This window comes from Sarcophilus harrisii, chromosome 3 (assembly GCF_902635505.1).
Source record: "Sarcophilus harrisii chromosome 3, mSarHar1.11, whole genome shotgun sequence".
NCBI classification, from domain to species: Eukaryota; Metazoa; Chordata; class Mammalia; order Dasyuromorphia; family Dasyuridae; genus Sarcophilus; species Sarcophilus harrisii.
Genome location: NC_045428.1, coordinates 74,591,745 through 74,713,640, shown reverse-complemented (window position 1 = coordinate 74,713,640; position 121,896 = coordinate 74,591,745). Strand labels below are relative to the sequence as shown.

General features: G+C 34.1%; 1 protein-coding gene across 5 annotated transcripts; it reads left to right on the top strand.

Annotated features, from left to right (window-relative positions):
• The first annotated feature begins 1,047 nt into the window (after positions 1-1,047).
• PIKFYVE (phosphoinositide kinase, FYVE-type zinc finger containing) lies at positions 1,048-105,254 on the top strand. 5 transcript variants are annotated; one of them, XM_023500658.2, is made up of 42 exons: positions 1,048-1,090; positions 4,888-5,068; positions 6,085-6,237; positions 9,879-9,997; positions 15,276-15,447; positions 18,892-19,099; positions 23,022-23,111; positions 31,916-32,054; positions 34,876-35,033; positions 36,641-36,752; positions 37,969-38,116; positions 38,630-38,797; positions 44,262-44,321; positions 45,797-45,926; positions 46,287-46,467; positions 47,085-47,159; positions 48,206-48,313; positions 49,408-49,548; positions 50,323-50,449; positions 50,703-51,868; positions 62,992-63,092; positions 65,487-65,558; positions 67,602-67,773; positions 76,252-76,430; positions 78,777-78,890; positions 79,798-79,906; positions 80,023-80,177; positions 81,674-81,764; positions 83,703-83,763; positions 86,323-86,463; positions 86,673-86,793; positions 88,268-88,363; positions 89,420-89,503; positions 90,898-90,995; positions 93,628-93,792; positions 94,903-94,962; positions 95,577-95,753; positions 98,149-98,252; positions 99,287-99,415; positions 99,979-100,240; positions 100,425-100,499; positions 101,406-105,254. In XM_023500658.2, the coding sequence occupies exons 2-42, from the start codon at positions 4,897-4,899 to the stop codon at positions 101,519-101,521; spliced, it is 6,309 nt and encodes a 2,102-aa protein (XP_023356426.2). In that variant the 5' UTR covers positions 1,048-1,090; positions 4,888-4,896; the 3' UTR covers positions 101,522-105,254. The 5 variants fall into 5 exon arrangements, with proteins under 5 accessions (XP_023356426.2, XP_003766018.1, XP_023356428.1 ...); XM_003765970.4 differs by having other exon boundaries at positions 1,056-1,241; XM_023500660.2 differs by having other exon boundaries at positions 1,084-1,120.
• The last annotated feature ends 16,642 nt before the right edge of the window (positions 105,255-121,896 follow it).

The window sequence follows — 121,896 nt, the reverse complement described above, 5'->3', positions numbered from 1 at the left end:
GTAGATGAACAAGTCTGGAAAAACAAACTTTTAAGAAATAATAGTATGGGTTTTTCTCTTGTTAAATAGCCCATTTCTAAATCTTTTTTTTTTTCATACACCACAATGATTTTAATCATTTTACAATTAATAACAATCTCTTAGGTTCTAGTTCTTTGCTATCACAAAAATAAAACAGCTATTATATATTTTATTTTATTTTTTAAATAACTTTTTATTGACAGAGCCCCTGCCAGGGTAATTTTTCACAGCATTATCCCTTGCACTCACTTCTGTTCCGATTTTTCCTCTCCCCCAGATGGCAAGCATCAGGACTATAATATTAAGGCATTACGGAAAGTATGCTGGATTTTTGAAGGATTTTCTTTAAATGCTGCTCTTCTCTTTAATAGTCTTTTCCCTCAACTGCTCCATAAAAAAAAAAAAAAAAAAAATGACGGGGCCGGGTGGCTCAGTGGATGGAGCGCCAGCTCTGGAGTCCAGAGAATCTGAATTCCAGCCCAGTCTTACGTGATGCTCGCTATATAACCTGACTGCCATTCAAAGTTTAAAAAAAAAAAAAAAAAAAAAAAAAGAGGCTGGATTCAGCGGCTTCTGAGGCCCATCTTTTGATCCAAGAGAGAAAACCCGTGTTTTGTAAGGACGCATCATGCAAACGCTAGCTCTAATTACTGTTACTCTTATTATTCTCATCCCCTGGTTGTGTTTTAACAGTCGTTTTACCACCTCAGTAGCCTGAAAACCAGAAAAGCGCCTTACTACAGCAGTAAGAAAGTCACACGCTCACATAATCACGGTAAAGCTCCGTCCTCGCGCCCGACAACACACACAGACGCTACAGGAACTGTAGCCCCCGGAGGACGCATGCGTCCTGCTGCAGGTCTCTTCCGCTTGTTCGGCGGATAGATTGCAGATGCCTGTTCTTTGCTCTCCGCTCTTCTCATTGGGTCTGGGCCGCGGGGGGCGGGCGAAACCGCCTGAGAGGCGGGACGAGGTCGTGCTCCGGGGACAGGAAGCGGCCTGGGAGGAGGAGGAGGAGCCAGCTGAGGGGGCGGGACCTGGGAGGGAAGCGAGAAGCCGCATCAACCATGTAAGCGCCGCTTCCTGCCGCCGTCGCCAGGTGCTGCCGAGGGCCCCCCCCGCAGCCCTGTGGTGGTGCCTTACTGTCCCCTCCCCGAGCCTTAAATAGGAGAGAGGGGAGGCGGTGGCGGGCTGAGGGGCGTGGGGGAGAGAAGGTCCAGGTGAGGGGGCAGGGGAGCGGGCCGCTGCGGACGGGAGCGGGCAGGGAGAGAGGGGGGAGGAGCTGGGGGAAGGGGTGTCCCGGGAGGGGTCGCGAGGTGGCGAGCCCGTGCGACGCGGAGGGGGGAGGGGGGGCGGCGGAGGACTCCGGGTCATGTGCCGTGTCCGGACGGGCGGGGGCAGGGGAAGGGAACCTGACAGGTCTCTGGCTCCTCTCCCGGCACCCCCCGGCGCGGCCTCCTGGGGTGGGGGGCGCCCTTCTCCGGCACCCCCTTCCTCTGGGAAGTTTTCTTCCCGCCGCTCCCCCTGACCTCCCCTCAGATTGCAGGTGCTCGAGAGCCGAGGTCCATTTGCTTTCTCGCGGGGGGGGGTTTTCAACCCTACACTGAGGCTGCTTCTTGCAGAGTCGGGCTTGGGGGAGCCCCTGGCTTCCGTTGTACGGAGCTCGAGTTGCAGGGAAAGTTTTGGAGAGGCTGCTGATGTGTTTACCTGGGATTCTATTTTTTTTTTTTTTTTTAAAGCCGTTCCTCCCTTCAAACCCCTCCCAGGTTTCCTGTTAATAAGTTTTCCTAATTGGTGGTTTTAACTTTTAAGTTAGAAACCATTCGATGAAAGAATGACGGGGGGAGGGGGGAGGGGGAGGGGGATGGGTGGGAGGGGCAAGCATCTTATGATTTGGAGAAAAGATAGAAATTAGGATCTTCCACCTATTAAAAACATCCTCTTTGTAAAGTATCCACGCACAATATAAGTGAGTAGTGCTGGAATATGGCTTTAAGAAACTTATTTATCTTGATTATCTTGGGCCGATTGGTTTCTGTGCGAATATTTCCAAGTCTACTCGATTCTATAGAGCCCGTCTTCTTAAAATGGCAACAAACATATTCTTTTGTAATGGGGTTGTATAGAGATTAAATTAAAAATACATTTTCTTATTTACAAATTTTTTGACGTTTGTTTCCTGGTGCTTGAAAATAAACTTAGAAAAATGAAATTGCATCCAAAATACTCTCAAATTACATAAGAATACACTTAGGGTTCTTTACTGTTATTTGTTGAAGGGGCTAACAGGCTAAGGCCTAGGAACAGATAATAGGCCCTTCTTTATGGGACCCAAATACTCCAACTTGTGCACAATAATCCTTTATCATAGGAGTGACAAGCAGTTTTTTTTTTTCTGCTAATGGGAAAAAAATGTTACACTGTGGTTTTTCTACTTCATTGCCTCCAGCAACCCATCAGAAACAAATGAAAGATCTTTAATGTTCTTAGAAGTTAAAGTTTAGAATGTTTAGCTTTCTTGACAAGAGAGGTTCTTCTGAACCTCTTTAGAAATTTATTTGGAATAAATATTTGGAATGTAATAGGAAAATATTTCTCTTTTAACTGCTAAAAACATCTTACCTGAGTCAATTTCACTTAATTTCTGTTTAGGTCCCTGATTAGTTTTGAATATGTGTATTTTTGCTTTTTGAAGTGGGAAAGGGTTAAGTGTTGATGATAAAAACTTTAGGGCAGTATTCCTAAGAAGTGACTATTAAGGAAATAATTAGTCTGTTTTTCATAAGGAACTATATGTTACTTTTGGAAGATACTCAGTTTTTCTTCCAAGAATTTTGGAAGCATCCCATAAGACTTAGGTTTTTTTCCAACAGCACTTTTGTAATTGTTTTTTATCTCCAAATTTTGACATAATAAAAATCTTCATTTACATAGGAAAATAGGCCCTCTAAAGTAAGGGTGATCTTGTTGGAGTGATAACCTGTTGTCAATCCCTGTTTTATTGTGATTTGGTGATTTTCATAAATAATGCTAGCCAGTTTTCTGCTTTCTGAGAACACTTGTCAGTTACCTTAGGTTAATAAGTGTGTATGAATGTATTGGTGTTATTGGTTTTAATGTCTAAAAGTTCTTAAAATTGTATCAAGGTTGCCTCTATGTTTGTGAGAGTCCTGTCTACTCCACATGTGCCTTATTTTACTGAATTGCTAAAATAGACTACTGGAATTTAAAATTCTATTTAAGTCACTAGTTAGTAGTTAGAAGTATCTTGGCTTGGTATACTAATATTCGGATAAATTAAAACTGGACATCTCTAGAATCATTAAAGGATGTTGGTCTTATGTGAAATACCTGAAACTGGGACTAAAATTTGACTTCTGTCTTTCCCTCTAATTAGCAATAAGAACTTGGGCAAGCCATTTAATCTTTTCCTGACTGTCCTTAATTGCTGCAAAGAATAATGTTACAATGCCTATATATTTATCTTTGGGTTGTTGGGAACGTAAAATGAGATAATCACAAAGGACTTTGGAAAGTTGAAAGTGTAATACAAAAATAAAATTATTAAGTCATAGAATATTAGTGTTGGAATTAGTGTGGAAATATTTAGTCCAATTCTTCCCTTTTAAAGATGAGGAAATTGAGGCACAAAGTATTATTGACTAAGTTCTTTCTGTTAAATAATAAGCTAAGTATCATATCTTGATAACAGGTAGTGAAACAAAAATTTCCACATCAAAGTGTATACTTGTTATACTCTTGAAACAAATCAGAAAAAAAGCAGAAATTTTGTATCCCTAAACTGTTCAGGTTGTTAGTATAATTGACCTATTTTAAAATCTTCCTTCCCCCCCTCCTCCTTCCCCACCATTTTTGTAATTATTCCCTTCAAATGACCCCAACTCCCTTAAGAAAACCTCCAAGTCCCCAAGAATTAAATTAGACTGGTATAGTAGAGGAACATGGGATTTAGAGTCTGAAGACTTTATTTAATGAAAAATAAAACTTCAGTTAAAAGGGTTTTTCCCCAATAAATTTTAATATAGACATAACTTTTTTTAAGTACATGCAACTTGAATCCTTATAAGTTGTTTACTCTTGCTTTTATCTCATTGTAAAAAAGCAGAATTGCCACATTAGCTTCACTTCCAACTCTTTTTTTTTTTTTAAATGTAATGTTTGTTTGGTTTTGAGTTTAAAAGGAATGTTTTTGTGATTTTCTTTAGAGGGCCACAGATGGTGGGGGAACTCTGAGTGAGGTATAAGAACCTTCAGTCCAGAGGAAATCTGCTAAAAATATCTGGTTTGGCTCCCCATTTTTCCCTTTGGAATTTCTCACCTACCCTCCTGAGAAATCAGGGAGGGTGTGACCACCTGTGTTCTACTTGAAACAAGGGTACTTACAGCAGGGTGCTTATAGTTAAGCACTTAACTCAGTGTGATTTGATGAGATAATGGTTCTTTAGTTCACATATACTTAGTGTGATGTAATCAGACTGAGGTGTATAAGGGCTGAGAGGACTGGAGATGAGAGCTTGATCTCAGAAGAGGATTCAGACACAGAGGAGACAGAACATGGAGGAAGAAACAGATATCCTCCTGGTGGCTCTCCTACCTTCATCACTTCTCTACCTAAGACCAGGCTCCTCCAGAGATCCTCCAGAGAGCTAGTCCAGACATTGCAATTTTAAATTACATGTCTCAGTATAAGACTAATGTACTATGAGTACAATTTAACATCTTTTTATGGACTAGAAATCTGTTTTTATGTGTGAATCTTCCCTAAGTTAATCATTAACCTCTTTGTTGCTGACTCTTAGGTTTCCAAGAGATCTTGAAGTTTTCATTTTGTCTTTGTTTTCTCAGACACATGAAATGGCCACAGATGACAAGACATCTCCAACATTGGACTCTTCTAATGATCTGCCTCGGTCTCCTACCAGTCCCTCTCATCTCACACACTTCAAGCCTTTGACTCCAGATCAGGATGAACCTCCTTTTAAATCAGCCTATAGCTCTTTTGTAAATCTTTTTCGATTCAGTAAAGGTAAAACTTTAGATTATGAAGGTCAAGAATCTACATGAAATGGAGGAGTTCCTTTCTTTAACTTTTTTATATGCCTTTTTGAAATATCAATAAGCGAGAGCATTAATCCTTCAACTGCCAATAAGGAAAAACTGCTTAATAAGGAAAAGATGGCATCATCTATTAAATCTCCAGCAGTAGAATGTAAACATCTTCAGATATGAGGTTCTGAATTGAAAACTTAAATACTAAAAGAAGTACCTTAAAAGAAAAAAAGTATTATACTTAATGTTTCCTTTTTCATCCTAAAGGTCTTTTTCTTACCTCAGAAGAAGTTTCTCTTGGTTTTTAAGTTTATAGAATAGGCATTTGCTTGTTCTTTATCTGTCTCCTCCCCTATCCTCCCTAGCCTTCCCTTTTCCTTTCTCCCCTCTCCTCATCCCCCAACCCCCTTTCTCCTCTCTCTTCAGAAATAGCCATAAAATTCTGATTTTAAACAGTAACAGACTAAAGATATGGCCAAAGGTAGCAGTTCAAAGAAAGTTTTTTTTTAAATCCAGGGAGTTATCAAATATATTGCTGATTAAATCATAGAGATTGAGGTTCAACTCTGATAGATTACTAGTGTGACAATGTTTAAAGTTCTTGTTTTCATAACCAAAGTTTTCTTTTGTAAGGGGAAAAAGAGTTTGGGGGTGTGTGTGTATGTGTATGTAAATAATTTTTTTACTTTCCATGTGATTGTTCCATGGAAGATTCTTTGTCAATCTGAGTGACCAGTGTTTTAAGGATTTATGAGACTTAATTCAGTTCAGTTCATTTAGTTTTATGGAAATATTAATGACATCAATAAAATGTAAAATATTATCCTTAATGAGTAAGATTAACATTTGCATATATTAATGCAGTTGAAAATGAAGTTTAAAATGTAAAAAGCAAAGACAAGGATAATTTAATTTGTCTCATTCTCCATTCGTTTTGTCTTCAATATCAGGTTGTAGTTTTTTCAGATGACGACAGATTATCTTCTTTTACAGAGAGACCAGAAGGTGGACAGGGAGATCAGCAGTCTTTGGGTGGAAGTTGGGCTAGTCCTCAACATTCTTCAAGAACACAATCTGTGAGGTCTCCTGTAGCCTATAAAAAGCAGCTAAATGAGGATCTACATCGTCGATCATCTACTATCTTAGGTAAAGAATCCCCAAAACCCCAAAACTTTGTGTGATAATAAAATATTGTTCTTTTAATGATTGTTTTCCCAGATCAAATTTCTTGATTTAAAGCAATTAGGGACTGTCTAAAATGAAATTCATAGACTAGTTAATTGAAGAAATTTATTTAGTGTTTTAAAAAAAAACATTCTTGGTGTTTATTACATTTCAGACCATGTTAAGCAGAGAGCTTCCGATTGACTTTTTTGAGTTACTTGCTTGAATTTCAGTGGCATAGTTTATACCATCTTTAAAAGAAAATCAGGCTTGTTTTAACTTCAAACATGAATTCTGTATTAATACTTTGGGTGCCTACTTTCTCCTGAGATGGACTGCTTTCCCTTTAGAGGCCTTGCTCTTCTGTTATCCCTTCCTTGTTCCTGTTTTCTCTACGGTGGCAGAACAGATTCAATTTCTGCTGTTACAGTCTGTCATTCTTTTTGTATTTCTCCTTGATTTTTCTGTCAAGGATTTGAATCAGAGCTTGAAATACTAACTAATAAAGGAAGAGATCTTGAAGACTTTGCTTCTTCCTCTCCCAGTTCTTAGTTAGCAATGTGGACAAGTCTTGTTGTGTAGCTCTCATATAATCTTTTTTGTGCTTTTTTCCTTGGGGGAATGGGAAAGGTAGATGTGAAGAGAAATTGTTATCATTTCACTGGGGATGGTTCCCCTACATGTGATTCTTAGGGGTCAAATGTAGATAGCTTTAGGATGGGAGATTGTGCATAATTAAGAATCCACTGTGATCCCAGCAGCTTCTTTTTATATCTCTCCCTTACTTGTTAAATCACAAATACCAGACTGCTACCTTGCTACAGTCATCCTGTGACTCAGAAGAAATTGTACCTGGGATTTTTGTCATTCTTTATAAGGCAGTGCAGCCAAAGTGTAGGAAAAATTATAAAGTCTAATTCTTTAAAGAGATTTCTTATAAGCTTTTTTCCATGTTTATGTGTTTTTATTCCTTTTCCAACTTGATCACAATGCATATCTTTTTTCCCCACCTTTGCCCCAAACTTTCAGGCATATAAGGAACACTTTCTCAGAATTAATGATGATAAAGTATTAAACACTTATTATTTGCTAGACACTTTTATTAAAGCCTGGAGATACAAATAGAAGCAAGCAAGAAAATCCCTCCTTTCAAGGAGCTTATGCTCTGAGAGAAAGATAGTATATAAAAGGAAGCAAGAAAGTGGGTGAAGGAGTATGCATTTGGCAGCAAGGTTTGGACATGTTTGGAAAGTGATGATGAACTTTAGTTATCAGCAAGAAATGGTGAAAACTCACTTATCAGAACCCCAGGATCTAGGGACAGAGACCTGATGGGAGGGAGTTGAGGAGGGTGAAGTGAAAACAATGTGGTATAGAAATGGTATGGAATATAAATAGCTTAGTGTAGCCCATGGAGTTTGGGGGACCTTCTCTTTTGTGTGGTATATGTATACAGTAGTGAGTTACTGGGTAACTGCAGAGAAGTTATCTAATATGGAACCCTATATATATTTTTAAAATGTTTTAGATATGTTCATCTCTGTTCTTTCCTTAACTTAGTGACCTTAAAACTGGGCAAATCTGTGGGTTCTTTTGTATTTCTATTCTAATTTTAAATGCTATGCAGTGGAATCAGCAGGCTAGGCAGTTATGGACAGGACAGGTAAGGCAAGGCATCTTAAGTAATCAGAGACGCCTTCTGAGGACAATTAAACCAGGTCAGAACTGTTCTGGGAATATATTTTAAGTTCCAGGAATCTTTTGGAGTTTTGGTCTATCGTATGTTTGGATTATAGATGATCTGGTTTATTCTTGGTGGCACATCCTTTTGGTAGGGATGGACAATTAATTTGCTCATGAAGAATTTCTGATTGTGACCTCTACAACAGAGTTCAAGAAGTAAAAGGTTTAGGCTGGAATGGGATTTCAATCATGTCATTATGCCTTGCTTTTTAGTCTAGCATTTTCCTTCTTTTGAGGATACTTGTTATAAGCAATGCCAAATGACCCTGTGATTTTGGTAATTTTAACACTTTGTTTCTCTCACTCTTTTTTCTCCCTAATCTCTTCCTTAGATTTAACATTTTCTATTCCTATAAGAATGGGAATCTGTTCCCTTATGAAACTATTTCCTATAATTCCATAATTTATAAATTGTTATTAACCTCATAGGTAATTTTAAATTAAAAATTTTTTCCCCATATATTTAGAATTTTATGCTAGTCTCGGCCTGTATAAAATTTGGTTCAAACCTAATTTAAAAAAAAAAAAAATGCTTAGATTAAGAGGATAGAAACATTGAAGAAACCAGGGGAAAACAAGACATAAAGGAAGTAGATTCTGCAGTACCAGATCTTAAACTATATTAGAAAGCAAGAGTATTGATGAAGTTAAAAAATAATTTTGATTATTTTGAATTAAATTTCTCATAGATAAGATCTATAGCTAAGAACAGAAGAAATGCAGAAAAAAACTTTCATAGATAATCTGTCAGAATATGATTGAGTTGTAATATTGTTGTGGTGTACAAAATGATGAACTGGTTGATTTAGAAAAACAGGGAAAAACTTGGACTTGATTTTATGAAGGAAGATGCTATCCCTTCAGAGGAACAGATGATAGGAAGAAATAAATATAATATGATCGTACATATATGTGTATTTTATAGACCTTTATATTTATGTCTATGTCTATATGTATAGCCATGCTTAATTGTAGCCTTCTTGATGGTGATAGGGGAGGGAAGGAAACAATAAAGTAAAAAGTACACAAGAGAGAACAAAAGAAAACCCATAAGGAAGCAAAGACTAACTGGGCAAGTTTGAAAACAAATGAGTAGTGTTTATTATATAGGTTTCCTTAAAATGGAAATTGTTTTATATTGAATCCTCTATTATGGTCTGCTGTGTACATGGCAGTGTTTTTTTCCCCCTCATTTTATATTTAAGTTTAAAATAAGTTTACCAAAAATGCTTATGTTTTAAAATAAAGGCATACGTATTCATCAGTAACATGAGATATATTGAAAAGCAGGTATACTTTATACATACATATGCTGAAGAATCTAACAGTGTCTTAATATTTTTAAATTCTGAATTTAACAAATGCCAAACAAATCCATATAAAGACCAGAAAATGGTATTCTTATATTAAACCAAAAATTTATTATTTATTTTCTATTAAGTACAGATTGCTTTTTTTTTTAAAAAAGTATGTAATGCTTTCATTTTGTTACTTTCAGAGATGTCTTGTTTGTCTTTATTTTCCTCCAAACTTCCTTCTGTTTCCTTCTTAAGATTCTCTGATGATTCTTTTTTTTTTTTTTTGACAATATGCTCTGCCTTTCTGACTTTGGTTTTTTTTTTTTTTTTTTTTCCCCCTCTCTTTAGTGCTCCCTCCTCTCCAAGGAAAAACATAAACCTTGTAATAAGTAGAATTAAGCAAAACAAACCACAAATTTGCTATGTTTCAAAATATGTCTCATTCTGCCTTTGGGGATCCTCTCTCCATTGTTAGGAGGTAGCTATTATGCTCCATCATTGATCTGCTGGAGGTTTTTCATTGCATTTATCAATGGGTCTTAACTGTTTCCAAGTTGATGGAATATTTTTAACTCTTTCCAGACACCAGAAGAAAAGCAGAAGCGGTTGTGGGAGGTCATGATCCTCGAACAGCTGTCCAGCTTCGAAGTCTCAGCACCGTATTGAAACGTCTTAAGGAAATCATGGAGGGGAAAAGCCAGGTATTGCCTAGAAGCTTGGGACAGTTAATAAGCAGCTCTTTAGGTAATGCCATGATCGTTGAAAATATACTATGAATGTCATCTGAAGGAAAAGTTCATGCTAATGCTTGTTTCAGCAGTTAATGCTGTTTGTTCCTTATGCCACCAATATCCAGAATGAGCAATTGAACAGGGAGGAACATACAAGAAAGAGAAATAGTATGTGTTCTCTCTTTCTGTTTGATCCTCCTAGCTTAAAGCAATAGCAGGCAGAGACTTTGGTGTCTTAATAAAGATGAAACATGTAAATGTAACAATTTCATTCTGGGAGTACAGATAATGTGATCTTATTCTTGAGCCAGAAAAAAATGGGATACATATTTTTCCTATTAATAAATCAGGCCACAGTCACAGTGATAACACTCTGGTAACAATTGTCTGGGGAGATGGGTTAACCCAGACTAAGGGTAATCAACAGGCTCTTAGACCTATGGTGAGTTAGAGGGATATCTATCCCAAGCCTGTGAAGACTTTCCTTGGAAGAAGGGGCGGATAAGAAAAGTTTGTTCCAGTGACCATGAAGGAACAGAAGTAACAACTGTGGAGGACCTAGAGCTTGGTCATTTAACCAAGAAGTTAGGGTCATGTAGGCAATAAATAGCACTTCTGACTTTGGTCTTGTCCCTGGACTCTGACTGGAAGATTGAAGATCGATTACTACAGTTTTGTCTCACTTAAATCCTATTCATGTTCAGATTGAGACATCGAAGTGATGTAATTTTTTTTTTCAGAAATGAAGGGTCACAAGATTAGAAGGGAAGCAATAAATTGGGAAAATATTTTTACAGTCAAAGGTTCTGATAAAGGCCTCATTTCCAAAATATATAGAGAATTGACTCTAATTTATAAGAAATCAAGCCATTTTCCAATTGATAAATGGTCAAAGGATATGAACAGACAATTCTCAGATGAAGAAATTGAAACTATTTCTAATCATATGAAAAGATGCTCCAAGTCATTATTAATCAGAGAAATGCAAATTAAGATACCTCTGAGATACTACTACACACCTGTCAGATTGGCTAGAATGACAGGGAAAGATAATGTGAAATGCTGGAGGGGATGCGGGAAAACTGGGACACTGATACATTGTTGGTGGAATTGTGAATTCATCCAGCCATTCTGGAGAGCCATTTGGAATTATGCTCAAAAAGTTATTAAACTGTGCATACCCTTTGATCCAGCAGCGTTACTACTGGGCTTATATTCCAAAGAGATCATAAAGAAGGGAAAGGGACCCACATGTGCAAGAATGTTTGTGGAGGCCCTCCTTGCTGGTGGCCAGAAACTGGAAACTGAGTGGATGCCCATCAATTGAGAATGGCTGAATAAATTGTAGTATATGAATATTGTGAAATATTATTGTTCAGTAAGAAATGACCAGCAAGATGATTTCAGAAAGGCCTGGAGAGACTTACACGAACTGATGCTAAGTGAAATTAGCAGGACCAAGAGATCATTATATACTTCAACAACAATACTATATGATGATCAATTCTGATGGATCTAGCCATCTCCAGCAATGAGATGAACTAAATCAGTTCCAATGGAGCAGGAGTGAATTGAACCAGCTACATCCAGCGAAAGAACTCTGGGAGATGACTAAGAAGCATTACATAGAATTCCCAATCCCTCTGTTTTTGTCCACGTGCATTTTTGATATCCTTCACAGCCTAATTGTACACTATTTCAGAGTCCGATTCTTTTTGAACAGCAAAGTAACTGTTTGGACATACATACTTATTTTGTATTTAATTTATACTTTAACATATTTAACATATATTGGTCAGTCTGCCATCTGGGGGAGAGAGTTGGGGGAAGGAGGGGAAAAATTGGAACAAAAGGTTTGGCAGTTGTCAGTGGTATAAAATTACCCATGCATATAACTTCTAAATAAAAAGCTTAAAAAAAAAAAAAAGAAATGAAGGGTCATTTAGTAGCTACTACATGTCAAGCACTCTTGTAGATACTGAATATACAATTGTGTGTATTCTGTGCTTCCTTAAAGAATTTCTTTGCCTATTCAACTCTTCATCCTTCTCTCTTCCAAGTAGTCTTTCAAACCTAAAAGTGAGTTGTACTCCAAAATTTAATTGTCTTGGAATTATAATGTATTTTCCTATAGCAACAAAATAATAATTAAATTTACAGGTTAATCAACAAAAGTTTAAAATTAAAAAAATTTTTAAATGTTTAATTGTTTGTTTAAAAATATTGAATAAAATAAAAAAATTGAAGTTTAAAAATTTTTAAATAGTTTAAAATTTAAAAAATTAATAATATAACTGAAATAAGTCAGTTAAGTTCCTCTTTCTTTCAAACACACCCAAAATATAATTTGAAGTTACATTAAAAATATAAAATATATTTAAACATAAAATTCATGAAAGCACCTTAAAAACAAATGATTTGTCAGTATGTAGAATACTCTAATGGAACTGAAAAATGTACAATTATAAAATCAATAGTTTTATATGTGAATAAATTGTTTTCAGTATATCCTTAATGCTGCTATTAGGGGGAAAAAAATGACAATTTTAGGCAGGAGGATGAGAGAGGAATTTTTTTGGAGATTCTGAAGATGATTTATGGGTCTCCTTAAGGATTTTCTTTTTGCCATAATGTGCATAGGTGTGACTCTAGTACTCCTTGTATGTATATCAAACATGATTTTTAATTTTTTTGGAGTGTGTGTGTGTGTATGTATGTACGTGTATGAATGCTTACACAGTGAGTACATAGTTTTTTCATTCAGCTGTCAATGTCAAAAATCTAATTTTTTTAGTATGGGATGCATGGACCCAAATTTTTCTTGACATTCAAAGCAAGATTTTCCTTTTTATTTTTCTCCTGATCTCTTAGTATTCTTCTCCACTTATGTCCCTGAATTTTGGTGGCAAGATCTGTGTGTTTCAGATGTTTAGATCCTGGCCCCACACTTGATTTCAGAGTTAATTCAGTGGGCACTCTTGACCTCGTATCTCCTATTTCCTGGGTTTTCAATCTTGCTCCAGAACAAATTTCACATTTGGAAGTTATAGCCTGGGTGATGTAGCTAGCATGGGATTAGTGGTGATTAGAAACAAGCCTAGGTGCATTGTCTGCTTTCTTCGGCTTCATGCTGGGGGTGTGGATGGGAGATAGAAGAGGAGCTTTATCATGAGGAAATAGAGCTGGAGGTGAGGAGTAATGATTAAAAACTCTCATTTGCAAAACTTTGCAATGTTATCTTGTCCGATCCTCTTAACAACCCTTGGAGACTGATGCTCTTATCACCATTTTACATATGAGGAAACTGAGGCTGAGAGTGGTTAAGTGACTTGCTCAGGGTCAGCCGGTTAGGAAGGGTCTGAGACCGAATTTGAACTCGGGGTATCCTGAGTCCAAAGAGCAGGAAAGTGCCTAAGGAGCTTTTAGCCTGAAGCTGGACCCTGTACAGATGTTTATGGCTTTTATAGTGTTTTGTCTTTTTTATTTCTCACTTTTGTTTCTTTCCCAGCTAGATGATAAGATCTTCATTGACAGGTTCTCTCATATTTCTTCTGCATGTGTTTCAGTGCCTATTCTTGCAAGACTTTTACCTGCTTGTAGGATTCTAGGATTATAGCTTCAGGGTTATAGAGTCACCTGTAGAGATTGAAAGTCTAGAAACATTAGGATCTAGCTCTGGAGCTGTCATCACAGACAGGGACAGAGACAGCGACGTCCACAGCTCTGAAGTCATCTAGAAAGGAGTGGCCAGGACTCTAGAATGGTAGAAAGGGATTATGACTCTAGAGTTAACAGGAGGGGGTCACAAGCAGTAGAATGGGGGGGAAGATGATAACTCTGTATTTGACTGTGTAAGGCAGGTAGGTGTGAAGTGGATGGAGCACTGGGCATGGAATTGGGAAGACTTCTTCCTAAGTTCAGATCCAGCCTTAGCCACTTTTTAGCTGGGTGACTCTGGGCAGGTCATTTAACTCTATTTGCCTCAGTTCCTCATCTGCTGAAGAGCCAGAGAAGGAAATGGTCAACCATCCCAGTATCTTAGCCAAGAAGAGTCGGAAACAATTGAAGAAGAACAACAGATTTGATTGTGAGGGACCTGTGGTTGCCTTAGGATCTCAGAAGTTATCTCATTCAGACCCCTTGTTTGCCACAGAGGAAACCAAGGCTCCTTTTACTTAAATAACTTGTTGCAGATCATAGAGGTAGCATGTGGCTTTAGACATTATTTGTGTGGTTTGGGTTCCTATAACTATCTTATATAAAGCCTATGTCAAACCCTTCTCAGCCTAATGTTTCTAAATACCTAAAATAAAATATATGGGATTACAGAGTAAATTGATTATATTAGAATTCAGTTATTCAAGTATTAAATGAAAGTTCAAGGACCCATTGATAGGATTTTCAAAAAGTTGGTTGAGAAAAATGGTAATACTGGTGGTGGCATTAATGCCTTCTTTCCTGGCTGTGTTTTGACAATGCTCTTAGTTGCCATGGACACTTGCCTAGATACCAATTTAAGGGAATTGAGTTAAATGGGCCAAGTATTATCAGTGTTCCAGTGATTTATTTCAAAGATAGAAAATAACAGAAATTATAGAACTTATGTCTTAGTGTGTTCCAGACTACTCTTTAATATCTAAAACATTTGTACTTCAGTAGGAGGAGTAAAAACAGACTGGCTGTATGTGTGTAATTGTGCATTTTCTGCATATGAAAAACACTTGAATGTTCTATATGCAGTGAGTCTTTTTAGAATATTAATCAGCTTCTTTAAATAGAGCAAAATGTTTTTTTACATTAAAAATTTCTTTTTGTATCTTCCTTGCATGTTAAATGCTGAATTTGGATTACGAGTGTTTAAAAAATAGTAGTAAAAGCATGTATAGAAACCCACTCCCAATTTTCAAATTAATAATCTGCATGGAATGAAGCAGGTTAAGATATTGAGACAGGAGCCATCCTTGATTCTTGACAGATGCAGTTCCAGGGAGGGCAACCTTAGATAGCAGCCTCACGTGTGCTGTTGTACTTCTTAAAGTAATGGCAAAGCCAGTGATAAAACTCTACTTTGTGTACTTGGATCCCAATGTAAATTTTTGAGGAGAGAGAATTGTGACATTTCTGGGATGGTAAATATATGCTATTGCTTTTTAAAAATTGTTTCCTTCATTTGAGTCTTGAATTTTTTTTTTTTTCGGTGATTAAAAAAAAAACACAAACAAATCAAACATATCACTTTTTGTTGCAGGATAGTGACCTGAAGCAGTACTGGATGCCCGATAGTCAATGTAAAGAATGTTATGACTGTAGTGAGAAGTTTACTACCTTTAGGCGTAGACACCATTGCCGGCTATGTGGTCAGATCTTCTGTAGTCGATGCTGTAATCAGGAAATCCCTGGAAAATTTATGGGCTATACAGGTAAGCCTTCTGATAGTCATGATCGTTTTTATAATTGATACTTTTTGGCAATATGTAACCCATCATTCACTTATTCAACAAGTATTTGAATGTGTACTATATAATAACAAAGATAAATTACTACTTCTTCCACTAAAGAATCTTGCAAATTAGCAATAATAATACAAGGCAGCACAAGTAAATGCCATCAGAGTGGTATAGCTTGTAGGATTTTTATGATCAGCTAAGAAAATGAAATTCACAGTACACTGAAACTTTATATTTGAGTTAATGTCTAAAAATATGTTATATAAAAATATATTAAGAGAAATGTATATTCATTTATGTAGCTTACTGTATACCAAGAAATTTGCTGAAGGCTCTTGAAGAGAGGTTATTCCCAGAGAAATCTAAATATTTTAGCTTGTTACTAAAAGGTGAGTCATCTGACTCTCAAATTAATTGCCTTAAAGAAATAATGACCCTTTTTGAAATAAGGGCAGCTAGGGGGCATAGTGAATAGAGGGTAGGGTCTGAAGTCTGGAAGATTCATCTTGACCTTGACCCTGGGTAAGTCACATAACCCTATTTGCCACCAGTGTCCTGTAAAAGGAGCTAGAGAAGGAAATGGCAAACCACTCCAGTCAGTATCTTTGCTAAGAAAATGAAGAGTTGAACATGACTGAAATGATTCAACAACAAATTTGAAATAAGACTAATGGTATGAGCTGCTTTATTATTTATTTCCTATTACTCATGCAAATTTATTAGATGCTAAAATAAGTTTTTGCAAGCTTCATGTACTATAGATTTAAGGATTAAAGAGACTTTATGGGATAAAAGTTGCACTGAACAAATATACATTTTAATATTCCAAATTTTCAAGTCGTATTACATAGAAAATAATGAAACTTACTCCTGTTGAAAGGTGTGTTGTAATTTCTGCCTTTTGGGGATCTTAACCTATGTTTGTGCTATTTTTAGTGTATTCTATACATTAGATGCGCAGAAATATTTGGAGGAAGGAATGATGTACTCACTCATGCTGCTTTTTTCTTATTTTAATAGTCTTTTTCTCTTGTCACTGTTTAAATACCAAGATTTTGTATATTATTATGTTATAACTTAAGAATCTGTACTTAAATTATGAAGATATGGCTATTAGCCAACTTGATTATAATCATGATTGAAAATAAAATATGAATTGATGGGTTTCTGTCATCAATAATTTAGCTAAAAAAAATTCTCAGAATATTTAAACTTGTGGGATGACTTTAGGTGTTATGAGAATTGATTTTATTTTTATCTCCCAATAGTATTTCTGTTAGAAGAATAGAATCTTATTATGTTATTCTTGAATATGTTTGCTTAGTAAAATATCAGTAAATACTACCATTTAGTTCATCAGACACCAGATTTTATGGTCTTCTGCTCTCTGTCAAAAATCACCTTTTATAATAAAAAATTTTTAACCCAGAGATCATAAGTGTCTCTGAGGAAACTTAAATACTTTTAGGGAAATAACGTCTTTTTTGGGGAGAGGAACTTATATTCTGTTAGCAGTTTTTGGGAAGAGACACTTAGCAGCTTGGGGGGAATTAGGAAAAACTTACTGTTTGAGATGTTTGTTGCATTTCCTTGGAATATCTGTGATTGCATTAGCATGGGAAATTATCAGTATGGGTACTCACTCAACTGAGGCAGATTTTAATCTATGATGTAAGTAGCTAAATTTTTAGGCAGGGACTTAAAGCATATAGAGGTTATATGACATAGCTAATTCATAACAAGTCACTGTCAGGAATGAGCTTTGAATTCTGGCTTTTCATGGATTTGATCTACTGTGGCTTAGGAATCATGGTTTACCAACCTCTTCTCTGAGCAGTATCACTTCACTGTATTATGTAAACCTATTTAAACAGGGAGCATCCTAACATTGAACTGAGAGTGGTTGGAGAGGGGATACCAGTGAGAACAAAGTGAGCCGAAGCAGAATAGGTCAGGTCTGCAGGCACACTTTGCAAACTTGTCCTGGTAGGAAAACAGCATCTGAACTGCCAAGAACGGACTTATAGTCATTGCACCTATGCATGAAGTGTTAACAGCCACCGTTAAATACATTTCTTCTGTAGTTTTTTTTTTTTTTTTTTTTTTAGTACACTGATAAAAATTCTTTCTCTTTCTCTTTTGGCTCACTTTTGGATAGTCAAAAAGCCCTTATCAAACACACTTACTCTATTCTATGTTAGGGGATAGGGATACAGAGATAAAAATGGCAGAAGCAACTTATACCCATCTAAGTATATGATAAAAGTATGTATAAAGCATTAAATACTAGATCATTTCTAGGGAAAGGACTGCTCTCATATAGAAGGTGGTACTTTCAAAGCTGAGCTTTGAAGGAAAGTAAGAATTCTGAGAGGCAGAGGTGAGAAGAATGAGCATTCCAGGCAGAGGAGCAGTCTGTACCAAAACATAGACATGGATGGTGGAACAAATGCCCATATATGAAGAACATCCACTAATCCATGAAGTTGGGAAAGGTAGGATGGATGCTGGGACTCACAGAGAAGAAGAATATAGTTAGATCTCTGCTTGAGGAATATTGCTTTGGCCCTTGTGAGGAGGATTGCTAAGAGACTGAGGCCCTGTGTTTGCTCTGTTTTTCTCTTGTCAACTTCCATGTGCAGCTTTGTAGTCCAGATGCACCAGAGAGCTCCTGGCACAAACAAATTCCTCTGGACTTGCTGAATTAGGCATATTTTGCCCTTAATTAAAGTTATGTTTCCTGATGACTTTATTATAAGAAATGTTTCTACATTGTGACTGAAGCTCCAGCTGTATTCTAGTATTTTCTCTTATGGTACATTACATGAGAAGCTCCTTTTCAGGGCCTAATAACAGTGAGATTAATTGAAATTTTTTCTTCTCTCCTTGTAGCTTACAGCCAAATCTTTTCTGCTTTGCTTAACAATTACTACCTAGTCTTAATCACTGAATGGATGTGGCCACAGTCAAATGAGACCTGTTGAAGACCTTAACTTAAAAAGGCAAGGTCTCCCGCTGCATCCAGAGCTACTTCCTATTTTCTTGCTCTCTAGCTGGACACTAGACCCAGATGGCTCTGGTAGGCAAAGTGAGACAGGTAACCTTGCCTAGTCCTCCCTCACTTAAATCCAATTCATTTGCATGTCATGGCAACACCTCCCTGATGTCAAGATCAGCTTCAACAGGCACCTGATTAAGTATTGGAATAAGTAGTTTGCATACCTGAATATTGGTTCTTGAAATTTGTAAAATAATAAGCCAGTTGAATACTTAAAAGGTTTTTTCCTTTGCTTATTGATGTTAACTCAGTGAGTCTTCTGTTTACTAATTAGAATTCATGACATTAGCTTTTAACCTAAAAATATAAAATCTGTCTGGCAACATTTCTAATCACGTTCTTTTCAATTTTTCCCTTAGGGGATCTTCGAGCTTGCACTTATTGTCGAAAAATAGCTTTAAGTTACGCTCATTCAACAGATAGTAATTCCATTGGGGAGGATTTGAATGCTCTCTCAGATTCTGCTTCTTCTGTTTCTATACTTGATCCCATTGAACCACGAACACCTGTTGGTAGTCGAAAAGCGAGCCGCAATATATTTCTAGAGGAGGATTTAGCCTGGCAAAGGTATTGGAAATCCTATATTTGTGTGTGTGTGTGTGTGTGTGTGAATCATGGGATTGGTGGTGGGGAAGATGGTTTAAAATTTTAGTATTTTGTCCAGCGAGGTGGCACAGTGGATAGAGAACCAGCCCTGAATTCAGGAGAACCTGAGTTCAAATGTGGTCTCAGACACTTATCACTTCATAGCTATGTGACCCTGGGCAAGTAAGTCACTTAACCCCAATTGGCTCAGCAAAAAAAAAAAAAAAAAAAAAAAATAATATTTCGAGATTACAATCTAAAGTTATTTGATTTTGTTAGACTAGGGCTTTTTTACCTTTTTGTCTTGTGGTTTCTTTTGGCAGTCTAGTGAAGCCTATAGACCTCTTCTTATAAGGTTTTTATATGCCCAAACCAAAATATGTAGAATTACAAAGGAAACAAATACATAGAAATAAAAGATAAAGTTTTTCTCCCATCTAAATTCATTTATCCATGGATGTTTATACATCCACATCTGTGGATGCCAGATTAAGAACTCCTTGCTTAATGAGATCAACCAAGTCATTTCCAATGGAGCAGTAATGAACTGAACCAGCTACGCCCAGAAAAAGAACTCTGGGAGATGACTAAAAACCATTACATTGAATTCCCAATCCCCATATTTATGCCCATCTGCATTTTTGATTTCCTTCACAAGCTAATTGTACAATATTTCAGAGTCTGATTCTTTTTGTACAGCAAAATAGCGGTTTGGTCATGTATACTTATTGTCTATCTAAATTCTATTTAAATATATTTAACATCTACTGGTCATCCTGCCATCTGGAGGAGGGGGTGGGAGAAGGAGGGGAAAAATTGGAACAAGAGGTTTGGCAATTGTTAATGCTGTAAAGTTACCCATGCATATGAACTGTAAATAAAAGGCTATTAAATAAAAAAAAAAAAGAAAAGAAAATTAACAAAAAACAAAACAAAACAAACAAAAAAAAAAACTCCTTGCTTAGAAGATACATTTCCTTTGAATCATTTTTTCAAATCAGCCTCACTTTTTTTCTTTTTTGTCTTGATTTGCCTAAAGGAGATTAACATAGTTTATGAATAAGACTTTTTAAAAAAATTACCAACCACTTTCTTTTCCTTGAAATGACATTATCAACTTCACTTCCTACTTTCTACCACCCTTCTCCCTCCTCCCCCCAAAAAAACCCTCAACAACAACAAACTCTTCTGTTTATATGAATATAAAAGGATATAGGTGAATCTCTTCTGGAAGTTTCTGTAAGTGCTCTAAATAAGAATTCTATTTTAATCAATTTCTGGTTAATATTTTCTTAAACTACTTTTTCTCAGTTTAATATCAAATTTTTGGTTAGCTCAAGGAGTCATATTTTAACTGTTGGCTTTCAGAGAAATATTTTTGCTTGTTACTTTAGACTACAAATAACAAGTATCTAACTTGTTAATATGATTAGACAAAGTAATTATTTCTAAAAGAAGATTCTTTGTTTTGGAGTGATTTTAGATTATGATTTCATGAAATAGGATGCGGAAAATATTTGATGGATAGAGCATTTAATTTTCAGAATGTAATGTGAATAATTATCTTGAAAATACATATAATACATATTTAACATGTATTGGTCAACCTGCCATCAGGGGAAAGGATGGGGGGAAGGAGGGAAAAATTGGAACAGAAGGTTTGGCAATTATCAATGCTGTAAAATTACCCGTGCATATAACTTGTAAATAAAAAGCTATAATAAGAAAATAAATAAAATGAACTCTAAAGGCTTCTGTAGACATTATACTAGGAATCTGACTTAAAGTAACCTATTTGTGTATCAGGTATGAAGGCCTTGGCCTTCTTTTGCATGCCCAGGGAGCATGTTTGAATCAGTATCTTTATTATGGTATCACTCTGGGAGAATGGAGAATCAGACTCATTCCTAAATCAATTATAAATCCATTTAACTATATAAATATTTTTTTTTGTTAGAAGATTGCTACAAAGAGAAAAAGGCATAAAAATTGAGGGAGTATTGTTGTGGTAGGAAGGGGAGAGACACTTTCTTCTCCAAGAAAAGAGTGATAAACGAATTTATAAACATAATTTTTTTAAGATAATGTAAAAATATTCTCAGCTCTTTTGAGTTTGCATTATAGTCTAAAATTGGTGATATGTGAAAAGTCAGTTAAACTTTTATTATAGCACAAAATATCTCGTTCATTTTCATGTTTGTGAATATTTTCTGCAAAATGCTCCATTCCAGATCACTATCAAATTTTGCGTATACATACATACATATACATATACATATATATAATATAAGTAAGCACGTTAACTAACATATTTATGAAAACCAGCACCTGTTTGGTGTATCTGATGAGCCATTTCATTCATAATATTTTCTTTATCTCTACCATCTGTTAACCTGCCTAACTAGCTTCTTTTTTAACACTTCATCCCATAGGAAGTCCTCTATTGAGGTAGGGAGGAGAAAAGGAGATTAGTTAGTCCTATTCCACTCCCCTTTTCATCTTCAGTTGCCATAAAGGGAGTTCCCTTCTGGGGAAGATATTGAACCTATTCTCCACTTCATCCTCTACCCAATTTTTTATTATGACAGCTGTAGCCAGACTTGCAGGGCTGCTAAGTAAAGCAACTAGAAACTTGCCTTTGCTCCAAAGGGAAGTTCCTGAAAGACTGCTGAACTGTTAGTTTTCAAAAGCTAATTTATTCAAAGGTGTCTTGACTCAGCAAGGTATGCAGCTCTCTCAAAGTCTTGAAAATATATGGTTATTGACTAATAGATTGAATTTTAGTTTAATACAGATCTGATCTTAAAGATAGGTTGATTCTTTCAAACTAGAAATAGTACAGAAAATTCCCATTTTATATAATAGTTTAAATGAAATACCAATTTTGGGTATTGGAAAAGCAATTAATCTATTTTGGTTAGAATAAGAATATATGGTGAGGAGTAGGATATCAGTCTTCCAAAGTCATATTGTTGAGGGACTTAACTATTTGCCAAAAGAATTGGGAAATTACTTACAGTCACAGAGTACTCTTAAAGTTTCTTGAATTTGGAGAGAAAGATCAGAATTATGATTTAGAAAATAATTTAGAGGCCATCTTAGAAAGTGAGATAGATAATGAGGACCTGATTTAGTACCTCATGAAATGAAATTGGAAAAGGAAGATTTGCATACTGCTTATAAACTTTATTTGTGATGATTAAAATTGGGTTTTTGTGCCCAATATTCTCACTAATAACTGCTAATTTCTTAATTTACAAGGATAGCTTGGGTTTCTACCCTTACCATAAAATTATGTTCTACTGTAATTTTGGTGAATGAACCAAAGTGATCTGAAAATTGTAATATAATTAGGTTTATTGTCTGTTTTGTTATTTCAAACAGCTGTATTTTCTTTGGGAGAAGGCATAAATTGAGACCTACTTGTGTCCTACTTTGCATGTGTGACCTGCAAATATAAAAAAAACTTGTGTTATATATATACTGGAAAATGAATATGGAAAGCATTGATAAATTAGATGTCTTTTAGAGGCAATTGGGGGATAAGTGACTTGCCTAAAGTCATACTTTTTTTTTTTTTTTTTTTAGTCTCATTCTTTTAGTAAAGCATTTTAATAATCATCCTCATTGTTTTTTTTTATAGTTTGATTATAAATTAAAATTAGATTTATTAAAGCCACACACGTGAAAGCCACATTCATTATAATTAGACTTCCTGAATTGCTGTTCTTTTATTTGTGCTATTTAATTTCTTTGTTTAATACTTTAAAAGAATATTTTCTGACACTTAGATATTTTTAGACTGGGGGATAATATTTTAAACTTAATTATAGGGACTTTTTTTTTTAACAGCTGGTTCACTAATTTCATTGTTTGTGATAAAGATTTTTTATTTTCTTTTTAGTTTGATTCATCCAGACTCCTCAAGTACTACTCTCTCAACAAGACTTGTGTCTGTTCAAGAAGATGCTGGAAAATCTCCTGCTCGAAATAGGTAAAATAGCAAATGGAACCTCTGCAAATTATAGTGTTGGAACCTATATATAGTTTTTTTATATAGTGTTGGAACCAAGGGTACAAAGTTCTGATTCATTTATGATATACTTTCCTTCCAGTTCTTTGGAAGCTATTGCTTCAATTATCTGGTAATATTAATGATAAAAACTTAATGTTTATGTAGCATTAAGATTTGCAAAATATTTCCTTTATAATACCTTTTAATAGGTTATCTCAGTTTCATAGTTAGGGAAACTTCATCTTTGAGAGGTTAGTAACTTGCCCCTACTGCTATTAATAATAAATATCTTAAGTGGAATCCATTCTCAGGACTCCATACTCCAAGCTGTGTCATGTTCACTGTACCAAACTCATTTTACTTCCTATAAAGGCATAGTATTTTTTTCTTAGCAATTATTTGTAAGTAACAAATAGGATCTTGCTCTAAATTTATACAAAAATGATTTGATAAATGCTCACAGTTCGTAGAATATTTTTTTTTTTCAAAATGAAGCCAAAAAAAATCTAAATTTCTTCTTGTGAGAAATTCTGGATAGGTTATTTGATAGAGCTTAAATCACCCTCCCTGATTGGAATCAAAATATTAGAACTTGAAGGAATCTTTGGAAATAATCTTTTCTCTTCATATGTAAAAATGTCAGCCTAGGGAGATTTAAGACCTCTTCACTGATTCCTTGTTTTAGTGGCAGAGCTGAGGTGACAACCTGTTACTTGACTCTCATTTTCTTTCACACTGTTATAACTTTTTTTTTTTCTATTTTTTTTTTTTTTTATTAAAGCTTTTTATTTTTCAAAACTGCAGGGATAATTCTTTGATATTAACCCTTGTGAAACTTTGTGTTCCAATTTTTCCCCCCCTTCCCCCATCCCCTCACTTAGATGGCAAGTAGTCCAATATGTGTTAGACATTGTAGAAATATGTTAAATCCAATATATGCATACATATATATGCATATATATTACGTGATAATTTTTCAAAAGCAGTTTTTAGAGAATAAATTCAAGGATTATGGATCCACTGCATATTTTCCACTGTGTTATAATTGCTTTTGTGTGAGGTGCCAGTCAGGGTACTAGACTTCTCATTAAATCTGCCTTTTTGTAGATAATCGGAGTCATTTTGGCATTTTTTTTTTTTTACTTTCATTTTAGAAACCAACTTTAAATAAATGCTTAAATTTAGTTTTGATTTCATGGGATGTAATGAGATAGTGAAATTTTATAATATTACCTATTTTTTAAAATTTTTGTTAACTACTCCAGTAAATGGGACTTTGAAACTATTTTTGTGGGAGAAGATATATATGGAATACATTAAATTGTCTTTTCATTAGCCGTATTTGGACACATAAGAACAGAAAATGAAATATAATCCATTTGTAAATTTCCTAGCAACATTAGTGATTGGGATGTGTTGGCTCATATCTAAAACATTTTGTTTTCTCCCAGCTAATGTTGTAATAAATCATCAGTCTATAAAAATCTCTCTTAGGGCTCTGGGATCACAGTAAAGATTTTAGAGGCCATCAATGCCAAAACCCTTATTAGAGAGATGAAGAAACTGAGTCACAGACTGCTTAAATGACTTAGTCCATTGGGGCAGCTAGGTGGTGCAAGGGGTAAGAGGACCTGTGGTCAGAAGACTCATTGTCCTGAGTTCAAATTTTGCTTCAGACACTTATTAGCAATGTGACCCTGGACAAGCCACTTAACTTTATTTGCCTCAGTTATTTGTCTGTAAAATGAGCCAGAGAAGGAAATGGTAAACCTCTTGAGTATCTTTGCCAATAAAACCTCAATTGAGGTCATAAAAGAGTTGGACTTAAATGAAATGCCGGAACAAACCAAGCCCTCTCTGCTGCATCATGATTCTACATAGACATTTTGACCTTTTTTTGGTACTAGTAGTCTGCTTCTGCTTTTAAAAAAAAAAAATGCTTCTTTCCAAGAGAATATTAGAGCTTTTCATGAATATCCTCAGCTAAGAGTGAGTTTCCCTTTTTGTGTCTCTCTGACATCTCTTATGCACATATTCATTTAAAAGTTTTTAGTATTTATGTACATGTTGTGTCCCTATCTAGTGCATTTGTAAACTCTGTGAAGGCAGAGACTCATTATAAATTACTTTTCAGGACACACACACACACACACACACACACACACACACGTGTGTGCGCGCTTACACTCTCAAGGGAAATGCCCCCACAAAGGGCATTGATGATCAGGGAGGGACATTTTGTTTGCCACCCTGAACACACCCCATGTGCACAGTTGGCTTGATCTTGGTTTCCTGAATTCCATTGGGAAGAATTCCCTCCCCTACTTCATTAGGTACAGGCTTTCTGGGAGTAGTTTATGGAGTAAGTGGTAAAAGAGGGAGGTGAGATTTGTGAGATTTGGAGGTTGAGCTAAGATTTTTGGTAGAGCTTATGGGTGTTTCTTACATAGATCACTTCATTCTTGTATGTGCTTGATCATTACCAGCAGAAGCACAATAATTTTAGTGACATATTAAAACAAGAATCCAATTATATGGTTAAACAGGGAGGAATGAATACATAGATTTTTGTGTAGCAAATTTTAGGGGTTCATATTTCAAATAAGGTGATTTTTAGGGGAATGGGCCCATAAAACTATTATTTTGATACACTTTTTAAATTTAAAAAGTATGTTTCATTGATGTTTTTGTCTGTATTTGTCACTTCAACTCACCCAACAAATTGAACTTTCCTTTGTAACAAAGAGAAATAATGCTTTAATAAAATTTAGACTATTTTAACTTTTGAAATGGTAAGGACTATATTTTTGTTTTTGATCTGTATTTGCCACTTCAACTCACCCAACAAATTGAACCTTCCTTTTAACAAAGAGAAACAATGCTTTAATAAATTTTAGACTATCTGAATGTTTGAAATGGTAAGAACTATATTTTTGTTGTTGATCTTTGTGAGATCATGACTCTCATATAGAATCATAGAATTCTGTCTCATTGCAACTCATGGGCTAAAATAGAAGGTTCTTTACAGAGTTAAAACATTCCACCAATAAGGTGACAGAATTCTGTCAAGTGGGCAGTGAATATGGGGGAAGATGACTAAATGGTAATAATAGAAGACTCAGACTTTGAAAAAGAAAACTTACATATGGCATAATTTAGATGGGGTAAAGTGACAGACTAGAAATCATGAAGTAATTTTTTTCCTTCCTGTATCATTAATAAGTTAATAAAAAACCAAACAAACTTACTTAAACATTTAATCCTAGTGGCTTTATGAAATAATGAAAGCCATGTTTACCTCATAGAATTGTTATAGGATATTATAAAATATTTTGCACACTGTAGAAATATATCTTTTCAAAATAAAAGTTATAGTAGTTTTACTGTATTTGAATTCATGGGGGCCTGAGAGGGAAGACACAACTCCATTTATTTGCCTCTTCAAAGTGTGTGAATGAGGGCGGAGCCAAGATGGTGGAACGTAGACAGGGACCTGTCCAACCTCTCCTGGAAACTGCTCCAAATTCTTTTAAATAATGACTGACAAATTTTAGAGCAGCAGAACACACAGAAAGATGAAGTAGAACATTTTTGAGCTGAAGGCAATTTAGAAGCACAGCAGAAAAGGTCTGTTTTACCAGGGTGGGAATTCAGTTTGCAGTCCAGATGCTGAGTGCTCCGGCGAAGCCCCCAGTGTAGCCCCAGCCTGGGTCAACCTCTGAATCAGTGGCAGTGCTGGAGGTTTCTGGACCTCTCAGCCTGGGATACCAAGAAGAACTCAGAAGGTCAGTGGAGAGGGTCTGTGGCAATGGAGTGGGAGTCTGGTATGCAGTACCAGTGCAGCCCCAATCGGCAGAGCCCCAGCCCCAACCAGCGTACTAGATCTTACAACTACAGTGGGGCAGGGACAGAAAAGAGTGCTTGTGGTCAGACTCCTAGAAGGATTTCTGAAAACAGCTGCAGAAAACCCCTGAAACTTGGGATAATACTCTACCCTGGAAAGAGTCCTACATTAACAAAGAGTAATAAATAGGCTGGGAAAATGAGCAGAAAACAAAGTTTCTGACCATTGAAAGTTATTATGATGACAAGGAAGATCAAAACACATACTCAGAAGATGATAAAGTCAAAACTCCTACATCCAAAGACTCCAAGAAAAATGAGAATTGAGCTCAGGCTATGGAAAAGCTCAAAATGGATTTTGAAAATCAAGTAAGAAAGAGAGGAAAAATTAGGGAAAGTATTGAGAGAAGTGCAAAAGTAAATATGGAAAGCTAATGAAGAGAAGAATGCCTTAAAAGCAAAATTGGCCAATTGGGAAAGGAAATGGGAGAACTCATTGAGGAAAATAATTTCTTAAAAAATAGGTTTAGCAGATGGAAGCTAATGATTTTATGAGAAATCAAGAAACTACAAAGCAAAACAAAAAAAAAATTAGAAAAAATGTGTAATATCTCATTGGAAAAAAATAAAAAGACCTAGAAAATAGATCCAGGAGAGATAATTTTAAAATTACCTAAAAGTCATGATCAGAAAAAAAAAAGTCTGGATATCATCTTATCCTGATATTCTAAAACCAGAGGGTAAAATAGAAATTGAAAGAAATTACCAATCACCTCCTGAAAGAGCTCCCAAATTACTCGCAGGAATATCATAGCCTAATTCCAGAACTCCCAGGTCAAGGAGGAGATATTGCAAGCATCCAGAAAGAAAGTATAATAGAGCCACAGTCAGGATAACACAAAATTCAGCAACTTCTATATTAAAACATTGGAGGGCTTGGAATATGATATTTTGAAGAGCAATGGAGCTAGGATTGCAACCAGAAATCGCCTCCCCAGAAAAACTGAGTATAATCCTTCAGAGAAAAATGTGGTTATTCAGTGAAATAGGATTTTCAAGCATTCGTGATGAAAAGACCAGAGCTGAATGGAAAATCTGATTTTTTAGATATAGGACTCTGGAGAAGCATAAGGACGGAATCAGGAAAGTGATATCATAAGGGACTTCAAGGTGTATCTGTTTACAATCCTACATGGGAGGATGGTACTTGTAACTCATTAGAACGTTCTCATTATTAATGGCAGGATAAATATATATAGATAGGGCATGGGTGTAAGTTGAATATGAAGAGATAATATCTTTTTAAAAAAATTATGAAATTGATTTGTGAGAGATTGAGATAGGAATGTACTGGGAGTAAGGGAAAGGACAAGTGGAAGGCAAATTATCTGCCATAAATATAAGGCAAGAAAAAGCTTTTACAGTGGAAAGGAAAAAGGGGGAGGAGAGGGTGAGTGAATATTACTCTCATCATTATTGGTTCAAATAGGAAATAATCTCCATATTTAATAGGGGTATAGAATTCTATCTTGCAGGAAAATGGAAGGGGAATAGGATATGAGAAAGGGGGAGCATGATAAAAGAGGGGGCCTATTGGAGGAGAGAGTGGTTGGTAGCAAAAAACACTTTTGAGGAGGGATAAGGTGAAAGGAGATAGGAAGTAAATGGGGCAATACAATTAGCAATAGTAAATCTAAAAAAGTTTTTTTCCAAAAAAGTTTCTCTGAATATTATTACTTGGGAAATAATGAGCAGGATGTGCTCAAGAAAAGAAAAAACCCTGGAAAGTCCTTCATGAACAGAGTGAAATATACAGTATGCAAAGTAATAGCAGTGTTCTGGGATGACAAACTATAAATGTCTGTTATTCTCAATAGTACAATCATCCATAACTACTTTGAAGGATTTAGGATGAAAAATCCCTATCTGTACCCAGAGAAGGAATTTATTGTGTCCAAATACAGATTGAAGCATTCTCTTTCTCTCTCGCTCTTTCTTTCTCTATTTTAACTTAATTTTTCTTGAATGTGGGAGATTTATGTTTTTTTTCAGAACTTTTATGGAAATGTTTTGCATAACTTTACATGTGGTTCCTTAATTGTGGGTAGAGATAAGGGAGAGAACCTAGAATTTAAAAACAGATATAAAAAGAATTTTTTTTAATACTGGGAAAAATATTAAATAAGAATACAGAATGCTCTTTTGTAGAATAAAGATGAATTGAGTATGTAAGTAATCATAAGTACAACAGAAAAAAGTAACTAGTGGAATGTTACTCCAAATCAGTGAGCCATCGTCTGGAACTTTGGTTTTTAAAAGAGTGTGTGTGTGTGTGTGTGTGTGTGTGTGTGTGTGTGTGTGTATGTTGGGTGGTGGGATTTAATCTTGTGATAAATGGTGCAGTTGCTTGAAAAAAATGTGGTTAAATTCTGTAATATTAAGCATTTTAAAACTGAGTGAAAAAGCAAGAAGCAGGGAATTTTAATGTCACAGAGTATGTCCCTAAAGTCTTGCACCAAGACTTTTGTAGCACCCCATGCAATTTCCTCTTATTGAATTTTGATTAATATATTTAAAATTCTCTACAGTATTTATGAATGATGAGAAAAGATAGTTGGCTCATATGTCTGGTGTTGAAAGATTGTATTCCATTGTACCAAGTATTGAAATTAGAGTATATGCAACAGAGTTGGAAATTCTTGTATCTTTCTGTAAGTGAACCATGAAGATAGTATCTAATCAGGTGTTTCTTCTGACTTTTCTGTTTTTTCATAAAGTCCCGATTTAAAAAACAAATAGTTAATCAGAATTTAGGACAAGTACTACTTTAAGAAAATATCCCACTTGCTTTCTAGGATGTCAAATCATGTCATTTTCCACGTGAAGTATAAGAAGGATTTTTTCATACTAAACAAGATTGTTGTCTAAATTTGATCTATAAAAACTTGCTTGAAAAACTTTCTCTTTGTTTCACTTTGAATATTATGCTTTATGGGAAAATTTAAAAGCACTTATTTAATTAAAATTTGTTGGAATCTTTACAAACTGTTAAGCCATTAGAGTTGATAGAGACAATAATTATCTAATTTAGCATGGTTCAATATGATTGATTTGATCTTAGAAGGAGATATTTTGGGCCAGAACTTGAAACAAGGTACTAAGTACAACTGATAGAAATAATGCTTGTGTTACACCTTTAGAGAGCTCTTATAAGCTACTCATTGGAGTTCACACATTTGAGAGATTTCAGGGTTTAGAAAGAGATATCTGAATTCACACCTCCCTTGAAGTTCTTAGGGCCAGAGAGCACTCTGGGAGATAACCCATAATCCCATTCTCTCAGAGGAGGAGTTAACCTTTGGGAGATCATATATATATATATATATAGAGAGAGAGAGAGAAAACTCTTAGAGCTTGAAGAGAGTTACTTGGGAATATTCCCAGGGGTCAGAGAGGAGCACTCTGGGAGGAAGCCTACAAGCTCTCTCTGGAAGGCAAGAGAGATTCATTGCATCTTTCACCTTTGTGCTGGCTGGAGTCTGAAGGACAAACCTTTGGATTTGGAGACATTCAGAGGGAGCTCTTGGAACCAAGCAGAGAGATAGGCCTGAGCTAACCGGGATATATTGAAGGACACAATAAAAGATCTGAACTTTTATCAGCTGGCTGCAATTTTGGGTGATTATTTACTTGTAACTGAAACTAAAGCTGCCTCCAGAAAACCTCCCCGAGAAACCCTCTCCCCCAGAGAGAACCATTATTATTTTAAAGAAGATCACCACAAAAATTATTTTTATTGGTAATTTTTCTTTGAATATTCTGTTTTTATCAAACATTTCATTAAAAAAAATCATTTTTCTTTATCCAAAAAAGATTTAAACATCTTTCCAAACATGGGTATTTTTAAGTGTTGTTTTTGATGACTCTTATCTCCGTCTTCCCCCCCCCCCCCCCCCTGTTTTTTTCTCTCAGTATTAACTTGTTTAGATTACAGCACAGTTTCACTTTACTGTTTATATTCTACTTCTTATCTAAGCTTTATTTTTATTTCACCTTGTGATTGATGACACATTGATGTAAAGACACGTATCCATTTTTGGTTGCATATAAATCATTGACTAGTTTCCTAATAAAACAGGTTTCCAAATATTTTAAGATTGATCACCTGATGTAGTCTCTTCGTGACAAGCACCCTAGAGTACTAATCCTGAATTCCTCAAAACTTGGGACTCTTACCTAAATGGAGCCTTTGCCCTTCCTTGGAGCTCTACCCTGCCCCACTGAGACATAGCATCCCAGAATCAGCTGTCCATTTTCAGATAAATCCCTCCTTCTCCACCTGTAGAGCTATCTCATGTAACAAAGAATAGAAAAAAAAGAAATTTTAAAAATTGTTCATAAAATGATCAGTACATCTGACAGTATTGCAATCTCCAATGCATCTCTGCAAGGAAGGGAGGCTCATCTATTTTCCAGTAACTTGTTTGATCATTATAATTAGGCAACATTTAGCTTTCTTCCTTTTTTTTTTTGTTATTTGATGTTGACTTTGTAGCAATCTTGTATCTTGTTTTCCTGGTTTTGCTTAATTTCATTGCATCAGTTCATGTAAGTTTTCCTATGTTTCTTTGAATTCTTCATAATGAATATTGCAATGATAATCCGTTTCATTTCTCTATCTCTATTGTTTAGCTCTTTGTTTTAGTTCTTCACTGTCACAAAAAGTTCTGGTAAACATATAATATGTGTGTGTGTGTGTGTGTATATATATATACACACACACACACACACACATACACATATGCACACATATACAGGTATATAGGCAAATTTATATTTTCACAGTTCCATCAGCAAAATGTTAGTGTGCCTTATTAATTAAACAAATGATGAAAGACATTTGTGTATCGAGACTTATTCATATTTGTGTCTGTTTTCAGATCAGCCAGTATTACTAACCTGTCATTGGATCGGTCCGGTTCTCCCATGGTTCCCTCCTATGAGACATCTGTCAGTCCCCAGGCTAACCGAACATATGTGAAAACAGAGACCAGTGATGATGAGCGCAAAATTCTTCTGGTAGCAGCTCACTTATTCTTGACCTTTTAATGATTAAAATGATTGTTTTTTTATACCTTATTTTCACAAGTTTAAAAGATTATGGGTTAGTGGAAATGAAAAACAAATAAAAACAATCATTAGTTTATGTTTTTCATTGACCTAAAAAGGAGATTTGCATATTTCAATATTCATTTTTTGTCCATTTCTCTTCTTGGTTCCTTTCTTATAGCCTTGTTTAACTGACCACAATATGGGTTTCTAGGTTGCATAGAGATTATCTTGAATTTTGGTTATTGGAGGAAATTTACATAATTGTAAATATGTGAAAATGTTGTTTTAAGTAGCAAGGCATTTAATAATTTTATATCAGAAAACTATGAATTGATTGCCTTAAGGATTTGATTTTTTTTTATTAAAATTTTTTTTTTCCAATTTGATTTTTTGGTGACCCACGTCACAGACCTTTTTGCCTTTCTCACTTCATTTTTGTCAGTTTCTGAAACTAAAATTATTTTTACTCTGTGGACAAGGGTAAAGGCTTTTGCTGAAAAACCTTTCTTACCTCAGCTGAACTTATCTCCCCAAATCAGTCATTCAGTACTTTGATATAGGATCTGCCAGAAATTGTCTTCTGGGGCATCCAGAGTCACTTTAATACAATTATGATTTGAGTATGACTTCAATGGATGAGAGTTACAGAAATTAGCACATGTTTTTTGCATACTTTCATGTAAGATTTGAGGTGGAGACTGGAAAAGTGATGCTAAAAACCCCTGTGAAATGGTCATGATCTTCATGAATTCTAGCTAGATAAATGAGACTTGGATTGTTGATTATTTTTCATATGTAGAAGATATAAGATGGTAAGTGCCAAATATATTATTCAGAATTAGTCCAGAAGAATTCAGAGGTCACACATCTTTTGGAGGTGGGTTGATTAGAATAGGGAAGACTTTACTGAGGATTTAAAACTTAAGGTGGACCTACAAGTAGCAGAGAGATTTGGGTAAAAAATAGGGAAGGTGTTTTCTGAAAAAATAGGGTGGGGGCAGATTACAACAGAAGAGAAAACTGAGACAAGAATATTCTAGATGTTCTCATCTCCTATCTTTGGACTAGATGATACTAGCTAAATTCAGATACTAAATTTTACTAGGCTGGTCACAGGTTGTGAGTGTTTTGGCTTCAATCATCTGAAGATATCATCTACTACCCAGGTTCTTGGGGGACTCATAATTGAATGTGGGGATTGGAAAATTATGATTTATTATCAATAAATATGTTTGATTTGTTTATTTTATGTACCTATATGCTCAGGATCGTGTAAAAATTTCTTGGGCAGAAAGAGGTTGGGAATGGAAAAAGTCAAGAAGCTTAGACCTACTAAATCATAGAAAGGTGGTGATTTACAACCTGGAAGGAAAGCCCAGCACAATTGTAGATTTTTCATTTATTAAAGAAATAAAGATTGCGGGTCAATGAATAATTCAATCCAAGGGTTTGATTTTGGAGTAATAGAATTGTGAGGTTGATAAGGTAGTTTTGTATATTAAATCCAACATAAGAAGTTTGAGAGATAGTGGTGTATTTTGTCGTAGAAATGGATTATGATCCAAGGTTAAGAGATCCAAGTTCCAGTCAAGATTCTGTCACTAAGTATCTTTGAGAATTCTGGGCTTCAGTTTCTCATCTGTAAATTGAAGGTGGTGTTCTAGATATCATTCAGCAGATCCTTGTTTAGTCTGGATGATATGGCTTTGTCCAGTTTAAAGATTTTATCCCTCTATGACTGTCTTGACCACCTAACATTTCAGGTGAAGTGGTCTAAAATCAAAGAATTTTGAAGCTGATAGAGAAATGAGAGATCTAGTTTTTGTTTGAAAATGGGGAAACTAAGTCCCAGCGTGGATATGTGACTGACTTGATGTTTTACCTAACTAAAGTGGCACTGTAGAAAGATGGCGTGACATCAGTATGTCAGACGTGAATAGGAGAAGAAAAGACTATTTGACAGAATATTCCAATGGCCTACAAGTGAATTGGAGAAAAAATTGATAGAAGCTGAGAAATAGTTTATCCTTTCACTCATTTACTACTTCTATCCAAAAATAAGATTTTGGAATCCGAATGACTTGATGAATGATGGTAATTACCAACAAAAATGAGGAAATCGGGATGGAGAAGAGCCAGAGCAGTTTGAGGGTTGGAAAAGAGATGCTTTCTGTTTTAGATATCTGAGTTTTGGGTAGCAGCAAATGTACAAAGTAGAAATGTTCGATTATGGAAGATAGATTAGGATAGAAACCCTTCTAATAGGTTAAATCTCCTGAGAAAATGTATATAGAGAATGAAGAATAGACTTTTAGTTAATGCATAATAGTTTTCAGTTGGAGAAAGAGATGCAAACAAGGGAGAAAAAGAAGCTGTCAAGATTATTAAAAGATAGGATAATGTGGAGTAGAAACCAGAGGAAGAGAGTTCAGTTTCTTGGGATGATTTATTAAAAAACCAGTAAAAAAAGTACTTAAGTGAAAGCAAAGAGAATGATTACTGAGAAAAGGATATTGATTTGATGAATTGCTTTAATTATTTGCATTTATCAGAGATCCAGTACATTATAGGTTAGTCCTTTAGTCCAAGGAGAAGAGTACTTCATTGTCCCACTTTCTGATACTAAATCTTTAGTTTTATTGCTGTGCGTTCCAATTTGAAATTTAGTTTTATGGGCCTAGAGAATGGTTTAAAGATTTGTACCATGCTTTTTTCATAAGTCAATTAGTTGGCAGTTAATCAATTGGTACTTAGCAATACACTAAGCAGGTGCAAATTTTTTTTTCAGGACTCTGTTCAGTTAAAGGACTTGTGGAAGAAAATCTGCCATCATAGTACTGGAATGGAGTTTCAGGATCACCGCTATTGGCTGAGGACTCACCCCAACTGCATTGTAGGAAAGGAATTGGTCAATTGGTTAATTCGAAATGGACATGTTACCACAAGGTATTCAGATCTTTGGAAGTATTTTTATTTGTTTATATCACAGATGTTTTAGTCTGTACTGCTTAAGTAGGATGAAATGTATATTTGGGGGTAGCAGAATAAAGCACAGTGTAAGTGGCTGTTATTTAATGGCCCACGTTTTTAGATACTTCCAGAAGAAGACTGGGCAAATGTGACATGGATTAGGTTGCTCTAAAGTTTGTAATCATAGTGGAGAAAGAAAATAAGCATAAAAATAGCATCTGATGCTTTAAAATATTTTGGGAAATTTAAAGGCAAAAGTTTTTGAGAAGCTATACTGCTCTGTTGCCTTTGCAATGAATCCTTTCCTAATTATTAATATTATTTCCCTAGAAGAAGTTACCATTGCAAATTACTACTGGGTGATTACAAAGGTAATATTAGGGTTCTGAGATAACTTGAGCTCATAAAACTTTTATTTTGAGAGACTTTCTTGAACATATTCTTTAGTCAAAATGTTACTTGAACATAATTTTTTAAAAACATGAAGTCTTTAAGATTTTATATGTAGACCTAAAACATTTATTATTTTTGATTGTTGGGTAATGCATGATAGGCTGGATAAAGAAATAAATTCTGCAAATAATCTCAAATCTTATTTTAAGCCACTATTTTTCTGTCTGTTCCTTCTTAACCTTTCATCAGATATACAGACAAGGAGCAAAATTGACTGAAAGAGTAGGAACCAAGTTTACAGATAGGTACAGTTGTAGATTGCCTTAAATTATACTCCATACAATTAGACTTTTGATAAATGATATGATACTTTTTGATAGTGTGTTGTTTCTTTTTCCTTCTCTAAGTTAGTGATAAAAGTGATGATAAACATTGAAATGTTTAACTGACAGGTAGCTAGAAGTAAGACGGACAGGCAAATGCAGTTATGATCCACAAACCATATAATGAATCCCTAAAGAATTGAGAGCTGACTAATTAGCTAAAATAGGCATATTATTCTTTGACATACTATCCTCCATATGTGACTTAACATTTCTTTTGCAATACTTTTGTAGATGACCTGCAATCTATATTATCCTTCCTCTTTTTTTTCTCTTCCCTCCCCTACTTCTAGCCTTTTTTCTCCTTCAGATACCAAGTCAAAACTGATCTAGGAAGACTCCCATAAACTTAAATTTACTAAGTATTATTTAATACCATTTCTCATTTGATCACAGTTACTGCTATTTTCTTTACTTTATCTATATTTTGTTTTTAAATTACAATTTTGTTTCTCACTTATTTTACAGGTAAATTTATATGGGTGTTTAATGTCTTTCCAGTAAGATTAAGTAGAAAGTATGGCAGCTTTTATTTTCTTAAAATATCTGATATTAGAGAACACAGGTATTACTTATTAAAAATCATTCCATAGTGATACAAGGAGCTGCACTAACCTTTACATTCAGCTCCAAGGGTCTATCTCTTGTTATTTGTCACTTAGCCAGATAGTATGCTTAATTTACAAGTCTGCTTTAGCCTTAAAAAAAATAAATTTGTATATCCTCATCTTGTGTCTTGTGGGAATTTTAGCTTTGGGTTTTTTTTTTTTTTTTTTAAAGCATTTATTTTTGCCTATCTTTACTCAGAGCTCAGGCCATAGCAATTGGACAAGCAATGGTTGATGGACGTTGGCTAGACTGTGTCAGTCACCATGATCAGATCTTCAGAGATGAATATGCCTTATATAGACCACTACAGGTAAAAGGATAATCCTGGTGGAAGGCTTCTGTGGTTTTAAATTTAGAGCTTGTATCTTTTGAGGTATTTCTTTTTATATTACATGATTGTTAGACAAGTTAACATAGTAAAATACTTGCTATAAATAATATTGTTCTTGAACTCTCATAAGCTTTCTTTCCATACAAATACAAATAGAAAAAAATTATTGAACTAAAAATTCTTACTATTTTACATTTCAACTTTGGCTGGAAGGTGAAACATTGATTTTTTTTTTAAGAGAGAAAATTAATGAAAAATGCTGTGGTGAAATGGATTTTTTAAAAACTCTTTAAGTGTTGAAATACTAGTAAAAAGTTCCAACTACAGCAGTGGGTTTTTATTTTTCATCAAGAGAAATGAATCTTTGCATATATTCATGGATATTAGAGATATATAAAAAGATGTATATCTAAGCAGAATCTCAACTAATTGGAATGAAATGGGACATTTGATTTTTAGGAAAAGAAAGAAATGGATAAGAATGAAATATTATACCTTAACATTTATAGATTCAGAGCAATCCTCTAAGCTTGCCTTCTATATAATCACAACAGGTATTAAAAATGAGAGAATCTGAGCTCAAGTGCCTATGATGCCTATTCCTTTGGGACCTTGGGTGACTTTCATAACTTTCCAGACTGCATTGTCAGCATATGTAAAATGAAGGGTGGAATGGTTGTGGTCCTTCATTTTTGAAGAGGACCCACATGACATCACTATGTTAGAGTCGAGTTACAGTGTGTCTGACTATGGCTGATTAGATCCGTAGGAGCTCGGAATGCTCTGCCACAGGTCAGACACAAACAGTTGCTGTGAACATTTGGGTAGCTTCTCTAACATTGTGTGTTTAAGGTTTTCTTTGCGCTAATTTAGTCCTGTTTTGCTTACAGAGCCCAGTACCTTCTGTGATGAGGGCACGCCATGCTGTTAAGTTGTCTATAAAATCCTCTTTTCAAAATATTTCAGCTAATAGAAAATTTTATTTATATTAGACAAGGAAGGAAAGATTTTCTCATTATGATTATAGATATAGATTATAGATGTGTCATTCTGACAGACCAAAAAAAAATTTTTTTTTCAGTCTCAATCTAAAATTATGTGACAACCTCATGATACAAGCTAGAATATAGTAGGAATGTTTTACTTTACAGTTGTTGACACTGAGGGTAAATTTTTTGGATTTTGATCCTTTCAGAGCACAGACTTTTCCGAGACACCTTCTCCAGACAGCGATTCAGTAAACTCTGTTGAGGGACACTCTGAACCATCGTGGTTTAAAGATATCAAGTTTGATGACAGTGACACGGAACAGATTGCTGAAGAAGGGGAAGAGAACTTAGCTAGTGAGTTTTTGCTTCTGAGGAAGCAGTTTCTGTGACTGCTTTGTTTAACTGGAATAATTCTAGGCTTTAAGGATCAAATTAAATAGACATCTGATAGATGTTGATACAGTATTTTCTTGAATTATTGTCTTTACAGGTTACCAGGAAATATTCAATTTTTCTTAATTTCTAGTCCAGCAACTTAAAGATAACTTTGTGCTAATAATAACCTAGTAGTATCAACTTGCTCATCTCCTTACTTTGATACCAGGCTTGGCTTTTTTTCTGCAGAACTTCCCATATTCCTCTTTATTTTTTAAACTGATTTTATAATTAGCTTTATTCAAAATTTTGGTGAGATACTGTTTCTAAGTTTGCTCAAAAATACATGAAAATACTGTATCCATTTTGGTATTGCACATTGGGCTTGTATATTAAAAACAATTTTTCTCCTTTCCCCAATACCCTGATGATACCAATTTTTTTACTCCCCTCTCCTCCCTATATTTCTTTCCCCTTCCCCAACACTAAAAGATTCTGCCAGTCCTAGCAAGCGTACATCAGTCAGCAGCTTCCAGTCCACAATGGACAGTGACTCAGCCGCTTCTATCAGCCTGAACGTGGAGCTGGACAACGTGAACTTCCATATCAAGAAGCCCTCCAAGTACCCACATGTGCCCCCTCACCCTGCTGACCAAAAAGGTAGGAGGTAGTCACCATCTGAAATCAGAATACAGGATGGAGACTTTGGCCATGAGATTTCATTTCAGGATTTTCTCCTGTGCCCTCCTCCCCTTATGGCTGAGGGTATTTGGTGTGGGTCTTTTTCCACCCCCTCTTTTCTTTTCCTTTTTTTTAAGTTAATTCCTCCTGCTTCCCCGCCTCTTTCCATGGCCCCTTACCTCCCCTATCCCAAGTCCAGTTTTAAGCCTATGGCTTTTCAAAGGAGATTTGTCTTATAGCTCTAACTTCAGCATAATGTGCAACTTCCAAGGTGGTATTTCTTTGCAGTTCTAATGTGGATGTTCTGCTCTATTCTTTCCTTGTTTCTCCATTAAAAATATCTTAGAGTTTTTTCCAGACTTATTAGCTTATGCAAATAACTCGCAATATAGTGCTTGACAAATCTGATGAAATTTTTCACATTAGTTTTCTTGAAAAACAGAGACCTTCCATTATATTTTAAGATGTTTATTATTTCTATGGTTTTAAAAATTGATTTTTTTATTGATATCTTTTGTTTTATATTAACTACATTTCCTTCTGTAACTCTATACCTTACCAGAGAGTTATCTCTTATGATAAAGAATAAAAAATGGGGGGAAAAAAAGGAAAAAATTCCAGTAAGACAAAGTGACCCATCAAGAAAGTCTGCTGTTATATGCAGTGTTTCACATCTATAGACCTCCATTCCCTTAAAGGAATGGGGAAAAGTATTTTCTTATGTCTTTTCCCTGGGGTGAAACTTAGTCATTATAATTTAATACCATTTTTTTGGTTGTTTTGTTCTTTTTTTTTTTTTTCTACTTACATATATTATAGTCATTGTGTATATTGCTTTCGTGGTTTTGTTTTTACTTCATTCTGCATCAGTTCATAAAAATCTTTTCATGCTTTTCTGTATTGCCATTTATATTCAAGAAAATTTCTTCCCAAATTAGAGAAATGAAAAATTCTTTCTTTAATACCATTAATTTTTTTGAGAAAATATTTTTCCTTGTTGGCCCAAGTATGGGAATGACTATATACATATTTTAATTAAAGCTTTTTATTTACAAAGTATATGCATGGGTAATTTTTCCAACATTGACCCTTGCATAATCTTTGTCCCATATTTTCCCCTCCTGCCTAGCTGGCAGGTAGTCCAATACATGTTAAATATGTAGAAATAGATCTAATATATGCATACATATTATACATATGTTGCACAAGAAAAATCAGATCAAGAAGGGAGAAAAAGAAAATGAGAAAGAAAACAAAATATGTTGTGTTCCATACTCTATTCCCATGGTTCTCTCCCTGCGTGTAGATCACTGCACAAATGGAGCTGGTTTGAATCTTCTCAATGTTGAAGAGAGCCATGTCCATCAGAATTGATTGGGAATTATAATATTTTAAAGAAGATATTTTAAATGATTTAATAAAAGGATGAAATGCTAATATATAAATATATGGCATTTAGCACATCACCACTTTCATATTAGAGATTCACTTCTTTCTTATGGTTGATAACATTTAACCTTTTATCTATAATTAAGTACTAAAACATAATGAGAAAGTGGCATAATAAATAATAAAATGGGCATTTGCAAATCAGTACATCGAGTATCAGTTTAAGATAATGTACCAATAATATTTTTAATCTTCATTTTTTAACTCTTCTACAGTTGATTTCAGCCTTTCCTTTTTGTTTATAAGTTGATCTCCCATTTTGTCATTCCGTAATTACAATTCAAAATATTTGTTAATCTTTAGAGCTTTATGCATCTATACAAAAAATCTTGAAGAAAATAAAAAATTTAAAACAAATAACTTGGGGTATCACCAAAGTGAGATACATGAAATAAAGGAGTGTAAGTGTATATATTGTTTATGAGAAAAATATGTGATAAGAGGAGGTAAGTAGCCTGAAATGTCTGAAAGATAAACATGTATTTGGTATCAAACTGCAGTGGAAAAAATTTAGATGAATATTAAAAAAAATTCTATATAGCCTGGAGTCAGGAAGACTCATCTTGCTGAGTTTAAATTTGGCTTCAAACACTTAGTAACTGTGTGACCCTGGGCAAGTCAGTTAACTCTGTTTACCTTGGTTTTAGTAATAGAGGATGTAATGAGGTAGAAGGCTTAATTGTTTCAGGAAATTAGAGGATAGAAGAAAATTACTTGGAACAATGAAAGGAATTGAAAAACTTTAGGCACTTTCTGAAGAGTTAAGTATGAGTATCAAGCAAGATGAATCCCTGAGTAAAAAAGATAGGGGAGCCTGAGTAAAAGATCAAAAAAGGAATTTCTTGTGTTCTTTGGTAGTGCTGTCTACCAAAAGCAAAACAACTTATATTTATTTATTTTTTTTAGTGAAAGATGATTCCTCTTCCAAAAGGCAAAAGAATCAACAAGGAGAAATTTTATTCTGGGAACTTTTTTTTTTTTTTTTTTTTTAAATTACTAACAGGGAGAACTTGGTTGTTGTTATGGAACAAGATAAAAGTCTTGGAGATAAGTAACCATTCCATCTTAGTGTTTGTTGTACAGGAGAGCAATGTTGAGAATAGTATGATATGCTCCATAGAGTTTGGAATAACAAATTTCAAAGTTTTCAGAGGAAAAAAATCAAGAGTTATTTGAACATTTCAAAAATTCTGAAGATCCAAAGAAAAATAATTAAAAGGAAGGAAAAAATAAGGTGGCTAAAAAGTTCAATATGGATGCACAGGGAATTCACCAACTTATATTTAAAAACATAGTAATTATGACACTAGCTAAAATATACATTGCATTTCAAGATTTTCAAAGTACTTTACATGGAATACCTTGATTGATTTAAAATTTTTTTTCAATAGTATTTTATTTTTGTAAAAATAGTTTTCAGCATCCATTTTTGTAAGACTTTGTTTTCCAATTTTTTTATTCCTTCCTTACCTCCCCTCTCCACAAGAAAACAAGCAATCTGATATAGGTTAAATATGGCAGTTCTTTTAGAACATATTTCCATATTTGTTATGCTGCACAAGAAAAATCAAAACCATGAGAAAGTAGAAAAAAACAAAAAGGTAAAAATACTATTCTTTGATCCATTTTCAGACACTAGAGTTCTTTCTCAGATTGAGGGATGACATTTTCCACCTTGATTGACTTTTATAATGATCCTGTGAAGTAGGTGCTCTTACAATTCCGGTATTTTACAGATGAGAAAACTCATGCTGAGATATAAAAGTGATTATACAGGGTCACAAGCTACTGTGGATCTGAGGCAGTTTTCTTGATTCCCAAGCCCAGTGCCATAATTACTGTGTCACCCACCTTATTGACCTTAAAAAGACATTAGAATTAGGGGAGCTGGGCTAGGTAACAGTGGTACCATAACAGGCTGTCCTCTTTTTGAGGAGGGATCCACATTTATATTTTATCTGAAGGTCTTTCTGTGTTCCCATTCTAGTGCTTACTTTTTCTGAAACTCACTATCCTCATTGATAAAAGGAGAATAATAGCACCTGCCTGACATCATTTTAAGCAGTAAAGCACTTTAGGAAAGAGAGTTGTTATTAAGAGAAATGTCAGGAACGCTGAAACGGCAATGAGAGAGAAGCATCACCTGGGGCTGTTGGGAGGGTGATGGACTGAGGTGTTCAGTATGCTTTTTTCAATATGTTTTTTTAAAGGTTGACCTTAACTGGGCAGTAGCGAATGGAAGAACTAAGAAGGAACTAACAGTGAGGGGCTTTTTGGAGAGGACCATTATACCCTGGATGAGTTGAAGTTACTTCAATTAGAGCTATATCCATGAGATGGCTGGGATAAGATAAAACTCATGTTTTCTGTTACTCTGACCTTTTGTAGCTGAATATTTTTATCAGTGAGTTGGATAAAGACATAGGAAACATGCTTATAAAATTTGCAGCTGACAAAAATGGGAAAGGATATTTCTGGTTCAGCTAACACACTAGAACTTAGACAAATGGGCAGAGATGAAATGTGTAGAAGAGGGAGTAGACTCATTCTACTTGATCTAAAATGCAGATCGAGGAACAGTGGACAGAAGTAAACAGGAGACTACTAAGTGGATGTAGGAAAATCTCTTGGACCAAAAGTAGAATGGACTGACTTGGGAGATAGAGGATAAATATTAACTACGTGATAGCTAACATTTATATAGCCGCCATCATGTGCCAGGTACTATGCTTTATACTTTTTATCTGTTTGGTTTTTACAACCCTGGGACATAGATGCTTTTACTATCCCCATTTTAAAGATGAGGAAGCTGAGGCAAAGAGGGGTTAAAATGCAAAGAGAGATCAGGTTTTTTGCCTATGGTTACACATTTATTATCTGAGACTGAATTTAAACTTGGGTCTTGAGTCTAGCTCCTGGCACTTCATCCACTATGTCACCTAACTGCTTACATCTATCTGCAACTCTGGTCTTTAAGTGAACAATATAAGGTGACTTGGTAGAGATATTGTGGAGGTAATTCCTGTTTATTAAAGGTTAATCCAGATGACCTTTGAGTACCTTCCTAATTCCTAATTCTGAAATTTTCCCTGATTCTGAAATTCTTTGATTTTATGATTTTCTGTGTTTGTGTTTATCTTGTCAGTCTATCTTGTATCATGATCAATTCTAGGTGGTATATTTGAACATGGATTTTGGTTAAGTAGAGCAGAGATGTCAAGGACTGGTGACACTCTTGGGTGTTTGATTAAAATGTGATGGGAAATATTTAGTATAAATTAAAATATTAAATTAAAAATTTAGTGTAAATTAAAATAAAACTAAACATAGATGACATTAATATGAAGTTTTAAGGTCAATATTTGGCCTTCAGAGATCCTCATGTATGGCTTAGTGACCTTCATTGTTTCTATTTGAGTTTGATACCAGTGAAGTAGAGCATTTTCAGAAGAGGGCATTGATTAAGTGTCTTAATATATTTTAAAGGGCAGCTGGGTGGCGTAATGGATAGAGCACCAGCCCTGAAGTCAGGAGGATCTGAGTTCAAATCTAGTCTCAGACACTTAACACTTCCTAGCTGTGTGACCCTGGGTATGTCACTTTACACCAATTGCCTCAGCAGAAAAGAAAAAAAAAAGAATTTATCTTAAGAATGAAAACTTCAATATATTTAATTCTGGAGTAAGAAAGACTTTGTTGCAGTGAATTAGAAACCCATATATGGAAGTTCCTAGAGTAGAAAGTTGTGATTCATGTAGGGAAGAACTTGATTGATGATGACTTTCATTAAATTAGGAAGCATTTTCTCAAGTGTCTTTTATGTAAGTATTTTACTCTCAAAGTAAAAAAAAAAAAATAGTCCCTCCCTAAAGGAGCTTATATTTTATGACTAATGCCTTCTATATATGGAGTGGGTGTGTTGTGTATAATTGTAGCAGCATGTTAGTCATCTCTTAACTTTGCCTTCTCTATTTGCTTTCTTCCTGCTATTCAGAGTATTTGATTTCTGACAATGGAGGACAACAAATCTCAATAAGTGATGCCTTCATTAAAGGTAAATTAATATTTGAGAAGTAGAGGAAGCTACTTGCAAATATTTATATGATTTTAAGTGCTTCAAGAATCAGCACTGGATATATTTTGAGTTATTTTGGGGTAAGGAGGATTAGTTCAATTTGAATAGTAGTTTTTTCTTTTAAAGTTGACTAGAGAAACTTTATTTTGCTCATTCTGTGGTTTATATAAAATTTTACTTTTCCATGAATGTAATATTAAGTACTTTCTTTTTCAAGTATTGGCCACAGTGGAACCAATAGACAGATTTGACCCAATTTGATATTGTCACGAGAAGAAAAGTAGGACAGGAAGAATGTTTCCTTGAGTATGACTTCTTGGGGCAATGTGGATGTGGGGATCCAAAGCTGCCACCTTCTAACCCCTCCCTAACCACACTGTAACTTCTGGCTTCTTAAATGCAAAGAAATGAGCATGATAATATGCTTTCTTTCTAATGCAGGACCCTGGGGGCAGGAGTCTTATACAAGAAATCAAAGGTTTCCTTTCTCTGTTTTTTCCTAGCCTTGAGGATTTCAGCCAAAGAGGGGTAGGACGTACTAGCACAAAGAATGCTAGTTATATAGTTTCAGTCTTTTGGAAATCCAAATGATTGAGCTGTAGAAAGATCCTCTATACCTCAGATTTTATAGATGTAATATATTTATTGCATTAGATGAGTGGATTTTATATGTGTATGTCTGTCTTTGGAAGGGTGGGTTTTTTTCCTTTTTTCCTTTTTTTTTTTTTGGGAATGTAGTTTGGAAGCTTTTTCTCTCCCCCTAACTTGTCTGTTTTTATATATATTCCAAAAACAGTGCTGAATTTCATTATATTTTTAATATCATTTGGTAATTTTCTTTTATATCAAGTCTTCATTATGAAGGAGAGATTAAAGATATAATTTTTAAAAAGTAAAAAAAAAAACTTGGCTTATTAATAGCTATTTGTCCTACTTGAATTCTCCTTTTTTCCTTTGCCTTGTGTTAAACCTACCAGAAATGTTGTAGATTATTGAAAAAGAACTTTTTAGAATCAGTGGTTTTTTGAAGAGACTATTTAGATTTGTTATTTGGCTTTAAAACATTTATGCCAGAGTTTTCACTCTTTAAAGTTCAACACCCACACAATTGCCACATGTAGTTTTGTCAGCATTTAGATTTGTTTTCTTTCAAACTTTATAATTTCTTGGAATGGGGAGATTCCTCTTTTTCAGCTTTCTTAGATAAATAAGAGGATTGTTAAAGTCACATGATCCACAATTTTATTTGCTTTTCAGAAATAGCATTTCAAGAATGTGGCTTGAGCTACTATATATACACACCCTTATTAAAAGCTTATTTCTGATTTTGTTGCTTCAGTATTTTATTATCATTACCTAATACATAGGTTTATACATTAAACAAACTTCTAAAAATGTGAATTTTTTTAACAAAGGTATGATTTTGGAGCAAAAAATTATTTTGTCTTTTCTAGAGTCCCTGTTCAACCGACGAGTAGAAGAGAAATCCAAAGAGGTCCTTTTTACACCTTTAGGTTGGCATCATAGCAATCTGGAGCTCCTGAGGGAGGAAAATGGGGAGAAACAAGCTATGGAGAGATTACTGTAAGTCAGTAAGCTATTTTTATTTTCATTTCATTTAAAGAGTTGTTTTGTAGAGTCTCTGTTCTTAAAATAAAAACTCTTAGGTGAAACTTGTGGATGAAATTTCTTAAAGAGTATAGCACAAAATTGCTTAATTACATTTAGCTATTTTGTATGGTAAAATATTCCAGCAAGTAGTTGAAGGAAGTCTTCTTTTTGAAGTTTGCATTAAACTTCTTTTACCGACAAGAGATAAAGAATAACCTGATCTTAAAGAATTTGGAGAACTAAATCTTAAATATTGCTTCTTATAAGAAGAATGGACTAGAAATTACTGTTAATCCTTTCCCCTTTTTTTCTATCCCATTAATATTTTTACAGTTCAGCTAATCATAACCATATGATGGCACTACTTCAACAACTACTCTATAATGACTCATTATCACCTTCCTGGAGAGATATCATTGTGCCAGTGGTCTGCCAAGTGGTTCAGACTGTCCGACCTGATGTCAAAAATAGGGATGATGACATGGATATCCGTCAATTTGTCCACATCAAAAAAGTGCGTTTTATTGACTGTAATATTTTTTCAGAATTGGGAGTGAGGGTACTAGGACAATATCAAAAGAATGACAGATTAGTGTGGGGGAATGGGACTTTATATTGCTTTTGTTCTAGTCCCTAGAGATACTATGGTGCCCGGGGATTAGAAATGAAAGAGGAACTGAAAAGAAAGGGTTGGGAGATGAATTGGAGAATTATCAGAAATCTTACTTATACATCTTTTAAAGTATCCTTTCATTACTGTAATAAAAGGCAGTGGAGTGATTACTATTTGAATAGATAATGTTGAAAGTAGTTTTGTTTCAATATTTAACTTAAACCTTTTTTTACAAAAAACATTTAAAAAATATTAAAGTTGATTTTACTTGATTTGTTTTTGAGTCTAAAAGTGTCCCCAATTCTTTAGTTACTAGAAGTAGTAATATGAAAATTATTCTAATATTGTCATTAATCATATAGAATAAAAGAATTGTGATATGGGAGATTTTTTTTTTATCATACAGTAAAATTTAAAGTATAAAAAAGTAATCCCTATGACATAATCTGTTATATCTGACTAAAATAGAAAATATTTTGCCTTTTTTTTTTTAAAAAAATGACAATTCTTACTGTTAGATTCCAGGTGGAAAGAAGTTTGATTCTATGGTTGTCAATGGCTTTGTGTGTACCAAGAATATTGCACATAAAAAGGTATTGTAATTGTAGCAGAAAATTATAGGAATTAATTTGACTGGTTTTTAATTAGAGATAATAATGATCAATTTTTTTTTTCCTCCATGTACTTGCCAGCTGATAATTCCTTTATATGTAATAATTAATGATGAATAAAGTTCATCGTTAGTAAGAAGAATTTGTTATGATTAACAAATTGAGAAACTCTGGCTTGGTGTTCATTCCTGTCTTTGTTAAGGTTCATTGTTTCTTTGAGAAAAATAATATGCTTTACTAAAATCATAATTGACTGTTAAATTGAGTTTAGCATATTTGACTTATAGGTGTCCAATTTTTATGTCATGTATTTAAGGACAGAGGTGCAAAACTCAGTTAATCCTTTATCTTTATGGTCTACTTATGCTAACAAATTCATATTCTCCACAGAAGCTTAAATCAAACCAATTGATACTTTATGAATTTGTTAACTGTTCTTTGAATTTGAGCACTATCATAGTTATATTATGTGAAGCTTTACTTCAAGGTTGAGTACTTGGAAGTTTCTTCATTTTTTCCTATACTTGTTAATGTAATAAGTGCTTGAAACTCATCACTAGAAGTGCTCAAAATATTTTAATTTTTTTTCTTCTTAACTTTTAGTAAGGTTATATTTAACTGAAATGCCCTTTTCAGACTGAAAATTGAAAAACATGTAAGAATGTTTCCTTAAGGTCTAGGAATAGTAAAAAATTTAGAATATAATATACCTTCATTCTTCCTGTAGGCTAACAGTTTTTTTTTCACATTTCATGAAATGATACTACTTGTTATAATAAAACATAGTTGGAAGATTGAAGAAGGATTTCCAAGGTAAAATGAATCTACCATGAGAATATTGAAACACTGCCTTAGTGTCATAATATGTAAAGTCAGGAGAATTTAATGATTAATAAAGATTATTATAGTAAGAGAATAATGTTTTGTTGATGGGCTACATAATCAGGGAAGAGTGGATTAAAATTGTGTTATCCTTTCAAGTTTCTAAATGCTTTAAATAATTAATTTTCTGCTTTTTTTCTTCCCAGATGAATTCTTCTATTAAAAATCCTAAAATCCTTTTATTGAAGTGTTCCATTGAATATCTCTATAGAGAAGAAACCAAATTTACATGCATCGACCCAATTGTTCTTCAGGTTAGAATTTGTTACAGAAATATATATATAGGACAGCAATTATCATTTTATTTTTTATTGTTATTGAGTTGTTTCAATCATATCCAACTCTGTGACCCCATTTGGGTTTTCAGGGTTTGCCGTTTCCTTCTCCAGCTTATTTTACAGATGAGGAGATTGTAGTAAACAGGGTAAAGTTGTTTGCCCAGGGTCCACACAGCTAATACGTGCCTGATGCCACATTTGAATTCAGGAAGATAAAGTCTTCCTTATGCCAGGCTTGGCATTCTATTCATTGTGCCACTTATCTGCCCTATCATTTAATTAGGTGTTTATTCTCAAGTGAAGCAAAGAAAATAGATTGTTAAGTTTTATTTAATATATTTTATCATGAATGGCTTTTGTAGTAAGTTTTCCTAAAAGATGTTCTAAAATGAATATGACGAAGCAGCTGAATCTGAAAAAGTAGAATCCCAGATTCCTGAGTTCTTTTTCCTAGCAAGTTTTAAAAAATTTACTATGTAGTTTTGCTCAGTTTATCAGCTTTCCCATTGGTAGAATATAGTGATATAATTTCTGCTAGAAGGGGATGCATTTTTAATAAATTAAGCACATTTTCCCAAAGAATGATTATAACTTGTTGTAAGATGAGTATGTAATGTATAGGACTGCTTGCCATCTGGGGGAGGGGGTGGAGGGAGGGAGGAGAAAAATCAGAACAGACGTGAGTGCAAGGGATAATGTTGTAAAAAATTACCCAGGCATGGGTTCTGTCAATAAAAAGTTATTAAAAAAAAAAAAAAAAAAAAAAAAAAAAGATGAGTATGTAAATGAATAGGACTTTTTACATTCTTTTTGTTTGTTTGTATCCTCATTGTCTGGCACATAATATCTGCTTAATAAATGTGCTGTTTGATACAAGACTTGAAAGAGATATCTTAGAAAATTTTCTAAAACTTTCTAACACATTTATGATATTAAAAAGAATTGGAGGCAGATATTTTAGTCTTTCATGGATGAAACAACCTTAATTTGTTGAGATTAACAGTAACAACCTCATTTTATTTCTAGTTGGCATTGTAATGGGCACATTTGTGGTTTATTATGTTAATTAGGAAAGAGAATTTTTGAAGAATTATGTACAGCGGATAGTCGATGTTCGGCCTACTTTAGTTCTGGTTGAAAAAACTGTGTCTCGAATTGCCCAAGATATGTTGCTGGAACATGGTATTACTTTAGTCATTAATGTAAAACCGGTGAGTAGTAGTATTTCATAAAAAATGTAGACACGATTTTAACATTGTTGCTGTTTATTTGGCTATGTAGAATTTCTCTGTTACTTTTCCTGTTTGTTTTTCCCATATGTGGATTAAAAGTGGGAATAATGAGAAAATTTGAGTGATAAACAAAATTTGGAGGCCATAGCACAGAAGAAATGGTTATTTTCAAAAGAATTATTTTCTCCCCCCTTCTTTTTTTTTTTTTTTTATTTTGTCTTCCCCAAGAATAGAAAGCTCAGATTTTAGAGAATAACATTTTGAGAATAAATATTTGCGATTTTAAAACATTTGCCATATTTACTTAAGAGGTCATGGTGACAAGTGTTGAAGTCAGTTAATATTTATATATGTGAGTACCTCTATTTGAAATTATAAAATAAATAGAAAATACTATCTTCAGTGATTTAAAATAGGGGAGGTAGATCAATCACCTAGGGAAAAATTCCGTGTAATTTCCTTTGAGTGTAGCACTTTGAAAAAATTTACTTCTTTATAATGTTCTTGATGCTGACATGATAGAAAGTATTTTAGTGTTTTGTTGAATAAATTAGTGTTTGATTTTAAGGAAACAAGACCAAAAAATTCTTATAAATTATTCAGCTATAATGAGTAGTTACAATGTAATTATAATGAAAATTTCCCTTTGATATTAAAATGCAACTGATTTAACTTTGTTACTTTTCTTTGTCATCTTTAATAAGGCCCTAGTATCTTTTCCACATTTGTGATAAGGTCATTTTTGTTTTCTAGCAAGTTTTAGATCGAATAAGTCGGATGACCCAAGGTGATCTGGTAATGTCAATGGATCAGTTGCTCACAAAGCCACACTTAGGAACTTGTCATAAATTTTACATGCAGATATTTCAGCTCCCTAATGGTGAGTAACATGTTAGCATATTTCACTAAGGATTTAGAACATATAAAATTATCATTGTAGTAAAGTCAAAAATAATTAAAACTATTGAATTATCTAAAAACTAGTAAACACAGATTACATTATTTATAGGCATTTTAAAAGCTTTTTCTATGTTTAAGGATATTCGTTTGTTAGTTGATATTGTCCTTTTGAATAGTATAGTATATTTGTCCTAAGTGCTACCTAACCTTTTCTGATATTTTTGGACTTATAGATCAATCAAAAACACTAATGTTCTTTGAAGGCTGTCCACAGCACCTGGGCTGTACCATCAAATTGAGAGGTGGCTCTGATTATGAGCTAGCAAGAGTGAAGGAAATCCTCATATTCATGATCTGTGTGGCTTACCATTCCCAACTGGAAATCTCTTTTCTTATGGATGAATTTGCCATGCCTCCAACTTTAACAAAAAATAGTTCATTGCATTCTCTAATTGAAGATCAGGGAAATGATGGTGGTCAGCAGGACCAATTTAGTGGGAGCCCCCTTTCTAGGGAGGCTGACTTTCTTCCTGACAAATTGCCCATAATATCTGAGTCTTTATCTTCTGATGATAGTAATCAGTTGGAATCAAGGACCCTGTTTGAGAAGGACAGTGAAAGTGTTCCACAGGACAATGCCTCTTTGAAACATCCGGAGCATTTCACAACGCCTGGACCATCAGGGATACCACCTTTTTTTCCATCAGTACCAGAGGCATTGTTGCCTATTCACATCGAAGAGCAAGATGATGCCTTTGATAATGAATCGGAGGCCTCATCTCAAAGAGATAAGATACAGGAGCCCAAAAATCAGATGAGAGTCTTCAGAGACCCTCTCCAGGATGACACAGGATTTTATGTTGCAGAAGAAGTGACATCTTCTGAAGATAGGCTCAAGACTTATTCTTTAGCCTTCAAGCAAGAACTTAAAGATGTTATCCTTTGTATCTCTCCAGTAATCACATTCCGGGAACCCTTCCTCCTAACTGAAAAAGGCATGAAGTGCCCTACACGGGACTATTTTCCAGAGCAAGTTTATTTGTCTCCTCTACTCAACAAAGAATTAAAGGAGCTAGAGAGCAGAAGGAAGAAACAACTTTTAAGAGATCTTTCTGGACTTCAGGGCATGAATGGAAGTGTTCAGGCAAAGCCTATCCAAGTATTACCATCCCATGAGCTGGTGAGCACCAGAATTACTGAACATTTGGGTGAGAGTCAGAGCTTGGGTAGAATGTTGGCAGATTACCGGGCAAGAGGAGGACGGATACAGCAGAAAAATGCAGACCCTTTTGTTCAGTCAAAGGATACATCAGATAATTCTGGTGGACGATCTGGAAGCAAAGCTGAAGGAGATGAAGATAGAGTTCCAAGTCATAGCGATGCAATATGGTCCACAAAGGTAAGAGAATTCTTTGTGGGTAACTTGACATTTTAGGTAATTTTTGATTTTTTAAAAATAATTATATCAGAGGGCATAAATTTATGAAATGCTTTCCTTTTTAATTTTATTCTTATTTGACTTAAGCATGTCAACTCCACTCCTGTGCCACTCATTTAAGTAATACAAAAAAAATTAAAGCAGCAATATTGATTTGACAAGCCACAGGGGAAAAGGTGCTTTTATTGTAAAATTGGATAATTTATAATATAGGGTAATTATGTGGCAGTGGGTAGAGAGTGGGTCCTGGAGTCAGGAAGACCTAACTTTAAATGTAGCCTCAAATAACTTTTTACCTCAGTTTCCTCATCTGTAAAATGGTGATAATATTAGCTCTTACCTCTTAGGGTTGTTGTGAGGATTAGATGAGATAACACTTGTAAAGTGCTTAGCACAGTGCCTGACACACATATATGCCGTATTGTTGTTATTCATTCATTTTGAGTTGTGTCTAACTCTTCATGACCCTATTTAAGATTTTCTTGGCAGGGATATGGAGTGGTTTGCCATTTCCTTTTCTAGTTCCTTTTATACATGAGGAAACTGAGGGAAGTGATTTGCTCAGGATCACATTAAGTATCTGATGCCCAATTGGAATTCAGAAAGATGAGTCTTCTTGACTCCATGTCTGACATTCTATGTATTGTGCCACCTGGCTGCTATATAAATGTTAGCTAACATTAACTAAGAAGATTATATATTTAGGGCTAGGTGACACCTCAGAGACCAGCACCCTCATTTTGCAGGTAAGAAAAGCAGATATCAAATCAACACAATTCATTTATGTGGCAAGATTCAAACTCAATAGATTTTTGAGCCCATTTTTTTACTGCTGCTCATAAGAACTCTTTTGAAATATGAGAAGATGGAGCAAAATCTAAATTTCTTATTCCATGATGTACTAAGGTACTAAGAAAATACTTAATTCTGTTCAGCTCATCAGAATCTGTTTGATTATGCAAATGATTTTATGAGCCATATTAGGCTGGAGGTTCCCTATCCCTGATTTATATATGTCATTCTCCAGATTCTTCTTTATTGCACAATTAATAGAAACTAAAGCATGATTTTGGGACTTCCTCATGTTAATTTTTATTCTGCAGCAATATTCCATAATATTTCAGTTCTGAAATTTTTTGCTAGTTTCCAAATAATGGGTATGTTTTTTTTCTATTCAAAAATATGCTATGAACATTTTTGTTTATATAGTATTTTTCTTTGTAGTATTGACTTTACGATGTATGCCCATGTCTAGGATTGCTGAATCTCAAAGACTAGTTTAATAACTTTTATTATATAATTCCAGAATTCTTGAATTAATTCATAGCTTCACTGATGCCTGAGTTTTAATAGCTCCTCTAGTAGGGGCTATTTTCATTTGTCATATTTGCCAAATTGCTGTCTGTCAGATAAAAGCTTTTAAGTTTTAATCTTTACTTCCCTTGTTAGTAATTAGAACATCTTGAAGCGTTTATTGGTAGTTTGTATTTCTTCTTTTGAAAACTGTTATCTTTTTATTCTTTTACCTGTTGGGAAATATTTTTTAGTCATATTTGTATCTATTCTCTACCTGTCTTTGATATCAAGTTTTTATCAAAAATATTGTTGCAAAATTGGTTTTTTTACTTGACAACTGCTCCTTTCTAGCTGCATTGATTTTGTTTGTCTTGAAGTGTTTATATTTTATTTTATATACATAAGACTATTGTGTATACTGGCTTAAAGAGCCATCTTTGGAGTCAGGAAGACCTAGGTTTAAGGTATATTCCCTTTTTGCATACTAGGAAATTTAGATTTCAGCTAAGTTCTGCCTTTTCATACTTTTGTAATTCTTCTAACTTTTACCGTACAGTTCACTTATTTACATATGTTATAATAGATTTGTGACCATGTGCAAAATCATGTAATCTCTTAGTGCTCCCCAGCAAGTCTCTGAGATTTTAAGTTAGACATGAATTATTTTTTACAAGATGTTTCCTAGTTTATCTCCAGTCAGTTAAAGTCATTGATTTAGATTAACTGTTCTTCTCCAGGTCCCAACAAAACAAAACAATACAACTATTTTAGTAGTGCATAGTATTTTTAGGGTTTGCAAGAACCTTGTGAAGTAGGTACCTTAATATGTTTTTTTTTCCATAACACTTCATTTTTATTAAAATGTTTATTATAATAATCTACATATATGGATCAGGGATATTCTTAGTGAAAGAGAATAAGTAGCATTTTGCACATGTCCTTTTATAGTAAACCTAAGCTTTAAAGTTATGATTGATGAAAAGATATAGAAAATAAATCATTATACTGTTCATTTTTTAAAAATTTCTAAAGATATATTTTATTTAAAAAATAGAATAAGAAAAAAGAAAAACAGAAAAAGGAATATAAACAAAAGGAAACAAAGCAAAAGAGAACATTGTCATGTGTCCAGCAGAATATCAGACAGATTCAAAATATATAACAACAAATTACCAGATCAGCAAAGTATATGTATATTTGTAGAAGAACTTATTCATGAGTGTCCATTTTTTCTTTACTGCCTTGTAAATTGTTTTGTTCTCTGCTGTTCACCTTTTTTACTTTATTCTTTTTCCCCCATATTAAAACCTCCACCACTCCCAAGGAGGTTATAGTTAAGAAAGAATATATTTATGTATACATGCATAGATATATACATACACATAATACACTCATATTCCCACACATACACACACTCTGTTGTTTTTGCTTTAATTCTGTTCCTAATTTATCTTGCTATTACTTAACTTCCTCAACCCATGGATCCACCCTTATCTTTTTCTCATATTCTATGCTTCTTGGTCCACCCATCCCTTCTCTCTTATTGCCTTACAGATTTTGGAGGATGCTATACCTTTCATGGTATATATATAATGTTGAACTACAAGCCCTTCTCGAATGCCTCTATGTCCATTCTTCCTCTGCACCTCATTTGTATAATTTCTAATTTTACCATATTTCTGCCCCAATCTTTCTTTTGAGCTGCCCTATTATTGTCAATCTTAAACATAGGTATTCATTTCCCATGTTAAAAAAAAAATTGTTCATGTTAAGTTCCTTAAAATCAATCTTTGATATTGGCTCATATGCTGTTTTCTATTAAGTTCTGGTTTGATTGATTAAAAAGGCCTGAAAATCTGCAAGTTCATTGAATGTCCATTTTTTCCTCAATGTTATAGACAGTTTTGGTAGGTATGATTTTTTTTGGCTGCAGGCCTAGTTCTTGATTGTTCATAGATATGATTCCAGCACCTGCGGTCTTTTATTGTGGCTGCTGCTAAGTCCTGCACAATGCTAATTGTAGCTCCAGCATATTTGAGTTGTTTTTTTCTTGTTTTTTGCAAAATGTTCTCTTTGAGCTGAGGATTTTGAAATTTGGCAATAATGTTCCTATGTGTTGCACAAAGGATCTTGTTGAGGTAGTGATTTTTTCTATTTCTACTTTCCCCTTTCTATCACTTCAGGACAATTTTCTTGGATTATTTCTTGCATTATTGTGTCAAAATCCTTGTTTTTGGTCACAATTTTCAGGGAGTCCAATTAATCTTATATTTTCTTTTCTTGATCTGTTTTCTCTAGATCTGTCATTTTCTTATGTTTCACATTCTGTTTTATTTTTTCCTTCTTTATAATCTGTTGTCATTTCTTGGTCTTTCATAGCTTCATTGGCTTTCCCTTGTCTACTTCTAATTTTCAGTTATTTTTGTCTTTGAGATTCTGTATCTCCTTTTCTAGTTAACTTTTTTTTTTTCATAATCTTTTCTTGGATGGTTTATTTTTTAGTTTCTCTTCAATATCTCATTTGCTTTTTTGAGATCTTCTATAAATTCTGTCTGGGCAGGGAGGCATTTCATAGTACTCTTTGAGGTACAAGCTTTTTTTTTTTTTTTTTTTTTTACTTCAATGTCCTCTGTGGATGAACCTGTCTTTCCTCTTTCCATAAAATGTTTCTGCGGTGGGGTTTGTTCTTTTTTTTTTTTTTATATATTTTTTTATTTTTATTAGAAATGGGGTGGGGAGAAGGTATCTCAAACCTCCCTTCAGCTCTCCCTTCTAACCAGGAACCCCAAACCAAGAGCTCCATTCTCTAGTAAGTTCCCACAGCCAGCAGCCACAGCCAGCAGCATCCCTGCCCCACTGCCTCTACACTCATTGGGTGCTGGTTTTTTCTCACCTAGGGCTGTGTTCCTGTAGCACAGCTGGGGCCCATGTTCCCAATCAACCAAGGTTCCCTCTGTCTTCTAGGATTCAGACACGGACTCCACGAACTGTCCTGGAGGTGAAAATCTCTGTGGTAACTGCTGAGGTTTTAGCCACACCCAGCTCACCCCAGGGGTCCTCACTTGGTGTTTTCTGTGGGGCTAGCCTGGAGGTGTTTGCATTTCACAAGGGTTAATTCTGGCCTTGGTCTTCAGATCTTCTTGAGTTATACCTGGAGGATCCTTGTTCTATTCCACTTTTCCCACATCCCCTCCAGCATTCATTGTCATTTTTTCCTGTCATTTTAGTCAAATCTGAGAGGTCAGCAAGTATAATTTATTAAGGATCGACCATGTAACAGGCAGATGTTCCAAAGACTGGAGATATAAAGAAAGGCAAAAGAGGTTCACACTCTCAAAAGAACTTACAATTTAATGAAGGAAAGAACATGCAGACAACCATGTACAAGAAACATTTTTGTAGGATAAATTCGAGATAATTTCAAAGGAGAGACTTTGACATTAAAAAGAATCAGGAAAGGCTTCTTGCAGAAGGGGGAATTTAAGCTGAGACTTGAAGGAAGCTAGGGAATTCAAAAGGCAGAGGTGAAGAGAGACAGTATACCATGTGTGGAGGACAGCCAGTAAAATGCACAGAGCTAGGACAAAGAACTTCTGGATTGCAATGTATGTGAAGGGGGAATTTGTGTATTAGAAATAGAGCAGGTCAGGTTGTAAAAGGTTTTAAAAGCCAAACAGGATTTTACAATTTATTTTAAACCTAAAGATACCTAAAAAAAAGAAACCTAAAATAAGAAAAGAGAAAAAAAACAAACATTGTCATGTAGACAGCAGAACACATGAGAGGATTAAAAATATAAAGCTATACATTTTCATTTCAAGAAAGCCCATATAATAAATAATACATATTGTGTTCAGAGCTGTCCATCATCTTTTTGCTACCTTGTAGGTTTTCTTTTATTCTTTTCTATGTACTTTTTTTTCCCCCCTTTCTTACCCCTAAGAAGGCTATACATCAAATCAAAGATACAAATACATACAAATACATATATATACAAATATACATATATACACATGTATGTATATACATATATACATACACATTTATGTAAAATTGTACTATTTTTTTATTTTCACTCTGTTTCTCTGAAAGTGGATAGCATCTTCCTTCCTAAGTCCCACGTCTTTCCATATTTTTCTAAATCCACCATTTACCTTTTCATCTCAGCAATATTCTAACTTTAAACTATCTGGTTATTTTAAATAATCTAAAACAATATAGCTTACTATGGCTGACATATAGTGTGGTTGCCCTATTTTTCTCTTCCAATTAAATGCTTTAGCTTAAACTTTATCTGAGAACATGATTTCCACCCGTACTTTTGTACATAATAAATTCTACTCCTGATCTTTATTTTATGTTTGTGTGTTCACTCTTTAACCCAGATCTATTGTGAACAAAGTTCCCTCTAAAAAGCCTTTCCTTACTAATGGCATCTTTGACATACAATTTACATTTTTACATGTATTAAAAAGTAAGCGATTTGTCCTTATTGAGTTCTTTGTAATTAGTCTTTGAAGTTTACCTTAGATTTCTCTTAAATCTTATATGTCAGATTTTCTATAAAGTGCAGTTGTTTTTGCAACAAAATCCTGAATGTCTGGCTATTCACTGAATACCTTTTTTTTTTGGTTCATTCTGGATTATGTTTAACTTTACTGGATGTGATATTTTTGGCTTCAGCTCCAGTTCACTGGAGTTTGCTCTTCAATATATAGTGTATTGTAAGACCTGTAATCTTTAGTTTAGCCACTTTTGTAATTCTAATTTAATTTGTTAATTTAATTGTAATTCTAATGTAATTTAGCCGTCTTTTGTAATTCTAATTGTGGCTCCATCATATTTGAGCAATTTTTTTTTAGTTGCTCATAATATTGTCTCCTTAACCTAAAGTTTATTCTGTTAGGATCTTTTTCAAGTGATGATTAGTGGGATTCTACTTTCTCTTCTTGTTCTAACAGGACAATTTTCTTTAATTCTTGTATTATTGTATTTTTTTTTTTTTTTAATTGTAGCTTCCAGGTAGCCTGATTATTCTTGATTTTCTTTTTGATCTGTTTTCCAGGTAAATTATTTTTGTTATGAGATGTTTCATCTTCTCATTGTTTTTGCATTCTTTAGATTTTGTTTTATTATTTCTTTGTCTCTTACGACTTCACTGGCTTCCCTTTGCCCAATTCTTATTTTTAAGGAATCATTTTCTTCTTTAAAATTCTGGATTTCCTTTTCTAGTTGGTTGACTGTCTTTTCAGTACTCTTGCTTTTCTTGGATTGGGGTTTTGTTTTGTTTTAGTTTTACCTCAGCCTCTCTCATTAAAAATAAAATGTCTTGGAACCAGCTAAAGTCAGGAGGGCCTAACTTCAAATCTGGCCTCAGTTAACAAGGACTAGGACTTAACAAGTCCTAGCTGTGTGATCCCGGGCAAGTTACTTAACCCCAATTGCCTCAACAGAAAGAAAGAGAAAAATAAAAAAAGAAAGAAAAAGAAAATATCTTTTAAAAGTCTTTTTAAACTTTTTCTGTGAATTCTTTTTGGACAGTTGACTATTTGACAATCATTCTTTAGGATAGGAGAGGCTTTTTTCCTTCTGAAGATGAACCCTGGTCTTTTCTATTTCCTTAGTAACTGTGTTTGGAATCTATCTCTTTTGCCTGATCATTTTTTTTTTTTTTTTAAATTTTATAATCACCTCTGGGGTGTGGAGGATGGTGCCTATGGCATCAGATTCTTCTTACTTTTAATTTTTGGACTGTTATAGACCAACTAATGTACTCCTTTTCCCTAAGCCACAGCTAGGGCTCCTTAGTACCTTGTGCTGCTCTTACTCCCTGAGAACTCCAGTGGCTGTAACCTCAGTTACCCCTCTGGCCTGAAACTGAAACTAAGTTCAGCATACTGTAAGTGACCACAGCCAGCAGTGGCTGTCCCCTGCTTCTCTCACTGGGCTTGTGCTAGGGCCTTCTCAGCAGAGATTTCCTCAATCTTTTTGGGCTTAGAAACTGGACTCCTCCCACTGTCTGGGAGGTAAAAATTCCTGTGGCCCAGGGGGGGCTATCCCCCAATCCAGCTAGCTCCAGGGTTTACATCTGGTGTTTCAACTGAGCTAGTCACTTCACAGAGGCTGCACCATAGTCCTGCCATGTTTGGATCTTTCCTGGTTTGTCTTAGGAGGACCACTGATCTGTTCCAACTTTTGTTTATTTTGTTGCTCTATGTTTACCCTAGGTTCTTGTTTGTGGAGGATATATGGAGAACTTGGAATTTTCTGAGCTATTCTGTTATCTTTCCAGAATCCTCTCTTTTTTGCTATAGCATTTTTTATTTGATTTTAGAGGCAATAGGCAGCCTCTGGAGTCGATTGATTTTGTGGTAGGGATGACATGGTCATAATGGTGTTTTAAAAGGAAAATCACTTTGATAGCTGGATGGAGGTTGGATTGACATGGGGAGATATTTGGATCAAGGAGACCAACAGTTCAGGCATGAGTTCCCACTACAGATTAACTTTAGCCAAGAGAGAAGGGGGAGTATTTGAGAGAGGTTGCAGAAGTGGAACAAGAGGACTTGGCAAAAGTCATACAGATAGTAGGAGAAGCAGAAGAGAGCAGCAGCATGGTAACCTAAAGGAAAGAGTATCAAGAAGAGAGGTTAGATAGGATGAGTATAGAGAAAAGCCCGTTTAGATTTGGCAGTTAAGACATCATTAGTAACTTTGGAGAGAGCCATTTCATTTAAATGATGAGGTTCAGAAATTGGAATTCAAAGAGTTGAGAAGAGAATGAGAGGAAGGGAAGTGGAGGCGGCACTTTTAGACAGCCTTCTCCAGTTTAGCCACAAGTTTCCAAATTTGTCAGGATCTTTTTTGGTTCCTTATTCTGTTGTTCCTATATTCTAGCTGAACTTCCCAGTTTCATTGAATTTGAAAATTTTAGAAGCATTCCCAGCTGATTGATGAGATGTTGCCATCAGGGACAAGTACATTTCCTGAGAATAGGGACTGGGCTGTGTCTGTAATACTTTTCTCTAAATTTAAATAAATTCTCTAAATTATCCATTAATATCTATTTTTTGAGTCTAATCATTCAACCATCCCACGTCTTCTTAGAATCTCCATTTAAGGATTGGACCCTGGACAAATATTCATCATTTCTGATTTGGCTGCTCTTCTGGATGCTGTCATTTTTTCCCCATCTTCCTGCAAGATCACATCAACTCTGACGTTCACACTCAGTAATAATCCCTGCCTCCAGAACCTCTTTCTTCCTCTGATTGGAGAGGTTGGAGGGTGGTCATTTGAAGAATCTCTCACATCTATGTCACGTCTATGTCAGTCTTGGAACCTTGTCAAGGCAAATATATGCATGATAAAGTTTGACTACAAGACATCTCCAATAAAGCCATACTCTATTTTTGTAATTATTACTTTTCTAGATTTGTTGTTGTTGTTCAGTTGTTTCTGTTGTATCTGACTTTTTGTGACCCTATTTGAGGTTTTCTTGGGAAAGTAGTATGCCATTTCCTTCTTTACTCCATTTTACAGATAAGAAAACTAAGACAAAGAGAGATTAAGTGACATATGAAGTGTTTGATGTCAGATTTGAACTCGGGAAGATGAGTCTTCCTGACTCCAGGCCCGATACTCTATCTGTTGTGCTTCTTAACTGCTCTTGTTCTTTTTTAGACAGAGATTCACAAACCACATACATTTGCTTATTTATGGTCTAGAGATGGGAAATCAAGCTCACTGACTTCTAATTTATAGATCCCATTTCTCTTGTTATTTGGAAAATCAGGACATCTGCCCATCAGATGCTTTGTCTTGTGAATTTAGCTTTGAATTTCTAGATTTTTTTTCAAAAGGAAGTGTTCATAGATAAAACAGAATCAAGCTATCATATCCTTGTGAATGAGTACTCACTCCACAATATCTCCACAAAACTCTAGTCCCACATTTTCAGTTCTCGGCTAGATGTTGCTACCTAGAAGGCCTGCCAACCCAGTTTAACATGATAAAATTGAACTATCCTCCTTTATAAACTGGTATCTTCCTAACTTCTCTGTTCCTCTTGATTTTCCTAAAATTACAAGGATGAATTACTCCTCATCTCATACATCCAATTGCTTGTGAAGTCCCATTGCTTTTACTTCTGCAGTACCTCTAACATTCATCAGTACTTCTTAATTTCTACCACATACTCTTTCAGACCCTAATTTGTTCTTGCCTGTTGTATTGCCATGCCATCTTAAATGTTGATTGCCTCTAATCTTCCCCTTTTCCTGACATATTTCACACTTCTGCCTAAATAGACTTCCTAAACACACTTCTTAGATATGGTCAATCCCCTACTCAAGCTCTTGTCTTCTTTTTGCCTACTGAATAAAATGTAAATTCCTGATTCTTTCATTTAAGTTCCTCCACAGTTAGACTATCGCCTTTCTTTCCAGCTTTTTTGTATTATACCTGTCTGTATATTTTATATTCTAAGCAAATATTCTAACAATCCTAAACTATAACTGTTTCTCATTTATGTCCTTTCCTCTGCAATTTTTATGCTTTTGTATAGTATCCTGAAATAAACCTAGAATATCCTATTTTTCTTCTTTATCTGATGAAGCTCAGGTCACATACTTAATTAAAAAAAACAAACAAACAAACCAAAACCCAAAGCAGAACTTTCTAAAATTTTATTCTCTCTGTGTCCTAATTGGTCCTTCACCCAGATGCTGAATTATGTTATTCTATTCTTCAGAACCTAAACTTTAAAGCGTGCTCATGCTGCTCCATGTCTAGAATGAATTAACTATTTAGATAACCTTTCTTTTTGTTTCAATCTATCTCTTTAAGTCCCTGTTTTGTCTTTCTGACTCTCCCAGGTAAATAAAAGTGATCTTTCTCTTCTATATATCATAACATTTTATCTGGATTTTCTTTTTCATTTATTTTATTTTCGTTTATATTATAATTATTTCTGTGTGTATGTTTCTTTGTCCTCTCATTAGATTGTAAACTCTTGGAGAGAAGGGCTTATGTCAGCTATCTTTGTATCAAATATTAATGTTCAGTGCCTATACTCATTAAGGGCTTAATAAATATTGGATGAAGAATAAATTAATATTTAGCCATTTTGTTTATGAGTGAAATAATGAAAATTTGAAAAATGAAATACAGGAATTAACAAAATTACAATGACACCTTATGTCACAAAGTTCTGTATACTAGAAAATACTGTAGTTCATATCAATTTATGCATATTTATATAAATATAAAAAATTAAAGATCTGTGCAAAAACACCACCAAAATAAGTACATAAATCTAAGTACATTTCAAAGTGACATAATTTCATTGGCTTGGATACTTTTCACATTGAAACCAGTTGCAATTCCTCCTTAACAGAGATGGATTTCAGAGTGACTGTGGTGTTAAATTCAATTCATCAACTTGTAGCCAACTATACAGATGAATCTTTCTGGACTTAGATTGATCATTGATCAATAAGCATACGTTGTGTCACTGGTCCATAATGGGAAGGTAGATTGATCATTGCTCAATAAGCATTCATTGTGTCACTAGTCCATAATTGGAAGGTTTTTCCATGTGGATGGAAGTATCTTTTAGTTTGTCTTTAAGCTCTGTTGTTAAAGCTTTTATCAATACAGGTTTACCTGTGTGACACAGTTAATTATTAAAGTAGGAGTTTAGTATATCTCACATTAATGGATATTTTTTCTTATTAATTTTTTAAAATTAACACTTACTAATTACTAAGCTTACTTCATTTTTTTAGGTGGACTGTCTGAGTGCTGTCAACCACCAAAGGCTTTGTGTGCTTTTTAGTAGTTCCTCTGCCCAATCCAGCAATGCTCCTAGTGCATGTGTTAGTCCTTGGTAAGAATTTTTCCTTGTATTTTTAAATTTTGAGTCATTTTTCTTTGAGTAATGAATAACATTTATTAATTTTGTACTAGTTGCAATGAATGTGCTGTTTTTCCACATGGTTGTCAATTCTAGATACAGACATTAGGAATTGTTTTTATTTTTAAGAATTAATTTATGCCATATTGAAGGAATTGAATCTAAGGCTTTAAGTACAAAAAAGAAGTACAAAAACAAACACTGTGGCAAGGAATTCTAGGTTTTCCCATGTGGTTTGGTACAAGTCTGAGAAATGGTTGAAAAATTTTCAGTTCATATGTTTTGAAAATAAAAAAAATTCAAAAGAGAAATTTTCAGTTCTGATTAAATGCTTTCAGATATTAGTTTTATAAAAGTAGTATAGGCATACCTCATGTTACAAATAGATTATGTTCGAATAATCTTTTTGGTTAAATGGCTTGACATTCAAAATAGCTTTTACTGTAGAATCAATATTATTAATGAAGGTGTCCTCTCTGATAGGTCTCAAAAGCTTGTAGCTAAGCTATTGTCCACATTATAGTGACTAGCTTTATGAGACCTGAAACCTTGCTACATAAAGATCAGGTGAAGGAACTTGAGGTGTTTATCCTGGTGAAGAGAAGCTTTTGATAAGAACTTAATGTCTTTAAGCATTTGGAGAATAATCATCAAGGAATCAGATTTACTTTGCTTGGCCCAACTACAATTATAATAATGGTAGCTAACTTTATGTAGTCAAGGCTTGTAATCTCATTTGCTTCTCTCAACAACCTGGGAAGCAGATAAGAAAATTAAGATAGAGGGTAAGTGGTTTGCTCAGGGTGACCCAAGTAGTAAGTGTCTGAGGCTGCATTTGAACTCAGATCTTTCTGATCAAGGTCTCAGCACTATTCACTGTATCACAGAAAACCTTAGGTAGCAAGGATTGGAGATTGTAAAGAGACTTAATATGAGAGAGTTTAAAAAAAAAATTCCTTTCTCAACAATTAGAATTTAGGATGAGAAGATCATATATTTAAAACTAGAAGATTTTTAGGAGTAGAAATGGCTTTCTAGTGCACTTTTCATTTTATGATTGAGGAAACTACGCCTCAATTAAGTCACTTGTCCATTAGTTGACTTAACCACAACAGCACACAGGGCTAAACCTGGGTTTTCTGATTCTTTTCACTCAACTAGAATCTTATAAAAAGAAATCTGAGGTTCCTTGTAATCCAAGACTCTTGCTGTATAGAACTTAATTATCATTTAAAATATTATTTCTGTGAGAAAATGTATTCTTGGTTTCAGCTGAGGATTCCAAGGGCACAAATTTCAAGGATTTAGAACTTTGAGAAGGAATTCCATCTCTCCTAATCCAAGTTCTTGAACTATGTCTAGGTAGTGTTGTACCAGCTTTAGTATGATTGAGAAAAGCTGTTTGCAATAAGGGAATCAATTAGAGAGATGATATTTAATTCATTTCAGTAAGTATTTATTAAGTGCCTCCTATGTGCTAGGTACTGTGCTAAGCACTGGGGATAGAGGCAAAAGACAGCCACTGCAGTCTCAAAGAGTTTACAGTCTCTTGGGGGGAGCCAATATATAAACAAATACATACAAAGCTAGTTATATATAGAATAAATTGGAATTAGAGGATGGAAAGCACTGAGATTAATTAACCAGCCAATTAATTAATTAGGAAGTTTCCTTTAAAGCAAGTCAGGGATTTCAGAAGTCAGAATGTAGGAGGGAGAGTGTTCTTAGATATGGGGGAAAAAGCAAAGAAATTTCCAGAGCCAAGACATCATAGATCATTGAATTTGGAAGAGGAAAGGATCTCAGAGATTATTTAGTAGAACTTTTACTCTTTACAGATGAGGAAACTAAAGTGTAGAGAAAGTATGATCTCCTTGAGGACAGGGACTATCTTTTGCCTTTCTTTATAACTTCAGTACTTAAAAAAGGGTCTGACTGTTAATAGCACCCAATATATATTTACTGATTATTGATTATTAAGAAAGTTGTATAAAAGAGCCAGGATTCTAGATCTTGGGTTTTAAATGCCAAATTCAAAGCAGTAATCAAGAGTTTTATTACATGTGATCATATTCAATTAGGTTTACTTATTGCTAATAACTAATATTATATTTATTTCTCTTTATTAACTAGTAGTGGAGTCAGATGCTATAGATTTATCTAGTTTGAGCTAGTTTTTCCAGATGAGGAATTAGCCCTTTTTAGAATTGCTTCTGTTAAGGCTGTATTGTAAATACAGCTTTTTCTAAGTCTTAATGCAGTTTATGTTTGGAAAGTTTAAAATTGCACTAAGATTTTTGAATTTTTTTACTCCTAAAGAGAATACTCAGAATTTCAATCTGAATTTCATATGTATTTCTTCCTTAGGATTGTGACCATGGAATTTTATGGGAAGAATGACCTCACTTTAGGAATATTTTTAGAAAGGTATTGTTTCAGGTAAGAAAAATTTTCCCATTCTGTGACCTTTCCCCCTCATATACTGAAGTACAATAGAGAAGAAATATAGATTTGTGATTTAGGAAGTCACATTGAATCTGAATTTAGTGGCATCCTTGTCCAGATATTTTTCTGTCCTGATTCTGTACCTACATATCAAAATATTCTGTACCCATGTATCACAATATATGGAAGTTACCTTGTCCTTTCAAGTATCCTTTCCTACAAAGTCCTACCAAATAGTCTTTTCCTCAATTCTGTGTCATTTTGATGAGGTTAGTGGCAGTTGAGAGTTGTTGTACCAAAAATACCAAAAATCCCTTTTTTAGTCAACCGCAGATTCAAAGTGAAAGAATTCACTTAATCCGGAAATATTAATTAGCAAAAATGAAAGTTTTTTTTGGACTCCAAAAGGGATCACAGATCAAGAGGGAACACAGTTTCAGTAAAGGGAACAGTTTCCCTCCCCTTCAATCTGTTTTTATTAATGAGTAAATGATTGGATATCAAAGATTCTGAAGGGATGAAACTAAGCTAGATGATATCTTCAAATCTTTCTTAAATCTTTCTTTGATAATGAAAACAGCAACCTTTGTTACAGCTTCGAACAGCTTCGTCAGACAGGTAGTGGGACCAGCCTCACTTTTCTGGGTGAGGACACAGAGGATAGAACCAGCAAATAATAGAACCTGATGGCAAATCCAGGTCTTCCAAGTTTAGAATTTTTTTTTTTTAATTCATTTCATCAAACTTGTGGACCAAGAAGAGTCAGGGATGACTCTGGGTGAGGCAATTACTGTAAGGTACTTACAAATCTTTATGTATCTCAGGGGTTGTCATTTTGATCTTTAGCTTCAACAAAGGATTTATTGTAATTCAGTATAATAAATAAACAAACATACCTTAATAGAATGTGTGAATTTATTCATTTAAAATGTGCATCACTGTTTTTAATGTCTATAGATATTGTTGTGATTTATAAAACATAGATTTGTTTAGAATCATTAGCAAATTCTTCCTTTTTGTCCTTTTTTTTTTCTTAGACTATTATAAGAGTTCTCAGTTGTTTTTTTTTTGTTTGTTTGTTTGTTTGTTTGTTTTTTGATGAGGGGACCTTCCTCAGACTTGAAAAATTTGGAAACCACTGTATTATTTCATGTTGTTGTTGTTGTTTGTCCTTCATTCTTGAAGTTGATCTTGACATCAGGGAGGTGATGCCATGGCATGTAAGTGAATTGGATTTCAGTGAGGGAAGGCTGGGCAAGGTCATTTGTCTTTCTTTCCTGGAGCCATCTGGGTCCAGTGGCAAGATACAGATCAGAACAATTGGAGATGATTCTAGATACAAGTGGGAGACCTTGACTTTTTTAAGCCAAGATTTTTAACAGGTCTCAGTTTGATTGAGATAATGCCCATTTAGAGATTAAGTGAGAAGAGATGAAGCAGACGATGGCCTTTTTAACCTAATTCCCCTCCCAAAAAAGTCACTTCTTTGAATGGATTTAAAAGGTTTTGTTTACTTTGCTCTTAGTACTGGGTTGACACAGTTTTCTAAAAGTCTTAGTGCAGTTTATGCTTGGAAAGCCTAAAATTTCACTAGACTTTTGAATACCTTTTACTCCTAAAGAGAATACTCAGAATTTCATTCCGAATTTCATGTGTATTTCTAACATTTCTTCCTTTAGGATTATGACCGTGGAATTTTATGGAAAGAATGACCTCCCTTGAGGAATATTGACATTGTGTTTTTCTTAGGATATATAGTTATCGTGATAATCTAGAGAGGACTTTATTTTTTCCTGAGTTTTCTCTACTTAATTTAGAAATCTGAATGATTTTACTCTCTAAATTCCTTCATTGTTTCACTTAAATGTCACAGTAAGTGCATTAAATTTGTTTAGTGTTGAAATTTGTAGTAAAACTACTCATAGTTGCTAAATTTTCTTGACGTGATGTTTATTATATAATATATATATTATATTATATGGCAGGGTTTTCCTTTTTATGACTTATGAAAGAATTTGCTTCATTTATTTGTTACAGGCCTTCTTACCATTGTCCCAGCATGTTTTGTGATACTCCTATGGTACATCATATTCGTCGATTTGTGCATGGGCAAGGTTGTGTCCAAATTATACTTAAAGAATTGGATTCTCCAGTGCCTGGATATCAACACACAATTCTTACCTATTCCTGGTGTAGAATCTGCAAACAGGTAATGCAGTATAGTGTGTAATATTTCTTAACATTTATTTACCTCTTTATCTTGTCTCAACTGTTTTTTATTGTTTTTAAGCCCTGAATATGTAATATTTGGAAATAATCATCTTTATTTTGTTAATTTTGGTTTATTTTCCAGTTAATCCTAACACAAGGGTTATATATTTATTTTTAATGTTGTATTTTTAGAATTTATCAGCTGCCTGCAACTTTCAGTAGCCCTAAATTTTTTAAAAAAGCTTATTTTCAAAACATATGCACAGATAATTTTTCAACATTGACTCTTGCATAGCTTGTGTTTCAGATTTTCCCCTTCTTCCCCCCATCCCCTCCCCTAGATGGTAAGCAATCCAGTATGTTATACATGTTAAAATATATGTTAAATCCAATATATGTAAATGTATTTATACAATATATCTTACTGCATAAGAAAAATCAGAGCAAAAAGGAAAGAATATGAGTAAGAAAACAAAATGAAAGCAAACAACATCAAAAAGAATGAGAATGCTATGTTGTGAGTCACATTTAGTTCCCACAGTCTTCTCTCTGGTGTAGATAGCTGTCTTCGTCACAAGATCATTAGAATTTAGCCCTAAATAATAATCAGTTAAAAGAAAGCTTGTTTAGAGCTATGTATGGTAGAATTAAAGAAAAATCAAATATTTCTTATGGATATCCTTTAGGCAAGGCTTATTTGCAACTAGACTTTAGAGATACAAAGACAAAATTTAAATCATTCTTGTCCTCAAGCAGCTTACTGTAAGCATCCAGTACATACAGAAGTAAGTATAACATGAGAGAGAATGAAAGTAACAAAGGTAAAATCAAACTGCTCTATTAATTGTAGTTCTAGGAAATTCTGGTGAAGAGTTCTGACACAGATCACCAGACTTACATCGTTATTGTGGAGGTCTCAGAAAGTGAGACTATTTCAATGAAGTACTTAAGAAGAAGAGAATAATAATAAGCAGGGATTAGTCAGAGGCTAAACTGAGCAGGGAAGAGGGTCAACAGATTTTACCTGGAGACTGTTGAGAGCAGCAGCTTGGGAGACCAAAGAAATTTTTCAAAGGTGGGTAGCACCCAAATTGAATCTTGAAGGATTAGGATTCTAAAAGATAAAGGGAAGGATAGGGAATACATTCTAGGTAGAGGGAAAACAGGGAAACAGTGGTTGGAATATAGAGTTTGAGAACAACTAAAAGTGAACTGACTGAAATATCGAGTTCATGATGGAAAGTAATGGGAAGCAACTTTTTGGAAGACTAAATCCTATTCTAAGAGATTTGTGTTTTATCAAGATGTATTAAGGGATCTCTGAAGTTATTGAGTAGGGGAGTGATTCTTAGACCTCTGTTTAGTCAGATCGTTTGGGCAGCTGTGTGAAGGATGTGTTGGGAAAGGGAGAAGCAGAAGAGATGGAAACCAATGTGGGAGGTTCTTAAAATAATTGAGGACTGTTATGGTTTTGAGAACCTGAACTAGGATAGCAGCAGTTTTGAATGGACAGGAGCCAAATGTGAGGGATCTTGTGGAGGCAAAAGGAGGGGGGGGGGGGGGATGAAGTCAAGAGAATGTAAGAAGAGTAGGAATGCCTCTGTGATTTCATATCTGAATGACTGGGAGGATGGGGTCCTCAAATGAAGAAAATGAATGCGTCTAAAATGGAACATAACATTTTTTTCCTCAAATTCATTCTCTTTTTAGTTTTTATTTCTTTTGAAGGCTTCATATTACATTCAGTTGTCCAGGTTTAATACCTTGGAGCCATCTTTAAATTCCTCACTTGCCTTTACCCCTTATATCCAATCAGCTGTCATGTGTTGTTGAATGTATCTGTACACTTCTCCTTTATCTGCCTCCTTTCTCTCTCCCCCTTCCCCCCCCCACCCCCAAATAGCCACTACCCCACTTTTGGTTCTTTTTGCCACTTAACTAAATTATTGCAAAAAGTCCTTAACTAGTCTCCTTGTCTCAAGTCGTCGTCGTCATCTTCTTCTTTTTAAATTATAGCTTTTTATTTACAAGTTATATGCATGGGTAATTTTATAGCATTGACAATTGCCAAACCTTTTGTTCCAATTTTCCCCCTCCTTCCCCCCACCCCCACCCCCAGATGACAGGTTGACTAATACATGTTAAATATGTTAAATTATAAATTAAACACAAAATAAGTATATATGTCCAAACAGTTATTTTGCTGTACCAAAAGAATCAGATTCTGAAATAGTGTAGCCTGTGAAGGAAATCAAAAATGCAGGCGAGCAAAAATACAGGGATTGGGAATTCTATGTAATGGTTCTTAGTCATCTCCCAGAGTTCTTTTGCTGGGAGTAGCTGGTTCAATTCACTACTGCTCTATTGGAACTAATGTGGTTCATATCATTGCTGAAGATGGCCAGGTCCATCAGAATTGATCATCGTATAATATTGTTGTTGAAGTATATAATGATCTGATGGCCCTGCTTGTTTCACTCAGCATCAGTTCATGTAAGTCTCTCCAGGCCTTTCTGATATCATCCTGCTGGTCATTTCTTATCGAACAATAATATTCTATAATATTCATATACCACAATTTATTCAGCCATTCTCCAATTGATGGGCATCCACTCAGTTTCCAGTCTCTGGCCACTACAAAGAGGGCTGCCATAAACATTCGCACATACAGACAGGTCTTTTCCCCTTCTTTAAAATCTCTTTGGGGTATAAGCCCAGTAGAAACACTGCTGGATCAAAGGGTATGCACAGTTTGATAACTTTCTGAGCATAGTTCCAAGCTGCTCTCCAGAATGGCTGGATGTATTCACAATTCCACCAACAATGTATCAGTGTCCCTGTTTTCCCACATCCTCTCCAACATTTGGCATTATTTTTCCCTGTCATTCTAGCCAATCTGACGGGTGTGTAATGGTATCTCAGAGTTGTCTTAATTTGCATTTCTCTGATTAATAATGACTTGGAGCATGTTTTCATATGGCTAGAAATAGTTTCAATTTCTTCATCTGAGAATTGTCTGTTCATAGCCTTTGACCATTTATCAGTTGGAGAATGGCTTGATTTCTTATAAATCCGAGTCAATTCTCTATATATTTTGGAAATAAGGCCTTTATCAGAACCTTTGACTGTAAAAATGTTTTCCCAGTTTATTGCTTCCCTTCTAATCTTGTCTGCATTAGTTTTGTTTGTACAAAAACTTTTCAATTTGATATAATCAGAATTTTCTATTTTGTGATCAATAATGAACTCTAGTTCTTCTTTGGTCATAAATTCCTTCCTCTTCCACAGGTCTGAGAGGTAAACTATGCTATGCTCTTCCAATTTATTTATAATCTCATTCTTTATGCCTAGGTCATGAACCCATTTTGACCTTATCTTGGTGTATGGTGTTGTATGGATCAATGCCTAGTTTCTGCCATACTAGTTTCCAAATTTCCCAGCCATTTTTGTCAAACAGTGAGCTCTTATCCCAAAAGCTGGGGTCTTTGGGTTTTTCAAACACTAGAGTATTAAATTTATTGGCTGTTTTGTCCTTTGAACCTAATCTATTCCACCGATCAACTAGTCTCTTTCTTAGCCAGTACCAAAGGGTTTTGGTAACTGCTGCTTTATAATATAATTTTAGATCTGGTACAGCTAGGCCACTGTTCTGTTAATTTAAGGATAGGTTCGGAACGCTGCTATGAAGAACCTTTTTTTAACTCAATTAAAATGAAAGTAAAATTTAATTATACAATTCACGGAATAGATTGCCTACAATAACAACCAATACAGTAAATAATACATAAAAGACAAAGAATAAGGAAAGCTATGATTAAAATAGGAGAGAGAGAGGTAATATATATCACCCATCTAGGAGCACAGCTGGGGGCCCCCATTGCAGCTCAATGGGGAAAAGTGTTAGCCCAGGCAGGATAAGATCTCCTTGGGTGAAGCCCAATGAGGATTAAAATGAGACTGAATTTATAGGGCTTGAAAACAAAGAAAGCACAGAGCTAACTTGCTTACATATAGAAAGTTAGGTAAAGGAGAAGGAAATGCCAGATGGGCTTCTAAGATATGACTTGATAAATGTAGATGTCAGGGAGGGGGCCAACCCTCACTAGCATCCATTGCGTCCCAAGGAGTGGCTAATTCCTGGGATTGTAGAGGTGAAGCCAAACACATGTGGCATATTCCTGGTCTCATAGGGTTAAAGAAAAGCTAAGTTCCCATGGAGAGTCACGTTCTTGAAATGAACTTACTAATAAGAAGGCATTTCTTATTCAGCCACCTTCATTTGATTTTTTTCATTAATTCCCTTGAAATTCTTGATCTTTTGTTTTTCCATATGAACTTTGCTGTTTTTTTTTTCTAGGTCATTAAAATAGTTTTTTGGGAAGTCTGATTGGTATAGCACTAAATAAATGGATTAGTTGAGATAGTATTGTCATTTTTATTATATTTGCTCGCCCAATCCAAGAGCATTTAATATTTTTTCCACTTGGTTAGATCATACTTGATTTGTGTGGAAAGTGTTTTGTAGTTTTGCTCATAAAGTTTCTGATTTTACTTGGCAGATAGATTCCTAAGTATTTTGTACTATCAGTAGTTACTTTAAGTGGAATTTCTCTTTGTAACTCTAACTGTTGGATTTTGTTAGTGATATATAAGAATGCTCATGACTTATGTGGGTTTATTTTTTATCCTGCAATTTTGCTAAAGGTGTGGATTATTTCTAATAACTTTTTTAGTAGAATCTCTGGGCTTCTCTAAATATGCCATTATATCATCAGCAAAGAGTGATAATTTGGTTTCCTCATTGCCTATTCTAATTCCTTTAATCTCTTTCTCAACTCTTATTGCCAAAGCTAGCATTTCTAATACAATATTGAATAGTAATGATGATAGTGGGCAGCCTTGTTTCACTCCTGATCTTATTGGGAATGGTTGCAGTTTGTCCTCATTACTTATGATGCTTACTGCTGGTTTTAAATAAGTGCTACTGATTATTTTAAGGAAAAGTCCATTTATTCCTATACTTGCAAGTGTTTTTAATAGGAATGGATATTGGATTTTATCAAATGCTTTTTCTGTATCTATTGAGATGATCATATGGTTTTTGTTAATTTATTTATTAATATGGCCAATTATACTGATAGTTTTCCTAATATTGAACCAGCTCTGCATTTCTGGTATAAATCCTACTTGATCATGGTGTATTATCGTGGGGATGATTTTCTGTAGTCTTTTTGCTAATATCTTATTTAAGATTTTAGCATCAATATTCATTAGGGAGATTTGTCTATAATTTTCTTTCTCTGTTTTCAGTCTACTTGGTTTAGGTATCAGTACCATGTCTGTGTCATAAAAGGAATTTGGTAGGACTCCTTCATTCCCTATTTTTTCAAATAGTTTATATAGCATTGGGACTAATTGTTCTTTAAATGTTTGGTAGAATTCACATGTAAATCCATCTGGTCCTGGGGATTTTTTTTTAGGTCACTAAATAGATTATTTTAGGTTGTATTGTCGTCTTTATTATATTTGCTCGCCCTATCCAAGAGCATTTAATATTTTTCCAATTGGTTAATCTGATTTTATTTATTATCTTCCTTTTGATTTTTTTTACTCATTTTTTAAAGCCTTTAGGGTCTACCTTCAGGGCAGGGAGGTTACCAGCTTCCTCTGCAAATTGGGGAAAGGTATAAACGGGCTGCAAAGAGCAACAAGGTATGGGAGTGCCCTGGGAAAAAGTTCCCGACTGGAAATGATTCAGATCTGATTAGCACTGGCCAAACTGTGGAACTGCCCATTGGAGAACCTCACTGTGCAGTTTAGTGACTGTCCTGAGGCTAGAGATAGAGCAGTATCACTACCCTAGGCCAAAATCTACCATGGGGCTGTGGATATTAGCAGCTGACCAGCAAATAGGATTCTCTCCCCCCCCCCCCCCCCCCCCCCCCCCCCCCCCCCCCCCAAATTGGTCTTGAGGGTATGAGAGAGCTTAGAAAGTCGCGTGTGCCTTCTCTGCTATCTTGGCTCCTGCTTCAAGTCTTCTTTCCAAATTCTCTTCTACATAGTTATCAAAATGAAATCCTTAAAACCTATGGTCTGATCATGTCATTCTATTCTATAAATGCCAGTGACTTTATGTTAACCCTAGAAGCTTTTTACAGCTTGGCTTCAGTCTTTCTATTTTTATGCAGTACTCTTCTAGTCTTCTTGCTTTTCCTCTTTTGACTCAGTACCTTTGCACAAATTATACTCCATGTACAGAGGTACACCTTTCTCACCTTAGCTGCTTAGGATCCCAGCTTCCTTTAAATTAAGCTCAAGTGACACTTCTTCCTTGAGGCCTTTCCTGATTCCCTCAGCTCCTATTACTCTTCTCCCTTGTATCTGGTAATATTTATTTTATCTATATCTTAATAAATAGATATCTTGTGGTTTCAAGATTACCAGGGGAATCACAGGTTTTGTTATTTTTTTAAAAAAGTATATGTTTTTCAAATGGAATACAAGCTCTTTTGTGGACAAAATTTTTTTTGTTTTGTTTTTGTGACCCTAACTTCCAGCTGATTGTCCATACTACAGCAGAAGCTTAATAAATGGTTGCATGATTAATTGGAGTCTTAAGAGGAAAAAGATAAGTTTATTTTGGACATAATGGATTAATTCATTTTAAAGTCCCAGTTTTACTTTCAGTAGTCATATTAATTTATGTTTCTGTGGATGTTAATGAATCCTATATTTGTGTTGTAAATTCTTTGAGTCTATGGGTCACTTTGCATTTGTAGAATGTTTTATATGTATTACTTCATTTTCACAACAACCTAATAAGGAAAATAGGCAATGAGAAATTGTTCCCATTTTTTAAATAGCTAATGAAACTGAAATTTGGGAAGGTTTTGATATACCCAAGTTTCCAAAGTCAGTAAAGGGCAGAACTAAGTCTCAAAACTAGACTTCCAGAATGGATTTTTTTTTTCCTGTGCTTCACTGTCTTTTCTTCCTCTGTCCCTTACTCTAAATCTATGATCCTGTAACTCTTCTCTCTCTTGTTTTTACTGGGGTACAAATCACAATTTTAACACATAGTAGAAGCTAATTGTATATTTCAGAAACACTTATCCTACGTGGGACCTATTCTCTCTCATTGTTAGTGCCCTCTGTTTCTTGAAATTACCTTCAAGTATTTTGTATTTGTATATGATGTTGCAGTCTCCCCAGCATAATATTAAAATTCTAAAAGGCAGGAGTTTTGTTCTTTTTTGTCTTTGGGTCCCCAGAATGAAGCAAAATACTTAGTGCATCTATAACATATACTTATATACTACATAAATGGATATTGAACTGAATTGAATTGTATATGGGAATTCCACAGCATTGTTTTATCATGAGATTGCCAAACTCTGGCCCTCATCAGTGTAGAACATCAAGTGACTGGGAAGTGACACTCATCAGTTATAAAACTGAGTATTAATTCAGGGCTTAAAGAAATCTAGGCAAAAATCTTGACTGACATAGCTTTATTATTGCCATCATTATTATTTTGCACCCATTTTTATGTTCAATGGAGTACAGCTAGATTAACTTAATTTTATTTTAGCTGATTATTGATCTAGTAGATAACATGACTCATTGTTTTAAAATGAAAAACTCTATAGTTCTTTCAGTTTTCTATGAAACCTGTTCAAGTGACAAAATTGTTTTAGTAAACTTAAAGTTGCTCTCTATCACCTTTGTAAAAAATAAACAAAACATTCCCAAAACTAAATTGATTAGTTAAAGTCTTCTACATTCTGACTTGTAACTATTTTTCAAGTTTTGTTTAATATCACTCCTCCTCACATTCTAGGTTCTATCTATTTTTCATTCATATGCCTAAGTTCTACAAAAAGCAGCAACAACATCTTTAAAGATTATTTAATTTGCTCTAAATGCATTTTCAAAAATTAGTAATGTGAAATTAGAGCACACCGGTGTCTCACTTGCTTTGGCTTTTTTCTTTTTAAAATATTTCTGTAGCTGATTAGAACAGGAAAAGTTATAGAACATTACCATTTTTCCATTGTTCTACCATTTGTTTATGTTTTTTACAACATCGCATGACAGATTTTTGAAAATATTGATAGTTTATAGTAGAAACTGGTGTTTTAATTTGCACAAAAATAAAGTGCTAATTTATCAAGATCCTTCCTCTATCTCCAGAGAAGGTATTTTTAAATTTCCTTGTGATGAAAGTAGTTGTACATGGAAAAACCGGATTTTTTCTTATTCTCAATTGTAACATTTTATGGTTATTAGCTCATTTGCTATCTGCTAAATGCTTAACAATATTTTTGTCAGTGAGATATTAAAGCAGGTGTAACATATGGATTGAATGGGATATGCATATAAATAAATCTGCCTGATGTTTATGTCCAAAATGTCTTATATACTTTGTTTTAAAAATCCAACTACTTGCAATATCTAAGTATATTCTAAATTTCAGGTAACACCAGTTGTTGCTCTTTCCAATGATTCCTGGTCAATGTCATTTGCAAAATACCTTGAGCTTAGATTTTATGGACACCAGTATACTCGGAGAGCTAATGTTGAACCATGTGGTCACTCTATTCACCATGATTATCATCAGTATTTCTCCTATAACCAAATGGTGGCTTCCTTCAGGTAAGATTTGAAGAACTATGGTTTCTAAGGTCATGTTGTACTTGAAACTCTCCTTTTTTTAAAGTAACATTTCTGTTATATTGAGAAGAAGACATAATGGATTCTAGAATGAGAAAAGTTGGCTTCATATCTCTTACATGTTTTTCAGAGGCTTTCTTACTCCAAGCATATTTTCCAGGAAGGAAGAGCAGCTTGTGCTTAGACCAATGAATAGAGTGTTGGAGAGCACTGAATATCCAGTTTGGGTGGTGTATGGTGTGAGCTAAAGGAAGTATTGTATCCTCGGCCTGGAAAGAGTGTCTGGAATCAGATTGTGGAATTTAGGTTTCAAGCAAGAATTGTATTTGATTCTGTACTTGTTCAAGCTTTTTGAGCAGCTGAGTGTTATGGTCAGACCTATGCTTTAGGGATATCACTATAGGAGATTTGAGAGATGAGGCAAGGAAATTAGGGATGAGCCTATCAGAGTAGGTCAAGAGAGAGGGCCTGAACTTGGGGATGACAGGTGGATGCAAGAGATGTTGGGAAGAGAGAGAGAATTGATAAGCCTGGACAAAGAAGGTAAGCAAGAGTGAAGAAGTAAGGATAGTTTTTACTGTAAGCAATGTGGGGCCCTCAAAGGAAATAGGATTTAGATGGCAAGATAATGAGTTTGTTATTGGGCTAAAAGAGTTTGAATGGTCTAAGTATCATTAGAGCACATATGTCTAGCAGGCATTTGAAGATGTAAGATGAACTCAATAGAAATTTAAAAACTGGGAAATATAGATTTGAGAATCATCAGAAGATTAGCAGAAATTGAAATCAATAGAACTGATAAATTTGCTGAGCGTATAGAGAAAGGTGCCAGGACAGAACCTTGGGACATATTTCTTTATAAGAAAATGGACCATGAGTAATGATGATCCTCTAAGGAGACTAGATAGGTAGAAGAAAATCACGGTAGATCAATATCTTATAAACCTGAAGAGAAGAAAGTATCCAAAAGGAGTAGGGGAAGGTGTAGCAGTACTGGCAAATAATATCAAACATTAGGTCAAGAATGATGAGAAAGGTCAGTTTTATTCAGGATATAGGGATAGAGCCAGGCTAAAAGGGAAAAGGAAGAGAGTGGAAGATAAAAGTGAGAGCAGACAACTTTCTAGGGTTGGCCTATGAGAAGAATGTTCCAGGAATGGAAAGGAAGGTAAAATATAGAATCGTAATAGAGTCATTTAAACTTTTTTAAAGGGTTATATGGTCTAGGCATATTTATAGGCAGCATAGAAAGAACTAGCAATTAAGGAGAGGCTACACATTTGAAGAGAGGGATAATGGAAAAGCAAACTGCTGGGTGAGATGGGAGGTTTTGGGGTGAAGGGTACAAGTAGAGGGGTTGGGATTCATAAGAATTACTTTTATATCCTCTGAGACTGGAGCAAAAAGAAGAGAGATTAGGAGATGATAATGAAGTGGCATAAAATATGACATTGAGAAGAGAGCGCTTCTGGTAAAAGCCAGGTCTTCAGTTCATTGGGAGGGTGATGAATGTGGGGAAGGTGGCTTGAGAATAAAACCAATCAGAGAAAAAATTGCGATATAGCATTAAGGACCCAGTTGAAATTGGATAACCGATTTGTAGTAGATTTAATTAGCTTGGTTGTGTGATGTGATTCAGCTGGGATTTTAGTAGCATTGTGAATAGGAGCAGAAGGGGCTGATAGAGCAATCTAGGTTGGAATTTGGAAAGCAGTGAATAGCCTAGTATAAATTCAGTTGTGAAGTGGCTTTCTTGCCATAATACCTAAGAGCAAGATACTAATGGTTTTGATAGAAGAGAATGGATAGGTTCATTTAGATCTAGAACAGGCAGATCTAGATGGAGCAAAAATACATTTTTTTTTTTTTACAATCTCCTGTGAAAGATGGAGAGTAGATGGGGAAGAGAGGAAAGAAATTAGGTATAAGAAGAAATTACACTGAGACCTATAGGGGGTCATGAAGATAAAGAAGCTTTTGGACCTCACCTGTATTCTTACTGGTAGATGAAATGACCTCTACCAGTTCAGATTGGCTCCTTTTTTGAAACATTTAACAGAGAATGGCCTAGCCTGAGACTTTCTGTGGGTTAAACAGTCTTTAAATCTCAGGTGAGATTTGAATGCAAGTCATTGTTTACTGTACATCTAATCATTTTTGTAACAGCTAAAAGTTATCTGCAAGATTGTCATTGTCATTTTTATAAATTTCCATTGTGTCTTAGAATTTAACTGAAGATAACACTCTGAGTAGAGTAGATAAAAAATTCCTCAGCATGCAGAATAATCATGAAAAGTATATGACATTAATTGTCTTTTCTATTTTCAGTTATTCTCCTATCCGGCTTCTTGAAGTATGTGTTCCATTTCCCAAAATATATATCAAACGTCAGGCCCCCTTAAAACTGTCCATTCTTCAAGATCTTAAGGACTTCTTTCAGAAGTAAGTTTTTTTTGTGGGGCCCTCTTTTTGTCTGTGTTTTCTTTAATGCCATTTACTTTGGAAACTTACACTAGAAGGAAAATTACTGTTGTTGCTGTAGAAATTAGAGAATGAGATGTTGTTAATAAGAATGGATGAAATGTCAGTTGGATGAAAATTTTTTAGTGAAAAACGTTTCTTCAGATTTTCTTAAATGCTATCTTTTTGTACAAAATGTTGGAGCACTTGGAGCTTTTAAAAATAGGAACTGCAATTTCTTTCACATAGAGAACCCTCAGATGAAGAAATTTCTTTATCAATTCAAGCCATGGTCTTGTTTGCAAATTATTGTTTCAGAGCATTGAAAGATTAAGTGACTTTGCAGAAGTCACAGACTCAGTCTAACAAGGAAATAAATCCTGTTTTTTTTTTGGCTATGAGGGCAGTACTTGGTCTACTATATTATGGCGCTTCTCAAATCTGTTCACAGTCAATAGAGATGGCAAAGAATTCACATGATTTTGTCTTGATAGTAAATCAGTGGCTTCAGAAAGCTAAATACAGTTATCCATTTTAATTTTTGACTTTTATGGTAAGAAAATATATTAGTAGGAAGAGGGATTGAACAAAGAAAGATTCTGTTACTTTGAATTTTTTTTCTTACAGTTGGGTAGGGCTTCATGGTATTTATTTTTTTTTAGCTTTTATAACTATCAAATTATGTAAAGATGATCATAAAATAATCAGTTACCAGTAAAATAAGTAAAATGTGTTTTCATTAACAGTTATATGGTCAATTTTTTTCTCAAACTTTCTTTTAAATTTAAATACTATAGTTTATTAAAAATAATTATTTTATTAGTTCTGTGATGATAGAAAATTAAATTTAAGTCATTGAAATATATTTGGCTTCATTTTCTTTTTCAAGAGTATCACAGGTATATCTTGCTGTTGATGAACGACTTGCCTCCTTGAAAACTGATACGTTTAGCAAAACAAGAGAGGAAAAAATGGAAGACATCTTTGCACAAAAAGAGGTAACTGGTCTTGAGATAACTAAGGAAATCAACTATTACCTCATAATAATAATAATTTTTCTACTATTTATTTGGAAAGACTCTTAAAGTACTCAAAATAGCCATCCTCTTCATAGATGGAGGAAGGTGAGTTCAAGAACTGGATTGAGAAAATGCAAGCAAGACTGATGACCTCCTCAATAGAAACCCCCCAACAGCTACAGTCAGTCTTTGAGTCTCTAATTGCTAAGAAACAAAGTCTTTGTGAAATGCTACAAGCCTGGAATAATAGGTAAGTTAATAATAATAATAGTAGTAGTAATAAAAATGAATAAGATTTAAAAAATGTTGTTTAGTCACTGATTGTTGCTTTATTCTCAAATTTTCTTGTACTGTGACTTTTAATTTAAAAAAAATCTCTGGTTAACAATCTTCATTTAAAAAAATTGTACTTGGCTTTCAAGTTTCACATAATTTTTTTTTATTATATGTCATCATTGAGGTTGCAAAGTACCAAATAAATTTTTAAAAACTGAAAATAACTATTTTAGGTGTTTTAGTAAATATATTTTATTTTTATGGCATTAACTTTTAAGATTATTTAAACTTTATTTTATGTATTAAAATTTCAGTATTGCAGTATTTGTATTATTAAAAATTTTCACTGAAATGTTTTTCTAGTAGGAGCCTTTTATATACTTGGCTCTGAAATGACAGGATACTCAGAAATAAGAGAAAAATTTAATTCATATAAATGAGACTTTTTTTTTGTATGTCCATTATTAGAATTTATTTTGCTTCATATTAATTCTTTTTTTTAATAGCTTTTTATTTACAAGATATATGCATAGGTAATTTTTCAGCATTGACAATTGCAAATTCTTTTGTTCCAACTTTTTCCCTCCTTCCCTCCACCCCTTCCCCTGATGGCAGGTTGATCAATACATGTTAAATATGTATAAGATAATAAGTATAATAAGTATAATTTAACAGTATATGTATACATGTCCAAACAGTTATTTTACTGTATAAAAAGAGTCGGACATTGAAATAGTGTATAATTAGCCTGTGAAGGAAATAAAAAATGCAGGCAGACAAAAATAGAGGGATTGGGAATGCTATGTAGTGGTTCATAGTCATCTCCCAGAGTTCTTTCCCTGGGTATAGCTGCTTCAGTTCATTACTGCTCTATTGAAACTGATTTGGTTCATCTCATTGTTGAAGAGGGCCACGTCCATCAGAATTGATCATCATATAGTATTGTTGTTGAAGTATATAATGATTTTCTGGTCCTGCTCATTTCACTCAGCATTAGTTCATGTAAGTCTCTCCAGGCCTTTCTGAAATCATCCTGCTGGTCATTTCTTACAGAATGATAATATTCCATAATATTCCACAATTTATTCAGCCATTCTCCAATTGATGGGCATCCACTCAGTTTCCAGTCTCTGGCCACTACAAAGAGGGCTGCCATAAACATACGCATATACAGACAGGTCTTTTTCCCTTCTTTAAAATCTCTTTGGGGTATAAGCCCAGTAGAAACACTGCTGGATCAAAGGGTATGCACAGTTTGATAACTTTTTGAGCATAGCTCCAAATTGCTCTCCAAAATGTCTGGATGTATTCACAATTCCACCAACAATGTATCAGCGTCCCAGATAAATGAAACCTTTAAGCTTTATTATGGCTCACCTAATCATATTGTATTTCAGATGTCAACAAATATTTGCAAGCAAAATTGAGTGTACTGTAGACATCTACTTTGCTTTTGTTCTTTCATTGTAGATTACAGGATCTTTTCCAACAGGAAAAAGGTAGGAAACGGCCCTCTGTTCCTCCAAGTCCTGGAAGAATGAGACAAGGAGAAGATAGTAAGGTAATGAAATTTGGCTTTGTGTATTTGGCTTTTGACATGTATATATATTAGTATATATTATAGTAGTAATAAATACTTAACATAGTCTTAAGTACTTCCCAAGTATTAAGGAGTATCTTTAAAATATTGATGTTGAAAGATAACTGGCCTATTTTACAGGGTATGAAATCAGGCCATTTCAAGAAATATGAGCCAGACTATATTATCAACAAACTTGTGTTTTAATAAGATCTATTCTAATAGAGTTCTATTTTCTTTTACAAAGATTGATGTTTTATGGTTTGTTCTGTAAGTATTATCGAATGAGTAATTGTGTTCCAGTGAATATATTCATGGTATTTTGCCTCAGACACTACTGTGGAGCTGTGGGAAACACACTCAGCCTATTTCAAACCCAGTGATCAGTATCTACCTCATACTTATGAGGGGAATGTGAAATGATAAAGACTTTGCAAAGTGTTTCCCATGCAGCACTTCATTTTTAACTTAACGTCAACCTTGTCAGGTATTCTTTTGGTTTCCTAGATGAGTAGGCTGATACTTAGTCAAGTTCAATGACTTGTCATTACACAGGAAGTACTGCAGGCAAAATGCACACCCATTCTATTACTCTGCATGGATTTCTTTTTTTTTTTATTTATTTTTTATTTTTTTTATTTTATTTTTTTTATTTTTTTTATTTAATAGCCTTTTATTTACAGGATATATACATGGGTAACTTTACAGCATTAACAATTGCCAAACCTCTTGTTCCAATTTTTCACCTCTTACCCCCCCCACCCCCTCCCCTAAATGGCAGGATGACCAGTAGATGTTAAATATATTAAAATATAACTTAGATAAACAATAAGTATACATGACCAAAACATTATTTTGCTGTACAAAAAGAATCAGACTCTGAATTATTGTACAATTAGCTTGTGAAGGAAATCAAAGATGCAGGTGTGCATAAATATAGGGATTGGGAATTCAATGTAATGGTTTTTAGTCATCTCCCAGAGTTCTTTTTCTGGGTATAGCTAGTTCAGTTCATTACTGCTCCATTAGAAATGATTTGGTTGATCTCGTTGCTGAGGATGGCCTGATCCATCAGAACTGGTCATCATCTAGTATTGTTGTTGAAGTATATAATGATCTCCTGGTCCTGCTCATTTCACTCAGCATCAGTTCGTGTAAGTCTCTCCAGGCTTTTCTGAAATCTCTGCATGGATTTCTAATGTCCTGCTTGACATATGTCTTTTTGACATATTTGTAAAAAGTTGCGACATTTCAGGTGTAACATGAGTGTTTTTTGTAGAATATTTACTATAGTACCAAGTGTGGAATATTCCACTTGGGGATATTTCTGTTGGGAGTTGGATCAGAGTAATACTAGGTTTCAGTTAGATTAGCATGGGTTCTTCATTTTTGTTTCTTTAAGCTTTAGGATAGTGCTTACTGTATTGTTGTTTAGATGACAGAAGACTAGTAAAGGAATAAATTCAAATGGCCATGGTTCATATAGTGTTATTTAGAACGCCTGGAAGTCAGTAATGACTTAGCAGAATGATACTGGATAAGTTTGCTGTCTTCCTGATTCCACATTACAGAGGTAATGCTTCTTGGTCAGTTTGTATATAATTGAGACAGAAACATAACTTTCAGCATAGCCATAAGGAATTTAATTTGAAAGTTCATTGAGGATTTTTCATATAGTCTTAATACATAATTTTCATTAAAAAATTTGTGAAAACACACAGTGTTGATAACATCCTGAACGTTGTTCTTAGGGAATGGAACATTTCCAAAGCCATTTAGGGTATATAGATTGTGGAAAGGTTTTATGGGATGGAATAAATAAATCATAAAGAGTTGTTAGATACTAGAATAGTAATTGGAATCAACAAGCCCACATGCTAATGCTCCTCTTATTATAACAAATATTTTACTTCTCTACAGATAAGTGCAATGGATGCATCTCCACGCAATGTTTCTCCTGGACTTCAGAATGGAGAAAAAGGTTTGTCTTTAAGCTGAAAGGTCTTATGTTTTTTTTTTTTTATTATTATTTTTATGATTATAGTAACTTTTTATTGACAGAATCCATGCCAGGGTAATTTTTTTTACAACATTATCCCTTGTACTCACTTCTGTTCCGATTTTTCCCTCCCACCCTCCACCCCCTCCCCTACATGGCAAGCAGTCCTATATATGTTGAATATGTCCTAGTATATCCTAGATACAATGTATGTGTGCAGAACCAAACAGTGTTCTTGTTGCACAGGGAGAATTGGATTCAGAAGGTAGAAATAACCCGGGAAGAAAAACAAAAATGCAAACAGTTTACTTTCATTTCCCAGTGTTTTTTTCTTTGGGTGTAGCTGCTTCTGTCCATCATTGATCAATTGAAACTGAATTAGGTCTCTTTGTCAAAGAAATCCACTTCCATCAGAATACATCTTCATACAGTATCGTTGTTGACGTATATAATGATCTCTTCTGCTCATTTCACTTAGCATCAGTTCATGTAATTCTCTCCAAGCTTCTCTGTATTCATCTTGCTGGTCATTTCTTACAGAACAATAATATTCCATAACATTCATATACCACAATTTACCCAACCATTCTCCAATTGATGGACATCCACTCAGTTTCCAGCTTCTAGCCACTACAAACAGGGCTGCCACAAACATTTTGGCACATACTGGTCCCTTTCCCTTCTTTAGTATCTCCTTGGGGTATAAGCCCAATAGAAACACTGCTGGATCAAAGGGTATGCACAGTTTGATAACTTTTTGGGCATAATTCCAGAGTGCTCTCCAGAATGGTTGGATTCGTTCACAGCTCCACCAACAATGTATCAGTGTTCCAGTTTTCCTGCATCCCCTCCAACAATCATCATTATTTTTTCCTGTCATCTTAGCCAATCTGACAGGTGTGTAGTGGTATCTCATAGTTGTCTTAATTTGCATTTCTTTGATTAATAATGACTTGGAGCATGTTTTCATATGGCTAGAAATAATTTCAGTTTCTTCATCTGAGAATTGTCTGTCCATAGCCTTTGACCATTTATCAGTTGGAGAATGGCTTGGTTTCTTATAAATTAGAGTCAGTTCTCTATATATTTTGGAAATGAGGCCTTTATCAGAACCTTTAACTGTGAAGATGTTTTCCCAGTTTGTTGCTTCCCTTCTAATCTTGTTTACATTAGTTTTGTTTGTACAGAAGCTTTTTAATTTGATGTAATCAAAATTTTCTATTTTGTGATCAATAATGGTCTCTAGTTCATCTTTAGTCACAGATTTCTTCCTCTTCCACAAGTCTGAGAGATAAACTATCCTATGTTCCTCCAATTTGTTTATAATCTCGTTCTTTATGTCTAAATCATGGACCCATTTTGATCTTATCTTGGTATACGGTGTTAAGTGTGGGTCCATGCCTAATTTCTGCCATACTAATTTCCAGTTATCCCAGCAGTTTTTGTCAAATAATGAATTCTTATCCCAAAAGTTAGGATCTTTGGGTTTGTCAAACACTAAGTTGCTATAGTTGACTATTCTGTCTTGTAAACCTAACCTGTTCCACTGATCAACTGATCTATTTCTTAGCCAATACCAAATGGTTTTGATGACTGCTGCTTTATAATATAGTTTTAGATTAGAATAGAGTTTAGATAATATAGATTTAGATAGAACTATAATATAGTTTAGTACAGCTAGGCCACCTTCATTTGATTTTTTTTTTTTCATTAATTCTTTTGAGATTCTTGACCTGAAAGGTCTTAAGTTAATCTTGAGGACTTTTAAAATGGTCATTGTAATTCTTTTCTTTCTCTGGAATTAGTGATGTACATTTCATTTCTAGAACATTTATTACATTATTAGCTTTAAAGAATCATATATTAGATGCAGATACGAACAAGGAATTGGGAATAAATTAAAATTTAGCTTCTAGCTAAAGAGCAGATTCTCAGGTTTGATTCTTTTTTGGTTCTTTTTTTTTCTCATAAATCTTTTTTTCCCCCCACATTTTTTTTTAAAGATTAGTTTCAATTTTTGAAGTCACTAATTTAGTGACTTTGTAGTCAAATTTTTAGAAAAAATTATTTAGAAATATTTTCCCAATGTAAATATCTGGATTTAGGGTAGTACATCTTAATTATGATTAAGTGAGATTTAAAAAATTTTTTTGAGGTGATTTTTGGTTAAAAAAGTCATGATACATTTTAAAAATAGTATTCTTGTTTTATGCATTATTGTAGTAAAGGAAGTTGTCTTATGGAAAGCAGAGTGGCATAGCATTATTAACAGTAGATTAAGATTTAAGATTATATTTGAAGTTCTAATGAATTTGAGTCAGCTAAAAACAAACTCAGATTATGTATAAAATCAGGTTGTCTAGCTGATGTTTTTCACATTGGATACAAATAACCTTATTTTCCTTTTAAAAATATCAGATTAAAATAGAATCATTATAGATCTGAAACCCAAACAATAATGAATAACAAATAAAAAAAATAATTTAAAAAAATTCAGAGCTTTTAAAAAGCTTGTCAAAATTTGTTTTCACTTTTCTTCAGAGGATCGATTCTTAACAACCTTATCAAGTCAGAGTTCCACGAATTCCACACATCTCCAGTTGCCTACTCCTCCTGAAGTCCTCCTGTCTGAGCAGTTGATGGGAGGGTCTTCTGAAGCAGATACAATTAGTAATTCAGAAGGTATAGTTAAATAATTTTGCATGATACATTATGATCTTTTCCTTTTTCTTTCTCAAATCATGGAATAATTTTTTTCAGGCTATCACTAATTCAACTTTATTGATATGTACAACATAAAAGACACATTGTAGAAACATCCAAGATTAAAACTATATATTTTGTACTGTATAGAATATTAGATATACATGGAGTACTCTTCTTCATTCCAGATGTATTTGATGGACATTTATTGGGATCTACAGACAGCCAAGTAAAAGAAAAATCAACAATGAAGGCTATCTTTGCAAATTTGCTTCCAGGAAATAGTTATAATCCTATCCCTTTTCCTTTGTGAGTATTAATCTAATACAAGTTAAAGGTTAAAGGTTAGTTTATTTTATGAATTGTTTTAATTTAAAATATCCCTATTTTTTTTTTTTTACTAGAAGCATTACTCTCTTACTACACTTAATATAAATTGACATAGATTTGCTTGACTTTATTAGTTTGAGATGATGTGAAATAGTTTCATTATTTATATATCACATAGAAATTGATTAGTTGGTCTAGTATATTTTATGCCTTTGGGTAATTGTATTTTAAGAACTACAAAAAATCATGACAAATTATATTATCTACATTTTGATGTATTTGTATAGTTTTTGAAGTTGGAAGCAACATAGTATAGTGTTGGTCCTGACCTCTTGATGAAGAAACTTCTTGAAACTGTTCAGCGGTTAATGATTGTTTGGGTCAGTAGGTTGAAATTGAATCCAACTCTTCCTAATTCCAAGGCTAACTTGCTGTTATATAACCTTTATTGAAGATACAGTTGTATCCCGCTAACCCATATAGGTGTTTTCATAGTACTTAAGTTTTGTACTTCATAGATTAATTTGAGGCTACTTGATATCATTAGCTGAAAATTTTAGTGTCCTTCATACGGGTGCTTATTTTCTCTGGGCCTTTTGTACTTTTACCTAATCTCTTCTTTTGTACAACTGCTGGCCTGAATTAGCAGTTTAATATTGGCAGTTTGATTTTGTGTGAAACTGATTGACTTGTATGGGAATTCAACATTGGTCTCACTACCATGTACATATGCAGCTAAAAAGAGATTCTTATTTATAATGTTTTTTTGCATGGTATATAACAAGAATTTTTTTTCTAGCTAGAGAAGATAGTAACATTTTTTTGCAGGATGTTTTGCTGTTTTCCTTTTTCATTGTTGGGTAGTGCAACTTTTGACTTAAATTGAATCATTTCATCCTTCAGTTTCTATATACCTTCTGTGTATTGTGCTTTCTAGCTTTTTTTCATAGCAGATGTTTGCATTGTTATAGATTTGTTACATTTTTCTGATGTAAGCCTCTTTTGAGTTTATTGCAAAACAAACTGTTTTGGGAATATGTTCTTTATTGCCCATCCTTATTAATACAGCCGCAACAGACATTGTGACAAAGAGCATAGTTTTTTGTTGTTGAGATGACTGCTTTAGAATCTCCTAATTTGAGACCTGTGCCTGAGTTGTCATTTTAAAAAATCAGATTATTAGACTTAAATTTGCAGTATCTGATTAGGAAATTTACATTTGTAGTTAGTAGTGTTTAGGTAATTTATAAGTTTTCTTTAAAAACTTATTTTTTGCTTTAAAATAAATAAGTCAAATTAAAAATAAATAAAATAAGCAAATTTTTGCTTTAAAATAAGATCATGATTGTCCTATTTTTGTGGCTGAATATTTCTATATTCAGGCAAAACTGACTTTATACATTATTTTATACATTTTTATCATTTATTATTTTTACCATATTTTTCTGTTTAGTGACCCAGATAAACACTATTTAATGTATGAGCATGAGCGTGTCCCCATTGCAGTCTGTGAGAAGGAACCCAGTTCCATTATTGCTTTTGCTCTCAGGTAATTGATTTTTTTTCAGATATAATCCTTGAAATCATTCACTTCTGTTTAAAGCAGTAGTTCTTAACTTGAACTTGTTTTAAAAAATATTTTGATGACTGTATTTCAGTATGATTGGTTCCATTTATAATCCTATGTGTTTTATTCTGTGCATTTAAAAACATTTTTAGAAGGGGGTCTATGACACCAAAAAAAAAAAATTAAGCAAAATCATTAATTATAAATAAGTAAGTAAAGTTTTTTAGGATGTATTCATATGATTGAAATATCTTTTTAAAAGCAACATAACCATTGCTATTTATCATTTAGCTATGGAGTCCAAGATGATTTTTTAACCTAATAATAACTAAACAAGTTAAAGAGTCCCATCTATCTTGTTCTTTATAGTTTCCAATTTTCTTATTACCTTATTCCATAGATAAATGAGACATTTGCCTTAAAGGTATAATATTCTGTGCAGCCAATTATTTATCAGTTTTTCCTATTTTTCTAGCAATTTCACTTAGCAGACTTGACAATATATTTTATTCTATGATATGTCCCTTGTGCTATAAGTACTACCCATGATATTTTCCTGCCTTGTAAAAAAGATGAATAATTTTCAGTGCTTTTGAGACTTTTGTTTTTCCATTTATGTGTTATATCCAAAATGATACCTGAATGTTTATTTTCTAATTGTTAATATTAAATGTCATTGATATGACTGAATCTAAAATTGTCTTTTTTATTTTAAATATTATTTCAATACTGTTTCTTTGTGTATGGATGTGGAAATATCTGCTTCAATTGAAGGTTATTGACTAAGCATTTGTAATTATCAGGTATTTTTATGGAGTTGGAGGGAGTTATGTGAAGCTTATTCTTTCCTTAAGCTTAGATCTCCTCAGGCAACCTAGATGAACTTTTGAATTAGGGTTCCCTGACAGCTTGTACATTTGCTTTAAGTGGAAAGCCAAGCTATGAAATGAATAGATTGCATTAGATGATCTTCTAGTTGTAACATTCTCTGTTCTATTCAAGTGTTCTAAATATTTTTCTACCTCTTTCTATTTTAAGTTGTAAGGAGTACAAAAATGCCTTAGATGAATTATCCAAAGTGTCTGTGAGAAATACTACTGAGGAGGTACTACAAGCAAGCAGGTTTGTAAATTTTTTTCTAAAAATGAAAAGTCATTATATATAATAATATTATATATAACATAAGTTTTTATAAGTATATCAAATATACTTATTTGATAAAAATCCAGAGTTACAGAAGATGACTCACTTATTTTGAGCGTTATTTGGTAAAACAATTCTAGTATAACAAATAATATAATCCTGAAAGTCTTTTGGAGGATGGTGTAGTGGGATTTGCCCATTAATTGCATAATTATTCAAGTCTGCAGGATTTTGTTACTCCCATTTGTTTGTTTGTTTATTTTTCATTTATAAATGTTACTATTTAAATTAGTTATAATATAGCCTGATTTTACAAAAAATTTTTTTTAAAAAAGAAGATAATTTTCTGAAAAAGAGAAATTTTTTGGGAACTAGATCTTGTTTGGTCTTGTTTAATGTTCTGAAATGCTCAGAAATTTGATATTGTCACTGCAATTGAAATTGATTTGACAGCTTGATAAATAAAATATTTAATTTCACTTAATGTTATCATTATATTTTAAAGTGATTTCTATGATCAGGTTACTAACGGGCAAGCCTAATTTCTTTCCCCTTAAGCTGAGAATTTTTCTTTGTCATCTAAGGTTAAATCTATGAATTCACTGATTTTTACTAAATTAGGTTTACCTAATACAGTTTAGCTAGCTGAAGTGAAAGAACTTGTTATTTTTTTTTTTCATTAAAACTCAAGATTTATTGAATGAACTCAATTTATTCAGAAAGAATGAGGAAAAGAAATCAGTCACTGAAATAGTTTGTGGTAAGATTTTATCTTTGTGTCTTAAGCAGTATAATTAAAAAAAAATTAATGACTTTATCACTTAGTTTCCTTCCCAATCCTGAAAAGTCTCTGACATATTCTCCTCAAATTTTACTTCATCCTCAAGTTTGTTATCCTTGCATTGTGTCCCCAAGATCTGTCTGCTTTACAAAATGGTCATTATCCATCCAAAACAATTTATCACTTAGTGGCCCAACTTATGGAGATATTATTGTCCAAACTTAGCTCGTCTGCGCCCTCGACATCAATCAAATACAATCAGTTTTCAGGCTGTTTCTACCTTGATAGAACATTCTAGAACTTTTAATGTATATTCGAATCCTTTTAACAATGTTGGGCTACTGTCATGCTGGATTGAAGTATCTAAATAGGGTTTTCAAAGTTACAACTAAAACCATAACCAAGAAAAAGTTCCTGATTCTGAGATAAAAATTAAAAGAGCTATCAGGGGAGCAAACAGCTTATTTAATATCATCTTATTTTCTTTTTCTGCCAATAAAACAATCCTTTTTTTCAATTTTCTGTGTTTCTGTAAGCTATAAATTAAATGTATAAATTGATGTCTACAATTCATTTCTCCTTGAAATTTCAGTACTTTGGACAGCAGACCGAAGAGTAGCAGTCCTGTCAGATTACCAGAGATTGCAGGGGTATCAACAAGTCGACCAGTGGAAGCTGAACCTCAGCCAGGTAAGATTGTATAGCTGCTGTGTTAGCACAAATACTTGACTTAGTTTGTTATTCTAGCTGCAGTAATATGTATTGCTAGGTGTTAGTGAAAAAGGAAAAGCAATCAAATGAGAAATGATCAGCAAGAGCATTTACTTCTTTTGGTATTTAGTTTTGAAATTTTGACATAGGTTCTTTTTTGGCCTGCTTTGCAGTTGTATTGTGTATATATTGTGTAACTGTTAAACCTTGTGATCTAATGTAGCAGAAAGATACTAGATTGCTATCAGAATATCTGGGCTTGAACCTGGCTGCCACCTTTGTGACCTTGGACAAGCATTTAGGATCTCTGCGTCTGAAGTGTTTTTTTGTAAAATGAAGGGCTTGGATTAGATACATACTCCATCCAGCTCTAAATCTTTGCTTCTATTGATGTAAACAGTTGAACAAGAATTTCAAACACCTGTGCTTGCCTAGATGCTATTCAGAAGGATACTTCTTTACTTATGGAATTTTCAACTTATAGTCTCTGCTAAAGGAACTATATTATCATGAAACCATTTTCTGTGAGCTTCCTCATGTTCTTATCCATAATAAAACCCCTTGATATCAATTCTCTATTCTTTCCTTTACTCCAGTTTCTAATAATGTGACCATCCTTCTAAACAAACTTCTCCAACTTCTCTTCGTGTCCTGTATTCTATCTTCCCATTATTTCCAGCAGAGTGCTTCCTCAGTCACTCCCTTTTTCTCTCTAATTTTTCTTCCCTACTGCCTGTAAATATATGCATGTCTCCTCATGCTTAATAGTCTTCTCTTACTCCACTATGCTCTTCAGCAGTTGCTTAACTCTTTCTCAACTAGAATCTTAGAAAAAACTAACTACATATTCTTTGCTTCCACTTCCTCATCTCCTCATCACTCATTCCCTTCTCAAATCTTTGCAATTTGGCTTCCCCAATCACATCACTTAACTGGTACTGTTTTTCTCAAAGTATTAGTGATTTCTAACTCTGATACCATTTTTCTCATTCTTAACCTTTCTGCTACATTTTATACCAATCTTTCTTGGTTACTGCCACTTCTCTGTGTTTTTGTGACACTTCTCTCCCCTATTTCTCTTCCTTCTTGCCTTATTACTCCTTCTCAATCTCCTTTGCCTAACTCATCATCCATGTCATGCTTACTAAATTCTCTGTGTACCCCAACTCTCTTTGCTCTGTTCTCTTGCCTCTTTTTCTTTTGCACTTATTTGTTGACCATATCAGTTCCCATGAATATAAGCAGATGACTGGCAGACTTCCATATATCTTCCTTGACCTCCTATGCGCCAGTTGTCTATCACCAGCTGCCTTTTGGACATCTCATTCTGGATATTCCATAGACCTTTTAAGTTTAGTCTGTTCAAAAAAGAACTTTGCGTATGACTCCCCAAACCTTCTTCTAAACTTCCCTTCCTGATAATTGCACCATCATTCTTTTTTCTACTTGTCCAGGTTCTCATTGCCAAATTGCCCTTGGTTTTTCTCACCTGTGTGTCTTCTGCACCATTCCTTTAGGACTCAATTTATGTATTGCCTACTACACAAAGATTTTCCTTATCTTTCCCAAATGCTAGTGCTTTCCCCTCACTGTTGTATTAATATTTATTTCACACATATTTAAATATGCATATATTGCATCTCGGGGCATGGAAGTTCCTGGAGAATAGGCACTGTTTCATTTTGTTGTTTTTGAATACTCAGCACAGTGCTACTGATTTGTTTGATTTGTACAAAATTCCTCTGATTTATCAGTCTTATACATCCTTATTCTTTTAAGAAGTGGTTTTGAAGCTTAGTTATATAGCATTGCCTTAGTCTCCTAAAATTATGGAATTTTAAATAACCTCTTTTCACTTGTATAAACTATTTTGTTGTCATGCTGCTAGTGAATAATTGCCTTTTTTCTTGTACAAGCATAAGCTCTTTATAAAGCATGCAGTTTCTTGTATATTTTATATAAAGAACAAATGATCTGAGGTCACACATAATAAGATGCTTAAAACCAGCAATAGTTAGTGCTAAAGTAAAAATGATGTCCAGTAAAAATAAGAGCAAAAAATCATTCCTATTTCTCACTCTAAACACATGTAGCGGAAGTAAAACTTGATTTTTACCATCCTTCAGAATGATTACAGATATTACTAAGATTAGTGCTTAGTAATTGTAAATTCTCTTATTATTAAACAAATTGTCAATTGAATTATTAGAACTTTGACTATAAGCTTTATATGCTAACTGGCTGATATAAAGTATAATGTTGTTTTGACTGACAGTCATTGTTTGTGTTGGTTCTCAGGAATTGCTGTCGACAGCATACTATGGATCTTGTGGCTCAGAGTAGTTTCTCTTGTTCCATGCCTCTTAACTTATGAGAACAGCTGACTGACTGCACAGGGCAATGGAGCATATTACATATTACAAGAAACCATAAAACATGAATGTGAGAGTTTCAGTAAAACTCTGATTTCCATCTTTGTATAATACCTCCTTCCATTCAGGAAATTATTTTAGGTATTTGAATTTCAAGTAGATAAAGTGATAAGATGATGATGATTAAATTAATTATTAATTTATTAATGTAAATTAATATTCATTTATTTTGTTTTTAGTCAAAAAGGCTTCGGGAGTGTTGTCTTTCTTCCGTGGTACAGGAGGGAAAAGCCCTGACCTGTCTTCCCAAAAGAAGGAGACTTTACGCGGAGCAGATAGTGCCTACTACCAGGTTGGGCAGATGGGTAAAGAAGGGGCAGAAAACCAAGGAATGGAACCTCAAGGTGTGTTCAGAGTTGTGAAGTTTAATAAAATGTTTTTCAGTTTAGTTATTTTACATTATTTGGATGGACAGTATGTGCTTATTACTCTTATGGTAAAGCGTTGAATTTATAATCTAGAAAGCCAAGTTTTGCCAGAATCTTCGAAATAATGTTGTTTACTCAATAAGATTTATACCTTCCTTTTCATAATTCACTGCACAATTTAGAATATTTTTCTCACGATTTTTCTTTTACTATTACCTATTGAATATTTTGGGTACAGAATTAGAATATGAGTAGATGGTCTAAAAATAACCCTGAAGAATAGTTTTGTTGCCTTTTTTAAAAAACTCAAATTTAAATGGATTCTCGAACTCTCATTTTATGGATTGCTTATGGCTTATAAAATTATAAATATTATCCTTAAAGCATTGCTCTGTTTTGAAAGATAAATTTTGAAATGTAGAAAATACAAAAATAAAAGCTTACTAATTGGCTGTTTGTAAATGATTAACAATGTATGCAATCAGTTTAATTCAGTAAGCATAAATGCCTACTCTATTGTCAGGCCTTGTATTAGGGGTGATCAATATAAAGACAGAAAAAACCCCCAAAACAATCCTTACCCTAAAGAATTAATGTTTTGCTGTGGAAATGGATTCATGAACTGATGAACAATTACAGGGGACAATAGTTTCATTGGAAACTGGGGAAAACTGTCCCAATAGGGGCTATCAGGAAGGACTGGCTTTTAGGAAATATCATGAGATAAACCTTGAAGGGAACTGGAGATTCCAAAATTTGAGGAGGTGAGTCATGAGAGCATTACATGCATGGAAAGAGAAATGAATTTTTAAGTTATTTCTTTTTCTTAAAATAATGTATTCTGCAGGACAATCTTTAGAGAAAGATTGCCCTCCAATTTGCTGCAGTATGGGTAGAATTTGTGTTTTAGCTAGAAATTTAGCTGAGCTGATAATTCATTTGATTTATTTGTTTAAATACAAGCCAAGGAGAATAAGTTTTTTCTAAGACTAAAACTGAATTATGTTATGCTATTGATTAATTTTGAAAATTAATTGGCATCTAGTATGAAAATTACTTTATTTGTTCCTAAAATATTTTTTTCAGATGAAATAGATGGAGGAGAAACCCAAAAAAAGCAACTTGCAAATCCTCATGTGGAGCTTCGTAAGTATAGAATCATTTAGGGTAGTTTTGAGGATTGTAGTCATTCAAATTGTCATTTCTTCCAGATCTTCTGACTTAAAAAAACAAATAATAGCTATTGGTTATTTTACCATATGTGATAAAAATAAATAAGCCTATGCAAGCTGATGTGAAACTTGTTAAAAGGGTAACTTTATATTTAAGTAGGAATGTCATATATGATGCAAAATTTCATGTAGTAATTGACATCTAAAATCTTTTTTTTTTTTGCTGTAAAATATTATTAAGAGTTTGGATGATTTTATAAAGAATGACAAGAATAATTTAAAATCATAGTATGTATGATTTTAAAATAAGATTCAAGAACCATTGTAAAAAGAGGTAATTGGTTTTTGACTCTGCTTTGCTTTGTTCTTAATTGTCCTAAATGTATGTGCCTGTTGATAAAATGTCCTTTATCCTTTCTGAACATTTCCTTGGCAGAATTATGATAATGCTCTAGAAAAATGGTCTTAATAATGAAACTCATTTTGTACATGGCTTTGGAAGGAATGAATTGTTTGTATTTTTTTTGAAGGTAAATGCTTTATTTTTGATTTATAAAGTTTTCTTTCCTCCTTTGTATTTGTTCATAGAGTTTTCTGATGCTAATGCCAAATTTTACTGCCGACTCTATTATGCTGGAGAATTTCATAAGATGAGGGAAGTAATCTTGGGGAGCAGTGAAGAGGATTTTATCCGTTCCCTTTCTCACTCTTTGCCCTGGCAAGCCAGGGGTGGAAAGTCAGGAGCTGCATTTTATGTGACTGAAGGTAAGTTAGCCGTTTACTTGGTTGATAGTGTTTTATCTTTTTTTTTTTTTTTAAAGGTGTGTATGACCAGAAGAAAACATTGATTCAGTGGAAAATAAAACTTTGGAATTTGAAAAATCTGAGTTTGAGCTCTAACTACTCATTACTACCCTACTGTTTTGATTTTGGACAATTCATTCACTCTTATGAGATCTCATTTTTTTCTTCTATGAAATGAGGGCCTTAACTATGATATTGCTAAAATTGTTCCTGTAAATTTTATAATCTTATGGCTTAGGAAGCAACTTGTATTGAGGTATATGATACGAGAATTTTGCTTTTTAGAAAGAAACTTTTTTTTTTCCCCTTCTTGTACTTGAAGGTATATATGACATAGCAAGCAATTTGCATTTTATGGGATGTAATAGTTAATAAACATTAGTTAAATACATATGTTTGATTCTGGGTTCCACAAATTAAAATGGAATGGAATACCTTGGAGAGGGCTGAAAAGGGAAAATTGAGTAGATTAATGAAGAAAAACTAAAATAGATCAAATGTATTTAACTTGAAGATGAGGAAATAGCTACATCATTTTATGATGATGGTACTGAATTTTCTTCATCTCTACCTAAAAAGTAGATGACTTGAAAAGGACTTGGAGAAAACTAATTTAGATTAGTAAGAATTTCTGTTGTGATGATGTCGTAGGCCATTAATTTTTATTACACGTTGCCCAAGCAGGCTATATTTCTTTTAAGAAAAGAAAAAGCCTAGATTATCATGTGTCTAATGGGGATATGGGTGTGGTTTGGGGCTCAATTTTTTTTTACCCAACATGTGGTTATATCAGTACTAGTGAAGAGCTTCCTCTATCAATGTCAGTTGCCCCTTCTCTCTAACTTTAGTTTTGGAGAGTTACTTAGAACACTGAAGGATTAAGTGATTTTGCTGAGTTATCTACCTGTCAGAAGTGAGCCCCCTACTCAGGTCTATCTTACTCTGAGACCAGCCTTTTGCCACTAAGTCATACTCCATTAGCTAAATGAACGTTTTCATATGTTCTTTTAATATTCTTTCTAGCTCTATAATAAGAAAATAATATTATGCTTATAATTTTTCTCTATATTTTAGATATTTAGGGGATACAAAGACAAAAAGGACACATTCTTTTCCCTCTTGGGGCTTAAATTTTACTGGGGGAGCAGGAAGACGTTTAGAAAGATAAGCAAATATTAGGCAGTTTGAGGGGAGAGAGAACACTTACCAGTGGAGAAGATCGGGTTATCTGCAGAGCAGAGAGGAGCATCTGAGTTGAGCTTGTAAGGAAGATATTGATTCTCAGAGGTGGACAATAAGGAAATATATTTCAGGAGTGGAGAGTAGCATATGTAAATGTATAGAGGTGAATAGTGGAATGCTGAGTTTAGGGAATATGTAGGCAGTCCAATTTGTCTAGAATGTAGACTGCAGGAAAGTGACTAATATGAAATAAGTTTACAAAGGTAGTTGGGGGTAAGATTGTGATGCGAGGAGAAGTTTGTATTTTATCCGGTGGTAGGGAGTCTTTGAAGATTTTTTAGTAGGATTTTGAATCTTAGTTATATATGAGTCTTAGGAATGTTATGTGTGAATAAAATGTATACACAAAATGTGTGAAGGATTACCACTTAGAATATTCTTTCATAAATAAGAGAAATAGTAATGAAGTACTGAACTTAGGTCATGGTTTTATGAGTGGACAGGAGAGAGAAATGAAAGATATTGGATATAGGAGATAAGAAACAAGGGAGAGGCAAGGATAACATTGTGTATATGAATCTGGGTGATGGAAAGATGGTGCCTTCAAGCTTAATAGGAAAGTTATAATGGCGAGGAATTATATATATCTGCTTGCTTTGGTTACCTAATGCTATATACCATTATAATATAAAATTATACATAGATATTCACATGAACATGTATACATTGTTAAGATTAGAGAGCTTAAAGTAATTGATATAGATTTGTCCAGCATTTTTGAAATGCTTTACATTGAGTCCCTTCAAGATTTAAGCATTGTCAATAAATAGATATATTCATAGTAAACCATTTCAGACCTTGAATTATTTATCTAATTAAATGACCTAATATGTTTATTTTCTCAAGTACAGAGAAGTTAGACATAAATGTAGATATTGCATATTTGTATTTATGTTTACATAGGATCCATGATTTCATAGGGACTCCTACCCTACCTCTGGGGTTACAACCTTCTTTATGCTTAGGTAGATGTTTCCAGAGTTTCTGGGTACAAAGGGCCATCATCTTATATCTGACTTTTCACACACACACACACACACACACACACACACACACACACACACACACCAGTGAGAGAGAGATTTTGTGAACATATGAAATTGGAACTTTTCAGATGACAGATTCATTTTGAAGCAGATGCCCCGCCTGGAGGTCCAGTCTTTCCTTGACTTTGCGCCACATTACTTCACTTATATTACTAATGCTGTGCAACAGAAGGTAGGAACAAAACAGACTTTTTTTATATATATACTGGATTTCTCTGTGCTTCTCTACTGTCCTCCTCCAACATCTCCAACATGGAACCTTGATTTAAAAAGGATAAAAATAAATATCCAGATAGATATGAATAGGATGTACTTGGAATGACAAGATCTAAATTTTGTCTTTGGAAAAGTTGTGTTCAAATCCTAGCACACTAATAGTGTGATGTCACTACTAATAGTGTGATGTCAGATAACTCCCTTCATCTCTGGACTTCAAGTTCTCACCTGTAAAATAGGGATAAGAATTTTTCTGCTCTGTGCTTCAGAGAGTGGTTATAAGGATTATATGATGTAGTTCAGCTTTCATTCTACTCTGATCACCATCTTTTTATCTATCCAATTTCCATTGGGTGTGATCGTCTTTTCTCCTTTGCCCAGACTTCATCTCCTAGAATATATTATTCACTGAGAACAGGCATGATTTTGCCTTTTGTATTTGTATCCTCTGAATAGTGCTCGGTGTATAACAAGGGCTTAATAAATACTTTTCATTTTGTGTCTTACAAAAGAAAATGTTGTAAACTCTTAAATGTCATTTTAGCATCAGCACTCTTTCTTATCAAATACTTGAATCTTTGATGTGGATATCCTCTCCATCAGGGCAAATTGAAACTCAACCATGCTTTCCTATCCTTCTACATTCTCCCATATGCCCTTAATGTTATATAGGATTTTTAGCATCATACAGCTCTTAAGGCAGCACTTGGACTATGTATCTTTTGAAAAACAATATGCCTTGAAAAAGCTATCAAAGCCTTCATATTGGGTAAGATTGATGTAGAGAAACAACTTACCATTTTATTTTTGTTACTATAATTCAGATATGTAATTCACATAATACAATTATCTTGAGTTCTCAGGCCATCTATCTAACTTGTCAGTAACAGTTGAACATATTTTAGGATTTATTAAAACACTAAAATGCATATGTTTATGTTTTAACAATTTTCAGATATTCTCTTTGAATGATTTTTTTTTTTTTTTAAGAGACCCACAGCACTGGCCAAAATTCTTGGGGTTTACCGCATTGGTTATAAAAACTCTCAGAATAATACTGAGAAGAAGCTAGATCTCTTGGTCATGGAAAATCTCTTCTATGGAAGAAAGATGGCACAGGTAAGGTATGCTGGATTATATCGAATGGCCTGTTTGGTACCTTTCTGCAGACACGTTAATGTAGTAAGTTATAATAAACTTTTTATGTGAAGTGATCCAATAACAAGACTGCTGACCAATTCACACTAACTCGTTCTTTATGGCAGTTGTTAGAGAAACTTTTGACCTGCTGAGCCTCTTGAACAAATCATAGTAATATACATTTCCTACAATTTAATGATATAATTCATGCCAGTAAATTGATCATGTTTTTTAGGTGTCTGTACAGATATGGTTATGTTTCACTGATTTATTAAATGGCCTCTTGTAGGAGGTGGGTAAGACTAGACCTGTGATTTCCTGGGTGTAAGAATTCTTTATGTGAAAACTCTCTTCTGTCATAGATGCAGCTGCCTTTGTTTGCCAGGGTTATGCAACTAGTATGTGTCTCAGAGGCAGAATTTGAATGTATGCAAAGTTCCCCACATTTTTCATTAATTACTTGACACTTGCTACAAGATATAATTAAACACATCAACTTCAGAGGGTTTTAGTGAATTAAAATTTTTCTTTTTTTAAATCAGGTTTTTGATTTGAAGGGCTCTCTTAGGAACCGTAATGTGAAAACAGACACTGGGAAAGAGAGCTGTGATGTTGTTCTGCTAGATGAAAATCTCTTAAAGATGGTTCGAGATAATCCTTTATACATCCGGTCTCATTGCAAAGCTGTGCTGAGAGCCTCTATTCATAGTGACTCCCATTTTCTATCCAGTCATCTCATTATAGACTATTCTTTACTGGTGGGACGAGATGATACAAGTAATGAACTGGTAGTTGGAATTATTGGTAAGTAAATATTTAGTTTGCTTTTATTAAGATGACACAAATTGAAATGAATGAATAATAACTTGTTGAGTTTTCCCCAAAAGTTTTTTATCTTCTGTCTTCTACCTTTTCCCCAAAGTCACAATTTAAAAAAAATTTGCATTTCTAAATTCCACTTTATTGTTACCTCTTTTTCTTTTGACAGATTACATTAGAACATTTACATGGGACAAAAAGCTTGAAATGGTAGTGAAATCATCGGGAATTTTAGGAGGCCAAGGTGATTGGACATTTCTTTGTACTTATTTCTTCACTTTTCCTTTGTTCCCTTAGGATAGGTAGGGCCAGTGTTTGCCTTTCCTTGTAATCTTCAGTTTTTGCCTGAACGTAGTTAATTACCTCGCCAATATTTCCATGATTGATGGATCTTCTTATTCCTTTTCCTTACTAAGACTTTATGCTCATCTCCAAAAATTCATAAGAGTAAATGGTTTAGCCCTCATTTCTCCCATTCCTAAGATTATTCAGGATATGCCCTTTTTTGTTATTGCTTCTTAACTTCAAGGAAGCATTTCTTACTGTAGAAAAAATTTCATTGCATACGCCTTGTATAGTCAGGTAGGACTATGTTTAGCTTTTCTGACAAGACTTCCTTAGCAAAATGTAAACCTCAAATCAGGAATCTGATATAAAATGTTTCGTACATGTTTTTATTGGATCCTCACATTAAATTTGTGAGGAAGATACTTTTTATTTTCTCCATTTTATAAATGAGCAAACTGCGGTCAAGAGAAGTTATTTATCTTGGCTCAGAGTCCCATAGCTTGTTAAGTGTCTCCCTGAATTCAGTGTAGTATATCTACTATATAGATATAGTATATCTACTATATAACCTAATAAGGTGACATATCAGCTTAGTTGATTTGTTAATTTAGTTCAAAATTAGTTCAAAAAAGATTGTTATTTGAATAACAATAATAATAATAATAATAATAATCTAATAATAAAGTCATGATGACAGAAAATGGGCTATTACATTAGAAATATCTAAATGGCATTAGAGATCTGAGCTTTTCTGGTGTATGTGGGCAGCTCATGTATAAGGATGAATATTACCTGCTCTAATAGCCTGCTTGTCAATTAATTGTTCCATTTTTCCCTTCCCTCCCTTATCTCTTTTTCTTAGGTAAGATGCCAACAGTAGTCTCTCCAGAATTGTATAGGACTAGATTTTGTGAAGCAATGGACAAGTATTTCCTAATGGTGCCTGACCACTGGACAGGACTGGGTCTCAATTGCTGAGATGAAATCCATGTTTTGAAGCGAACTAGAAAAAAGTAGGAACAGAAGAAGAGGACCAAAAAGAAGCTCCAGGCTTTTCCTGTCCTTCACATTCACCACTATATGCAAAAGGCCTCTTATTTCAATACTTGTAGAGGCCAAATGTACCTGAAATGTAAAATTTGCATCTTAATTTGCACTTTTTTTTTTCTGATGCAAAGTGAATTAGCTGTACACTGTCAGAAAACATTGATTGATACAACTTCTCTTCCTCATTTGAATTGAAGGACAGAGATATATCAAAGGGCTAAAGGTGAAATGTACAGTTAAGGGCCAGTAAATAAGAGGATGGGGATAATGAAACATAATTATTGCCTAACTTAAGAGCCTAATGGTGATCAACATATTGTGCTGTCCTCATCTTTTGAAACATTTTTGGTGAGTTATTTTGCATTTTTGGTATACATCCTAATATCCATTATCCTCAGAATTTTAAAATAGGTAAATATTTGCCTAATAGTTGAGTTTTTTTTTTTTTTTTTTTAAATGCAGTATTCCATGAATGGCCAGTCAGATGGGTCAATATGATGTATTACTATAGCAAAAAGATTTGACAGAAGGTGGTTTCTATTTTTTCTGAAAGAATTGTAGTACTTGTAAATCCCTATAACTTTTCCCTACTTAAGTATTTATGGTGGTTTACAGAATCAGTCCTCAGGTTTTTATAAGTGCTGCCATTATGAGCATTTTAGCTGACTTGATGACTACAGCAATCACCATAAAACATTTTGCAGCACTAACTTTTTTTTTATAAAGATTTTATGCAATTTAATGTATTTTAACTACTATACCTCATTTCTATGCCCCTCACTATTTCATCTTTTTCTCCCAACATGTTCAAAAAAGTCAATCAAGTCTAGTAATGCTAAGCAAGTCTCTGATCACTTATTAAATTTTGAATGGAGTGTTCTTACTTTAGCCTCCCCAAAAGCAATCTGATTTCACCAAGTGAAGAAGGAACTCCAGTGTTTGTTTTAGGAAGGTTAATCAGTTTAAATTTCTTCCAATGCAAAGCAGTTCATGTTGAATCTGTGGGATTTCAGAATTTCTAGTGGCTTAAAGTGAATCTGCATCCTTCACCTAACCCTATTTTCTACCTTCTTCCTGCTAGTACTCTAAGAAGTTGGATAAAATAATACCTCTCAAGTATATATAATTCCATTTCATGGCTCCTTTTTGCTAATTGTTTAGTGTACCTAAAAGAATAAAAGCAAGGAATACTAGGTTTTTTTCTTAGGAAATAAGTATTTGGGTATCTTAAAGAATACTTTAAAAATACTTCTTTGAAATCAGATTATTGCCCCTGCATTTTTTCCTTCATTATGAGTGGTTGAGCCATGATTATTTCAAATAGCTACATTTCCCTATATTTATTCAGCATATGTCTTCATGTAAAAAAAAATATTGGATGTTTTAAAGTTACATATAGTTCAGATATCTGGATACCTGAAATAACAATTCTTTTGAAAGTTTGTTTTGGAAAATCAAAGCACTAATCAATTAGTATTTATTAGGACTTGTTTGCTACAATAGGGATTTGTGAATTGCTATAATATGAAGATAAGCACTTTCTTTTACTTTAAAAAAATTGTATGCCCTTTTGTAGATGTAAAAAAAAGTTAGTGGTTTAAGTTTTGATATTTTACTAAAAATGAAGAATTTGTACAAAGATGAGAGGTGTGGGCATCTTAAATATATAGTAAAACTGTGCTTTCCTATAAAATGGGTAACAGAATTCATCTTTACTTTTGTGTGACACCATTAGACATAGTGTTCTTTATTTTTTACAATGGATAGAAAGGGTAAGGTCAGATTAAGATTCCCCCAGTAAATTTGGCCCAGTTTCTTGATTCCTAAATATAGCTTGAGACTGAATTGCTATTTCAATGCCTTAGTGAATTTCAGATATTATATTGCCATATGTAGAGAATGGTAGTGAAGAGATTTGGAAGATGGCTTTTATAGTCTTTTGTCAAATTATCATGTTTAGTCATTTTCCTCTTCTGTAAGACTCACTTTTTAATGGGAAGGAAAAACCCAACTAAATTAAGGCATTCAGATATTCAGTATTTATTTAGAATGTTGATGTACATGTTAATTTCAACAATTCAGTTCAACAAGCATTTTTACCGGTTAACATGCTCAGGAAAGATAGGTTTTGAATGCAAAATGAAGCTTTGACTTGCTACTTATGTTTCTCGTTCAGCCTATATGAGGATTATATGATCTGACTATATTTCCCTATTTTAGAATGCTTTTAATTTTTCCCCCCTACAATCAAAAATGGTCTTTTTTTCAGTATCATATGAAGCAGCTATAGTACTTTATGGATATGGTTGATGATGCCTTCTTTTTTTTTTTTTTTTTTTTTTTTTGTACAAAACAAATGTCTGAATGCCATTTTTAAAGCATCACTGTTTAGTAAAATTCAATAGAAGCTTATACTACCATGTTTTTATTTTGTTTTTCCAAGCTAAATCTTGAAACAACAGAAATAGTTGCCTTCAAGCAATGACCTTTACCTTTAAAACTAGCTTTGAAGTTGAGAGTAAGAAACATAAGATAACTTTAATTAAGTCACAGAACAAATTTGCCTCAAAATCTAAACCTTTTTCTTTAAATAAATCTTAGGGAGTTTTTGTTGCTGTTTTTGCCATCTGTAACCAGTTTTTCAGATATAGTAATAACTGGAAAATGAATATCTCAAAATGACTGAACTCTTTTCTCTCCTTCCCTGTCATTGACTTGAAAGTATTAATATTTAAAAGTTAGGGTCCAGGAAGAAATTTTCATGTTTTTGTTCTTTGGATAAAAACTTTATGAAAAATGAATATATAACAGTAGTTTTTAAACAACTTTATCAAAATGCATAGTTTTTACTGGCATCAAAGATCGAAAAAAAGTTTGCCAGGCAATATCCAAGGGTAAAGATAATAAATGGTACCATCATTTGAGTGAATAAGAACTTTCTTCAGCACTTTTGGACATTTAAATACTTTGAACTTATTAATCTAAACTATTACCATTACAAAAAAGTGTCTGTTAATTATGCCCTTGAAACAGATATAGATTTTTAAAATTACTTTTAATACTGTGAGTAGCTGAGCTACATTAATTTTTGTTGTTTCAGTCAAAATCTTCCCTTTAGCCATTTAAAACTGACTTGGTTAAAATTGATTAGGAAGGAAAGCTGTCCATACTGTTTTTAGAGCCTGGTGAAGGAGCCAAAGAGAGAACTGAAAAAAAAAATAATAATGTGATCCTGACTGGAGTAACAGATCTGGTCATGAGGCCTGTCTGTTGTTGACAGAGATAATGTGGATTAGGCATTATTGTCGAGTGCAATGTCTTTTTTTCTTTTAAGAAGGGTGCATTGTATTATAGGAAAATCAATTACAATCATGGGCAGTGTTTCACAAATCACTGCTTTTATCATTTTTGTAAGATGAATTTTTGACAATGTTAATTTTAACTAGGAAAATTGTGTTATATATCACAATAACTTTTAATTAAAGGAGATCCAGCTAACTGTTGAAAGCACTTGATGTATTATAATTGTATATATTTCTATTCTACCTTGGTTCTAGCTGTTTTATATGATTGACATGCTAACTATTTAAGTGATATTTCCCATGACTTTGGAAAGTTGTATTGTATATAAATAAGAGTTACAATAAATTAAGATTTTATTTCATTTGTTTTGTTTCTTGAGCCATTTCCTAAGGGTTCCCCTTCTGAATTATTATATGCTCTACCTTCTGTAATTCAGCCCCCAACCATATTTTCTTACTTTAGGTTGAAGGGTTTTAAGATTAAGTAGGTGGAAACACCCCACTTTGATGCAGCCAAGCATTTAAATTTAATCAATTCCTTTTGCAATTGCTTCAACCTCAGCATAACTGCAACCTCACCTTCCCATTGCCCCCCATAGGGCAAAGCCTCACCCCTCCCGGTGACCTCTGTGCTGGGACCAGCTGCCCTGAATGGGGCATGAGAGGATTGGTGCTGGTAGGAACTCGGCATGGCATCCAGGTCCCCTCATTTCCCCTCAGTGTTTGGTAGGTGAGACCTTGGGGCCAGTGTGGCTCATAGTCCAGAAGAATTAGTGGCTAACTACTCCCCAATATCCCTTAAGTTATAGAGCAGAGCCAGGACTAGCAGTAAGGAAAGTAAGGGGCCACCTTTCCATCACAAAAGTTCCCATAAGTTATGATACTGTGACCTTCACTCACCACACAAGGAAGAACTAAATCAAGTCAGGAGGAAATGATAGATTTTATTCAAAATAAGATTTCATAAAGTATCCAATATTAGCTTAGAATCACACATGGCATACAGCTTGTTAAAACTACGGAAGTATAGAAACACAGTTGGTGAGGGGTTTGTTACTTAAGATTAGGCTACATACTACCCAGATTAGTGATTAGTATAATCACTAGATTGTTATAGATCAGACATGAGAAGGAAACATGGAGTTCTTGAACTAATTGATGCATTGTGAGATAATCAGAACCAGTAGAAAATATATGAAGTCATTACATCAATATAAGTGAAAAATCTAAAAATTCAGTTGAATTCTATATTGTTAGCAAAATACATCTCCCCAGGAAGATATGGAATGTAAAATATATGCTGTTGGAGGTAGTCATTGTATTTTAATAAATTTATTTTGAATGTACATTTGAATAGATATATTTATTTGTTAAAAGGAAAAGACTTGTGCTACCATTATGAGCATTTTAGCTGACTTAACTACCATATTTGCAGCACTAACTTTTTTTAATAAAGATTTTATGCAATTTAATGTATTTAACTATACTATACCTCATTTATATATATGTTATTTAAATTATATATATAAATATAGAAGAAACAAGCATCTCCTATCTCTCCCTTACAATTCCCACCATGTAGAAAAACTTTAGTGTGGGGTATTGTGGAAGAGGTGGTAAAAGGATGGAAGAGAGATCTCTCGGAGACAACAATTCTGTAATAACTACAATTAAGACATCAGCATGGAATGGAAAGAACATCCAACTAAAAAAGGAGCTATGGAATAAAATCAGAGTTCTTAAAGAAAAACTTAAAAGAAGAATTAATGGTGCATAATAGAAAATGGGAAAAGTAATGGCCACCCAAGAAAAGAATGGAGGAGATACTTATAAAATGAAGTAATGCAACAAAAAATATCCTCAGATATTTGCTACCTGTGTGACTTTGACAAGTCACTTTGCTGCTGTTTGCCTCAATTTTCTCATCTATAAAAAGAGGATAACAATAGCATCTATCTCCAACAATTGTTGAACAGATAAAATTGTAAAGTGCCTAGCACATCATAAGTAGTTGCTATATAAATGTTATCATCATTATTAATGAGCTATGATTCTAGGTATATGGAAGTAGAGAATATCTTTAGTATCTTTTCTTGGATTCTAGTATCTTTTCCTGGATTTCCTGTTCTGTTAAATCATCTAAACCACTGGTAAGTATTAATCTACAGCATGCTTCCCAGTTTTGTAGATGAGCAGAGCTGATTGGCTTAAGTAAAACTGCATGAAGAGCCAAGACTCTTAGGCTCTCAACAAGCGAAAATCAAATAAAATGTGATTTAGTTGCACCAATCTCACAAGGCAGAGTAAGGAGTTTTTTGACTATATGCTTAATGTGAGGTAAGAAAGTCAATATTACACAGTAGCCCAAAAAACTAATGGCATCTCTCCTTATATTGACAAATTGTTTCTTGAGCAAAAGGCCGATAAGTCCGGGTCATAGACATCTAGTTGGTACAAAGGATAGAGGACTGGGCCTGGATTCAAGAAGATTGCAATTCAAATATGGCCTTAGATACTTGGCATTTTGTGTGTGTGTGTTCGTTCCTCCTGTTCAGATTTCAACTGGCTTACTTTGTTCAGCTGTGTGTCTTGATTAGGGCAATCAATATGGTGTCAGAATTGAGGACCATGTCATGAGTGATTGGAAGAAACAATGTCATTAGCTTAGAAATAAGACAACTTGATATGTGGGCATGCGTACATGGAAGTGGTAGAAGCAGTGCTCATGGGGATGGGAATAAGATGGATTTTGTTTTCAAGCACTTGAAGATTAGGGATTAGATTTATTCCTCTCAGTCCCACAATACAGGAAAAAGACCAAAGGTTGGAAGAAGTATAAAGTGAGATTTAAGATCTATGCAAGCTTGAAAAATAAAATTTAGAGTGAGAATAGTAAGTTTTAAAGTGGAATGGGAGAGAGAATGCCTTCAAGATCATTTCTTAGTCATCATCATCATCATCATCATCAATCAAGTAGTATTTATACAGGGCTTGAAGGATGTCAAACCTTAATGCAAAGTGCTTTGCATGTTATTTCATTTGATCTTGACAACCCTGTGAGATAGGTGCTATTATTACCTCTATTTTACAGATGAGGAAACTGAGGCTATGTGTGGCCACATCCCTAATAAATGTTTAAGGCCAGATTTGAACTCAGTGGTTAGTCTCTTAATTCAGTTGAGGCTTAAGCACTTTGTAAGATTTAAAGTACTATGTAAATGTGAGTCTTTATTCACATGGCATTGTTATTGCCTCCCAAGGTTCCAGTTGTTCCCACTTTATTTCTGCATTAAGCTCCCCAAAGGAAGTTGTTGAATTAGAGGACTTTAAATGTCCTCTTCGCATTCTCAGATGTTATTATTCTCCATTACTCAGCTCCCTCAGCTTTACATATACCAACTGAGATTTATGCAACATCATAAATTTATGAGTACAATGCTTAACTTTCTTAGAATTGCTTATAAGTTGCTTTCTCTGTGCCTAACAGTATGCAAAACAAAAGCAAATATAAAAGCTACTAGTGGGATATAATTCAATAGTTCCAACTGTTTCTGGAAACATCTCAGTATATACAGTAATGGCATTTCCTTTCCTATTTTCTTTGGTCAAATAACACCTATAAACAACTTGAATCTTTGCTATTAAATAAAAAGCACATAGATGGTGACTGTACAAAGGAAGTGAATAATTGAGAGGAAAAGCTTTTAGTGTATTATTACCATCTTAAGAGAATATCCACTGTGGCTATATCGGTGCATGGATGTTATTTGTTCATATGCCATTAATTCAAGATTGCTGATAGCTTGGTAAGGGTAGATGTATCTATTTACCCATCACATGAAGAGTTTGTTAAGCGAATTAAGTATAAACAAAGTTTCTGGAAAGATGGTGACCATTATTTTAGAGACACAGACATTTGGAAATATGTTTTAATTATTTAGAATCTCTATGTACAGAGCCTAAAAAATTAAAAAAGACTAAAAGAGCCCAGCCTGTAAATCTCTTTTCTAATCAGTGACAACTTCTAGGTGATGGAATAGAGTGCAGAAGGTGGAGCCAGAAAGAGCTGAGTTCTGATTGTGACTCAACTTTTTGGAAGATGAGTTGGAGAGGACAATAATTAGAAGTAGTGAGACCAGTTAGAAGACTATTAAAATATTCTTATAGGCACCTAAAGTTTGAACTAGTATGGTGGCTGTTAGTAAAGAGAAAGAGGAACTAAAAGTTTCTTGAAGAAAGAATGATCAAGACTTGGTGACTGGCCAGTGAGAAGAGTTAAAGATGTTGCTGAGATTGTGAGCATGGAAAAGTAGAACATTTTCAACACTTACCACATGACCTGGCTCATACTGAACATTAATAAATGCTTAACTTCCCTTTGGATATATTAAATTTGAAATGTCTATAGGAATTGAGTTTGAAAAGTCCATGAGGCAGTTAGGGATGCAGAAATGAACTTCTAAAGATTAGGATTGAATGCTTCGTTTTGGGAATTATCTGCTTTTTTTTTTTTTTTTTTTTTTTTTTTTTGGTCAAGATGGTATCATCGTTCTTTTTAGTCAACTTATTTTTACAAATCTTAGTATCATCCTTAACTCATCTCTCTTCTCTCATACCCAATCTTGAATTTTCTATTTCTACAATATCAAGGTCCAGTATTCTATCCACTGAGCCATCCAGCCATGTTTATTTTGCATGATAGCATCAGGATTCAAAAAAAGATCTAAACAGGGTAGAACTATAAGTGTAAACTTACCAAGTTGACATTTAATTATAATAAATGTAAAGCCATTTATCATAATCATAATATCTACCCAGATGGAGGCGACAGGGCAAGAAGCCAATTCATGTGAAAAGGTCTTGGTGATTTTGGAGGAAAGGAAACAAGTATTTATTTAGAATCATCTACATGTTCCAGTGTGCTAGGTGCTTTGCAAATATTTAATCTGATCCTCACAACAAGCAAAGGAAGGTATAATTGAGGATACTAAGGCAGACTGACATTGTGACTTGCCCATGGTCATAGAGTTATAAATTTCTGAGGCCTGATTTGAATTCAGGTCTTCCTGACTCAAGGTCTAATGCTCTATCCACCACACCACCTAGCTCAATATGAGTCTTTAAAGGCTACATAATGGAGATACATGCCCATATCAGGAAATGTGATTGTCCTTTTAGACCTCATTGTTTCTAATGTTAAACATTTTAAAATAGCTTTTTATTTTCAAAAAACGTGCAAAGATAGTTTTCAACATCCACCCTTGGAAAAACCTCCCTTCCCTTCATTTCCCTCCCTTAGACAGCAAGTAATTCAATATATTAAGCACCACATTTCAGGAAGAACATTTAATAAGAAAATGAGGGGACTTGAAACTATTTTTATTATGTCTGGCTGAAGAAATTGGATATGTTTAGTCCAGAGAATAGGAGACTTAGGCAATATACCATGACTATCTTGAGCATTTAAAGGCTTTCAAGCTTGAAAGAAGAGACTGGACTTCTTGGGCCCAGCCCCGGGGAGAAGACTTAAGAGTGAAGAACTGAATTTTATGAGAGGAAGATTTTTTCTTAATGCAAGAAGCAACTTGTTAAAAATTAAGAGTTACCCAAAGATGAATGTGTCATATCAGAAGGAAGTCAATCTCCTCTCCCAGTGGAAGCCAGAGAGCCATTTGTTAGGGATGTTATACAGAGGGTTTCTGTCTAGATACAGCTTGGATTAGATGTTTTTTGAGTGTTCTTCTAATGCTGAGATTCTTTCAGACTTTGGAAGGCCAAAAGGGATGGAAAGAGGAAGGACTGCTTCTCTTTCTTTTCATGTCTTCATATTGAATTTGGCTCTGCTTTTGTCATTTGGCACAATATAGTTTGCTATGTGATATCTCACCAATGAAGACAAAGGGGTGCCCAAGGTCCAGAGACGAAAGAGTTGTCTTCCAGAGCATGACCTTTGGTCTCCTAGCAAGGTGGAGGATGTCAGGGTATAATGTTAACTAAACTTAGTTGCATTTTTGCATTTAATTTAACTATTCAAATGAACTAGCCAGTTATAGAAGTGATGTCTTTAACTAGACAGGTTTTAAGCCTTTTTTCTTTGCTTGGACTTACCAGAGTTTGCACTTTCCTGGCAGAGATTTTAGTGGAGAAATCTGAAACTTAAAAAAATGAAAATGGGCAGCTACTGGTGAAAACCAAACCAAAGAGTGGTACCTTAAAATTTCTTTAAAATATTTTATAATTGCTAAATTCTCCAACAAAGCCCTACTCTCCAGCTTTATCACAGCATGTAGGACTAATACTTGAAGATTAAGTATTTATTCTAAGGACAGTAACTAGTTAATATGAGATATTTTAAGAATTACTTAACTATGAAATACTGAGATATTTTAAGAATTGTTTAACTTCTCTTTGTATATTTCCCAAACAATTTTAAACCTTAGAAATACAGTAATAAATTCACACAATGGGAACACAAGGACTCTTATAAATAAACCCAATATAAAGCCAAAGTGAGTTAGGTTAAAGTCAAATATTTTTGGTCTCTTAAGCAAGTAACTAGTTGATTCTAACTTGTGTTAACGAGAAATTTCTATGGAATTCTTCAAATTTCTTTCATCTTCTGACTCTTCGCCTTCGCACTGGCTGTTCCTTATGCCTACAATGCTTTTTCTCCTCACCTCCACCTACTAGCATCCTGGCTTCTTTCAAAATTCAGCTCAAGATCTCCCTTCTGCAAGAAGCTTTCCAAAGCGTGCCATCCTGTCTTTCAGCAAGCTCTCCCAGATTAGCTTCTATTGACACTTATATAAGTACCTTGATATTTTCATGTTCTCTTCTTTATTAGAATGTGAGCTCTCTGAAGGCAGAGACTCTGTATTTACCTTTCTTTGTATCCCAGCACTCAATGCAATGCTTGCAATATGGTGAACACTAAATTAATACTTGTCTACTAACCCCTAAAATGTAAAATAGTTTTTACTATGTATGTATTCATTCATGATTTCAGCTATAAATTTAAACTCTTTCCCAGACAAGATTCTGATAAGAAATCTTAATTGTGACTTTTCAGTGTGCTTATAACTATTGCTGCCTCCAGAAAAAGGGACAGAAACAGGGACAGAGACAAAGCATTTGGATGTTTGTGATAGTAGTAGTCATCCAGGAAGCCTTCACAGACCACATATCCTTTCTATTGAATGTATAGTTCCTTCAAAAACACAAACAAAACACTTCCAAAATCTTGGCTGAAGTATTTTTAGTTATAGAAGAAAAGTTAAGGATGATTAGAGAAGTTCTCTACCGTAACTCTTAAGAATTTTTTAAAAATAGTTTACTTTTTTCCAATTATTTTGGAAATAAATTCAACATTCACTTTTGTAAAGTTTTCAACATTCACTTTTGTAAGATTTTGAATTCTTTCTGCTTTAACTCTTGAGTACTAACTTTTTCTCTAAAACCACTTATAGGTAAGAACTTCTTTACCTTCAAATAAATTAGCTAAAGGAATGGGAAAATTTTCTCTTAAATGTAACCATTTTGGATTTTGCTGTGTACAAGGAATTCATATATTTTATACATAAATACATATGTGTATATATGTATATATACACATATACATATAAAACCATAACCATAACCACTTCACAGGATTCATTACACTAATCAGGAACTGGGTGTATTTTAAACTAAAGCTTCTTAAGATGTGGGATGTGACCCTATATGGGGTCACAACTGAATGTGGGAATTGTGAAATTATGATTTATTATCAATTCTATTCTATACCATACAATGCACACACACACACACGTACACACACACGTACACACACACACACACACACCTCTTTGGGTCTTGTAAAATTTTTCAGGTAAAAAGGGGTTGTGAGTGCAAAAAATTTAAGAAACCCTGTTTTAAATCAAGGTTTTTATTAAAAAGAGGTAGAGTAAAGGGAATAAAAAGAAAGGAGAGATTAAGCAACAAAACCACCACAGGAGCCTTCCAAACTTGTAATTTGGCATCAAGAATTGCCACTGTAGCACTGCTGAGTTCCCTTTCTTCTGGGTGAGAAATTTGTCAGGACAAGCCATATTCAAAACCAATGTAAAAACTAAAGATGAGCTACTACTTTTGGCTTAAAGTCTCTGAGAAAGCTTTGTATTGATTTACTATGTAAATGGAGTTAGTCTGAAGTATTTTTAAGAGGGTTATTATCATTACATCTCCAGTTGTAACTTCCAGCTTCCAAATACACAGAAATACACAAGATGATTTTTTTTTTTTTTTTTTTAATTTAATAGCCTTTAATTTACAGGATATATACATGGGTAACTTTACAGCATTAACAATTGCCAAACCTCTTGTTCCAATTTTTCACCTCTTACCCCCCCCCCCACCCCCTCCCCTAAATGGCAGGATGACCAGTAGATGTTAAATATATTAAAATATAACTTAGATACACAATAAGTATACATGACCAAAACATTATTTTGCTGTACAAAAAGAATCAGACTCTGAATTATTGTACAATTAGCTTGTGAAGGAAATCAAAGATGCAGGTGTGCATAAATATAGGGACTGGGAATTCAATGTAATGGTTTTTAGTCATCTCCCAGAGTTCTTTTTCTGGGTATAGCTAGTTCAGTTCATTACTGCTCCATTAGAAATGATTTGGTTGATCTCGTTGCTGAGGATGGCCTGATCCATCAGAACTGGTCATCATCTAGTATTGTTGTTGAAGTATATAATGATCTCCTGGTCCTGCTCATTTCACTCAGCATCAGTTCGTGTAAGTCTCTCCAGGCCTTTCTGAAATCATCCTGTTGGTCATTTCTTACAGAACAGTAATATTCCATAATTTTCATATACCACAATTTATTCAGCCATTCTCCAACTGATGGACATCCATTCAGTTTCCAGTTTCTAGCCACTACAAAAAGGGCTGCCACAAACATTCGTGCACATACAGGTCCCTTTCCCTTCTTTATAATCTCTTTGGGATATAATCCCAGTAGTAACACTGCTGGATCAAAGGGTATGCACAGTTTGATAACTTTTTGAGCATAGTTCCAAACTACTCTCCAAAATGGTTGGATTCGTTCACAACTCCACCAACAATGCATCAATGTCCCAGTTTTCCCGCATCCCCTCCAACAATCATCATTATTTTTTCCTGTCATCTTAGCCAATCTGACAGGTGTGTAGTGGTATCTTAGAGTTGTCTTAATTTGCATTTCTCTGATTAATAATGACTTGGAGCATCTTTTCATATGACTAGAAATAGTTTCAATTTCTTCATCTGAGAATTGTCTGTTCATATCCTTTGACCATTTTTCAATTGGAGAATGGCTTGATTTTTTATAAATTAGAGTTAATTCTCTATATATTTTGGAAATGAGGCCTTTATCAGAACCTTTGACTGTAAAAATATTTTCCCAGTTTATTGCTTCCCTTCTAATCTTGTCTGCATTAGTTTTGTTTGTACAAAAACTTTTCAGTTTGGTATAATCGAAATTTTCTATTTTGTGATCAGTAATGATCTCTAGTTCTGCTTTGGTCATAAAGACCTTCCCCTTCCACAGGTCTGAGAGGTAAACTATCCTATGTTCCTCTAATTTATTAATAATTTCATTCTTTATGCCTAGGTCATGAACCCATTTTGACCTTATCTTGGTGTACGGCGTTAAGTATGGATCAATGCCTAGTTTCTGCCATATTAGTTTCCAATTTTCCCAGCAATTTTTATCAAACAGTAAGTTCTTATCCCAAAAGCTGGGATCTTTGGGTTTGTCAAAGACTAGGTTGCTATATTTGTTGACTGTTTTATCCCTTGAACCTAATCTATTCCACTGATCAACTAATCTATTCCTTAGCCAATACCAAATAGTTTTGGTAACTGCTGCTCTATAATATAATTTTAGATCTGGTACAGCTAAGCCACCATCATTTGATTTTTTTTTCATTAATTCCCTTGAAATTCTTGACCTTTTGTTTTTCCATATGAACTTTGTTGTTATTTTTTCTAGGTCATTAAAATAGTTTTATGGGAGTCTGATTGGTATAGCGCTAAATAAATAGATTAGTTTAGGTAATATTGTCATCTTTATTATATTTGCTCGCCCTATCCAAGAGCATTTAATATTTTTCCAATTGGTTAGATCAGACTTAATTTGTGTGAAAAGTGGTCTGTAATTTTGCTCATAAAGTTTCTGATTTTCCCTTGGCAGATAGATTCCTAAATATTTTATATTATCAGTAGTTACTTTAAATGGAATTTCTCTTTGTAACTCTGACTGTTGGATTTTGTTAGTGATATATAAGAATGCTGATGACTTATGTGGGTTTATTTTATAACCAGCAACTTTGCTAAAGTTGTGGATTATTTCTAATAACTTTTTAGCAGAATCTCTGGGGTTCTCTAAGTATACCATCATGTCATCGGCAAAGAGTGATAATTTGGCTTCCTCATTGCCTATTCTTATTCCTTTAATCTCTTTCTCAGCTCTTTTTGCTATAGCTAGCGTTTCTAATACAATATTAAATAGTAACGGTGATAGTGGGCAACCTTGTTTCCCTCCAGATCTTATTGGAAATGGTTGCAGTTTGTCTCCATTACATATGATGCTTACTGATGGTTTTAAATAGATGCTGCTGATTATTTTAAGGAAAAGTCCATTTATTCCTATACTCTCAAGTGTTTTTAATAGGAATGGATGTTGGATTTTATCAAATGCTTTTTCTGCATCTATTGAGATGATCATATGGTTTTTGTTAATTTGGTTATTGACATGGCCAATTATATTGATAGTTTTCCTAATATTGAACCAGCCCTGCATTCCTGGTATAAATCCTACTTGATCATAGTGTATTATCTTGGAGATGAAGATGATTTTTTAAAAAGTATTCTGACATCACTTCAAACTCATCCATCTTTTCCTACTCACTTTTTACTATGCTCTACTTCCCATCGACCCCATTTCTATCAGGGATTTTATTATTCTTCCTGTCTTTCCCAGTAGCTAACAAAGGGCTTAGTGCTTAGCAAGCACTTGAATGTTTGCTTGTTTAATCAAATTTTTAAAACTTTTTCTTGACTTCATCCTATGTCTCCAATTTATAAATAAGTACTGTCATTTGTTCTTTGGTATATCTATCAGATTCTTTCTTTCTAACCCAATCAAAGTCCTCTTTGGCTCATTGAATTAGTGTAATTCTTTATTCTTCTTTCTTTCTTTCTTTTGTTTGAGGGGGATTTTTTATTTTTTGAAATAATAGATTTTTATTTTTCAAAATACACACAAAGATAGTTTTTAAAATTCACGCTTGCAAAACTTAATTTTTCTCCCTCCTTTTCCCTCTTCCCCTCCCTTAGACAATATATTCAATTATCCAGTATAGATTAAACATATGCAATTCTTTTAAACATGTTTCCACATTTATCATTCTGCATGAGAAAAATCAAATCAAAAAGGGAAAAAATGAGAAAGACAAAAACAAGCAAGCAAACAACAAAAGTGAAAATATGTCATGATCCACATTCAGTCCCCATAGTTCTCTCTCTGCATGCAAATGGTTTTCTCCACCATAAGTCTATTAAAAAATTCTTTCTTCTCATTGAATAGAGGCTTCTTAAGAGACTTTTACCTCTTCTGTCTTTGTATGCCCAATGCTTAGCACTGCCCTTGACAAATAATGGGCTCATTGATTGAATGACAAACTTCAAATCTCATGTCATAGAGCTGTCAGACTTCTAAAACAGACACTGTTTTTTATCATGTCACTCACTCCCCTTGTTCAGGAATCAGTACTTGTATCCTATTACCAAGTACATTGATCATAGATTCTTCCGTATGGCTTTCATAGGCTTTCAGTCTCGATGGGATACCTAAGCCTGACCTATCTATCCAGCATCATTTTCCACTACTCTTTGATACTCATCTGACTTAACTGCTCTCCCCATATTTTTGTGTTTTTGCTTCTATTTGCAATTGTTTTTCCAATGAGATATTTCACATTGTCTTTTATTTTTTCATTCTTTTGGTTTTGTTTTATTATTTCTTGGTTTCTCATAAAGTCATTAGCTTCCATTTGCTTAATTGCAATTTTTAAAGAATTATTTTCTTCATTAAACTGTTGTGCTTCCTTTTCCATTTGCCCAATTCTACTTTTAAGGAATTGTTTTCTTCAATGAATTTCCCACCCTTTCCCCCATTTTGGCCAATTCTTCTCTTTTGTTTTTTTTTTTTTTTCCCCTTCAACAAATTTTTGTGCTTCTCTTTCTATTTGGCTAAGTTTGCTTTTTAAGACATTCTTCTCATTGGCCTTTTGTACTTCCTTTACCATTTGGCCTGTTTTTTAAACATTATTTTCTTCTATATATTTTGTCTCTTTTATCAAGTTGTTGACTTGTTTTTCATGATTTTCTTGCATCATTCTCATTTCTTTTCCCATTTTTCCTTTACGTTCTTTAAATTATTTTCAAAATCCTTTTTGAGCTCTTCCATGGTGTAAGACAAATTCATATTTTTCTTGAAGGCTTTGGATGATGGAGCTTTAACCTTGTTATCTTCTGAGTGTGTGTTTTGATCTTCCTTGTCACCATAGTAACTTTCCATGGTCAGAATAGTTTTCTGTAGTTTGCTCATTTCCCCAGCCTGTTACTTAACTTTTAATTCTTTGTTAAAGTGGGGCCCTGTTTCCAGGGTAGAGGGGGCATTGTCCCAAGCTTTAGAGGTTTTATGCAGCTTTTTTCATAGATACTTCTAGGGATCTATAAATTTTAATTTCCTCCAAGGTGTTATAATTTAAGGATACCTATGTTTACTGCTTTCCTGGCCTGGGTAGTCTATGGGAGACTACAAAGACTCTTTTCTGCCCTAGAATTGTGAGGAGGGTCCCAACTCCGCTGCAGCTGCAAGCTCTGGTATACTAGTGCTGCTCCTCCCCTGAGACTGCTACTCAGATTCGAGTATGAACAAAGCAACAAAGTCTTGTCTTATGGTAGCTGAGACCCCTGTAATCTTTTTTCCAGTTGTTTGCCTGGAACCCTAACCCTAATCCTAAATTCGTGCTGATTCACTGACTACCAAGTCACACTCTTGGTTTGCCAGTATCAGAGCTGTGCTGGTACAGCCTATGTGGGACTTCTGCTTCACTCTCACTCTGTTGTGACAGACTTTTCCTGCTGATCTTCTAAGTTCTCTTGAATTGGAAAATTGTTTTACTCCATCCTTTTGTGGGTTCTATTGCTTGAGAATTTGTTTAGGATCATCATTTAAAGGTATTTGGAGGGGTTTAAGGGAGAGCTTGGAGAAGTCCCTGCTGTTATTCTGTTATCTTTATTTTTAAAAAATCCTTTCCAATCTCATGTGTGAAGAGTCTTAGACTTCAAGTCTGTTTATAGCCTTTACTCTGCTGCTAATATTTATAAAAGGAGATAGGAAGAATATAGGTGATCACTTAGGGGCCTTCCTTGTTCTTTCAGACATCCCAATTCTATGCTTTTGATAAAATATTGGAGATATAGTAAAAGAAGTTGTTAGTATTAAATGAAAAACATATATGAAATCATTTAAAAATTAGTATAAATAGCAGTATGTAAAATTATTAAACCTCAGTTTTGTAATAAGCTATTGTTATTGTTTATTTACTGGGAGATTTAGCACAAAAGAAAAGTGGAATATCAATGGAAGATTATTGATATTATATTGTGGTAAATTACTATTAAATTCTTTTGACTGCTGATACATGTAGTTTGGTTTGGAGTACCTACTTTTAGTATTTCTTTTTTGATTTTGATTTTTGATATTCTTATTTTTTTATCCTGGAATATTTAATGTTATAAACATAAAATTAAAAGAACTGGATTTGGGTTTAGGCAACATCATCTGGAATTCTGGTTCTGTCAGTGACCACTTATGTGACCCTGAGCAAGTTACTTTCATCACTGGGATTCAGTTCTGGTTCTAAATCTAGATGCTTATATAGAGGTTTTGCATTTGTGATGGGTGATTAGAATCAAAGATTATGCCTGTGGGAAAAACTTTTGAACCTCTTTAATAACTTCCTTATTTTACATTCAGGAGAGCTAATGTGCCTTTTTTTTTTGGTCTAGTAGCTGTATTCAACTCTTTGTGTCCTCTTTTGGGGTTTTCTTGGCAAAGATATTGGAGTGGGTTTGCCATTTCCTTTTACAGCTTATTATTGAATCAAGAAGACCTGAGTTCAAATCCAGTCTCAGATATTTATTAGCTATATGATCCACTTAACCCTGTTTGACTCAATTTCCTTATATGTAAAAGAAGATGAAGAAGGAAATGACAAAGCACTCCAGTGTCTTTGCCAAGAAAACCTCAAATGGGGGCCCCAAAAGTCAGACATGAATGGCTGTACAACAGTAATAATGTTCTTTAGTCAAGGCAACACTTTTAGCTAGTTGTGAGACAGAGAATTGCATTCATGTCCTTGAACACTAACCATTTTTTAGAATCATCTGCAGCCATGGATCTCACCTTTTTGCAAACCAACTTGTTTCTTTCCTGGTTGAATTTTTTTCTTTGTTAGAGAAACTATCTTTGGGACTGAGCCATTTATTAGCTTGCTTCTTGGCTACAGATTCACTGTATTCAGCACTAGTTCATAGAATATATGTCTACTTCCCTTTGGTTTGGATAATCATTTTCTCGGGTCTCTTTTTCCCATGCTTTACTTAAAACTGCAATATCAGTATCTCAAGAAATGATTGTAAGGAGAAGTAGAAAGAATGCTTTATTTTTCAGAATTAAAAATCCAAGCTTCCTACCTCAAATTTTATTATTTCCTATTTGATGCTGCATAAAATATTAGCTAAAATGCACTTGACATGCTTTTAGGTGATTAGATAAGGCATGTTTCATGAATGTGTTTCCTTTTTTCATAAGTTTTGTCTTTGTGTGTGTGTGTGTGTGTGTGTGTAGCAAAAGTCAATAAACTACTTGTCTCAGCACAATCATTCCTAGATGCAACCCTCATAACCTGCAGAGAATAAAGATCTGAGTGGGTTTTACATAAATGAATAATACTTTTACTCAATATCTGAGTAAAGAGGCTTGAATCTGCTAATGGTTGAATTTACAAAGTCACCTACTGACATTTACTTAGTGTAGACACTGTAGAGAAAATGGCAGCCTCATTCCAAAAGCTCACAATGTGAAAGAAAAGAGACTAGTACACTTGATAAAACTACAGGGAACAGAAACACATCCATCCCTTATGGCTATAAAAACTTAATACAGAAGTAGAGCAGGAACTCACTCCTGATGGGAGGAAGTACTTAGGAAGACATGGGAACACGAAAGCAAATCACTGAAAATACTAACAGCTGAGGTTTATAGAGACCTTTAAGATTACCAAGGGCTTGTATACTTTGGCTCATATGATCTTCTTAACAATTTGGAGAGGTAAACACTTCAACTATTATTCACAGTTTACAGATAAGAAAATTGAAGAAGAAAAATTCAAGTGACTTGGTGGTGGCCACATAGCCAAGTGTTTAGAGGCAAATTTTGAAATGAAATCTTTTTTCATGCCAGACCTAGCATTCTTTTTTTTTTTTTATTTTTACCATACCAGATTGGGAAAGAAGAGTTAATTTTTTTAGGAGGATAAATTTGAGACTACTGGCTAGGGATTTGCCCAAAATAAGCATAATTACATAAGAGAGGGACAACTGATGAAAAAAAAGTAGAAATTTTAACTTGATTTGACAATATTTAAAAGTCACTGAGGTGGTATGGCATCAAAATGATATTCAAAAATACAGTTGAATGTCATAGTGGATAGCGGGAGAGACAGAGGGAGAGTAAAGATATGTTAGTTCAGGTGTGAAGATGATGGATTGAGACTGAGATGAAGAGTAGATTCAGGAAATATTAAGGAGAAAGAACCATGTCTTGCTGACAAACTGGAAGTGAAGAATGAAGGAAAGAGAAGCATCAAATTTGAATGTGAAGTTATGGGCCCTGGGGGGAGATAATGGTATGACAATGGAGAAAAAGAGAGTGTTTATATGGGAAGATAGACTCCTTTTTTTGATATATTTTATTTCAGACTCTAGTGACACATACAAATGGGGATGTCCTGTAGTCTGTCAAAAATATGGGACTAGATCAGAGAAAAGGGGAGACTGGAACTGGGGCAGAACCTTTTGAATCTACTTAAAAGTAGGTAATGGCTGCTGTCATTTGAGCACATTGCTTTGCCTCCAGACTCAATGTGGAGGAGAAAAAAATAGAATGATGAGAACTTAATCTTTGCTCTTCTGTGAAACCCATGATTTTGCACATCTAGCATGAAATGATACTTGCTGTTTTTAATGAGACTCTCTTCTGTAAAAATGATCCAGTTAGACTAGGTGATCTCTAAGATGCCTTTTAGTTCTGATATTCTTAACAACCCAGTTCCACCTTTGTTTTTTCAGCATGATTTTACATTTCTACTCTTCAATCTGTGATCCAGAACGATTAGACTTCTTGCTGTTCCTCACATATAACATGGTACCGCCCTTCTCTATTTCTATACATTGTCTGTCCTTGTGCCTGAAATGCACTCTTTTCTCCCTTACATTTCTGATAGAATTCTTAACTTTCTTGGAACACAGCTCAAGCTCTAGTTCTACACCAAATCTTTCCTGAGCCTTACATCTATGTAGACTCTCCTTCTTACCATTTTCTTATATTTATTTTCCATTTATTCCATTATTTCCATTTATTTATTGGAACTATTCCATTTATTATCAATTATCCATTTATTCTTTTTCCATTTAAATTTATGCATTTAACTTTTATGTATGTTATTTTCTTCTTTTTACTATAAAATCTTTCAGAGCAGAGATGGTTCCCGTTTTGTTTTTGAATCCCCAAAGCCTAGTATATTGTGCAGTGCCTGGCATATAGTAGGTACTTAATAAATGCTTGCTGATTGATAATGTCTATGAATCAGAAGACATTTAAGAACCCAAGGGTCATCAAA

Excerpts from the sequence above, each read along its gene's own strand:
- PIKFYVE (XM_023500658.2), top strand. The coding sequence starts at position 4,897 with ATGGCCACAGATGACAAGACATCTCCAACATTGGACTCTTCTAATGAT. Across the intron at positions 81,765-83,702 it reads GACAAGGAGAAGATAGTAAG|ATAAGTGCAATGGATGCATC; the intron begins GTAATGAAATTT and ends ACTTCTCTACAG. Across the intron at positions 89,504-90,897 it reads GAGGTACTACAAGCAAGCAG|TACTTTGGACAGCAGACCGA; the intron begins GTTTGTAAATTT and ends TTGAAATTTCAG.